The following is a 144,179-nucleotide window of genomic DNA, read 5'->3' as shown; positions in this document are numbered from 1 at the left end:
AAGGCTGTGCGGCGATTAATGCTGGAATCGGGTTATTTTCCTATTGGTTAGTCAATCTCTGGCGGTACAGGTTGTTGCGACGGGGTCCAGCGCCTAGATCTCTGCTGGGTTGTTATTCAAGGTTGGCCGTTTCGTAGGCGGCGCGGCCTTGGTGGTGGTTCTTGTTTTTTATTTTTTTATTTTTTTATTTTTAATATTATTATTTATTTGACTTGCAAATTGGCGGAGCAGTCCTTGACGGTCCAGAGCTCCGTTTTTGTGTGGTTGTTGCGGTCGGGGTTGCTGGGTGTTCCCGTCGATGTTCTTTTTCGGAGCGGTGCTAGAGCAGGTCCCGGTGGTTCCGACAACGTGTGGCAAGAGTCAGGGCATGCTCCGTTGCCCTGCTAGACTGATTGTCATCGACTTAAGATCTTGATATTTTGTCGTCCCGGTTGTCAAGCTGATTGCAGTGGCATTGGTGCTAGTTGCTGGACTCAAACAATATCAAATTCTGTTCTGAGCTATTATAGGAGCTTCTATTGTCGTTGTCTTCTCGAGGTGGTTGAAGGCCTGGTTTAGTTGAGGCGATTGATTGTCTGTTGGAACGGTGGATTGCGGCTAGAGCTCACCTTGCAAGTATTTGTTTTTGTTTTTGTTTTGTTTTGTTTTCCTTTGTGGCCTCGACTGAGTATTGCTTGCGGAAGCTGCGGCATCATCAACTGCAGTGCGGCATTGTGGGTGTTGTGGACTGCAAAGGACCTGCTGCTGTGGCGTACTGTTGAGGACATCAACCTTCTTTGATTGCTGTGACTTGCGGTTGGAATGGCTCTAAATTGATCTGGGAGGGTTCCACTCTTTACATTCATTTCTTCCCTGCTGGTGGCTACGCAGGGAACCAAGAAACTGAAGCTGATGTCCGCTCCTCTCACTAACCTGGGAGCGCAAGACTGAGTGATCCTGGTGTCCGGCATTGTGCTAATTGTCGAACTGGATCTTGGGTTGTGGATTTGCTATAGCCGAGTTGCAACGACCGAAGTGCATCCTTCTAACTTTTGCAACTGTCTTTGGATTCATTGTCCAGTTGAGGACCATTTCGTTCCTCAAATAATTGCGGCTTTGTTTCTTGCTGAATCAGCTCTGTACTTTAACAATCCAAGACTCCACTAACCGTTTGCGTGGCATGGAACTAAATCTTCAATTGTTACTTCCAATGTATTGAAGTTAAAGAGTCTTTTACAGACAAACAGCAATCTCGTTAGGCAAAGTGGACTTGAATTTGTTTCAGTTATAGTGCTCATAATTAGGAGCTCAAGAAAGAATGGTGGCTGTTCAAAAAATTAAAAATAAAAAGAAAAGAGAGATTATGATTAGTTAACAAATTGGTATTAGGAGTTGGTTTAATGCAAAGTGGTGTTGCCAAAGCTGCGTAAAGTGGTTGTTGCAAATCCAAAGGTCGTCAAAATTGGGTATTGAGCTGGTCCAAGAGCTTTCTGGAGGAACCTTAAGAGGGATCAAGAATTGACACGCTTGCATAACTTGAGGGTGATTCCTTGACAAGGAAGTGGCGCATGTTCTGGTAGACTTTGCCTACTGGTCAATGTCTTGGCTGTGACGGTGGCAAGCATAAAGGGGGGCGTTGTCAAATGATGAGCAAGCCCACATTCTCGCAGTAGGACTGCATCAACTACTCTAGGGATTCAATTTCGTGACCTGGTGTCGCTGCTGTTCGGCGGTTGCTACCTTTGCATCAAAGGCGTTGTCGACATTTTCTTCCGCGTGGTGAAGTTCCACATGATGAATTGTTACGTTGGATGAATTTAGACGGATGATGTTAGGTTTAGGTGGAAGAATGTAGAGTTTGAAGGAAATCAATCTGGATGAATATTTTAATCATGGATGAATTATTGTGGATGGATTCTCATTTTAGTGAATAGATGAATTTAAATAAAAAAATATATCATCTTTTAATTCAATAACCTCAACAAAATATCCAATAATTTGTTTGAAAAACCTTCTGATAATATGTAAGACTTCTTTTTCACAAAAAATCAATATAATGATATCATACATGATTATTTCTGGATTGATGCAGCATCTGCTTTATTTAAATTATTTATTGTATTTGATTTTAGATTAGTATTGCACTTATTTTAATATGTATTTTGTTAGTTTGTCATTTTATGGCAACATATATTATTAGGTCATAATTTCAAACAGTTAAACATGAATACTAAACAACTTGAAAAAATTCTAATATATTTATTATGCAAGCCTCAAAGTCATATAGAATTATTAACATGCTACACAAAATAGCCTTGTAAAATTATCAAATAATTTATAATAAATTTTTAAAGATCTATTTATTTAAGAATATGTATCAAATAAAAATTATGTATAATCTATCAATTTCTGCTAATATATATATATATATATATATATATATATATAATTTTTATTCTAATATCTCATTAATTATTATACCAACAATATCTTTTATTCATTATTTATTTTGAAATTATAATAATATTAGAAAATTAATACTATTTTTAACATTATTTTTTACTGTCTTTTTTTGCTCTCTTTAATTGAGATGCTAAATTTTGAATTATAGAATTATAAAAATGGTATAATTTAGTGTTTAATTCAATTATACTTAACTTTTTACCAAGTGTATTGTAATAATAACACTACTACAATATAATTTAATATCACCATTTTGCAAGAGATTTTATATATCCTTATTATTGAATACTATCTTAGAGATAATCAAAATTGTTAGTTTGAAATTCTTAGTAATAAGTCTCTATAATTAGAAGTAAGATAGATAGAAAGTCTAGAATTTATTAATAAATAATACTATATATAATATTTTTTTACAAAATAGATATATTTTTAAAAAAAATCTTGACTAGTGTTTTAATGATTTTGATTAAAAACAACCTAATCATCTTAAAAAGACTATTTTGTTATTAAATAATACTAATAACAAAACAAATTAGCCAAAAAGTAGAAGATTTTATGTATTTATGTTTTGAATTAATTAATAGCTACTTTGTAAATTATTCAAAGTAATATATATATATATATATATATATATATATATATATATATATATATATATATTATTTTAATTTCCTTGACATAAATATATTAATTCTACACTTTTTACATATGTTTTTATCTTATAGATAATATTTTAAGTACAAAAAAATAATAATTTTTTTTTGAATTATTCTTTTTCAAACTTTATGATAGTATTATTCTTTAGAAACTTTAAAAAACAGTTTGCAAAATATATATATATATATATATATATATATATATATATATATATATATATATATATATATATAAATTAATTTGCAATAGTAATAAAAAAGAAATTTTAAAGAATAATTTTAAATTATTCTTCAAATTGTTTTACATGTTTTATTAATTTTTGATTCAGAAATTAAAATTATGAATATCATTGATATAAAAATAAAGAATAAATAAAATCAATAAATAAAACTCCAAAATTTATTATAATAATTTAAAATTAGATATGTAATATAAATTATTTTTTTAATAATATGTTCATTTGTTATTTGGAACTAAGATTGTTAAGATCCTAAGTTTGTAAATAATTTTGTTTCTATCCAAATAGAAATATAATTTTGTTTCTTAATACAAACCTTTTAATAGATGTAATTATTAGTCAAGTGATTCCAATAATGCCTACTTTCTTCTTTCTTTATTATTTATTTATCATAATTGAAATAAAATAAAATAAAATAATAATCTTTTGAAGTATTATCAAGAACCTACAAGTTTTGATATTAAATTAAAGAACATTTTTTTATAAGTTTTTAAGTAATAAATTATAAAGAATGATAGAACGACTCAAATTTTTACTAAATTAACCCATCGTTACAAAACCATCATTATACTCCTATGCCCCATCCTTGTTTCCATTGCTCCTATACCTCGTTTTCATACCTAGTCTCCAGTTTCTTAACCTTGTTCCCCGATCAATTTTACTAGTCATAATTAGAAATGACATCTATCTTTGTGCTTGTTTCAAAGATGACATTTTCCCCCTCTTCTAGCTCTTCTTGCCTCATTCAAATCTTCTAACCCTTTGCCATGGCACCTATTGTATATCAAAAGTTCCAATTCTATTCTAACTACATTAACTAAACAACAAGAAATACTTGCAATTATTGATCAAATCAAGTTATACCACTATTAGTTTGAGAGAAAACACACACCATTGTCTAAATCTAGTCTAGTTGTGGTACATGAAACGTGCCCTTAATATTATAAGAATCCAATGAGAGACTCACCTCATCTCTACATAGATTATTGATGGAGGCCTTGAACCTCAAACCATACATAATTCCTAAAAACACAAACTATGTGCCAAAAATTACAAAAAAAATTGAAGAGTGCAAAGTAGAGAGAAGGCAAAATTTGAAACCACTCAATTGAAAATTCCTTAGCACAAATTGCCTATATGCAATTCTAGTCCATTAGACCCTCATATTCTCAAACTTTGTCCCATTATCTGTCATGATTCTTGTACTCAGATTATGGAGGTTTAATAAGCAAGTATTTAATTTCACGATTGGATGTGTAATAAATCAATCTAAGTATTTATAATTTTTGATAGATGGGAGATATTTAGTTAAAATTTTGAATCCGTCATATATTACAACTACGATTTAATAATGTATAATCTCTATTTTTTGGAGGAAGCACAACTAAAAATTGAGTTTTTTTGGTACAATGTTGTGGAAAAAGTCATGCAAATTTTTTTTCTTAAGATGTACACAATTTGGTTTTCGCAGATATGTTTGGATTCCATAACCATGGTCAAATTTTATATCTGTAAAGGATGCTAGTATCTTCTAAGTACCATTTGGCAACGCGTTGATTTCAACTTTACAATCTTAAGTTGATGTAGTAATTCATTGCAGATGGATAAGAATCTCTTCTGTACTTTCTTTTTATTCATGAAGGCCTATTTTTGAAAATTTTCTACTTGTTGCAGTTCCAATGACTTCATATTTCAATTGAATCAATTGCCACTTGAGATATTTGCATTGTGGATTTGATCACTTGATTTTGCTATATTGCTTAATTAATTTGGGATATTTTTTTTATAAATTTTGAGAAATTTGAAATTATAAAACAAACCTTTTATTATTAATTTCTTAAATTTTGTTGATTTTGTAGCTAGATAAGTAAGGTTATTAATTAGAATTCAAGAGATGGCGCTCTTATTCGCACGCACGTAAATCATATCAATCCAAAATCACTACTTATTGCTACTACAAATTTACCATAAATCTATTTTTAGCTCATAATTAGCACCTACTTGAAAGCTCATCCATCATCACACCATGTTTTAATGTTGTGTACTTTGTATAGATACTAAAGAGTTCGAAGAATCAAATAATGATAGTTTTGGCTTTTTGACTAAGGAGTTGAAGAACTTCTTTGCTTCTAGTAAAAATGGAGCTGTACAAGTGATCTCTATAATAAATCCTTCCGATTTTGCTTCAAAAAGGCAAGAAGAATAAATAACTAAGCCAAAGCCATGGATTGCTTTTACTGAGAACAAGATCCAAAAGGTATGACTAAACTTATATTTGAAGAGATTTACTATCAAAGACATAAACCTGAAAAGAATTAAAATGTTAATATACTCTTATATTATTTGAAAAGACTAGAAAATCATTCAAAGATGATATAAAATGATTCAAAAAATTATTTTAATATTAACATATTTTATAAAGAATGGTGTATTACAAATGAATTGTAGTGAATAATGACATGTAGTCTATATAGTAAATAAAGTACTCTTTTACAGCTATCAAATGAGCCTTGGTTGAAAAAAATTCATCAAATAATTGTCGAACTATGATCAATCTAATTTGAAATAGTATTGAAATATTTTTTTGAATATGGTATCCAATTACATATCAGTACTTTGTAGGACCTCCTTTGGCCTTGATAATTGCTTCCAACCTCCTATACATACTTTCTATTAACTTTTGGTATAAAATTGCTTCAACATTATTCTATTTTGCAACTATTTTTTTTCATAATTTTTAAATTTTCTTTGGTTTTATCTTCCAGGTAATGAATTGGCGTTTGAGGTGCTCCCAAAGATATTCAATGGAATTAAGATTAGGAGACTAAGTAAGTCAGACTATTATTTTAATCCCATCATGATCAAACTACTTCCATGTTAGTTTTGAGATATGCTTAGCATCATTATCTTGCTGAAAAATCACCTTCTTCTTAAAAATGCCAGATTCTTCAATACTAAGAAGTAAATTTTTTTCAAGAATTTCCATGGATTGCTTGACATTCATCCTCCCCTCAACCTTTGCCATCTTCCTTATCCCATTCCATCTCATACAACTCCATATCATTATATTTCTACTCCCATGCCTGATTGTTTCTTGAATCTTCTTGTCAAGTGAGAACTGACCATTTTGTTTGTACACCCATTTTCTACCATTTAATCCAAATTTATTGATTTTTGTCTCATTTGACCAAATAATCCTCTTCCAATCCTCCACAGTCCATTCTTTGCATTTCAAAGCAAAATTGAAGCATTATTTTTAATGAAGAATAGATAGTAGTGGCTTTTTTTTCTTTACTAGGGCACTCATATTCCATTTCTTCAGAACATTTCAAATGGTTTGAGTTGACACATGATTATTGATAATATTCTTAAGGTTTTAGCAATCTCAATAATATTTATAGTCTTCTCAGTGTTGATTTGGCAAATCATTGTCCTTTCATCTACTACAATGAGCTTCTTTTGTTTGTCTAATTTAAGATTCTTCCTATTAAAAGTGATCTTATTTGCTAGAGATAATAACTTTACTACAGCCAAGTTCGGAAGGAATTTGGCGATAAGATTTTTGAGAATGAAGAAGAATAGAGATAATATTATCTTGGAGAGAGAAAAAAAATAGGTCTCTTAGTTGTTTAAAGAATTGTAAAGGATACAAGAATCTGAAAAAAAAATATGTTAAGAATAAAAACAAAGAATGAAATTGATAACAAAAGTAATTTAAAAGACTCTTATTTATATTATAATGAAAGTTACAGAAGTCTATGGTACTTTCTATAGAAGTTTTTAGAAGTCTAAAAAAGCCTTTAAAAGTCTAAAGAAGCTTTTAGAAGCCTATGGAACTTTCTAAAAGATTCTAAAAATTTATAAAAGATTCTTGAAGGTCCTATAATGTGGTAATTTGGAATATGTCTGTTGTTGTGTTATAACACGATTATATGGTGAAAGATAATAATATGGATTTTATTATAAAAGATCCAAGTTAAAAAATAAAGTAAAAAAATATGGATAAAAGATAAGAAAGTAGGAAAAATTTTAGTAGTAATGCTACCTTTTTTAAAAAGTGGCTTCTATTTACTTTGTATAGCCATAAATAAGATAAAATATGGTAGATTAGAAAAATAAAAGATATAGACATATATAGGAGGGAGTGAGAAGTTGATTTTAGGACAATTTATCTCAAAAGGGATAAAAATTGATACCTGGAGAAGACTGATTACTAACCAGAGTTGAAATCAGATCTCGAGGCTCAAAACTAAGCCTCGACAATAATTCTAGGGTTCTTTGGTTGATTGGAGAGTAGGATTGGACAGTAGACTTAATAGGATTTCTATAGATATAGATTTTAAGGATTTTGGATAGACAATGACTTTGTAAGAGCTTTTCAAAGTCGATGTTGTTTTTAGTGACTCTAATTTTTGAAAAATAAAATAGGATTGATATTTTGGGTAATTTCAGGAATTTGGTAGTAAATCTAGATGTGAAATTTTCTAAGTTTATAGATCTAGTTATTTTTGATGTGTGCTTTGAATTTGAATTTGATCAAATAGTTAGATTGAAAAGCGTAAAGATTTTTGTGGATTATGGTCTTGGAATTCAGGATTTTGAAGACTAGTGAATTTTTCTTAGATATTTGTCAATCCACTAGTTAGATTGAAACAATTTTTTTTCATAGAGATAATCAGCTTGATTTTTAATAAGTGTGTAAAGTTTGAAAGCAAAGTAATGGTTCAATCAGGAGTAATTGGCTCTAGGAGATTAGCATCAAGGTCAAAGAAAGAGGCCAACTGACACCTGAGCACATTTTTTAGGATTATTGTCTATTTTAGTAATTTTGATCTTTTTCAATTTTTTTGATTGTTATCAACTTAATTGGTAATAAGTGTATAAAATTTGAGTTAAAATTAATGGTTTATTTATTAATTATTGAGGTTTAAATTTATTATAGGAATTACTTAGGATTGATTAGGATTTGGTTTAGGATTTTAGATTGATTAAGATTTGATTTAAGATTTAATTATTAGAATTTGATTAATATTAGAATTAAGATTTTAAATTTGATTTAAGGTTTTATTAAGGTTAGGATTTGGTTAGGATTAGGATTTAGTTTAACTTAAGATTTGGTTAGATTTATTTAGGATTTGACTTAGATTTAACAAGGATTTGACCAAGGTTTGATTAGGATTTGATTAGAATTTGTCTAAGATTTGGTTAAGGCTTATTTAGGATTTGACTAGAATTTGACTAAGGTTTATTTAGGATTTGATCAAGAGTTATTTAGGATTTGATTAGGATTTAGTTTAGGTAAGAATTTGGTTAGATTTATTTAGGATTTGACTAGGGTTTGATAAAGATTTGACTAAGATTTGATTAGGATTTGAGTAGGATTTGTCTAAGTTTTGATTAAGGCTTATTTAAGATTTGACTAAAATTTATTTAGGATTTGATTAGGATTCGATTAGGATTTGTCTAGGATTTGGTTAGAGCTTATTTAAGGTTTAATTAGGATTTGACAAGGACTTGATCAAGGTTTGACAAAGGTTTGATTAAAGTTTGATTAAGGTTTGACTAGGTTTTGATTAGGATTTAATTAAGATTTTTATTGTAATTTTTTATTAATATTTTTATTTTAGTATATATATATTTTTTGAATTTCTATATTATTTCTTTATGATTTGTTTAAAGAATCTCCAAGAATTCTTTGTGTTTCTTATATAATTCTTTTGAAATTTTAATTGAATTTGATTGATGTTTGATTATATTTGCTAATCTTTAATTATAATCTATTTAAGAAACTATTAGAGTTGTTAAGACTTATTATTGCAATTTTCTTTTTATCTTCCATAGCTAAGTACTTAGTGCATTTTCAAACCAAACTTCACATAATATGACACCATGCCAAAAATTGTGATTAAGAATGGTACTTTTATAGCTGCTAGTAAGCATTAATGATGTCATTAGATTAGTAATAATATTATCATAGTAAATCTGATGATGATAAAATGCTACAATATTGAGTAATTGATAGGATCCAAAAATTAAAAACCACACTCAAAAAATTGTTTCAATACTACTTATTAAGATTCAATCTTATGTATGTTCACTAATATCATATCTATCTCAATAAATAAGATATTCTAATCTATTTCAGCACCACCTTGAATTTAGAACTCCTTCTATGTCACGGCCATAATCATGTAAGCTAATAATTACATATAGAAATAGGTAGAAGTAAGTAAAAGTAGATAAAAGTAAGTTAATTGTATAATATTTAATATAGAAGCTTCCTAGAAACTTCCTAGACGCTGCTTTGACTTCATAGGTGTCTTTAATTGACTTTTTGGATTAGAAACGTGGTCAACAAGTTGGCCATGTGCCACACATGTTGTTAGCTTGAAGATCAAGCTAACTATGTGGCCCACACGTAGAAAAACTTGCCTTGTAAGTCAAGGCATGTGTCCTACAAAGTCAACACATATTGGAGGTCCTATAGAACGTCGCCACGTAGCCCCTAGTTAGATAGTATATATAGAGACAAGAGTGAAGGCTTCTTCACTCTTGTCAACTCCTTTCTTGCTTCTAGTCCAGGTTCAAGAGTCTTTAGTTTCTTGTCTTGTGGCAATAGCCATTTCAGTTTCCTTTTAATATACCTACTTGTTTATATTTTGACTTATTATATCGAGATAGCCGTTTGGTGTATATTTTTCCTCATCGAGTCTTTGTCCTTGACAGATTGACAAGAGTACACTTACAATATCAGAGCTTTGTTTTTTCTTGAGTAAGAGTGGATTACCCCTTTCTCTTGACAAGACATAAGCGTATTAGAAGTTTGCGGATTACCCACTTCTAAACTGATATTGTTCTTAGTATCTTCTTTGTTATCAAGTCTTTCTTTTCTTTTGTCTTGAGCAATATCAAACAAATTTTTCTTCTTAGTGTCATTATGGCAGAGCTTGTTGAAATGAAGAGTGCAATGGCACAAATGCAAGAGCAAATGAGGGAGTTAATGCTTGCGATGCATCAACTCAATTCACCAACACAGGAAAGAACAAGAATAGCAGAAAGTGGAGATATAGAGATGATCGGAGCTGCTTCAACATCTACAACAAATCACGTTCCTTCTCCAATTGTACAACACCCTATAAGCACTAGAGAACCAAGAATTGCCTTACCTGAGAAATTTGATGGTACGAGATCAAAGTTTCGAGGGTTCATCAATCAAGTACAATTGGCAATTGAACTTCAACCGCAAAGCTATCCAACTCCAGGATCACAAGTCAGGTTTATTGGCACTCTACTTTCTGGTTCTGCATTATCGTGGTTTTCGTCTTTTCTTGAACAACGAAATCCAATATTGGACAATTTGGAAGCTTTTTTGGCGGAGTTTCGATCTATGTATGGTGAACACGATGCAACTCGTGTTGCAACAAATAAGATCCGAATTCTGCGACAAGAAAATCGCTCAGTAACAGTATATGCTTCACAATTTCGACAACTTGCAATTGACATCAAGTGGGATGATGCTGCACTCATCAGTCAATTTCTTTATGGATTGCAATACGAAGTAAAGAAATTGATGCTCAACTTACCTGATCCTCAAACTTTGAGTCAAGCAATCGATTTTGCGGTAAAATATGATAATCGACTTTTTGAATTTCGATCTGAGAATCATTCACGAGAACCTCAACGTTATTATTCAATGGCAACATCAACATCTTTGCCAAACGTACATTCGGAAGTAGAAGACATGCAAATTGACGCGGTACGTTTTAAACCTCTAACTGAGCAAGAAAAGATTCGTCGTCGTCAAGAAGGATTATGTTTATATTGCGGAGAACCTAAGCACACTGCTCAACATTGTCCAAAGAAATGATGCAACTATAAAATGAGGGGTACGACGGTCAAAGAAGACAACATGTCGGAAAACGGATTCGTCCAGCTACAATAGGGACCGTGCAGCTGGAACCTTGTACAATTCCTAATGAAGGTCCTATCCTCTCCTCAAAACCCTCTCCTTGTTTTATAATAGACTTATATTTAGGACCTAAGAATTACAAAGCCTCTGCTTTATTAGATTCGGGAGCCTCAGCATGTTTTTTAGATGAACAATTTGTTAAAAGTCGTAAAATACCCTTTGTACAGAAACCTAAACCAGTACATGTAGAAGTCATAGATGGTCGTCCCTTGTCTTCTGGAGATGTCACTCATGAAACTCATCCTATAAAAGTAACAATAGATGGTCATGATAGCTACATAGCTTTTAACATAATTAAATCCCCGTCCAATCCAGTTATTTTAGGTTTATCCTGGCTAGAAAAATATAACCCTCGAATAGATTGGAATTCACGTAAACTTGACTTTTCCAAAAGCGTTATTAATAGTTCTACGAACCAAGTAAAAAATTATACGTCTAGTACAGTAAAACTCGTACTGATAGGTGCAAAAGCATTTATACACGCAGCAAAAGAAGGATCAACTTTTGCTATTTATGCTGCACCTATTTCTGAAAACGTAAAGACTTCAAGTGGCATTCCAAGTCAATATCAGGAGTATCAAGACGTTTTTGAGAAAAAGAATGCAGATATTCTTCCTGAGCATCGTCCATATGATTGTTCAATCGACCTCAAGGAAGGAACTCAGCCACCATTTGGACCAATTTACAGTTTATCGCAAGATGAGATGGCTGAACTCAAGACATATATTGACGAGAATTTAGCGAAGAATTTCATACGCCATTCAAAATCTCCAGCAGGAGCTCCAATTCTATTCGTAAAGAAAAAAGATGGATCTTTACGAATGTGTGTTGATTATCGAGGACTCAACAAGATCACAATCAAGAACAGGTATCCATTACCTTTGATATCAGGACTCCTTGACCAGTTGAATCAAGCTAAGATCTATACAAAAATAGATCTAAGAGGAGCATATAATCTAGTACGGATCAAAGAAGGAGATGAATGGAAGACTGCGTTTCGAACCAGGTATGGACATTTCGAATATAATGTCATGCCCTTTGGACTCACGAATGCACCAGCTGCTTTTTAACATCTCATGAATGATGTATTTCGTGAATTCTTAGACAATTTTGTCGTCTGCTATCTAGACGATATCCTGATCTATTCCAAGAACGTCGAAGAACATGAAATACATGTTCGTCAAGTATTACAAAAACTTAGAGATGCAGGATTGTACGCCAAGATGGAAAAGTGTGTATTTCACACTACTCAAGTTGACTTTTTAGGATACATCATTTCAAATGATGGTCTCATGATGGATTCTAAGAAAGTCCAAACAATCGTGGATTGGAAGATTCCAAGGACAGTAAGAGATGTTCAATGTTTCTTGGGATTTGCCAATTACTATCGGATCTTCATCAAAGATTTCTCACGAGTTGCAGCTCCACTTACACGCTTGACTAGTAAAGATAAATTTCAATGGAATCAAGAAGCGGAAGCAGCATTTGAAGCCTTGAAGACATCGTTTGTCTCTGCACCAGTCTTATATCGTGTTGACTTTTCCAAGGCATTTTTTATGGAAACAGATGCATCAGATTTTGCCTTGGGTGCAGTTTTATCACAAATGGGAACAGATGACAAACTCCATCCGATAGCTTTTCATTCAAGAAAATTCTCAGCAGCCGAGATCAATTATGAGATCCACGATAAAGAACTTCTTGCGATCGTGGATTCCTTTCAAGAATGGCGTCATTATCTAGAAGGCGCTTCTAGTCCAGTCACTGTGTATACAGATCACAAGAACCTCGAGTATTTCATGTCAGCACGCGTGTTGAATCATCGTCAAGCTCGTTGGAGTATGTCTTTGTCAAGATTCGAGTTCATTATCACTTATCGACCAAGAAAACAACAGGGTTTATCCGATGCCCTATCTAGACGTTCTTATTTTGCACCAAAAGAAGGAGATGCAGCTTTTGAGCAACAAAGAACGGTCCTCTTGAAACCGGAGCAATTTCATCTCCGAGCAATGAAATCAACATTGACTGTTGATTCAACTTTTCTCAAGCAAATCCAGTCCAGTATGTCCTTAGACCCTCTTGTTTATGATATCGAGAATAATTCTTCCAAGTCTCATGATCCTTCTAAGTTTGAGTTCAAGAATAATCTATTATATTTTGAAGGACGCCTATATGTTCCAGAAGGAGAAGCACGTTTACGTGTTCTTCAAGCACGTCATGACTTTCCAGCAGCAGGGCACTTTGGATATAATAAGACTTTGGAACTCATATCAAGAGATTTTTGGTGGCCACAAATGTGGAAGTCAGTCAAAGACTTTGTACAATCATGTGATATTTGTTCAAGTTCAAAAATTCCTCGTCATCGACCTTACGGACTTCTTCAGCCATTACCTATACCAGAACAACCATGGTCTTCTGTTTCTATGGATTTCATCACAGATCTTCCAAGCTCAAGATCTTATGATTCTATATTTGTGATAGTAGATCGTTTCACCAAGATGGCACATTTTGTGCCATGTACAAAATCTATCACAGGTGAAGAAACAGCTAAGCTTTTCATTGATAATATCTATCGCTATCATGGATTACCTAAAGATATCATATCGGATAGGGGAACTCAATTTGTGTCAAGATTTTGGAGGACCCTTTTCAAGATTTTAAAAGTGGACATAAAGCTATCTTCGGCTTTCCATCCTCAAACTGATGGACAAACAGAGCGCGTAAACCAAGTCTTGGAGCAATATTTAAGGTGTACTATCAACTACCAACAAGATGATTGGACAACCCTTCTGCCATTGGCAGAGTTTGCTTATAATAATACGGTACATTCTTCCACGCAACAAACACTTTTCTTTGCCAATTATGGCTATCATCCACGACTTGATACTTTTGATTTTTCAAAAGTTGATAATCCTGCAGCAGAAGATATGGCAAATCGGTTGTCAGAGTTACATGCAATAATGAAGACACAATTGAAGGAAGCTCAAGAACGACAAAAGATAAACGCAGATCTATATCGTAAGGAGCAACCACAAATCAACGTGGGTGATAAGGTATGGCTACTTCGTCGCAATATCAAGACTACTCGACCTTGTGACAAGTTGGACTATCGTAGGCTTGGCCCCTTTTCTGTTTCTGAACAGATCAACCCAGTTGCATATCGGTTACATCTACCGGAGTCAATGAAGATCCATCCTGTATTCCACGTATCTCTTCTTGAACCATATAAGACAGTGGATATACAAGGAAGAAGACAAATGCCACCGCCTCCTATAGAAGTAGATAATAATGAAGAATTTGAGGTGGAAGAGATATTAGACTCAAGGCGGCGCCGAAATAAGCTGGAATATCTTGTTCATTGGCGCGGATATGATATTAGTGAACGCACATGGGAGCCATCCAGGAATCTAGCAAATGCATCAGCTAAAGTCAAAGTTTTTCATCAACGACATCCATCAAAACCAAGATGAAAATCTCTCTTATAAAAGAGACAAGATTGAGGCAAGATAACATTCAATTTCCTATCCTTGTTTGTAACTTCTTTACATTTGTGACGCTAATTAGATGGAGAGCCAACAACCAGCGGATTCAACTCAAGAACCTTCGTTTGCTGACCTGTCGGACGAGACATTACGATTGTCACAACCTTCAAGACGACGCAATCGAGATGAAGATCTTCAAGAACGACATGTTCTTCCTCGAACAGATGGTGAGATACAACGCGTTTGGTATCACGATTTGGGAAGGGACTCTCGATGTTTGGTGATTTTGCTAGAGGTAGGAACAACTCCTGATGGTGTTCCGAATATTCTATTCGAAGGAAGTTATGAAGGCCTCAATAATGATCAAATAACTGGGTGGTCTTCCCGCCCTGGTATGGGACACTACCGATGGTTGAGAGGCCCTATCAATCATCTTCGAAGAGAACAGAGATCAGAGTATGTGGCGAATATAATTCGTCGCATCATAGATTTCCTCAACATATGATGACCGCTCCTCGTGGAACTCGTCTCTAGAAGGGGGGGTAATGTCACGGCCATAATCATGTAAGCTAATAATTACATATAGAAATAGGTAGAAGTAAGTAAAAGTAGATAAAAGTAAGTTAATTGTATAATATTTAACATAAAAGCTTCCTAGAATCTTCCTAGACGCTGCTTTGACTTCATAGGTGTCTTTAATTGACTTTTTGGATTAAAAACGTGGTCAACAAGTTGGCCATGTGCCACACATGTTGTTAGCTTGAAGATCAAGCTAACTATGTGGCCCACACGTAGAAAAACTTGCCTTGTAAGTCAAGGCATGTGTCCTACAAAGTCAACACATATTGGAGGTCCTATAGAACGTCGCCACGTAGCCCCTAGTTAGATAGTATATATAGAGACAAGAGTGAAGGCTTCTTCACTCTTGTCAACTCCTTTCTTGCTTCTAGTCCAGGTTCAAGAGTCTTTAGTTTCTTGTCTTGTGGCAATAGCCATTTCAGTTTCCTTTTAATATACCTACTTGTTTATATTTTGACTTATTATATCGAGATAGCCGTTTGGTGTATATTTTTCCTCATCGAGTCTTTGTCCTTGACATTCTACTTTGAATTTTTTATTATTATCCACTTCTATAGGAAGAAAAGGTATTTGTCTTATTCTCAAGATATTCACTATCTTATATGGCTAAAAAAGAGATACTTGAAATACAGGATGGATCTTTATAGACTTTGATAAATGTAATTGATAAACAATGGGATTGATTTGTTCTTAAATAGAAAAAAATTCAAGCCTACAATAGTCCAACTTGTCATAGGGACAAGTAGTCTTGATATTACAATAAAGTAGCCATATTTTATCATCTATAATAAATTTTAATTGTTCCTTACAATAAGCATCTAGATTGATCTTTTATTGCTCTTGAGCTTCTTTTAACTATCCCTTTCTTATTGCATATAACTTTAACAAACAATTCACTAAATCTTTTGTCTCAAGATTATCAATTTTTGAAAAATCAAAAGTATCAAGTCATAGATGATAATCATAATTGGCAAAAAAAAGTGTTTATTGAATAGAAGAATTTATCAAATTATTATATATAAACCCTATAAATAGCAAAAAAATTATTCAATCATCTTCATGATTATTGACAATATATCTCAAATACTGTTTGAAAACTTAATTCAACTATTATGTTTGCCTATTAGTTTGTGGATAAAAATTCAAAGAAAGCTTTATATCTACCTTTAAAATCTTAAAAAGGATTTTCTAAGATTTAGATATAAGTTGAGTTCCTCTATTTGATATAGTATCCTTGAATAATCTATAATAGTAATAGATATTATTAGAAAAAAGCTTAGCTATTTTTTTTTTACCAATGATAGATTTTCTACATGGTACAAAATGTGCCATCTTGATAAAAGGATATACTATCACAAATATAGAATCATACAAAATTGAGATTGAAATATTCATGATGAAATCCATAGAAACAAAAGACCATGGTTATTCCAAAATAGGTAATCGCTAAAGAAGTCCTCAAGATTGATGAAGAAGAGTTTTTGATCTTGAACAAATATCACATGAGTGTTTAAAGTTTTTAATTGCCTTCTATATTTGAAGCCACTAAAAATCTTTTAATATTAAATCCAAAGTCTTCTTGTATCCAGAATATCCAGTTGCTCAAAAGTCATGATGAGCTTGAAGAATACATAATCATGCTTTGCTTTTTCAACTATATAATCATCCCTTAAAACATAATAGATTATTTTTAAATTTGAACTTAAAAGTATCATGAGTCTCAAAAGAATTATTCTTAATATCATAAACAAGAGGATCAAAGCACATACTCAATTGAAGTTTTTTGAAAGATATTGAATTAATAATTAATGTTGATTTCATTACTTAAGGATGAAAATACTTCAATTTCAAGAAAAGTATTTTTTATTGATCAAAAGCTACATTTTTTTTAATACGAAATAAGAATATCTAAAAAGAACATTTGACAAATCTTGTTGTTTTTTTAGTCAATAAGTGATTTTGAAATCAAATCTTAATAAAGACATGCTTCAATGGGCTTAGTGACAATTTAACACTCATATTCATATGAAATATTTAAGATTCTTATGATCCATATATACGGTGACTAGGCTTGATGTAATTTTTAAATAATAATAACATTCTTGAAATGAATCCATAATAGCAAGAAGTTCTTTGTTTTAGGTTTCATAATTAATATTGGTTATTAAAAAAATTCTTATATAAAAAGAGATCAGATAGAATTTATCATTTACTTCCATTTGTGACAAAATTTTACTTATAACAAAGTCCGACGTATTTGTTTCTATAAAGAATGCCTTGTAAAATTTGACACAATACAAGATTAATGCATAAATAAATGCTATCATCAAGGTTTTAAAAGATGCTTCAATTTTTTAGCTCTATTAAAGCTTGTCTTTATAAATGAAACATGTAAGGAGAGATACAATTTAAGAAAAGTCCTTGATGAAGATCCAATAATAATCAGTAAATTTCAAAAAAATATTATATAACTCTGTTTATTTTTGATATCTTCCAATTTAAGATAGTCTGAACCTTTTTAAGATCCATCACAAGGTCATCATTTAAAATGATATTTCCTAAAAAGTCAACTTGAGTAGAATAAAATACACACTTTTTTAGCTTGGCATATAATCTTATATCTCTTAGTTTTTGTAATACACAACAAATATAAACTTCATATTTTTTTATATTTTTAGAGTAAATCAAAATACCGTCTAAATAATAGATAATAAAATCATTTAGAAACTCACAAAAGACATCATTTATTAAATGTTGAAAAGTAGTTGGTACATTTGTAAGTTTAAAAGACATGAGATTATATCCAAAATATCCGTACTTGGTTTGAAATGCACTCTTTCATTCATCTCCTTCTTTAATGCATATTAAGTTATATGCTCTTTGTAGGTCTATTTTTGTATAGATCTTTGCTTGATTTAGTTGATCAAAAAGTTCCAAAATTAAAGATAGAGGATACCTATTCTTGATGGTAAACTTGTTGAATCTTTAATAGTTTATATAAATCTACAAAAATTTGTCTTTTTTCTTTACAAATAAGATAGGAGTGTTGATTGGAGATTTAGAATGGCATATGAAGTTCTTAGCTAAATTTGCATTAATATATTTCTTGAGTACAACTAATTTATTTTGTGATAAACTATAGATTGATCCAAATAGTGATTAAGTTCCTTCTTGAAGATTGATGGAACAATCATAGGGACAATGCTTTAAAAAAATATTTGTATTTTTTTTAAAGACATCTTAATGATCTTGTTATTGATTTAGGATGCCACTTGAAATCTCTTTTTTATCAACAATAGGTGTGGCATATATAGCAAAAGTTGATCCTTTTTTTATAGCATGCATAAAAGTTTTTGCTTCTACCAATAATAGTTTGGATATATTGGTCGTATGGATTTTTTTTTGCTTAATAGATTCTTTGCTTAAACTATGAAAAAATCAAGGTTACAAGAAATTTAATTTATTTAAAAGATTATATTTTTTTAGCTATGATAATCCTAAAATATTTAGGTTAGAAAGAGATCTAATTATATTAAATATTACTAAATTATTATGACTATTAGTTACTATATGCAAAGGAACTATTTCATATGTAACTTCTTCAAAAGATAATGAACGACCATCTATTATTTCTATATGTACAAATTTGATTTTCATACCTAAAAATATATATTATTTTTTGACAAAGTCTTTGTCTATAAAATAAGTTGAGGCTCTTAAATCTAACAAGGCTAATATTTTATGATTTTTTTGGTACTAAACAAACTTCTATTATAAAATAAGATAAATGATTTGATGAAAGAACAAGACGTTTACAAGGTATTATATAAGATTCCAGTTGCATAGTCCCTATTGTAGCTGAAAAAATTCATTTTTCAACACCTAGCCTTCTTTGGCAACTATACTCGTGATTTTGTAATTGCATTGTTTTTTTGGACAATATTGAGCAATGTACTTGGATTTTCCATAACATAGGCATAAATCTTCTTGAAAATTATGAGTCTTTTTTTATTTTGTAAGAGGTTTGAAATGTACCGTGTCAATTTACATAGGCTTTGGCTTACATAAGTAAGCTTCCAAAATCTTAAAAGGTGTAACTATGGCTTCATTTATACTTCTTAAATCAAATCTTTGTTCTTAGCATCTTTCAAAGAGTCGAGTATTACATGTAATAGTTTTAGCAATAAATTGCTTTAATAAATCTATTCTTGAGATTATCAATAATAAATCTGTAATATTTTCTTTCAGTCCATATTGAAATTAATTGATAAAGGCTTTGTTATTTCAATCCACATTGCAAGCAAGATTTTGAAATGCAATAGCATATGTGGTGGCTAAACGTGATCTTTATTGTAGCAATATGAACTTGGTTTTTTTTATCCTCTTTTAATTATTTTTTTCAAATATAATTATAAAAAATTTTAAGAATAAATTCAAATCATAGAGTAGTCATGAATCTTTTCCATCAAAGGTGCAATCTAAGAAAAAACACTTCCAAAGAAAAATACCTCAATGAATCTAATTTGAGTAAATCCATTAAAGTATTGAGAAGGATATAACCTTAGATAGAGGTTTATTTATTATAGAAACCTTTAAAATTTTAATCTTATTCCATTAAACTTCTTTGACATATTTATCCTTGCCTTCTTTATACATATAATAATAAGATTCTTTGGATTTAATTGTGAACTTGATTTACTTGCTTCTCTTAATTATACAACTTTTTGGCACAAACTTTAAAATTCATTGTTATCTTTTATGGATGTAAGAATAATTCTTCCATGATTCTTATTGAAAATACAAGAGATTTTTATTCTTAGAGTATTGATAAGCTCATCAAGATTTATAATAGTTGAAAATATATTTTTATTTCTATTAAAAATAGCATCTTTGATTTTTTATTCTACAGACAACTCAAAAAAATTCAAAAAGTCAAATTAAAGGAGTGTAATCCACAGCCTCTAATATCAAATGAAAATTTCTACAAAGAAGAATAATCTACTCTCTTTAAGGAAAAAATCAATATTAAAAAATTAAATTATTTCTTTAAATATAAGTAGCCTATAATCTTTATAATAATAATAATAATAATAATAATAATAGTGGAATAATCTACTTACTTTTAAAATAAGACAAGAAGAGTAGATTAGCACTCTTATCAAACTTCCAAGGATATAAATCTCAAAGAACTAAAATATCAATGCATTCTTGAGTTATTCAAAAAGACTAAAAAATCACTCAAAAATATTATAGTATTAAACTAGAATGGCTATTGCCAAAGGCAACAAAATTAGAAAAACTTGAAACAACACTAAAGACTAGAAAGGCATTGATAAGAGTAAAGAAGGCTTTACTCTTGCTTCTATATATACTATCTAACTAAAAGCTATATAGTAATATTTTATAAGACCTCGAATATATATTAACTTTGTTAGACACATGTTTTAACTTGTAAGGCAAGTTTCCTATATATATGCCACATAGTTAGCTTATTCTACAAACTACCAACATGTATGGCATGTAGTTAACTTGTTGATCAAGTTTCTAACCTATCAATCACCTACAAATACTTGTAAAGTCAAAACCGCATCTATGAAGCTTCTAAAAAGTACCATTAAAAAATATTATGAAATTAATCTACATTTATCTACTTCTATGTAATTATATAGATAATTATTCAAAAAAATATATGTAAATCTATGATATTTATATGATAAGTAAAGATTACAGAGTTGTAGAAGGGCAACTTTTGCTACAACTGATGAAATAATTATTTTAGCAAGCCATCTTTGATTTTCAATTCTTTACCCTCATTGCCACTGGCAGCTCTCTTGTGGGCTCTTTGTTTTGTTTCTTTAAGATCATATGCATACCATATCTCTTTTCTATGCAAATTGGATGTATATGAATATATGCAACAAGTGAGTATTTGTCAAGGATAAGAACCTAAAAAAAACAAATAAATAAATGAGACTATTTTATAGAAATATGATAAAATAGAAATAATAAAGTACAAATATTAAAAAGAAATTAGAATGGCTATTGTCAATAAATTAGAAACTCTTAAAACTAGACTAAAAATAAGAAAGGAATTGATAAGAATAAAAAAGGCTTCACTCTTACCTTTATATATACTATCCATATGAGAGCTATATAATGACGTTCTATAGGACCACCAATATGTGTTGACTTTGCAAGCCACATGTTTTAACTTACAAGGCAAATTTTTTATGTATACATCACATAGTTAATATGTTCCATAAGCTATATATATGTGAGACATGTGGCTAATTTATTATCCAAGTTTCTAACCTGAAAGACAATTATAAACATGTTTTTATAATACGTAAAGTCTTGCTTGAGAATGCATCGAGCACCTAGCTATGGAAGATAGAATAGAAATTGCAACAACAAAATTTTAATTCTAATAGAATATTGAATAAACTATAATTAATCTTAATATTTCTAAACAAGCTTTAATCAAATTTTAAAAAAAAAAAACTTAAAGAAATTACAAAAGAAACAATAAGAAATCTTTAAAAAAATTAAAAAGATCTACAATAAATCTTAAAATAATTCCTAAAAAATCCTAAAGAAATATTAGAATAATCACAAATATATCTTAAATAAATCTAAATTAATTCCTAATTTAATTATAAATAAAATTCTAATAGACTTTAATCAAATCCTAAGCCAAATTCTAAATTCTAAGCAAATCCTAAATCCTAAATCCTAAGCAAATTTTAAATCAAATTTTAAAATCCTAGTCCGACCTTGAATCCTAACCAAATCTTAATTAAATCCTAAATCCTCACTTAATCCTAATCCTAAACCAAACCTTAACTAAAACCTAACCAACTTAATCTAATCCTAGCATAATTTAGAACCTTAATATCTATCAATTAAATTATTGATCTTGCTTAAAATTTTATATACTTTTTAAAAACTAAGTTAACAACAAAAACACAAATTTTTAAGATAATTGCACTTACCAAATCAAAAGAAAATCCTAAAATCCCCTTGGGTATTGGTCGGCCTCCTACTCTAATCTAAATGTTGAACTTCCAATGTTAATATCTCGTTTTTAAACTATTCAATTATTTTTAAATTTCACATATATATAAAAAATCAAGTCTATTATTTTTAAACATAAATTTTACTCCAATCCAACTAATAGATTGCTAAAGATCTTAGAAATCCTAATTTTCCTTTAAAATCCAATTTCCAAGACCTCAACCTACTTAAAATTCAATAACCTTTAATTTAATCATTAGAGTAAGTATATATGTCTATGATATAATCTCTCATTTTAATAATGAAATTTAGATAGTTGATAGGTCTTCTTAGCCATTGATAATATTTCATACTATAGCAAAAAGACCATTCCATTCTTTAATCATTGTTGAGGCCTTCGTAACTTCTTTCAAATAAAACATTTGCGCAAAGGTTTTTGGCTGTTACTTATTGCTCAATCAAGTCACAAGATAATAAAGCACCAATTTTATATATAAAATTATTCCTATATAAGTAATTACATCAATACATAAGCCCTAAGTACCAAAAATCATCCAAAATGTTATAAAAATATTCTAAAATCTTGTATATCCTTAAGATGAAATCTACTCAAACTTCAACAACTCATATCTTATGATCAAACCTTCCAAAAAAACTAAAATTTTATATAAATTATTAATATACTTCAACAACTACCACAACAATTTTCGACTACAAATTTGTTATAAATCTTGAGATATTGCCAAAATTCTAACATTAGCTTCAAATTTTTACTTACATACATCTATGTACAATTTTCTTTATTTTTTATAAATTAAATATTTAAATACCATAAAATTCTAATACATAGATTTTTAATCTAATAATCCATATTTTAAAAAAATTAAATAAAAAATTCATCAAAAAACTCAAGATATGGCTCCAACCATTACTATCAATAAAATAACTCATTTACTATCTTTGAATTATATATGCTACCTTCAACATTGTATAACTCCTTTATATAAACTTTAAATATAATAATTCTTTCAAAGAAGATATAGATCTTAAAATCACCTTTATTGTTGCATCTTTCAATATCCAAAAGCTATTGTATAATTCCTCATATTCTCAAAAGAGCAACAATATATCTTAAAAATTGCCTTAACTTCAAATGACTATAATTTCATCACCTTAACTCCAAACCCTCTAAATATTTTACATAAATTATAGTTCAAATTCCAAACTTTACAATCTTTACTTTTAATTTTCAAATGCTCTATTTAAAGCCACAAAAATCCTTGTTATACTCAGAAATAGCCTCTTAAGAACCTATAGGGCATGGCTTTTGACCAATAGGGATGAAGATCCTCATTCCTGCCTTCATTCATCTATATGTTACTTTCATCTATTTAAATAAGCTTCTTAGAGGTTTGGATCTTCATCTTTGAGCCTCAATCTTCTCCTTAAATTTTATACTAAATATCTAAATCCTATATAATATAAATATTATAATCAAAATAGATAAACCTCAAAATAAATTTTCTTATATCAACTCTCTTTAGATTAATCTACTAACTACTCTAATATATATCAAAAAAATTAAATATATTATATATTTTAATTAATTTTTATATACTATAAATAATTATAAAATGATATTATCAAAAATTATTCTTATCTTTAATAAAATCACTAAAAATTGGGAGTTTCTTTGAAGGTCATGATACCAAATTCATTGTATCTTACTATCTATTCAAGAAAGAACTTATTCTTCTTAAGGATCTTCATCTTGATTTTGTCAACTTAAAGATTGAGACAATCACAATGTCTTATCCAATAAGTCAGTAAATAATAGCTCTTAAATGAATCCGCTAGTTATTGGTTGTCCACTTCCTCAGTGCTACAATCTACACAAAAATTACAAACAAAGATAGAAGGTAGAATATTATCTTTTCTTCATCTTGTTTCTTTTATAGCAAAGTTTTACTATTCTTTATCTAAGATTTGATAGATGTCATTGATAAAAAGCTTCCACTTTCTTTGCTGTATTTATAGGATTCTTTGTCGGCTCTCATGTGCATTTACTAATATTATACTCAGATCAATGAATAAGATGTTTCAACCTATTTTGATGTCGCTTTTAATCTAAGACTTCTTCCACATCAAATTTTTCATTATTCTCCACTTCTATAATAGGAGATGGCACCTACTTTTTTTTTTATATGTTCATTGTTTTATATGGTTCAAGAAGAGATATGTAGAATATGAGATGGATCTTCATTGACTTTAATAGTTGTAACCAATAAGTGATTAGATTGATTTATTTACAAATAAAAAAAGGTCTATATTTATAATAGTCAAATTTATTACAAAGATAAGTAGTCTTGATAATACAATAAAGTAATCATATCTTATCACTTATATTGAATTATAGTTATTTCTTACAAAAAGTATCTACATTTATGTTCTATCATTTTTGAGCTTTTTTTAATTGTGCCTTCATTGTTGCATGTAGCTCTGACAAATAACTTGCTAATTCTTCTACCACATGATTATTAACTTTTAAATAGTCAAAAGTATTAAGTTGTGGATGATAATCATAATTAGTAAAAAAAAGATATTTAATGAGTAGAAAAATATACCATGTTATTATAAACAAATTCTACTAATAGCAAAAGAATTGTTCAATCATCTTGTTGGTGGTTGATAGTGCACCTCAACATTGCTCCAAAACTTGATTAATACACTTTGTTTATCCATTAATTTGAGGCTAAAAGGCTAAAATTAACTTTATATCTACTTTAACAATCTTAGAAAATATTTTTTAAAATTTTGATATAAATTAAGTTCTCCTGTTTGATATAATATCCTTGGATAATTCATAATAGCAATAGATATTTACATTTTGTACATGATATAAAATTTTCTATTTTAATAAAATAATCTACTATTACAAATATAAAATCATATAAACTTAGAGTAAAAGATTTGTCATAAAATACATAGAAATAAAAGACCATGGTTGTTTAGATATGGACAATGGTTGAAAGAGTCCATAGGATCAATGATGAAGAGTTTTTAACCTTGAACAAACATCACATGACTAGACAAAGTCTTTCACTACCTTGTACATTTGCAGCCACCAAAAATCACTAAATATATGCTCCAAAGTCTTGTTGTATCCAAAATATCCAACTGCTAGAAAGTCATGATATGCTTAAAGAACATGTAAATGTGCTTCTCTTTTTAGAATGTACAAGCATCCTTTGAAATAGAATATATTATTTTTAAATTCAAACTTGAAAGCATTATAAGACTTAAAAGAAGTATTCTTGATATTATAAATAAGAGGATTAAAGGACATACTTGATTGAATTTATTTGATAAAGGTTGAATCAACAATCAATATTGATTTTATTGCTTGAAGATGAAAATATTATGACTTCAAAAGAATCATTCTTTGTTGATCAAAAGATTGATTTTTTTCTTTTAGTGCAATATAAGAATGTTTAGAAAAGATATTTAATAAATCTTATTGTGTTTGGGTTGATAAGTAATCTTGAAATTGAATCTTAACAAAGACATACTCCAACGAGCTTGAAGATGATTTAAAATACGTATTAACATAAAATATTTATAATTTTTATGGTTTGTATAAATAATGAATGGATTAGAAGTGTCTTTTAGGTAATGGCGCCATTCTTAAAATGAATCCATAATTGCAAGAAGTTCTTTGTTGTGAATCTTATAGTTGATCTTGGCTACTAAAAAAATTCTTGAATAAAAAGCTATCAAGTGAAGTTTATTATTTATTCTCATTTGTGATAATATAATATCCAAAGAAAATTTTGATGCATCTATTTCTATAAAAAATAGCTTAGAAAAGTTAATGCAATACAAAATTTGTACAAAAATAAAGGCTTTCTTTAAAACTTCAAATGTTATTTTTGCTTCTTGATTCCATTGAAGTTTGTCTTTACAAGTCAAACGTATAAGTGAAGCTGCAACTTAAGAGAAGTCCTTCATAAAGATTCAATAGTAGTTGCCAAATTTTAAAAAATATTAGACATCTCTTATTATTTTTCAGATCTTTCAATCCATAATTACTTGAATTTTCTTTGAATCCATCATAAGTCCATCATTTGAAGTAAAATATCTTAAAAAGTCGACTTAAGTAGTATGGAATATACACTTTTCTATCTTGATATAGAATCCTACATCTTTTTATTTTTGTAACATACAACAAATATAAAATTCATGTTCTTCTATATATTTAGAATAGATTAAGATGTTGACTAGGTAGCAGACAACAAAGTCATCTAAAAACTCTCAAAAAATATCATTCATTAATTATTGAAAAATTATTGGTGCATTTATAAGTCTAAAAGGCATGACATTCTATTCAAAATGTCCATGCCTTATTTGAAACTTAGTCTTTTATTCATCTCCTTCTTTGATGTGTATTAGATTGTATGCTCTTTGTAGATCTATTTTTATATAGATCTTAGCTTGATTCAACTAATCAAAAAGTCTAAATATCAAAGATAGTAGGTACTTATTCTTGATGGTGATTTTATTGAGTCTTCGGTAATTGATACACATTCATAATGATCCATCTTTTTTCTTCATAAATAAAATTGGAGCTCCTACTAGAAATTTTGCATTACATATGAAGTTCTTGGCCAAATTTTTTTCAATATACTCCTTGAGTTTAGCCAACTCATTTTGTGATAAACTATAAATTGGTCCAAATGGCAATTAAGGTCTTTCTTGAAGGTCAATTGAGCAATCATAGAGACAATGTTCTAATAGAATATTAATATTTTTTTTCTCAAATACATCTTTAAAACCTTGATATTAGTTTAGAATGCTACTTGAAGCTTTTCCACCATTAGAAATAGGTATAGCATAAATAATATAAGATAATCCTTCTTTTGCAGTATGCAAGAAAGCTCTTGCATCTTCAAATACAAATATAGTTACATTAGACTTATGACTTTCTACTTGATTAATAACATTCTCAATTATACTTTTAGAAAAATCAAGACTACAAGAAATCTAATCTATTTTTTGATTATATTTTTTTAGCCATAATAAATCTAAAATGATTAAATTAAAAGAAGATCTAATGATATTAAATATTACAAAGCTACTATGACTATTAATTGTTACTTCTGTAGAAAAGATTTTATGAGTATCTTCATATATTTATCACAAATTTTTTTATACAAAAGTAATTTTGCTAAAAAATAATATAAAATTCTTTTTTCAAAGATAAAACTCTACGTGCTTCAACATCACTCAAGTTAGTCCACATCAATGTATATAGTTCCATAAAAACTAAATCTAATAAAGACTTTACTAATTTTTTCATCTATATTAATAATAATTCAAAGTTTGAGACATTATATTTCTTAAAGCATAAATTAAAGGTATTTCAAAAATTTAAAGCTTAAATAGCTTAAGCTGAGAATCAAACAAATTATAAAATATTAAACTTTATGATCTAAAAATAAAAGAAGAATAAATATCAAGAAGAATTTAATAACTTTTATATTTAACATAGAATATTATATTAATTTATAATATTCTTTATATTAAAATAAAATGATATTAAAAAAATAAGGAATATAATTTTTTTACAATCTACTAGATGTATGTTGCATATATTTAAATTACTTAATTCTTTTTAAGAAAATGCCATAGCTTTGACTTGTTATTCATAAAATAGTTCTTTTTCAAAAGTGTTATAAGTTTCAATTACTTCTTTGACATTATGCTGTGTTAGAACACCTAATTTAAGTTATTTAAAGATCTTTGGATGTATAAAATATGTACATATTCTAGATAAGTACCAATACATGTTTGATATGAAAGATAATAAATAAGTTTTTTTTTGATATATTAAATTATAAGGCATAAAAGATTTTTTTTCTATGATAGAAATTTAAAAAATATATATATATTAGTCAAAATATTATCTTTGATAAAATTGCCTCATTAAATAATTTATTTGCTCAAAAAAATGAATCAGTACAAATTAAAAATAATCATTAAAATATATATATATATATATATATATATATATATTGGTACTTTAATTAAAATAAAATTTAAAATACCTACTAAAAAAACTTTTCTCTTAATAAAAATTCTCAAATAATATTTCTATTTAGTCTAAATATCTTAATATTTACTTGTAATTAATATTATCTAATAATTATATGCCTTTTGATGATACTCATGTTTAAAGTAAATTAAAATGTAAATAAATATTTCTTTGTTATTAATTACCTCACAAACTATTTTATCAAATAATAATTATATGATTAATAATATCAGTTTAAGTAATTCAAGATATTCATTACCTATTCTATTAAGAAGGTCAATTAGATTTAAAAAAAAATATATATATATATATATATATATATATATATACTAGAAGAATATCATGATTATGTCTTATTTAAAAATTATTTATCTATTTTATTTGATGATGATGAACTTATTACAATAACATAAGCTTTAAATAAAAAGGATGCTATCAAGTAGAGAGATGCATTAGATGCTAAATATGATTTTTTAATTAAAAATAATACATGGATTTTAGTGTATCTTCTTCCAAGATGTTTTATAATAAGTTGTACATGGACTTTGAAAATAATATGTAATACTAATGGAATAATCATCCATTACAAAGCTAGATTGATTACTAGAGATGTTTTTACAAAAAAAATGGTATTGACTATGTAGAAAAAAATTCTCTTGTGTTAAAATTAAGTTCATTCTGTATTTTATTATTTCTAGAAGCAATATATGATCTATATGTTTATCAAATAGACATTAAGATTGTATTTTTTCAAGGTCACTTAAATAATGAAATTTATATAGCTCAACCAAAGGGTTATACTAATCCTCACTTTTTACATAAAATTTGTAAGTTATTAAAAATTATATATAAATTAAAATAAGCTTTGTATATGTGGAATGAATAATTTAACCATTATTTCATTAAAAATATTTATTTTAATTGTGAAGTAGGTTCTAATATATATATTTATTTATTTATTTATTTATTTATTTATTTATTTATTTATTTATTTATATAATTAAATAAAAAAAAGCTAGTACATTAAAATTTTATTATATTAGCATTACATGTAGACAATTCTATTATTATTAGTAATGATATACAATTCTTAGGCACAACTAAAAGGCTTTTGAAATGACTAATAAAAAATCCACTAAAAGTGGAGATAGTTTTTTAAGCATGATAATTGAATGCATTAAAATTAATAAATCTATTAATATATCAAAAATTAAATATATAACTAAATTTCTTATCAAATTTAATATGTATAATTGTAAACATGATTCAACCCTGCTTGAAGATTAATTAATAATATGAATCCAATTGATTCTAAATATATAGAGACAATGAAGGATGTTCTATATTTAATTTCCACAAAGTGTTCAATGCATGCCATGACGTATAATAGGCAGAATATTGCTTTTATTACTAGCCAAGTTCCCAAGTTTATTGCCAATCTAATTTAAGCACATTGGTACATAGTAAAATGTTTAATGCGATATTTTAAAGATACTTTAAATTATAGAATTATTTATCAAATTAAACAAAGTTCTATTGATTATCAACATTAAGTTTAAAATTGAAGTAATAGTAAATAAGTCAAGTAATGAAAACTCTCAAAGATCCACTTTAGATTATGTATTTATATTAACCAATGGAGCTATTTCTTGGCAAAGTTAGCAATAACCTATTATTGCATTATCTTCTACCAAAAAAAATATACAACTTGTACTTTAGTTGCAAAAGAAGCTATTTAGATTTTAAAATTAATAAATGACATAGACTATCACCAATTGAATATCTTACCTTTATATTACAATAACCAATTTTTAATTCTCTAATCTAAAAATCCACACCATCATAATCCATCAAAGTATATTGATATAAAATATTATTATTCTAGAAAAATTATTTAACATAGAAATATTTCCATTCTATTATGACCAATCAAAGATATGGTAGTTGATGCTTAGACAAAAGCATTTAAAATTAATAGAATAATTTTAGTAAGTAGTTATTATATTTAGACAATAACATCATGTCCCCTTACATTTAAGTCCCATCATATTAAAGGTTGACATCAACCTTTGTAATATACACTTAACAAGAACTAGTTAATATCATTGTTACTGTTGTATAATACGTTCTTTTTTCTACTTCTCCTCTGTTAACACCCGGGAGACCAAAGCATTTCGAAACCACTTGTACTACCATTCAAGGTTTCCTCATTCAAACTCATACCACTTGTGAGTCACACTTTTACGCTGAGAGCTGCCGATTCATAGCTGCAGGAAATTGAGCATGTTGTGTGGACCACAGACTTTTAGAGGGAGTTTCGTGTTATTCGGGAGTCACGCAAACAATGTGTTTATTGTTTGTACTAAAGAAAAATGCTATGTAAGGTATTGCAGCAACGATGTTGGATATTAAAACAAGACAAGCTTTCAAGTAAAAAATTTATTACTTAAAAATCCAACATTGTTGCTTTTGAGAAAAAAATTGATTTGTAGACTTAAGACTCTACCTATGCAAGGTTATGATGGATAATCCGAAAAATTGTTGCACGAGTTTTACAGAAAAATGTGCCCATTTTAGTTCAGTTCTCTGTTGTAGAGCTTTGGTTTCTTAGATTGCCTTTCCCTCTACTCTTCAGGGCCCTGCAAGAAACAAAAAAACTCTTCTGCATGAGATTAGTATGCTTAGACGATGTTGCTTAAAAATAACTCGCAGGAATCTAGTTCCTAGCTCACCGTATCTTCGCATCATAAAACTGCAGTTTCTCCAGGAGCAAATGGATTGTCTCATCTGCTTCAAATTCTGTGATAATATTTTCTCCTACTTCTGACCCCTGCACAAAACCCCGACATTAGGAATCACATTCTGGGTGTTGTGCATGGAATAAGTATCAGAATCTCTACCCTGTTCTTCCTGAGGTGCCCAACCAACCATGACAAGACGAAAGATAACTCTTGCTTTGTGAAGCTACGTATGCTCAGCACCTCATATATTTTTGCGAACGGAACGTGCATGCTCAACAAGACATCATTCACAATACACCTTGAGCAGTTACGAAGCTATCATCAGATTGGTGGTTGGCCAAAGAAATGACCAGTCCAACATAAGCGTGAGCTAAGATCCCTTCTCAGTCGTTAAGGTTTATCAGTGGATGTGCTTACTTGTAGAGCAGCTAGTAACGGTTGTACAACTGATGCCAGGGCTGCTACACTATTTTTCCCAACACATTTCACCAGCTCTGTGCATTGGGGTTGAGATTTTGATCCTTGCAATTCTCTATATGGGTCGTGGGTATTAACTTCCGAAACTTTCACCCCTCTCACAATGTTTATCCTTTCTTCTAGTGATGTCTCAACCTCTGCGACAGGGAAATCAGCGCTGCACACTTCGGTGATCGAAGAAGTAGTAGGGCTTGCAGCATAAGTTTCTTGACGTCCAAACCAAGAGCACACGGTTGGGGAAGTGTTACAGCCGCCGCCGACCCATTCACGTATTACCTGTGATGGAGTCATAGTCATGTTACTGGCATTCGGAAACAACTGCTATTCATGCATAATTTATAGCCTGCGACGTAAGAAGTGCAAATTCTCGACTGTGTTAGGCCTTCGCCATATGAGTAAGCTCGAGGTCATGGAAATTTAGAATGACATCATTGATAGAAATCATGAGATGGATTTACTGAACGGAAACCGAAGAAGACCCAGGAGGTATCAGTTACCTCTGATATCAAAAGGTCCAATTCAGGCGAGACTATGGAGCTTGTTGACGAATGGTGCAAGCGTTGAGAAACCTGGCAGCTGGTTGCGCAGTGATCCTCTTTCACAGTCAATACCAAGGGGAAGAATGTTTCGAGTGACAGGTCACTACTAATCTCAACCTGAATGCTAGCCTTCTCAGACGGCATGCACGTTTCTGCAATCTGCGCAGCTTCGTTTGCGGCATGTGTCCTCACTGGAGCAGGAAACATGTAAGACGTTTGATCTGATTGCCGTGTTTCGAGGATCTTTGCAGAAACGGTTCCAGGAGAGTGGTTCCCAGCTTCTCTGCTGTTACTGTGATCAAACACCAAGTTATTGTTTGGAATCCCGGCAGTTAAAGCACTGCAGTCAAAGTCTTCTTGACCTCTTTCTTTGAAGTTGCTATTGACGGCTGCTCCTAACCTTGAATCTTTTCGTTGGTTGTGTCGGAGAGCCAGTTCTTCACGCTCCTCAACAACTGCTACACCGTTAGAAGACTTGCAGCTGAGGCCTGCAGTCGAATGTGAGTGATGGACATAGCACGCCACTTCGAAGGTTTTCGAACAAAAGGGTTATACATCCACAAAGAAGAACTGCACGATACAATATGCATCTGGGAAATGATCTATGATTCGAAACTACTCTTATTTTACATGGCAATTGGTGTCCTCAAGCTGCAGTAATAGTACACATTGAAGTCGTGAAGTAACCAACCTTACAAATTCTGAAGCCACTGGAGACATTGAACTATTTTGAGAAAGGTAAGGTTGGGGTGGGTAAGCCCATCGCCCTTCGCATGAAGCCTTAAACTGATGCTCAGATGATGAAGACCTCAAACTTGCTCGTTTTCTTCCTGAATTTCCCAAATCCATTTGCAAATCCTCCATCAATACTTGAACCCTTCTAGTCTCCAAACATCCAGGTTCATATGAACTCATTCTAACCCATCTTTCTACACAGCTCCGACTCTCTATACCTGACATATCAGGGTCATAACCTCCCGCTCCCTGCCAAAAACTTCCAGCGTGACTCAACGGAATCTGCGTGGAGCACGAATTATTGTACTTTGGGTAGTTTTTTATGGACGTTTTTCTCATAGAGTAGGGGTGCTGACAGTCCACAACATTTGGCCGCTGTCTTTCTGTGGTAGTTCTATCACTTCTACTTCCCGTTAGTAGTCTGCCATTCGCATTCGTTCCACCCAAATAAACATTCCCAAAATTGATCCGCTCGAGAGATTCCCAATCACCATTGTTTGCTTGCTTTGAAGAAACGCTGAATTTCTCAGAATGTAGGTGTTCACTTTTGCTCAACCACCGCACATCGCTACACGCAGTTTTTACTTCGTTCATTACTGGAAGTTTAGCGGAAGTGGCCCTAGATGTTTCAGGGACTGATATGTCACAAATCATCGATTCATGGCACAAAACTGAGGATTGTAGAGATGACAACTCCGTAGTCTGCCATCCATATTGTTTTCCTGTATACAGATGAGAAAATTTAGAAAATCTGGCTGAATGCTCAAGAGTCATCAAAAAGATAGAGCATTTCGATAAGACAATTTCAACAGAAGTCTGCTACATCACAAAGGTTCTTTAATAAAAAAAGGAATAAAACACGAAAGATATGTATCCACTGACTTGTGTTGAAGGTGGGAAGATGACAAGCTGGATCTGCACTGCCCGTTAATCCATCAGAAATATTCACCAAATTTCGGCAAGTGAGGTCAGCTCCCACCTCTGCAAGGGCTGTAGCACTTTCCAGCATCCTCTCGGTTGCTAGAGCACTGCAATGTCCAGCACCTTTTTTCAAGAAGGCATTCGCAGCTCTGCTGGCAGCCATCTCTCTAGCGCTCACTTGTTCCAGATGTTTTGTATCTGCAGAAGTATCAACTTCATTCACATTTAATTGAATGAGCAGTTTCTGACTGCCGACTTTTGGCATTTATTTGGTCCTAAAACTCCTAACAATCTATCAGTTCTGTAAAATGAAATATGAGCATGCGGAATAAATTTGAAACGGACAGATATTAAGCACCATTATGAGAGAGTTCACCTTCATTACTGGAGGAGTTTTGTTCCATGATCAAATTGCACTCGCCTAGAATTTTCTCAATCTCCTCGAAATTCCTCGTAACCACATCTCCTGTGCAACGATGGCTCTTGCGATTTCGTCGCTCACGTGTTTCTAAACTATGGGGTGAACATAATCTAGTGCCAGGCAAGTTAGATGTCTGTATGCCGCTAGTGTGAAAGCCTGATTTTCTGGTAAGAGCTACAGAAGACTTGCAAGTGTGTTCCCCTTCAAGAACCTGCTGACTACACACCCAAACAACACTCCAGTTCTTCATAGCAGAATATGATGATAAGAAAAATTAGGCCTACAATATGAGACCATTACATGAAGTTCCTGTTTTGACATGGAACCATGATATTTGTAGCAGGTAGTGCAATCATTCGCATCAAAACTGAATGCACCTGAACTGATGCAGTCTGAACAATTTGTATTGCATATTTTTCCTGAATGCCCATTCCAGTAGAAGAAAGTGTTCATGCGATCAATAACAATGGCACTTGCTGAAGCGATGGCAGTATGTTTAAATTATCACAATACAGATTTCTGAAATAAATTTCATAGTTATAGCTTCAACACGGATGCGAAAAAAAGACTTGAAGCTTGCAATTCCATACTTCAGTATACACTAACTTCGTATCTGAGACATCAAAACAAAATCTGTAAAACGATTCTTCAGCCCATCATGATATCAATGCGTAAGAAAGCAAATACCTGCGACGCAGAACTTCTGTAGCACGACGGTCGAGGTCCTGAAAGTTTGCAAAATCGTCCATCTGGAATTTCAGAGGATTGTAAGTACTTGTGTTTTACAAGAAACTGAAATGTAGGATCAGCAGGCATACAAGGTCTCCTAATGTATTACTTTAGAAAACATCCAAGTGCTGCAAAATACCTGAGACAGGAACACGTCCTGTAATTGAGAGGAATAATACAATGGCTAGCGTTGGTGAAATTTCTAGAAAAAAATGTGTAGCCCTAGTGCTTTAGAATTTCAACTTGGACTAATTGGTATGTAGTATTTGCTAAGACGTTATTAGGACTGATACATGGTATTAACAATTGCAGAGCAGGTCTTGAGGCCAAAGTAATCAAACAGCTCGCACAGACTGATCGAGGATTGTGAACGCAAAAATCGTTGAATCAATCATCAGTAAATAACGGCAGTAACAAAGGGTTTAGGTGTGTCTCTGGTACAGGCACAGAATTGTCCTGCTGAAAACTCGAGTTGATCTTGGCTGAAAATTTAAAGAAGACATTCAATAGATGCTGACTGAAAAGACAGACCTCTTGCATGGAGCTGCGAGCGGCGTTCTGTATCGCATTCCAGCAATACTTGTGAGCGGGGAAGGGCCTTGTGTCGTTCACTGGCTTCGTTCCCCCATTAAAATCTTCTTCTGAAGAAAAGACCCGGTTACCATTTCGGACGGCTAGCCATGACAACTCCTCTCTGTATTTCCGCACCATTTCTCGTATAGACCTGCTTCACAACCCCTAATTAGAGTCTGAAACGATTTATGATGAAAGTATTCTTTGCAATTAAGTGAGCACAAGTGCGATTACCCACATTTTCTGCAAGAGAGGAGCACTAACAACCCTCAAGTATTCAAAAAATAAATCAAAAATCAAATCAAAGCAAAGAACACTCTACTGAGCTTTCCTTCACAGAGTAAATCAGAATTACTCGGAACTAGTCAACGAACATGTTATTTCCCATTGTACAATCGGTAGATAAGACCTATGGCATGCTTTAGCTGCGGTCATTTTGTGAACAAGGTTTTGGAGAACAATCAGAAGTAACTACATTAAATATGTAATTCATAACTACACACTCGAGTCCTCGGTACCATATTTATGAGTTGACAACCTGACACCTAGACTGGGATTAAAAGACGTCGCAAATAACATGGAATATTCCTCAAAAAATATCAGTTTACTTCTAAACTTGTTTACGATATCTTCAAATTCTCACCAGTTTGGTCATCAACCATGCTCAGCAACAGAGATGCGATCATTAGAAAAGTGTCACAACTAGTACCTACTGTTCGTACTCATTCATCCCCGAGCAACCATTGCTAAATCAAGGCGCTTCTGAGAGTGATCATGCAATTTGTTATCATCACTCAATACAATCTTTCGCAAATTTTTCAACAAAGATATATTTCAAGATGCTTGAAATAATTATTTGCGGAATACACTTAAGCAACAACAGATAAATTGCTCTCAAAAGTAACGTTAAACCAGCGAAGAAGTTTACAGCGACTAGCAATTCTCTGTAATACTGTCTCACTTGAAGAGAATCAAAGTCATTAAATAAAAGTTAATAAAATGAATTATTTAAGAAATTTGAAAATAAAACATTATACGATAAAACAATTACTGCACAAGTCACACCTAAAGGATAATCCCAGATTCGTTATCACACAACACGACCTCTAAGAACTGTTGGTTTCTTGACCAAGCACATGATCGAACCACTGCGTCAAGAAATCCTGGTACAGAAACGATCCAAGGTAAACATGCTAACAATAAATCCTGATCTAAAGACGCGAAGCATGCCGACAAGAGCAGCAAGAGAGTAACCTGGCAAGAAAGCAGCAAACAGCGAATGTAGAGACGATGGGAAGGGGAGAGGAGAACGGTGATCCTTGCATGCGTGATGAATCCACTCACCCGATGGAATGAGCCATGATCGGGCCCATACACGCAACAACAGCAAATGTAAACTCTCACCCTAATCCACCAAGACAGCAATTAAAGCAGCAACAGCAGCAACAGCAGCAGCAAGAATGAAGCTATGCAAAGCTGGTTGAGTGGAGGAAGAGGCGACGACGCCGACATCGCAACAACTAACCGCCGCGGCTGCGTCCACGCCCGTCAACGACCATCAACTTTCGTCTTCGTTCGTCCATGTCCGTCCGCCGTTGGCACCGACCCAAAGAAGACTACCTGCCGTGTGAACAGGATACCGTCATCCTAGAATGCTATTATAGACATAGCAATGTGGATGGACTAAATAAAGATATGGTTGAAAAATCAATTGAAATATTATTCATTTAATCAAGGAAGACATTCAGATGAATAAGTGGGTGTAAAATTATGAATTCAATTATTCTGTTAAAGAATAATTGAAGATCTTACGCATGAAAAATAGATTTTAATACAAAAATACATATATATAACTATAAAAAAAACTATAAAAAAATCTAAAATCTAAATATAGCGTTTATCTTTTCTGATTGAATATTTAAAATCAGTGGATTCATGAGTATACATTCATTTGCAGTTGTACAACCTAAGGTTTGATACATGATTAGCAATATTGAATTAGCTATTGCAATTCAGTTGTTATGATTCATGTAAAAATTTTACTGATCGTCAAAATCTGGCTTTTATTTTATGTTATCCTGTTTATTTCTAAATCAAAAAGATTACTTTAATTTTTTATTTTTGCATTGTAAATTTAAGTGGTCAAATAGAATAATTTTTTTAAAAAATGTGTGGATTTAGACCCCCTCCAACATAGGTTACAGATTGCAAAAAGAGCTCAGATTTGCATCCTAATCTAATTTCTTTATTTGAAGAAAAAACTTTGAAGTTTGTAGTGAGACACTTTAATAATCCCACTTGAATAACCCCCTTTTTTTTTTCTCATTAATATATTCCTTTACATACTTATTTTTTTGTAGTTGGACATGGGTGGATTCTACATCTATAATTAGAAAAATCAACAATACAGTGTGCGAATATGTGTTATTTTCTTTATTTTATTATTTTTTTCTCATGAGAATATTTTTGAAAGAGTAAAACATACCTCTTTATTGTGTTCATTTTTCTCTATTTTTATGTTATTTTTTCCCCCTTTCTTTTCCAATTACAATGAAAAATCTTCATTATTTAATATTATTACTATTATTTTTACTGTAAGATATTTCAGAGAAAAGGTAACCTTTTTTTATTGGAAGATATTTTAATGAAATTACCGGAAACGCAGAAGGGGACCCAAACCCAGCAGCAGCCTTGGGAAGAAACGAGGGGTCCACGTCACCCTCCAACTCAGCATTGAGAATGCGCCACGCAAGCGGCGAAGCTGGGGCTCTGCTGTCCCCACGCTGGTTGTGGCTAAGGTTCTGCTTGCGTCCCTTGCTTTCCCAGCGTCTCTCTATCTATCCAACCCTCATAAACCCAAAACCTTCGACCTCCGATATTTCCTTTCTCCCCAGGACGTGCTGCATTTCGCAGCTCAAGCTGTGCCTCCCTTGCTCCACACCACGGCTGGCTGGCTGGCTTCCTGGACTTCGTGGAGTTTGTTTGTTTGTGTTGTTCAGTAGTGTCTCAATCGCGGAGAGTTGAAATTCGTTGAGGTTGTTGTTTACGGGAATTGTGTGGAAAGGAGAGTAGGGATGGCTACCATTGTCGGAGCCCCGTCTTTGTGCACAGCGGGTGTGGCAGTGGAGAAGTCCCTAGGGGCAGCGTCTTCTTCGTTGGCAGGGGAGCGGGTGCGGGTGAGGACCAGAGCTGTCTGCGTTTGTGCAGGAAAGGGACTGCAAATTGTCGGGCAGGCTGTGCAGAGGGACGGGAGGAACCAGGGGGAGAAGCCATGGGATACGCAGAGGGCTTTGTATGTCGCGAACGATGACCGAGCCACTGAGACGAATGCTGTGGCGACGGACTTTTTGGTTGCTCAGAAAGGGAGAGCGGGATCGTTTGGTTACTCCCGCGGAACCGACAGTGAAGAAGATGAGAGCGACATTGATGATGATGCTGAGGTAATAAGAGTGGATAATGAGTCCATGGATGATGGCGACGAGTTGGCTATTTCTCGCCTAGGCATTCCTGATGCCGTTGCGGACGCCTTGGCGAAACGTGGCATCACGCAGCTCTTCCCTATTCAGGTTTGTGTCACCGTATGCCCGAAATGTCGAGGAGGAATGATGTCAAAGGGATAATTGGCATAGTACACTTGTGGTCGTCAACTGTTTGTAGGTTTTTCTTCTCTATTGAAGGGTTCTGCTGAGCAGTATGGTCTTGGTCCTTTCGCAGCAATACTACTTCGAGAATTCCGCTTTTGCATGATGATAGGGTTTATTTCACTTGTTAACAGAGTGAACGTTATTAATTTTTTTTGAATTGTATCTTAATGGATTAATTGCCAGAATTTCTCAATTGCAGCTCTGACAGGCTTTAGAAAATATGGCTAACTTTTATAATTGTCATATTCCAGTTAGTGCACTGAATTTCAAATTTAACTTTGAAAACGCAGTGACACGGGCATTCTACATAATTTGAGTTTCGTGGGTGGTGGTTATCGCAGAGGGCAGTACTTGAGCCAGCTATGCAGGGGAGGGATTTGATTGGAAGAGCCAAGACTGGGACAGGGAAAACATTAGCGTTTGGAATTCCTATTATTAACAACATAATACGCGAGAATGAAGAAAACAGAGTCGCAAGGTATATTTTATTGCCATATTTGTCGCGATCTAAATCTTTTGTGTCGTATGTTCGTGGTTGGTTCCTTCATCAAATATCTTCACAATTTAAAAGGTTTGGGATTTTAGAATCTTCTTTTTAATGTAAAGCGAAGCGAATCATAATTTTGTTATTATCTTTGAACCAATGGCTCGGCGTAGTTGTTTCTCACTTGCCTTGTCTTAGCTCCCACTGTGAGTTGGAATCCTCACAAGTTGCATGGTATACAAAATGTAGGCGATCTGGTCGGGCACCTCGAGCTCTGGTTTTGGCGCCTACAAGAGAACTAGCGAAGCAGGTTGAACGTGAATTTATGGAATCCGCCCCCATGCTGTCGACAATTTGTGTATACGGAGGAGTGGCTATATCTTCACAGCAGCGTTTATTGACGAGGGGTGTAGATATTGCTGTTGGAACGCCAGGTCGCATAATTGATTTGATCAATAGAGGGTCATTGCGCCTACAGGAAGTTCGGTTTTTGGTTCTAGATGAGGCCGATCAGATGTTGGCTGTCGGTTTTGAAGAAGATGTTGAACAGATTTTAGAACAGATGCCCAACCAGCGCCAGAGTATGCTGTTCTCAGCCACTATGCCAACCTGGGTTAAAAAATTGTCTCGTAAATATCTGCATGATGCTCTGACAATCGATTTGGTAAGACGCTCTCTGAGTGTGTTAGATTATACATGCACTTCAGACTGAATTGACACATTACGGTTTTAGACGATTGAGACAATAATGTTTATGAATTATTTGAGAGCACTCTCATTTTCCTATTTTCGGCTTGTCAGGATTAGGTCTAATCTATGTCTTGGGCTTCCTGCAGGTGGGGGAGAGTGATGAAAAGCTGGCGGACCGTATTAAGCTGTATGCTGTAGCGACAGTCCCACAAGCCAAACGTTCTATTCTAAACGACTTGATAGCGGTACGAAGTTCTTAGTCAGTGTTCTTACTTTTTGTGCATTGTGGATTCCAACGCAACGCACTGTTTGTCTTTCCTTGGCAAACCACTGTCCTATCTCTGGTTTGTATATTTCTGCGTGGTGGAGTGATAACATACACCATGGCCCGCTTGGTGTCCTCAGGTTTATGGCAAAGGCGGCAAAACTATCGTGTTTACACAGACTAAGCGGGATGCGGATGATGTCGCCACTGCTATGGCTCGCACTCTGGGTTGCGAGGCTTTACACGGCGACATTTCTCAAAGTCAGCGAGAAAAGACTTTGAATGCTTTCCGGGAAGGAAACTTTTCAGTACTCGTCGCCACCGATGTAGCTGCGCGTGGTTTAGATATTCCTAATGTCGACTTGGTGAGTAGTAATGCTAATCAGCCACTTTCGACAGCTTTTCGTTAGTCTGGATAACTTCAATTTTGGATTTTTCTGATTTACTGACTTTGTGTTCCTGCAGGTTATTCATTATGAAATACCCAACGACCCTGAAACATTTGTCCACCGATCCGGGCGAACAGGACGAGCTGGGAAAGATGGAACAGCTATTCTCATGTACTCCGACAGGCAAACTCGAACAATGAGACTCATTGAGAGAGATGTTGGCTGCAAGTTTACAAAGATTAGTGCGCCCAGAGTAGAAGATGTGTTGAAGGCAAGCACTGAAAGTGCAACTGACGTTATCAAGCGGGTACACCCTGAGGTAGCTGAAGTATTCATGCCTACTGCTGAAGAACTTTTGAAGGAACAAGGACCTCATGCATTCGCTGCCGCCCTTGCCCACCTCGCAGGCTTCACACAGCTTCCTACATCCCGCTCTCTTCTAACTCATGAAGAGGTATAAACACGCGCACACTCACGCCCACACACTTGTACTACATTTGTGCTTTGAAGTCTTCTTGAAGTTAGTGAATATTTACATAACGTGTTGTTTCATCGACAGGGCGTGACGACACTTCGTTTGGTGCGACCTAGGGGTTCTCGACCTATGACACCCCGTGTTGTAATGGGAGTGTTGTCAGATATTTGGCCAACGGCGGTCGATAAAGTTGGCAAGATTAAAATTGTTGATGATCAAAAGGCTGATGGGGCTGTGTTTGACCTTCCTGAAGATGTGGCGAAAGAACTGTTGAGTAAGCCCACTCGTTCAGGAGAAGTCATCGACGTCTGCCAATCGGTAAGCTCCACTTCTCCCTCCCAGACGTTTCTTCTTGCGGAGACCGGAATTGCATGGAAGTTTCTACAGAACATTTTAGCCAGTGCGACGTGAGTTGTGGAAATTCGAACCGCGGGAAAATCTGGTTAGCTTGCATTCGTCTGAGAGAAGCTACAGCTGTTATAATGCAGGTTTATTTCGATAACAGTGTAATGCGTTACATTTGATGTGTATGTCCATCCTTTTTGATTGCAACATTGAATGTTCTTTGCGTTCGTTGAAACCGTCAGAGTATCATACAGACCAGATCTTCAATCGTTTTTTTTTCTTGCAGCTACCTCGACTAGAAGAGGACGAATTTGGTGCAGGAAGAGGCGGAGACATGTATGGCCGCTTTTCTAGAGCTGGTGGTGGCGGTGGACGAGGAAGTTTTAGTGGAGGTCGTGGCGAAGGAAGAGGTGGTGACCGATTCAGTGACCGCTTTGGTGATAGTGATCGATTCAGTAGTGACCGCTTTGGTGGAAGAGGTGGAAGAGGTGGAAGTGATCGCTTTAGCAGTGATCGCTCCAGTGACCGCTTCAGTAGTGACCGCTCCGGTGACCGTTTTAGCAGTGACCGCTCCAGTGATCGATTCAGCAGTGGCCGTTCCAGTGACCGTTTTGGTGGAAGGATGACTGGTCGTAGCGGTTCAGGGCGTCCCGATGAATGGAGTAGCAGTGATCGTTCTAGCAATGACCGATTCAGCAGCCCGTTTGGTCGCTCTTCCGACAGGTGAGAATTTTCTCAATTTCGTAGTTCAACCGTGTACAGTTCATCATTATCTTAGAGAATACATTGAATCAATAATTTTCACAAGCCTATCGACAATTCTTATAGCTTGTTCGCTATTCCACATAGGAAACAAATCGTGCTACTCCTGCAGCTTTAAAGCATTCAATATTCATTGGAGGAGCTTAAATTTAATTAGCAATTGGATCATGACCTGCCGATCTAAGTACAATGCTTTTTGTTTGATTCAGAGGTTCATTTTCTGGGACATGCTTCATTTGCAACAAACCAGGCCATATAGGGAAGAATTGCCCAGAGAGGCGGTGATTTGTACCAAAACATCGGTGCTACATTTTTTGGCACAGCATCTTTGCTCAAGATTCATCGATTCGGACATCCAAAAACCTGGATGTCACTACTGAATCCAACATCAACCTGCTTGTCAATAAATCAATGTGAACAAGTTGTAGGTCTGGTATCTTTACACCTCACATGGAAAGGACAAGATGAGTGGAAATCTGCTGACATAGTGCGACGGTCAGCTATATAATGTTAGACGTATTCTGTAAGGCTGCTGAGGGTAGAGTCTACTTTGGGATCCAGCACTCAATTAGATTCAGGCTTGCATTGTGATTTTGGTACAAGTAGCCGGTCAATTGGGTGCTTTCGTGACCCTCTAGTGTAAGCCCTGGGGTAGCATGAGTCATCTTTTGGAAGTTCTAGCCACAAAGGTTAGTTGCACCCTGAGCTGCAATGCCCGTATTTCATCTGCAACCTGCACATGGATCTTACATCAAGTAACGATTGTACAATTTGAATTGAATGATTTTTGGAGCAGACTCCTCTTTCACCGTTGCTAATCCCAGTCTATTTTCTCTTCTGTCTCATCGTATCAGGCATATCAAATGTTCAATCATCATAGATGAGAACGGAGAGTGTCATGAGGTAAACAGTGGCACCTTAATTCCACTTACGTACTTCTATCTATTAGATCTCTGTGCTAACATACTTAAATCAATTTTTGTTGATCATGGTTCAGTAACTATCAACATGTTGCTTCTTGTCCACAAATTTGCGAGATTGTTCTTCTCGTACTCTGTTACACACAACTTATGCCATAAACATACAACTCTCTTATTCCATATTTATATATATATATTTATATATTTATATATATATGCATTCTTACATCTGTGCGTGCTTCTTCTTCAATGGCAAACAGTAGCGTAATTGGATAACTGAAAAATTGTACAGTAATAACGATAACAAATTTTGTTCACAACTTTCCTACCTATTCCAAGCTAGAACAAGGACTAAAATGAAGAATACTCTCCTTGACAACATATAGATTGCAAACTGTGAAAAAACTAATTGGAGGTTGAACTACATGTGTGAAATGGTGGTCCTGCATCTACTAAGGATTAAGCTACCAAAATGATTAAAATTGTAATGAGTTGTTAAAAATGTGAAGGATAGATATGAACGTCAAGATAACAAAGGGTGGAAGGAAGAACTCTTGTTGGTCAAAAAATTTACTTTGTGATTGTTTAATGTTAAATTTATTTACAAAATGACTTCAAAGAATTAGGGTATTAATTATTTTTCGAAAAAATATTGCATAAATAATTAATTGGAGGTCATGAGAACTCATTGTTAACATGATTTTAGAGATTACTACTAATTTTTTAATGATACAAAAGTCTCATTGTGTCAGGTATCTAAAATTGGAATACATTTATAAATAATACTTTGAAATAACATAAAAACATTAACACGTTTTTAATCGTATGATTTTTGTATGTGTGTGAAAATACAGAGTGGGTCAAATGAATAAATCAAAATATGTACCTTTACCACAGTTCTTTAATAAAACTTCTTCAATTTTAATGTGATTCGAATGATTTGAAAATAGGACCATAATTTTCATATTATTTTAATTTAAAGTAATTTTTTTTAGAGATTTCATGTAAACTTGAGAAACTTCTAATTAAAACATAAACATTATACAAAAAATAGTGTAAAGTCAAACTTGAATTTCAAAAAAAATACATTAATGTGTGTGAATAACAGTACACATCTGCAAATTTTATTTTTATTTAGTAAAAAAAAATAACATAAATAAAACAAAATAAGGAATCATGTCAGACAAATATTGTCTTCAATTCAATAAAAGAACTAATATGAGGCATTGACTCTTTGATTGGCAATATAACAATTGCTTTACATAAGTTTTTTCATAATACTTTTCTCCAACACATTCTCCACTTCTAACATCCTTTAAAGCACAATATCCACATATTTCTATCTAAGAAATAGACTCCAATTGTCCAATCAACAATGATTCTTAAACATATGAGACATCCATATATATATATATATATATATATATGTATTAGTGGAAACTTATGCCATTGGCCACAAAAAAAAACATTGTAAATTACATGTTGTTAGTTATTTTTTTGTTTGAAGCTTCATATGACGTAAAACTCCATGTTGCATGCCATTCCATGTTGTGGTGCTTTCAAGCTCCATGCCTAGTGATCTCATAGAACTACTCTTGGCAATCTACAGCAACTACATGCAAATTTTGATCTATAATTGATCAAAAGTTGAATTATTGCTTCACTTTTGATAAAAACAATGAGATATGCAACCAATTAGAGATAGTTTTTGTCTCTAGTTTATCTTGTTGGTTTATTCCCATGAACTATTTAGAATAAGAGATACATACAAATATGATAAGGAAATACATACATGTTGGGTAGTGTTCCCCCATCCCCGACACATTCAATTCACTAATTCTTTGGGATCATCCCACGTCACTCTTGCAATACTCGGGATTTGAACCCAAGACTCATACAACATTCACAAAACCCTAATGTTGTTATGTTGTTCACCCTGGATGAAACCCTAATCTCTGATGGGAACAAGTATAGATTGCATGGGGTCTAGCTCATTGATAGCCTGAATCTGAACCCAGACTCACATTTGCATGTATCCAAGTTCATTTCCACAAAACTCTTGCCAATTTTCCTCCTCTTGTTGAATCTATACAATTTTTGTTACATGGAACATAATAATTAATTTTGTTGGGTTTTAAGTCTTGTTCTCTCAATGTGTAAAGATGTTTTTTTGTGAATGAAAGCACAAACTCTAGAAGCAAAAAAAGAAAAAAGAAAAAAAAAAAAAAAAAAGAGTATAACTGTTCTGTCCTTTATTTATTGCTTCATTACTTGTCTCTCACATTGAATTTATCCATTTTTGTATGAAATATAGGGTTTAATATATCTAGAAAGTGTGAAAAGTGTATATTTTCTTTCTGTTTCTTTTTTTCTTTTTTTTTTCTTCCTACTTGAATAAATTCTTAAGAGTGGGGCTGCTTCATGTCCATTGCAATCATCTTACACGTAGAATTCAGGGCTTATTATTTATGTTATTGAAATTGCATTAAGACCCAGTTGTTGTTTAATGCTTTAGAAGTTGAGCTCTTCAACTGTGGCACACATAGTTAGCAATTCTGATAAAGAACCCAATTACTTTGTCCATTTCTAAGAGCATGCCTTCAGTGGATGTTGATGGGTCATCTCAATTTGCTAATGCAAGGGGGTAACTCTTCCATTGTATAATAATTCAATAGTTTGCATGTATTGTGGTGTTGTTAGTAATAACAGTGTGTTTTCGTGAATAAAATATTTTTCAGATTATAAGTTTTAAGTGAGATAGGTTATTGTTTGAAGTCAAACAACTCACAAGGCAAAGAGAGAGAGATTGTTTTACTATTCTTCAAAAAAATGTATGGATAAAAAAAAAATGTTTTATTTTTTACTAGTGTTACCTTCAAATTTATTGCTTATTACCTAGTGCAAAATTTATGTATGTTTAAATAAAAAAAACCAAAAAAACAAAAAACAAAAACTTATCTGAGATTCTTTCATTAGATGATACCAACAAGGATCACTTTTTTATTAAAATGAGCAAGAATTTCCTTATCTAATCCAACTTAAGAATAACAAAGTCTTGATTTTGTATTGTCTTTCAGAACAATATAGAAGTTATCCATGCAAAACAATCCTCTCCTTTTCCCTTTCAATTTTGTAAATTATCTGATATAATTTTTTTAAGTATTGAGGTAATTTTAGCATAGTTTGAGAGTTTAACCTCTTCAGGTTTAATTTCAATAGAACCAAAAACCTCTAGAAGACTACAATAAGAAATCTTTCATCTTTAAGGTTCATATCACTGCTGCTTTTTCTTTTACAAAAGTATCATGTTAACAACCACATAATATTAACTGTGTATGTAGTATGTAACAACTACATCTTAAAAGATTATCAACTCAACCATGTATTTTGAAATCACTTATATTCTTCATAATAGTTTTGAAATCTTACTGTGAGGTATGTAGACACACTTTATTTAACTTCTATTTAACCTCTATTTAACTTCTATTTGATATATGTTTCAACTAATTATTTATACATGTGATTGTATACTTTACTTACACACAGAGAGACATTTATATATATATATATATATATATATACATGTAACACAACAAGATGGTGGTTATTTAACAATGTCTTTTCAACCACAGTTAGTTTGTAGTAAGAAGGTTTTGCACTACCATGTCAAAATCACCTTCAAAACAACCAGCACAATCGAATCATTTTATTCCGAATTTTGTGTTGTCGTCATTCGTATCATTTATTTAGGAACAACGTCTTGCGCTCTATTTGCAATGCGATAAATTGTAACGAATTGCAACAAATGACCAGAAATGTCAGAATCACTCAACTTGTGCAAAAAAGTTAGAGCACATGTGAAAAACAAACTGAAATATTGGCATTAACTCAATCACGAAAACACGTACTGCTGAGCACGACAATAAATATTATAAACTCCAATTAATTGTCTACTTTGGAGGTATTGTCCATGAGTTACAATCATTACTCATCCACCTCTAAGACATCCCTCATAATCTGTACTAACACTCTGGTTGATAGATTAAATGAATAAGATCTTAACAAACAAAAGCTCTAAGTTAAATCCTTTAATCGCCTCATACTGCTTGATGTTCACATGAAATCTATCCTTCTACGATAGGTGTTTTCGTGCACATTCCTGAACGCTATGGGAATTAAGCCCAAGGAATTGCGAGCTACTGTTTGACAGCCATAGAAATTTGCAAACAGTGTTGGATGCACTGCAGCAGAATGATAATAGCCCAATTAGAGACAAGATTAACAAAAACATTCAAAAAAACAGAAAGAACTGAAAAAACAACTAAAACGAGTACTAACACTACACATTTGCACACGAGCAAGCCTCATCGGACAGCGAACAACGTACCCTAGATGATTATCTTTACAGAAAGAACAGTGAAAAATTGGAAATGAAAAAATGGAGTACAAAATGGGTACAAACTTGCAATGATACTTCCACAGGTCCTATGTGAGTATGAAAAGAGTGTTTGTGACTGTGTGTGTGTGTGTATGTGTGTGTGTGTTGCCCTGTGAGCAACATGGCAAGCTTATCTCTATTGTGACTGCACTGAAAGGCCTCCATTCGCAGACGATGATTGTGGGTGGTTGTGTTCGCCTTCGTAGGTGACAATCAACATGGTGGGATCTTCCATGGATCGCTCAACGTGTTTCCTGGCTGGGCATCCGCGAATGCTGCTGCACTTGTAGTATCCTCTGCAAGCAAAATTCCGGCATGGTGCCCATTGTTGAGTATTCAACGCCCACAGGCAATGCGAACCATGCACACATAGAGCTGCAAGTTCGTAAATGGATGTGAGAAATGCAGTAGGTGGGTACCTTGGGTGCGGTGATCCTTTGATAGGCTTCTGGCCGTATTTGCGCCACGAGTAATCATCCGGCGGTATGTCGGCTAACTTGCTGCTGATGGCTCTCACCTGAATTGTCCTCTTCAACCGCAATTTCCTGTGGAGCGCAGTCGATTTCAGAAATGGAGTTTTTGGGCAGGTTTCGAAATCACCATTGCTGATCTAACACCTAGCATTTGCATGTAAGAATGGCTGCTTGGGTGGAAAGGTATGGTAGTGATCGTGTGAGTACCTGCGTTTGGAACAGTGACAACGGCCAAGGATTGCGCAAGTGGCGCCGTTCTCGTCCGATTTGCCGGAGCACTTTTTCCGGGAGTTCGACGCCTGGGGCCGAGGAGGTAATAGCGACGGATGATCTGATGATTTGCCAGTCTGTTGGCTCTTCCTGTCAACGCTGATGTTGGAGAAGGACACAGTTGTGGCTGATTCAAGAGGCCCTGAGCTTAACGAACTGTTGCCAGGGCTTGGGCCCTTGTAGCTCACATCGAGCTTGTTGAAAGGATTTGGAGGAAGCACTGGTCGATACGCAGCAGCTAGTGGACGCAATATATGCTCTGGAAGGCCTTGTTGTGTTTGCTGCCCTTGTTGGGCGCTGTGCAGAAGGTGGTGGACTTTCGCCGTGGGATGGAGGACGCTGTGTGTTGAACCGCTAGGGACGGAGGCTTCTGCAGTGGAAGCAGGAGAGCTTGGAGGAAACACCTGGTCAATTGGAAAATCGTCAACACCCTATGAGAAACTGATCATTTCAGTGTCAGTTGTTCAAACAGCTGCAGAGAGCAGGCAACAACGGTTTGAAGCTTTCCGATCTTAGATGGGTATGGAAGTGTAGAACATACCTGATAAAGGATACGCTGCAGTTCAGGGAATTGCGGAGGTTTCGATGGGGCTATTGGGGTGAACGGGGATGGGCTACCATGGCCAGAGGAGACGAATCTCTCTTTTATCTCCTGGGCCTGCGCGTTATCTGTGAAAAAGTTCGAGTTTTCTAAAAATACACCTGCGTATCCCGCGACCGTAGCGTCACGCGTTCTCCTGCGAAACCTTGCGTGTCCCGTGCGGCTCAGCAAGGAAACCACCTTCTGGAATTTAGATATGGCAGCTTCGGCAATGGCGTCGCATTCCTTGTCTACAACGGCGGGTTGCGCCTGCGCCAGGGACTGAAGCAGCTTCCGGGCGCTCTCTATTCCCATTCTTGCAGCTTCTTTCACTTCATAGTCCCTGTCTCTCTTCCCCATTGTGAAGTTATAATCTAAAACCTCCAAGGCACCCATCTTCACCACGGCACGAGTGCAGACTGAATCCTACCAGCAAACCCAGTCGTGACTTCAGCTTCCCCAGCCAACCCCCCTTTCTGCCATCGGCCTACTCTCTTGAGTAGCTGAACTCCATGTCGTCGCAGAAATGGGGTCTGCCAACACAAGACAATGTTCTGACTCAATGAACAATGCCTACAAAAACTGAACAACAAGCTCCAAATACTCGACAGAAGAGTATGCAACCTCTCGAAGGCAAGCAATGATAGTTGAGTAAACGAAACGAGGTGTTCCTCTTAGATTCGCTGAGTCCCTCCCTCTAGGTAGATTAATTTGATGGGGTTTAGGTAACTCTGTTTCCCTCAGAGAGAGAGTGCACCCAAATCGAGGCATGCAAGTGGAGAGACCGCGCTTTCTCTTTGAGTACACATCACTCGAGGCACGCAAAATAATCACTTGCAGAACAGAGGTCACCGTTTGCACTACAAGTTCGTCTTTGCCACACACACAAAAAAAAAAAAAAAAAAAAAAAAAAAAAAAAAAATGCTGAAACCTACACTCAATTCAAGTCTGTGTCGATTTGGTACAAGGAAAGTGCCACAGAATCACATTGACACCTCAAAACCCAACGTTCGCCTACCTGCGCTCCGCACCACGCCTTCGTCCTCGCAGCCCATAAAAAATAAAACTAAAAAATAAAAACCGCTTCGGCACTATCGAAGACACCCCAGCTTCTCAGGAATCCACAGACACTCACTGCTACCGGAGTCTGTCTAATCGCGGATCTCCAACCTTTCCGCTCACGAATAGAAACAACCCATTGCACCCCAAAACCACCTCTTAAACGCGCCCGCGGTCGGAGCCTACTCGGCCATGACCTCGCAAGCGTCAAATTAAAGTCCACAACGCGCTGGCTATCCCAACCATCAACACTTTCGCCCGAAAAAGAGACACAAGAAAAACAAAACCAACCCAAAAAAATAACAGGCAAAAAAAAAAAAAAAAAAAAAAAAAAAAAACGATACAATACGGGAAAACAAAATATAAGAATGCAGCAGCCCCTATTCTGTATCTCGCTGCAGAGAGAGACGTAGGAGATGAACGTCTGTAAGTTAACTTGCGAGGCGGAAACGACGACGGTGAGAGAGCGTGATCGGCTGAGCGAGCGATTGACCCCACTGTTGTTAAAGCCGGTGAGTGGGCGACGACAGTTGATTTTGCTCAACGCGATTAGTGAAATGGAAGGCGAAACGGAAGAAGAATATAGCTATATACCACACGGAGTTGGGTATCGTCATTACGCACTCGATCCCACGGCCAAGTGAATCGTTGCGAAGCAACAACCAACAACAACACCTTCTTCGTCTTCTTCTTCTTCTTCAAAACTCCCACCACTCTTCTTCTCCTCCTTCGCCATCGCCATGGCCAGCGTGGGCTGCAAGGCCTCGTCTCCGCCGCTCGCGTCATGGCAATCGCGGGCGCGGGCAGGGTTGACCCCACTTCCCAAGGCCCACGGAACCATCCCCCACTCCATCCGGCCCGGCCCGGCCCGGCCCCACCGAGAGTTTGAACACAGAGCCCTTTTCTTTCCAGCTCAACAGTCATTTTGTATCATTCACTGCTATTTGTTTCTGTATCAACTCCACTTCTTTTCCTTTCTTCTTTGCTATACGTGAGTGAGTAAGTGAGTTGAGTTTGCCCTAGTCTTGTTTTCTTTACTCGATGTGAAGTAGGGGATGGGGGCTTGTGTGAGGAAATGCTCTTTTAACTACTCATGTGATTGTCAACCCAGCAACAACTAATAACTCTCAAGACTTTTCTGGCTTACTTCACTACATAAACTAAAAAACACAAATATATATATATATATATATATAATAAAATAAGAAACAGAAGGGGAGTGATGGGTTTTATGACACATCTGGCACATCCAGCTACTACTTACTACTACTAACTTACTACAGCACCACCAGCACCAGCAGAGCACAGCAGCAGGGAAACCTGCGCCACTCACTCCCTCACTCAGAAAGAAGACTTCTACAACACTGCTCTCGTCAAAACCCTAATTCTTTCTCCCTGTCCACTTCTCATCCAAAAACGAAGTCCGTTCATCACTTCGCCACTCTATTCGTCATTTTCATTCATTCATTCACCGGAATTCATCCATGAGTGCAGGAGATGTAGATTTGGATCTGTGAGTATGTGTGGGAGAACTGATGCGTTTGGAAGGTAGCTTAAGTTTTATTAAACAAACCCTATTCCAACGCCTCTCATATTCATTCTCATCAATTTCTCGGTTTTATTCCTCATGTGGGTTGTTTGCTGTGTAAAATAATAAATAAATGTAACAACAAGAATCATATCCTGTTGTGAGAACATTCGACACAACTGTTGCAAATTCATGATTAGAGATTCTGAAGATATCGCTAAATATGGCAACAACAACAAATATTTGACCCTGGGTGTGGGAACAAGCACCGCCAGGAATAAGCCAAACCAAATTGGGGAATACTAATAATATACTGGTATTATTTTGTCCCGACCCGTCCCCCTCCTTCCACTTCCAGTTCCAGTTCCAGTCCCCGCCCGGCCCGTCTTGTAATGTCAACCCTCGCGGTTTTTCTTCGAAGTGCCACGTCGGAGGCTTTACCCGTTGGCCGAACCCCTTCCCCTTTCCAATATCCACTTCCACGTCACCCAAAACACTTGCTCGATATCGGGTGCTCGAGTGCGCGTGGGTTCGAATCCTTCCAAGGTGACTACTCGGTGAGCCATGGGCTATGCTGGCAACGGAGGATGACATCCATCAAGTCGACGCGGGCGGGTGGTCGGCCAAAATTGGACGGATGTTTGGATGAATGAATTTATGGATGAGAAAGGAGGAAGCGGTGGTTGGGGTGGGGCATTAAAGGGGACTCGTCCATTCAATGAATGAATGAATGAATTGTGGTGGTCTAAAGGAAAAGGGGGGTCAATGGGATCAAGTCAAGTCACAAATGAGGCACTTCATTGAAGGAAGGCTCTCGCTTTTTTGTATTTATTTCTATTTATGGCTGAAAAAGGATGTGTGCAATCAAAGCCCTTACTAAAGTGTGGGTTCACCCCCCCCCCAAGTACGAATAGGGCACTTCTATCAAAGGAAGGGGGGGGGGCATGTGTGTTTTCATCCGTTTTGGATGAATGATTTTCTCCCCTTGCCAGCTTGACATAACCCACAATCATCTTTGGGTGTTTGGCACCTTGTGCCTGTTTGCTTCCCAATGAATGAATGGGTGGACGGATGAATGCTAAGTGAACGTGCGAGTGGATGAATGGGTGGTGGATGAATGGTGGATGGATAGAAGGATCGTTGGAATTTTATGAGCTTTGGGGTCTCTAATTATGTGGGATTTATTATTATTTATTATTAATGTTTCTAAACTTGATCTTTCATTTACAAGAAAACAATATTCAATCAAATGAATATATATATTTTTTATTTTTTTATAGATGTATTAATTTATATTTTTTTAATATTAGATTGAGGTAAGGATGTTGATTACCCATGAAAATAAATTTATTATTGGTTCTGTGCCTGCTACTGTAATAAGCTAAGCAAATAGGAATGAAGTCTTTGTTGAAGTTGTTTGTAACATTGTATATATGTATAGCCAAATTCGAGATTATATTATTTGGCTTTGATTTGGTTGGTTTCATTGCTTGAAAAAAAGGAAAATAAACAAATAAATTTATAATCATAATCATAATTTTAAAATGTAAAAGTATAAAATATGTAGTGACAAGAAAGGGGTGAGAAAGTGGCTTTTTTTATGTAAGATGTTCAAGCTTAAATTTTGTAGAAAATAAAAGCGATATTGATTGCTTAACTATTTTTTCAACAATTCCTTGAAATTTTAAGTTATTGTGATGTTGACCTTTACAAATAAAACAAAATAAAGAAATGAATTAAAAAATTCAACAATAAATCAAAAAGTGAGTGTTATAACAACCAACGACTATTTTGTACGCTTGCACTCAATTGGAGGAAAAATGATTTAACATTTGTATTATCATGATAAATAATAAATATAAGTATAAAGCATTGAATACAATAAATAGAATTGGGTACATTTACAGAATCAGTACTTGAGTTGACTGGTCATGATGGAGCATTAATGACTGAAGTACATGTGACAAATAACTCTACTAGAAAAAAAGCTTCAAATATCATTGACTATGATGTTTTTATGACCCTTTTTTAAATGTTTTATTTGTTTTCTGTTACAAACATATCTGATGAGCTTTTTCATTACTATATCCGAACTCTGACTGCGAGGTTGTCAAGTGTGATTTGACAATTGATTTCATATTCACAGCTGTATTATTTTAGCATACAAAAATACACATGTTTCAATATATATATATATATATATATTACTGAATAATCATACGAATTGTGTTCACTAAGGTGATTGATTGATTTATTAATCTAATAAAAGTTAAGTAAGAGAATAATATAATCCAACTTGCAACAAGAAACATGAGTGATTTTCATGAAGGTTTAATAATTGTGTCTTGTTGGGTATATCACTTTCATGAATTGAGTTTTAAAATCTTATGCAATGATGTAATGCATATCAATTGTATGTGAATGGAATTTGTTAATGTGTACAGAACATTAGGATTAAATTTTGAATTATTCAAGTATTTAGTGGTAATAAGATAAAATTAAAAATTTACAATTCAAAAAAATCAAATTTTTTTTTTGATTTGTTATTTTATTGGTTGCCAAAAACAAAAACAAAAAAAATTGATTTTTCAATTGATTCTATTTTACGATTAATATTAGGATTAATTATTGAGTTGCCAAAGGCGTTCTAAGCATTGAAACATTCTTTATAGTAAATTGAAGTCATGTAGAGATTACATAGAGTGTAAAAATATCAATTGGGGATGTTTTGTAAACAAGTAGTAGTAAAAATATCATATATATATATATATATATATATATACACATATATTTCTTACATAATATTTTTGGATCAAATCTAAATAGATAGTTCTATAGAATTCAACAAATTTTATATTTTACAAGTAAATTAAATCAAGTTTACATGTTCATCTTGATTTGATTAAATTATGTTACAAATGTAAAAATAGAGAAAAATACTAGTTTTAATATATATATATATATATATATATATATATGTCGATATACTTCTTTTTATAATCTGATTGCTAGTTCAGATGCACACTTGAAAACAACGAGTATAAAATTTAATGGACACGGAAGTCTATGTTATTTTTTTCAAAGAATTCACAAAATAAATATGTATCTAAAATACTCAGTAAAAATTGAAAATTGAAAAATGGAAACTATGGTGCAGAAGACAAACTGTGGCATAATGCTCAATAGCATGTCATACATAAATAGCCATGTGCTTCTTACTACATAGGAGGTTACACTATCTTTTTATTTTATTTTTTTTTCATTTCAAATGGAAAAAGACTTCTGGCTTTAAGTAGAGTGGTTGCAAAAGCATAATACTGTATTTATCATTTTATATTCCTACTGTAGAAACAAAAGTCTTTTGCATTGTCCAATAAAGAATAATAATAAAAGGCTTTGACAGTTTGAAAAGCAATATAATATAATTCATCAGATATACTTAAGATAATATTGTCAAACAGAGCCTGCAAGCATTCCTATACATATACATGTGTACAGTTGCTTGAGTGATTTGTTGAAATTATACATACAATGCTTAATCAAAATTGAAACAAGGTATTCTTTATTTTAAAATGAAGATCAATTAGAACAAGCCAAGAGTGATCTACAAAGTTCAAACATGTGCCCACAAATGCAATTGCTATGCATTTTATTATGTTATGTGAAAGCTCGTACTATAACAAGAATAATACTCAATGTAAAATACTACTTTCAAAAGTCCAAAATGTAAAACAAACTTTTGATTCAAAAGTCAACATAAAATGCTTTAGAATGGGCTTTTGCTACTTTAGGCAACAATGAAACTCAAATGTAAGGATCATCACATGGGCCCACTCTCTCTCTCTCTCTCTCTCTCTCTCTCTTGGCTGACCAACTACGCACCTAAAATAAATATGTCACTTTCAAAAAGTCAACATCATAGAATTGAAGTTAAGAAGAGGAGAAAAAAAAGGAGAAGAAGAATGAATTATAAAAGTTGCTACATTGCAAAAGTCAACACCATCGAAGCATGCCAAAGTCATGTTTCCTTCCCATGTGTCATGGTCAACTCTTAGCCAATCCATGTACCAATCTAAGTTGAAAAGGATGTGGTTTATTTCACATCAGCACTTAATATATATATATATATATATATATATATGTGTGTGTGTGTGTGTGTGTGTATATATATGCACACACATGTTTATATACTTTTTACTACAAGTTGATGAGGTTTGTGATTATTTGAGTTATAGAAATTAAAGTAAACCTCTTATAGTTTGGGTAATTTACTTTGGACATATAATGTCTTATCCGGTTATTGTCATAAATTCATTTATTAAATAAAAACTAAAAAAAAAAAAAAATGTTTTGATGTAATCAATAAATATAATTCAAATTTATTCAATGGTTGTAATAGATTTTGATGTTCAACTTTGAATCACTTGTGAATCAAATATAAGCTTGCAGTTGTATTCACTGTCACTATAAAACATATTTTGGAAATACCATACAAGTGTCACTGGACTTCAGAGCAAGCCAAAAGAACGAAAGGTGTTTATTAAAAAGAATGTGAATTCCTCCTACTCAATAAAAATTTAAATAAATATGTAAACCATTTTGGTACTTCTTCTAAAACATTTGATTAACAGTAAAAAAATAACATCAACTAATGTGTATTTCATATTTAAAATTAAATCTGTGATCATTTATTTTTAAAAATTAACATAAAATGAGTAAGTTAACTAATACATTTATTTCGATTTTTTCAAATCTGTTTGTTAATATATATATATATATATATATATATATATTGTAGACTTCAATACCTTAAAGGAATTTTATGTGAATATTTGATTGAATGAATATCATGAAATATAAGTTATTAATACTCTAATAGTGAAATTCCAATTAAAAACAAATGTTGAAAATCTTATCATATCCATAAGATACAATTTTAAATATTTTAATGCTTTTTGAAGTAAATTTTAATTAGAAATATTATAGATGGATGAGAATATATATATATATATATATATATATACATAATTCATAAAACATTATTTTATGATTAAAAAATAAAAATATTTTATTTTATTTTATTTTATTGTATAGCAAAAGTAGGATTTTACATGATATAAATCTGAATTTCATAAATTTGCTGGTTATATATAACAAAGTTAGAGTCTGCAAGAAAGATATTAACAAAACTGTTACAAATTTATATCTTTTGTTTCAATTCACCAAACAAAGAACATCCAATCCATTAAACAAAGACAGTCTTTCATTTATGAATAAAGATAATGTTTGTTAATAATTTTAATAAATTATGTTTTCAAATTTCAAATTGTCATGTAAACATACATTCATGAACATGTATATAAGTAACCAAAATGGCGTCAATTTTAATTTTGATTTTTTTAATGAATTTAGTAACAAAGTAAAGATTTTGTTGTAACAATCTTTGTTTGCTATTATTATTATTATTATTATTACTATAATTAGAGATTTGTAACAATCTACAGTTACAGGTCAACTATTTTTAATGAGGATTTGAAGCTTTTTTTTTTGTACAATTTATATTTTTAGTTGTGCAAAAAAGCCAAATTCGTGAACAAGACAAAAGTTGATGTTATTTAAAAGAAGAACAGTTCAAATAATATCACGAAGATGGTGATTTTTACCACTTCATAGTTAAGAATCAGCTGCATGTACATCTCAAACTCTGTAAAGAACCAACTGTTGGGTAGCAAATCTAGACGATGATTAAACTTGTAACTGAAATCATGTCTTTCAAAAGCAGAGACTTAAATTGGGTACAATAGCTGATATTTAAAAAGAGATGGGATTAAGATATTTCTGAGGTGCTGTGATGTGTGCATGTCTTTCACTTACCACATGGCTAGTATCGATTTCTTCGAAGAAGAAACAGGCGACGACGCTGCTTGTCCATCTATTGCTCTCATTCAACTTTGATTAGTGTTCACTAGTCGTTGCAATTTTTGTGTCCTAAACAATTGCCGGTATTGAACTTGGGTGGTGCCATTTTTGAGCTGTGATCATCACGCTCCTGAAGATCATTGTTATTTTCATTTGAGAGCAATCCTGTAGGTGTTACTGGTGGAAAAAATGTTTCCATTCTCCAAGAAAGCAGATTTTTGGAAAGAGAAAACAACCGTTTTTGCGAGATCGGTGATGATACATTTTAAAGGGGGGTAAAAGTGTGACTTGAAAATTCTGAGTTGCCGTTGAGCATAGAAACACGAAATGGAGGATAAGGTCGATTAACTCACCGCCAGTAAAATCAATTCAGACTGCGTCAGTGACCTCTTTTCAAATGCACACCTGCCAGTTACCTCTTCGTTGGTTCTGCAATTGTAATCTGCCCCTTGGAACGGACATCGGATCTCATGCGCCGTTCTTCACCTAATTCCTGTGTGATTTTTATCATGTAACTGTGATTAGTTTTTACAGATAGTTGCAATTCTTGTGTCCTCCCACACGATACCATTAACGCTATACAAATTGTATGTAATTAAGGATAAAATTCAGGTCATCTTATTGTTCAGGTGTTCCATGCCAAAATATGTTGGCTCCTAGTGCGGATTGCTTGTTTGACAACAGTGAGGTAAGTGCACTGACGTGCTTTAAGCTGAAGTGCACAGAAGATATCAAGTGATGAAGAAAATTTTATCTCGTTTCCACTCCTTTTAGCTCCTTCGAGCATATCCAACAAGCGCACAATTAAACCCAACTTGCAAAACAAAACTGCATAACTCTCAAATGCCTGGTGTAGCAGCTGGAGTTCCTTCTGATTGAACGACTCTTCATTTTTTATCCCCTGCGTAAACGCAATCATGCCGGTTCAAGAAAACAGTTGATTTGTTTCTTTCATGAGCTGATTTGACGAAAAGCCAAACAAGAGTACAAGCGTAATTATAGAAAACTTACATCAACCTTTCACGGAAACCTGTCACTCTGTTGCTTATATTGCCCCTGCTAAGATCCAGCGAATTCTCAATTTCACCTGAATAGTAAAGTCGAATAGATTTCGTGGTAGAACCTGTCTCCGTTCTAAAACTCTCAGCATGAAAATCATCCAACCTGAATTTCATATTAGTGCCACTCGTCATCTCGTAGTCGTCAGGGCTTGTACTGGAAAGACTTGTTGACATGGAAGCTTGAGACGAAGAATTAGGTTCAGATGTTAAGGAAGATTGCTTCTTATTCATGTTCGCATATATTTTTTCGAGCAGCTTGACCACTTCAACAGACAGCAAAATTGAGTCGGCTACTTGCTCCGAACTTAGTTGGGATCTTGTTTCCGGTGAACACGTTGATCGACTTTCCTGCTCCATACGATCATTGAGACAAAATCCATGGATCTGTAACAGAACACGCATGGAAAGAACGAGCTCTTGAGTGACATGAAATTCTTAAAACTTATTCAAACACGAGGATTTTTTTTCTCATTCTGAAATGCAACCGTATAAATGGAAAGAATGAAACATTCAAATGTTTCTCAGTTGCTGCATGCAGGTGCCTAGAGTAATGAAATAGGAGGTACCCTCGCTTGGGCTGGGGAGACGCCAGTCTGTCTGCAATCTCCATCAAGAGTGACAGTGGATGGAACGCCCACGTGGTTTGAATCTTTCTTAGCAGTCCCAAAAACATCAGGATTCTGACAGTGAGTTTGAGGGCTTGAATCGTGGTTGAGGGATGTACACATGTTTGGTGCTGCTAAAGTTGTACGAGTGTGTTCCGTTCTCTGTACTCTCTTCGCCGTCGAAGCTTTCAGTTCCCTTTGGGTGCCATACATTAAGGGCTGACGTGGAAGACGAGGGGTACGCATAGCTAGGTCCACTGGGCCCTTGTTTTGTCCTCGTGATGCAGGAGTGTTGGTTGGTTTGAGATTGCAACCTGCAGGTGGAACTTTGTTGTCAATCGGATCTTTCCTTTTGAATGGATTTTGTGACTTCATCGGTGCCTTCCCATCTTCAGTCCTCATTCTCCGACACTTCGTAGAATTCTTACCTACATGGTGGGGACTTCCAGGAGCAGGTAATACAGGCGATGTAATCTTTTCTTTTAGATCACTCGGTTGCGTTGGGATGAAGGGCACTGTTGGTCCGACAGACGAATATACATCATGTTGCTCTTTCCCTACGGAAAGAATTTTTCTGCTCTTGAGGTCCCTGGAATTCCCAGGCAATACTTTCTGAAAAGGGTTATTCCTCTGGACTTGAGATTTCGTTGGAGGTATTGTTAGGCTGGTGCGCCTCGGCTCGAAGGAATTCATTGGATACATTGGAGGTTTGATAAAACTGCCATTGTCTAGAGAGTTTCCAGAAGAGATTGAAACCTTTCGGAAGCTACATTTATTTTCTACAACTTTCCCCGCAGAGGTTAAAGGCTTTGAGCTGTTACTTTGCTGAACAAAGGTCTTATCTGGGGACAGTGTGGGCTTTGAGTGAGTTCTAGCAGAGTTTTTTGAAGCTACGGTAGGTGAGACTACGACATCGGCTTCCTCCGGACATGATATTTGCTGAAGGGTGCGCCAGATATGCTCCTTATCCATTGGAGGCACCTCACTTACAATTTGTCTCCCGAGGCAGATGACCTGCTTTTCGAGGGACATGATTTCTTCCTCCAGTACCGCCACTTCGAGCAGCAGTTCTCTCGTCTGCACTTCCCAAAACGTTCGACATTTCACATTACAGAGCACAATCCCTGTTAGAGATCTTTTGCCGGCACTCCCGTGTTCACCTAAAATTAGGATCTCGATTGCGACGGCCTAATTTTGTACATCAAGTGTGGATCACTCATCCTAGGTGCATTTATAGCTGGTTCACATCAGGTATGAGACTGATGCCTAGCTTTTCTTAACGACTGCAAAGACCGGGTTACATATTACTAACTACACTCTAAACCTAATCCAGCAGTCTGCATTCCGTTTACATGGCATCAGGACATAAGGATGAAAAACAGACCTCTACAGGTAAGCAGCCATATATTCGAGGGAGAGAACCCAGAGGCCTGCTGAGCCCACGATTGAGTGCATTACGCATGTTAACCTCAATCATCAGCTTCTTCTGCAGCTTGGCAATCTGGTTCAAACATAACGAACAGTCCGGAGCAGCAATGAGAACGCGATGTATAAGTTCTAGACCAGTTCAAAATTTAAATAAAAAGATCTCTCTTAGTTCCAAGGTTAATGAAGAAACTCACATCCTTCTCAAGAGAAACTCGTTTTTCTCTTCGCTTCCGACTTGCATCTTTATTTGAAATCTTAGCACTCACTTCATTAACCTGTGCTCAGGAAACGGCTACTCATGAGAAAGTTGACATCGCCCAAATATGTCAAGGCGTCGGAACAACCAAGTGCATAAGAATCCTAAGATTTATCTGATCTATGCCTTGTGGAGCGAAAGTTTGACGAGCTTACATTGAAAGGCTCGTCATAGTCAATAGGAACATGAGACACATCATAAGGTATGTCCTGCATTGAGCTCCCCTCACCTAGTTCCTGAAAAGTTTCAAACACTGGGCTATTGATGATCTCACTTGCACCAAAAACAGTCAAGCACGTGCTTATTCAGATTCAGCATTCAGATTGCTCAAGCAACGCGCCTGGAGAAATGTGTGAGAGGTTTATCATAACATAGAGGATGCTGTTTTAAGGTCTTACGATTGCTACAAAGAAATGTGAATCACTTACAAACCACTCAACACTCCTGCATTACGAGGACAAAACATTTCTAAGATGAAACAATAGAAATGTAAATCACTTTCATTTTTAAGAAAGATGGAATACCCGGTAAGAACAATTGCTTCTTCATTTCGAAGCACAAGAGATCTGAAGCACGGGTACAATCATTTTTGTCAGTCCTGAAACTCTACAAATTGAGGCTAGTTGGTATTCACAAGTAAAAGGTCACTACAAGAATTTTCATTGCATTAGACTAGTAAAAGATTTTAAAGGCCTCACATTTATTTTTTTTAATTTATTTTCAACAACAGGGGGGCTAGAGCAAGGAGTCGCACCAGGTCAGCACAAGCTTGCATCTGCGCAAAAGCTCGTGTCTTTCTTTCAAACGCCACCGGAAAAACTAGATGAGTTGCGCACAACAATTACACAGATACATCCTATCCAGATCTTCCTGTCGAACTGGCAATCAATTTGTCCTACTTAAGCGTAATGCTTCTAGAAAACCAGAAACATTTTTTTAAAAAATGCGTTGCAGATTGCACTAGACAATATGCTTAACTGAGCAGTTCAAGATGGAGAAACGAAATAAAAAGATCACTACATTGATTCAGTGAGGCACGCTGGATTCCCTTTAATTAATCCGGCACTTACACCCGTGGCCTGTGTTCGACGATATTGTAAATTGCAGTGGCCAGAGACATTGATTTGACGCAGCAAAAGTGAAATCTACTACACACGCTTAGTTTTAAAAATGCTGTGCAGAGTTTTGAGTCTAGTGCCGATGACTTCCACGGTACAGAAACATTGTCTGCTCCGACCACTAAATGTCTTTAAGAGGCGCTACACTCAACCAAGATGATCACCAAATCTGTCCACAAAAAGCACAAATACAGTAGAATCACCAAATGCAACGAGGCAATCTGGATACGAATACCTGTTGTCAGGGAAAAGTTTTCAACGGTTATGAGCTTCTGCAGACCTGTCGAAGTACCACCTACACCAATCCAAGAAGAGTACTAACTCGAGAAGCAATAAGGTCAAGATCTAATGAACTAGCTCGCTTCAATTCGACAGCTAAAACCTTCAACTCAGACGCAGATTATTAAAAAAAACAAAAAAAAACAAAAAAAAACAAAAAAACTCAGATCAAAATGAGCATAGACTTATTTGTGTCTGCAAGAAAGCTTGTCATAGGCCTGAACGCACACGAATTCTACAGGCTGGCGCACAGGAAGTGCTAAAAAGTGCTAAAAACGAGCTAACAACAAGACGCGGCAATAACATGAACGTCAGCTTCGCCGAAAACCTCGCCAACTCGCCAATGGTACCACTCACGCCTTCAAAGAGCCGAGAAACAAGAACGTCTCACAACAATGCCGTTTTTCGCCAACACACCGCACCGATAATGCACTACGTCGTCCTAACCTGAGTCTCACCAGAGAGTCTCAATCGACACGCTCGGACCTCCACCGCTTACTCCAATCTCATCACACCCTGCATAAAATTTGAATCACTCCACAGTGCAACTCAACAGCGTGACGACACTTCGAGAAAGATCACTCACTGCCCCTGTGCCTGTCCTCACGCAGAACCGCTTCCTTCGGTCTGAAAAAAGTACAGAGGCTGCGAGAATTGGCCTACGGTAATCGGAGCCTGGAGAGGACGAGGAGGCGTTTGACTGCACTCGCTCGCCAAGGCAATGCATGATTGATTGCCATCTGACGCAGGGCTGTCCAAAAGCTAACCAGGCTCAGCAGCATCATCGCCATCGTTCGCCAGGCGCAGCTCCGTCTCCCCGCCCCTCGACGCCCGCCGCAGACCCTATCACAGCTGGGTCAGGTCAGGTCCGGTGTACGCCCGGGTATCTAAACATATATATACCGTCCCCGTCCCAGCAGAAACCACCACTGGGAAAGTAATTCGTGAAGTCAATAAAGCCTCGTGCCCCCACCCACAGCTGACGTTTTCAAGCATCACAGCAATTAAATGATCAACAGTCACCCTGCAACAGCATTACAAGAATGCTTCAAAGGAAAAGGAAAAAAAAAAAAAAAAAAAAAAAAGAGAGAGAGAGAGAGAAGGAAGGAAAAGGAAAAGGTAGAAAGAGGCTGCATAGCTTTTTTAGGGGTGTTGGCCTCCTTTCTCTTCAACCAAGGCAATTGCTATACAACATTTTGAAAGCCATGCAAATCATATTGGGCACTCTATTGATGCAGACCTTGTATGGTCTATGAGCTTTGTACCTAGAAATGAGATAGTATGGGGGGTCCTTCTTCAATGCAGCTTAGTGAGCTCCAGCCCAAAATCAATCTGCATGGGGGTGCCAAGAATGTACCATTTTTCCCTTAGGTGAACTATCACATCAGCTGTTGCCCATCAGCAGCCCCATCCACCCTTCCATCCACCATCCATCCATCATCCAACTTGAATATATTTCATTCATCCGTCCTCAATATATCCATATTCATCCATCATTCTTCATCCATCCATCCCATGCCAGATATGTCATGTTCAGAAGGGTAGTGTTGGGTACATGATGCCAAGAAAAAAAATCAGTATAAGACATGGCCTACACCCTGTTTTTTCTTTAGGGGACTCCCAGTCTGCCACCCTCCTCTCACAAGTCTCATTTGCTTTGTAATGCTTTTGACAGAAACATATCTCAACAACAACATTATACATTACAAAACAAACGCTAGCAATCACTGTTGAGGGGGGGGGGGATTCCCCCTTGTATTCCAATTAATTCCTTGCATGAAATCATTTCCCCTTTCCTTACTACACCAAAGGGGATGGATGCATTCAATAGGGGCTCATGAAGGCAACCCTCCTAATAAGACTAATTAATAAAAAAGCTATATATTATGACTGGGAAGGAAGGAGGGAAGTGTCTGTATCTTTCCTATTCACTTAAATACATTACACACATTGGGTTTTTATTTTTGTTTTGCTATCATCATCAATCTTTGTGTGGAACATGGCTGGCCACATAAGAACAGAGCCCATATTCCAACTACTCATTCCCTGCTCTTCTCTGAGCCCCCCCTTCCAGCTTCCCTGCACTCATTACATGATCAAGGGACCATGCATGTTGAGAACAAGATTGGGAACAACTTTGGGAACCGTTCCCCTTCTGTTCAAGGGGGGGAGGTTTGCCAAAAGGCACAATCCGTAGAGCTTTGATGCCACCTGGCATCCAACATGGCATTACCCTCCCTCTCCTCCCAGATGCCACCTGTGCACCATCACTGCCAAGTGTCACTTTAGAATAAAGAAGCCTTTTGGAGGGGTTCCCTATTGAGATATAGACCATGCTTGTGGTTGTTGTTGGGGGGAGTGAAGGCACAGGGAAAGGCACAAAGGCAAGCAAGGGCCTATGAACATCCTCACAGGGGATGTCTACCTCGAGTGGGCTTAAAACTGCACTACAAGAGAAGATGGGGGTTTTGGCCATTCATACATTCATTCATTCATGCACTAATCCCTCCCCTTTGGTATCATGCTTGTGAGGCAATTTGTATGTGGACATTGGAATGAAACTTTGTTTTCGCATATTGGTTAGTCAACAAGTTATGCTTTCTTCTGGGGAGGGGGGTCCCAATTGGGGTGATTTGATCTGTTTCATGAACTTGAATGAGAAGGTTTTTGAGTTGGATAACACATGTAATTGGTTTTGCTTGATTGTAACTTTCAAGTTTATAATTAAAAAAGGCACATATGAACAATTCATGTACATGTGTGTGTGTGTGTATGATCCTATACAAAGAGAGAGAGAGAGAGAGAGAGCAATGTAGAAGGTACCATTTTGAATAATATTTATCATTTATGAATAAATAAATAAAGTTTTTTCCATTCTAATATTATTATTACTACTATTTTAACATTCTGTTTTTGAATTTTTGAGTTTTTGAAATTTTAATATATATTCATATATATATATATATATATATGAATAAGGTATTATACTTTAAAGGTAGCTATTACAGTACTAACCTCATCCATCCATCATTCAAACAAACTCAACCTTGACCACCTGATAGATACAGTATTGGGTGGTCACTCACTACCTTCAAGACAAGCTAACAACTTCAACTGCTTTGAAGAATTGAAAGCATATATATATATATATATATAAATAAAGGAGTCCATCTGGCTTTAACTCTGCAAACTTGAGCACTTATTTGCTACAAATCATGTTTCAAAATAAGTCCATGTGTAATAAACCAATTTTTTTGAGGATGAAGACACAGAGACCCATACCACATGTACAACTAATAAACAGCAAAGAGAAGGCTTAAATTAGGTTTAATTAAACAACAGTGGACAATAAACATCCACACAAACTGAGATGGAAATGACCTGGATTAGCCTTGCAGAATAAAAATGTTGATTCAAAGGAAACAAGTCCAAGATGCATGTGCATCAATCTACTCGTGCACAGTTTATGTGCCTTGAGTATAGGGCCTCGATTCCTTAAAGTCACACATTATGCAAGGGGGTGTCACACTAAAAAGAATTGATGAATCAAATATTCTTAGTGGACTAGGAGAGTAGGAGCAACATATGATCTAGTATACTTTCAAAAATTACCATTAAATTTAACACTTGATGCTCTAGGTGGATATGAATCTTAGATTTACTTGAGAATCTATTTTACATGTTACTAGTTTTAATATTGGGACAAGACTAGAAGCAACCTTGTGTGGCTTGATTAGTGTTTTCTATATTCTATGTGTGGCTCATTTTCTTTCTTCTTCCAACATATTGTAATTTTTGGTGGATTTTATGGTGTTCTCTTTTGACAAGCATGATCAATTTTTAGAGTACGAATTTATAGTTTAGATATCAAAATATATACAATTTTAAATATAAATAATTAACTAGGTTTTATAATTTTATCCACTATTAAAAATAGATATAATTTTAATTAGATGTAGAAGGCTTAGATCATATTCTTTTGCAATGAGTTAAAAAAAAAGTGCATACATTTTAATAAAAACATATCAAAATTGGTAAAAAAATATACAATAGAGGATAAGTATTTCTTATAAGTCCTTATAAATTTATGCAAGTTAAGATTCTTCTATTAATTTTAATAAAAATAAAAAATTAATATCTAAAAACTATAAGTGTATAAGTATATAATTATTTTAAATGAACATAAAATTTGGATGAAAGAGCAAAGATACCTTGACATTTATTCATTCAACTCTTAAATTTGTTTCTAATTCATAAAAACCAAGATAATTTACATATAGAGACTTCATTAGAAGTTTCTTTAAACTTTAATTAAAAACATATGAATAAAAGCTTTCTAAAAAAGAAGATCTACAATAGATTCAAATAATTTGCAAAAAGTGGTATTTTAAACACATAAGTATTGATTTACAAAGATTTGCAAGAATTTTCTAAAACCCCTCAAAAACTATATTAATTATTTTTTTAAGTTTTAAAAATTTTCTATAAAAATCTTCACATTGTTTAATTTTTTTTTTTGACATATATTAATTTTTATAACACAATTTATTAAATCATCCAAATATATAGTCTTACTTCTATAGTATGTAAATGTTATGGATATTAATGATGCTTTTTGTATTTGATTTATGCACCTAATTAATTGAAATCTGGTTTCTTAAATTATTAAACATAAAATGACAATTGTTAAATTGACATAGGCATTTACTAAATCGACCAGCCCATCTTAAACGTCATCAAAAAAGTCTCTATTATTGGATCTGCATAGGTTGAAAACCAATGAAAAATGGTTGGATTTGCAACCAATGATGATGGGTGGTTTGATTTAGTAAATATATGGGTGGATTTAACAATTTCTTATAAAATAATCAATCAATTTAATTTTGGTCATTAGAGTAATTAATAAATATAAAGTCACAAAATTGATAACATGTTACAAAATTAATATATTTATAGTATTATAAATATGAATCTAAATTTGGTAATTTATTTAATTTGATAATTTATAATTATATTATATTTAAATTCTATATTATTGTTTTTTTTTTTTTTTTTTTTTTTTTTTACAATCAGAAGTGTAAATTGGTAATACAATTGTCTTAAAATCAATACACAAAATAATAAATCTAAAAAATATATTATTGTGTTCACACTATTAGATAAAAATATAATGATTATGTCATAGAATTAAAAAAATAAAGAATAAAAAATAATTACAATTTGAATTTTACAATATAACTATGTAATGTTTTTTATTACAATGTTTAGACATCTATAAATTACTTCTTAATTATACAAGTCCCAAATAAATGAACAAAGATTTACTTGTAAATTCATGTCTGTAATAATTTGAGATTTTATTTAGAAGTATAATAAAATTATAACAGTTGACTTTATTATAATTTTAAATTCTAGATCAAATATCATGACATAGACATATTCTATAATTCAATATTTATGATTTTTGAAACACATGAGTTTAATGATATAAAAAAACATTTCATTTCAATTATAATAAATTTTATAATATACCAAATATTAAAATGTTAAAATAATTTGTAATTATATACATAGTAATGCATTTAAATTTAATTACTTTATATATATTATCAAAATATTAAACAGACTAAGGCTTTTACTAGATTGACCTATGTAAGATAATATATATATATATATATATATATATATATGATAATCATGATAAACATTGTTGGTTTTCATTGGTTGTAGATTTAATAGTAGAGGAGTGAATCAAGAGGTCATTTTTATTTTCATGATGGTAAGAATAGGTGGGTTGAATTAGTAAAAACATTGGTCTATTTAACATTCTTCTATATTTATTTCTATGTAATGAGAAAAATTTAAAATATACATGTTTAATTAAACTTAATTTATATTTCTACTACTATGATAACATCTCATATGATTTAATAAATACCAATGTATGGTCTAATACTTTGTAAATGCATCATTTTATTACATCCTCACTTTGAAAGAAACTTAATATATGCACAATTATGTTATTATAAAAAATCCTATAAGAAACAAATAAATTCACAAATAAAGAAATAATCAAACAAATTCTACACGCATATTTGAGAGTCGTTCCATAAACCTTTCATGTTTCCGAGCGTAGTGCAAAAATCGAAACCCTAACCATCATACGAAGTGTGATAACATCGCGCGAGAGTGTTGCTGTCTCGCACACGAGCAAGCAAGCGCGTCCCGCGCCACCAGCGAAGAAGAAGCGAGTGAGCCCCGCCCAGCGGAGGAGGAGGAGGCCACGAAACCGTTTTCTCCATCGCTACCTCCTCCGCATCGTCGGATCCGCTGCCCTGTGCCGCGAGCGGTGCGATAGGAAACCCTAGCGCATAAGCGAAATCCTTCCCCCCTCTCTTTACCTCCTCGGCTCTTCGCGCCCTCCATCGCTTCCCAAAACCCTCGCCCGAAAAAGGTTCGTGAAGCGAGCCCCAAACCGGAGGCGAATCCACACGAAAAACAAAGAAAAAAAACACAAACAAAATCAGTGCAGTCTGTTGATCGGCGAGTAGCTTCGTCATCGGCGGAGCTACAACGTGTCGCGCGGGATTGTGCATGCGGGGTTTGGTCGCACTTGCCGGTGAACTTTTCTTCCCTACCCCTGATGATTTGCGACACTTTCTATGCATCCTCATTGTGGCTTGCCTTCGGGTTTCTGTAGCCGGTTGCGGTGGGATTTAAGTGACTTTTTGGTCGGTAGGATTGGATTTTGTGAGGATGGAGTTCAGTTTAGGTGGATTTGTGGAGGATTACGTCTGTATGTTGTTGCGGTGTGAGTTGATGGAAGGGTAGTGAAGCACGGCGAGTACGAGCCGTGTGTGTGTGTGAGAGAGTGTGTGTGCTCGTTGTGTGGAATTGTGGAGCTCGTGTTGTTTTTTCCTTTTGTTTTTGGTGGCTGCGGTGTGGGTTTTTAGTCGGAAATGGAGCAGAGGCGGCTTTTCTAAGGCAGATTAAGAACGTGTGGCGTTGTGCAGTGGTGATTGTTGAGGCCCTGATCTGCATCGGTGGTAGCGGTCGTTTGGTCGGATTAAAGAGGTGAAGGTAAGGTACAATGGGAGACCGACATTTCACTCCCACAGCCAATCTTCACTTATTTGGAATTAGGTTTATGCGTGGAGCATGGACAAGCCGTGGAATTAGATTGCGTGGAGCTGGAGCGAGCATAAGTAACGAACGTTATAGTGATGTTGGAGGAGAGGTGTGAATGAGGGAGAGAGGAAACGCTGAGGGATGAGGGTAAGAATGGATCAGTGGCCTACCGGGTAGGTGTGGCTTTGATCAATCTGTGTACTGGATGGTGGGAGAGAGAGAGAGAGAGAGAGAGAGAGAGAGTGGGATATTGGCCTGTCTAAGTCGTGCATAGCTGTGGAGCTTTCTGGAGCTAAGGAGGGAGCGGTGGAGCTTAAGGGGCTTCGCTTGGACCAAAGATGTCGCTCTTGGTTGGCCTCATAGCTTTCTGTTTTCAGCACTAGCAGGTGTCCGCTGAATTTGTTAGTTAGTAACGTACTTTGTTGTTGTCAGCATAGGCAGCATTGAAACGCTCACTCTGACCAGTTATGGTGGATTGTTTTCTCCAGGCTCGTAGATTTCAAGTAGTGAGAAGTGTTGCTTATCACATTCAACAACATGAGCAGTCGTGCCAGTCGAACGATTTATGTTGGCAACCTTCCGGGTGATGTAAGAGAGCGGGAGATTGAGGATCTTTTTTACAAGGTACTGGATTCTAGTGCAATGGGAATGTCTGCTAAGGATTTGGATTTTGAAGTTGCCGCAGCATCTGCCCAACATTCCGTCTAATTTGCATTTATTGTGCTTCGTGTGCGGTTGCAGTATGGACGAATCGTGGATATCGACTTGAAGTTACCCCCTCGTCCACCAGGTTACTGTTTCATTGAGGTAATGCTACCTACGAGCTGTCCGTTGCTGGTTTGCAGCGACTGTGTTCTCGATCATCTTGCATTTGTTGAATATGTTGATTCATAAAAATAGTTCTCTCTATATACGACGGCATTTGTTTATGTTTTCTATACAAGCGCTTAAGTTTATCACTTGCAGTTTGAAGATGCACGGGATGCTGAAGATGCGATTCGTGGTCGGGATGGGTACAATTTTGACGGCAATCGATTGCGGGTGAGACTCTCATTATGTAATGTTTTCGGTTTTCTGGTTGGTCGTTTGATTAAAGATCGAGGCCTCTCCTTATGCTAATCCTTTAATCAGTCACATATATCTATATCTATACGTGATTGTGTGTGTGCGTGTGTGTTCGATCTCTTGGTTAAGTTGTTTATGTAACTTAACCCACTTTTCTTTTTGCATGCACTTGATTTATTAGGTGGAAATTGCTCATGGTGGACGAGGACCTCCGCCGGCATCTGTGGATCGCTATAGCATCTACAGCAGTGGTGGTGGAAGGGGAGGAGGTGGCAGTGCCTCGGAGAATGGTGGTCGTGCAGGAGGAGTTTCTCGTCGATCAGAATACAGAGGTTTGACTTGTCGTTTACTTCATTCAATCATCTAATTTTCATGTTGGGGATTTGATACGAAAGGGAGCTTGTTTGTAAAGCCATCTAATACTTCGCACATTATTCTTGGCAGTTACGGTGACAGGGTTGCCCTCGTCTGCCTCCTGGCAAGATTTGAAGGTAAACATGTTGCTATCAATTCTTATCAACATTGGGACTTGATTTACTACCTCTCGATGTTAGTCCTTACTATTTCTATTAATAACTAATATAACATGTTTTTTTGTAGTCATGTCCCGTCCTTGATTCTTAACCGTCCAATCCATTGTTGTTTGTATAGGACCACATGCGGAGGGCTGGCGATGTTTGCTTTGCTCAAGTCTTTCGTGATGGCTCAGCTGGAACGATGGGCATTGTGGATTTTACCAACTATGATGATATGAAGTATGCGGTAAGTATTGAATCCGCATGAGTATTAGTTATATTTTCATGACCAAAGACATTAAAACGGCGTTGGTTATACCTCATATAGTTCCAAGGGCATTTTCCACTCACACACTGATTTATTATGCAGATTCGAAAGTTGGACGACTCAGAATTTCGCAACCCATTTTCTCGATCTTTCATACGGGTATGTCTATGGTCTTATTTCTTCTTGGAGACGAACGTGTATAGTGATATGATGTTAAATGTTCTCTTAAGTTACCCATTTACTTCTGGAGAGAAATATGTGACGAGTTTGCTTTTCTGTCGACTTTTTTGATTCCTGGGTTATTTTGCAGGTGAAAGAGGAGAAGGGTTATGGATCTTCTCGAAGGAGTGTCACTAAAAGCCGTTCACGAAGCCGCAGGTATACTATTGGGTTCTCAGTAGGGTTATTGCGTGGTCTTGTTACGCCTCCCTTATTTCAAATGTGTATGAAGGAATGTGGTCGTATGTGTCTTCCTCAACAAGGGTGTCAGTTTGTGCCAGAACCCATCAGGCGTCAGGTTTAATTTGTGAATGTGTGGGGTGCGCAGCTATTCTCGCAGTAAGTCTCCACGTAGCCGCTCTCGTTCACCACGTTCTCGTTCACCCCGCTCTGCGACTCCTGCGTCCGCCCGATCCCGATCACGATCACCATCGCGATCGCGCTCACGCTCACTGTCGCGTTCTCGATCCCGTTCTCGGTCTCGCTCTGTTCGATCGGCTTCTAAGTAAGTCATAGCCTTCTGACTGCTAATAACACACTTTTGTGTCATCATCATGTACGATAGTTTTCATCGCATTTAACGTTAAGGAAAGAATTTTCTGTTAACTTACATTACCTAATGTTTTTTTTACCGTTTCGGATTGTTTTTGTTTATTACAGGTCAAGATCACCCTCTCCAGGGCAGGTACGCGTACAATCTGTCTTCAAGTCTCGTCAAAGATTATGATTCATTTATGCTTTAAAATTATTGTTGTGTTCCTTGGTCTAATTTGGAAACTGCTCTGCACAGGGACCACCTTTGAAGAAAGATAGTCGGAGCCCCAGTCCAAGCCGATCCAAGTCTCCAGTGGCCGTGGTATGGATATGTTAATTGGAATATTCATTCGTTACTGAACTGTCTAAATACCCTTATTAGTGATGTTTTGTTCACCTAATGCCTTTGTCGGTCTGTACAGGACAACGATAGGAGCCCCAGTGATGTTGAGAAACGTGATAGTCCAAGTCCCAATGGAAGAACTCAGGTATTCAAAGCTTTTTTCAATGTTTGGTTAGGTTTGGTTCTTGTTACATTCTTCAGTTTGGCTGAAAGACTTAATTCTGCATGGTTGCCATGTGGTGCACTTAGTATTCCATAGTCTGACACTTCTGTATAATGTATAGGGTTCATCCGTTCAGTGTATGTTCTTGAAACCTTTCGACTCGACTTTTTTACGTAGACAAACAAACTATCATCGATTCGTTCATAGATATTCTGTGAATCTTGCAATCTTAAGCTCCATTTGGTCGTGGTATGTTTGCAGGGCCAACCTTCTGAACGCAGTATTTCTCCCGTGTCTGAGAACGGCAGAGACTGACGTCTCAAGGTTAGCGAGTTTGGCATAGATGAGTGCTTTCTCCGCATTGATCATTCGATTTGCAGTTTTGTTTAAGCGTCCTCGTTTACAGTCACCCGATGTAGTCTTTCTGATCACATTCGTTTACTTCCTCAGCTTTGATCTAGAATGGACATTTGATTTTCATATCAGGGTGGACTTTTCGTTCCTGCTTTAGTTGGGGTGTACTTTCATTTGTAATAGTTATCTTATGGAGGTTTTCACCTTCTGAATATGAGTCGATTGTTAATTATGGTGCTTTTTTGTCTATTCTTATTCCTGTAACTTGTGCTTAAATGTCTGAAAGAATGGTTTACAAATCATTTGTGAAAGAAGATTTCTACATCTAGAAGCAATTTTCTATTGCTTCTGTGCACTGTATTTATCATGTTTTAAAAAGTATGTTTATGGCTTATGCTTTGTCCTCAAGAGTTCGAACTGATACTGAAGATGTATGTAGAATTCAAAAACATTCGAATGGCAAAACATATTTGAGCAAGCCTATTGTTTAGTTTGAACCAAGTACTCAGTTGTTATTTCTCATAATTTTGGGGATTGTCAAAAATAGTTTACTTATGGGCATATATGTATATGTATATATATATATATATATATATACATATATATATATATATACATATATATATATATATACATATATATATATATATATATATATACATACACAAACAGATATTAGTGGAAACTGGTGCAGTTGAAGCAGTCTCAATAAAATGTTTAAAACTTCCACAAAAGTCTTTACTACAACTTCTATTAAAAGTCCATTCCAGTGAATCCATTGTTAATATTGATATAATATATATAATTCCATCAAGGTTTTTTCCTTTGAATTTTTTTTGAAGAATTACGAATAATAATTAATTAAAATTACAAACTATAATCGTTTGAAAAATAATTGCTACAAATTAAGAAATAAATCAATTTATTTAAAAATGTAATGTGATAATTCTTAATTTTTAATAGGGGCCAATTATTTGATCTTAAATAATAGTGCATATGTCATATATATATATATATATATATATATTTATTCTAATATTTACTTATATGATTTAATAGAAATAAATAAAAGTAAATTTATTTCATAATATTTTCTAAAGAATCTTCTTAGAAGTTTCATAGATGCTACTTTGACTTTATATGTATTTATAATTGATTGATAGGTTAAAAACTTGGTCAATAAGTTAACCACGTGTTGATAGCTTACAAAACAAGCTAACTATGTGGCACACATATTGAAAACTTGTCTTACAAGTTAAGATTTGTCTCTTGCAAAGTCAAAATGTTTTAGAGGTCCTCTAGGACAATGCCATGTAACTCCTAGTTAAGAGTTTATATGGAGGCAAAAGTGAAGCCTTCTTCTTCATTCTTGTCAATGCCTTTCTAATATTTAGACTTGTTCCAAGACTTTCTAGTCTTCTTGTCTTTGGCAATAGTTATTTCAGTTTAATACTATATCACCTTTTCAAGTGACTCAAGAATGTATTGACATTTTATATCTTTGACGTTAATGTCCTTGATAGTTTAACAAGAGTCCTGAGTCATTGTTCTTGTTTTGTTTTAAAAATGAGTAGATTATTCTACTTCTATTGTTGTATTTTAAAGATTGCAGATTATCTACCTTTAAACAAACTGTTTAATTTTCCAATACTATTTTTTTTTTTTCTTAAAAAGAGTGGATTACTCTTCTTTATAGAAATTTTCATTTGATATTAGAGGTTGCAGATTACCCTCCTCTAATTTGACTTGTGGATTTATTAAGTTCTTCAAAATGAAAGGAAAGATTATAGATGCTACACTTGATGAAAGTGAAAATAGATTTGCAACTATTATAGATCTTCATGAATTTGTCAATACTATTAGGGTAGAAATCTTATGCATTATCAGTACCAATCAAATAAATATTAATCCTATGCCTATAGAAGAAATTTAGACTCTGCATAAAAAAGTTGTGTAGTTGAAGAAAGTAGGTAGATCGACCTCACAACCAAATCCAAAAAGTTTTACTTCTATAAGTACAATTGGGACAATGATTAGTATGCTGAAGAAGTTTAATGGAATAAGATCAAAATTTCAAGGATTTTTGCAAGAAATCAAGTTCTATTTAAGATTGCATCTCTTCCAATATCTTGATGGATTTACTCAAGTTTGATTTATAAGTGCACTTCTATGTGAAAGTATTCTTTATTAGTTTGCATTTTTGATAGAAAAGGATTTACGACTCCTTTACAATTTGAATTCATTCCTAGTAGTGTTTACGGCCATATTTGAAAAAAATGATTGAAAAAGAATAGTAGAGACTAAATTCTTCTCTTTACAACAAGGATCACGGTCAACTACTAAATATGCTGTTGAATTCCAAAACCTTGCTTGCGATGTAAACTTGAATAACAAAGCTCTTATTAATCTATTTTGATATAGATTGAAGGACAATGTTTTTTATTACATGAGTTCTTGCTTTAGAATGCACCAGGTGCTTAGCTACAGAAGATAAGTAAAAATGCATGAATAATCCTACTAAATCTAATAGAATCTTAAATAAGCTTGAGTAGACCTTAATAATCCTGATTGAACTTTGACCAATTCAAAATAAATTTAAAAGAAGTTATAAAAGAAACACAAAGAAGTCTCAAATTAATTCCAAATAAAAATAACAAGAAATCTTAAAGAAATATAAAAATAAACCTTTAAATAAATAATAATAAATTTAAAGAAATACTAAAAATAAAAATACTAATAGAATTCTAATTGAAATCTTATTCAAAACCCACTTCAAATTCTAATGAAATCCCAATAAAATCCTAAATCCTAAACAAATCTTAGAAAAATCCTAGTCAACCTTTAATCAAGTTTTAATCCTTACTCCAAGAAAACCTAATCCTAACCAAATCCTATACCAAATCCTAAGTCCTAATCAATCTAGGTCAACAATTAGTCCTCTTTGGATATCAATTCTTGGCTTCTTGAGGTACATTTTATTAAAAACCACTCTTAATTTTTTCTTACATATGCCTAGATAATTTAATTTTTCAATCTACTTTATTTTTTCTTATTTATGGTCCTATAAAGTAAGTAGAAGCCTATTTTTTAAAAGGGTAGTATTAACATCTTTTAAGTTTATTATATTTTTTGCTATTATCTATATTTTTAAGATAAATTTTTATAATATTTTAAAATAAGATCTTTTATAATATATTTTTTTTATCTTTCTTTCTTTTATTATTTGTGTTACATCATGACAACATCAAAAATTTGTTATTATCAATGTTAAAAGAAAAATCTTAAAAAAAAATTATTGCTTAAGCTAATGCATGCAACAATTGATTATTTGAAAGGCAACAACAAAAATGATTTGGCTAAAGAAGAATAAGTCTAGTAATGGTGGAAACTTGCAGATTTTCAAAAACTTATCCATCAAGGCCAAAACTAATGCAAATTGATTGGATACGTTTTGAATTTCTTATGGAAGAAGAAAGAACTCATCATCATCAAGAAAGATAGTATCAATATTGTAGAGAATCCAAACATACTATTTAATATTATTCAAAGAAGTAATTCAATAACAAAATGAAGAGCATACTTGCCAAAAATGACGATGTCTCATAAAACAAGTTTTTCTAATTACAATAGATATCGTGCAGCTAGAATTTTATGCAACTCTTAATAAAGGTGTCACAGATATATATTTATTTTAATCATTACATAAGTACATAGAATAATATAAAAGTAGATTAATTTCAAAATATCTTCTAGAAAAGCTTCATAGAAGCTTTTTAGACGCTATTTTGGCTTTACATATGTTTGTAGTTGATTGATAGGTTAGAAACTTGGTCAACAACCTATACATATGCCACATATATTGGTAGCTTGCGGAACAAGTTAACTATGTAGTGGCCATATAGAAAACTTGCCTTGCAAGTCAAGATATGTATCATGTAAAGTCAACACATTTTTGGAGGTCCTATTAAACTTTGTCATATAGATCCTAGGTAGATAGTATATATAGAGGCAAAAGTAAAGCCTTCTTCACTCTTGTTAACTCCTTTCTTACTTTTAGTCTAGATTCAAGAGTCTTTAGTTTCTTTATCTTTTGACAATAGCCATTCTAATTTCTTTTTAATATATATATATATATATATATATATATATATATATATATATATATATATATTAATTTATTTTTATTTTATCACTTTTTTTTTGATACATAATTCTTAGATTTATGCATCTTCTTTAAGTTCAAGTCCTTGACATATTAACAAGAATATACTTATAATATTAGAGCTTTGTCTTTTCTTGATTAATAATAGATTATCTCTTTTTCTTGATAAGACATAAGCATATTAGAAGTTGTATATTACCCTCTTTCAAACTAATATTATTTTTAATATCTTCTTTGTTCTTAAGTCCTCTCTTTTGTTTATCTTGAGAAAAATTAGATGTTTCTTTTTTAAATATTATTATGGCAAAGCTTGTTGAAATGAAAGGTACAATGGTACAAATACAAGAGTAATTGAGAGAGTTAATGTTTGTGATGCATCAACTTAATTTACCACTACAAGGAGCAACAAGAATGGCAGGAAGTGAAGATATAGATATGATTGGAGGTGCTTCAACATATGTATTAAATAATGTCCCTTCTGCTATGGTGAAACATCGTTTTGGTACTAGACAACCAAGAGTTGCTTTGCTTAAAGAGTTTGATGGTACAAGTTCCGAGTTTCAAGGATTCATCAATCAAGTATAATTTGTGATTGAACTTCAATTTCAAAGCTATTCAATTTTAGTATCACAAGTTAGATTCATTGGTATACTTCTTTTAGTTTTAGCATTATTGTGGTTTTCATCTTTTTTTGAACAACAAGATCAAATATTGGATAATTTGGAAGCTTTTTTGGTAGAGTTTTGATCTATGTATGGAAAACATGATGCAACTTGTATTGCAACTAATAAGATGCATATTTTGTGACAAGATAATTATTCCGTAACATTATATGCTTCACAATTTTGATAACTTGTAATTAATATCAAGTGGAATGATACTGCACTTATGAGCCAATTTTTCTATAGATTACAATATAAGATAAAGAAAATGATGCTCAACTTATCTGATCCTCAAACATTAAGTTAAACAATCAACTTTGTTATGAAGTATGATAATCAATTTTTCAAATTTTGATGTAAGAGCTAGAGAAGTAGGCTTCAATGTTACTATAATTCAATGGCAATATCAACGCTTCTTTAACACATACATTTGGAAGTAAAGGATATGTAAATTGATGTGGTATGTTTAAAATGTCTTATTGAGCAAGAAAAGTTCCGTCACCATAAAAAAAAATTATGCTTATATTGTAGAAAACCTAAACACATTGTTCAAAATTTTCCAAAGAAGTGACGCAATTATAAAAAGAAGAGTAAAAATGTCAAAAAAGATGATATATTAGAAAACAAATTTGTTTAATTATAATAGAGATTGTGTGCTTGGAACCTTGTGCAATACCTAATGAAGGTCTTATTTTATCTTTAGAACATTCTCTTTATTTTATATTGAATATTATTTTAGGATCTAAACATTACAAAGCCTTTATCTTGTTAGATTTAGGAGCCTCAATATATTTCTTAGATGAAGAATTTGCTAAAAGATTTAGCATATCTTTAATGAAAAAAACTAAATCTGTTCATATAGAAGTCATAGATGGTCATCCATTGTCTTTTAAAGATGTTATTTATAAAACTCTTCTTAAAAAAGTAATAATCAATGGTTATAATAGCTTTGTTGTATTTAATATCATTAGATCTCTTTCTAATCTAATCATTTTAGGCTTATCATAGTTAGAAAAATACAACCCTTGAGTAGATTGGATTTCTCGTAATCTTGACTTTTCTAAAAGTATAATTAAGAGTATAATTAATCAAATAAAATATCATAAATCTAATACAATTAAACTTGTATTTGTAAATGTAAGAGCTTCTTATATGCTACAAAAGAAAGATCACCTTGTGTTATTTATGCCACACTTGTTTCTAATGGTGTAAAGACATCAAGTGGCATTTCAAGCCAATATCAAGAATTTTAAGATATATTTAAGAAAAAGAATGTGGATACTCTTCTAGAACATCATCCCTATTTACCTTCAAAAAAGAGCACAACTGCCATTTGGATAAATCTACAATTTACTATAAAATGATTTGTCTGAATTCAAAGAATATATTGAAGAAAATCTAGCCAAAAACTTCATATGCCATTCCAAATCTCCAGCAAGAGCCCCAATTCTATTTGTGAAAAAAATAAAAAATAGATCATTGTAAATGTGTGTAGATTATTGATGATTCAATAAGTTCACTATTAAGAAAACATATCCACTATTTTTAATATCTAAACTTCTTGTTGACTTGAATCAAACTAAGATCTATACAAAAATAGATCTATGAGGAGCATACAATCTTGTACACATCAAAGAAAGAGATGAATGGAAGACTGCATTTGAAACCAAGTATGGACATTTTGAATATAATGTCATGCTTTTAAGACTTACAAATACACCAACAACTTTTCAATATCTTATGAATGATGTTTTTTGAGAATTTTTGGACGATTTTATCATCTATTATCTATACAAAATCTTGATCTATTTTAAGAATACAAAAGAATATGAATTTCATGTTTGTTGTGTGTTACAAAAATTAAGAAATAGAGGACTCTATACCAAGATAGAAAAGTGTGCATTCTACATTACTCAAGCTGACTTCTTAGGTTACATCATTTCAAATAATGGACTTATGATGGGTCCTAAGAAAGTTCAAATTATTATGGATTTGAAGATCCCAAAAATGGTATAAGATGTCTAATACTTTTTGGAATTTTCTAACTACTATGAGATCTTCATGAAGGATTTCTCTCGAGTTATAGCTCCATTTACATGTTTGACTTGTAAAGACAAACTTTGGTAGAATCAAAAAGTAAAAGTAATATTTAAAGCTTTAAAGATATTCTTTGTTTTTGCACTAATCTTGTATCATGTTGACTTTCCTAAGACATTATTTATGAAAATAGGCACATCAGATTTTGCTTTGGATGTTGTATTATTATAAATGGGAATAGACGATAAACTTTATCTAATAGCTTTTTATTCCAAGAAATTTTCAACAATCAAGATTAATTATGAGATCTATAATAAAAAACTTCTTTCAATTGTAGATTCTTTTTAAAAATGACATCATTATTTAGAAGGCGCTTCCAATCCAATTGTCTTATATATTGATTACAAGAATCTCAAATACTTCATGTCAACATGTGTTTTGAATCATCACCAAGCTTGTTGGAGTATGTCTTTATTAATATTTGATTTTAAGATCACATATCAATTTGAAAAATAACAAGGTTTGTCAAATAACCTTTTTAGATGTTCTTATCTTACACCAAAATAAGAAGATGCATCTTTTGATCAACAAAGAATAATTCTTTTGAAGCTTGAGCATTTTCATCTTTGAGTACTAAAATCAACATTGCATATTGATTCAACTTTTTTTAAACAAATTCAATCAAGTATGTCTTCTAATCTTCTTGTTCATGATATCAAAAATCCTTCTTTAAAAAATTGATTGTCATATTTCATAGCAAAGTCTATTGCTTGACTCAATGTTTGAGGATTAGATATGTTGAGCATCATTTTTTTTATCTTATATTGTAATTGATAAAAAAATTGGTTTATAAAAGTAATATCATTTTATTTGATAACAGTTGCAAGTTCTCAAAATTGTGAAGCATATGATGTTATGAAACAATTATCTTATTGCAAAATATGGATCTTGTTGGTTGTAATACAAGTTGCATCATATTCTCTATACATAGATCAAATCTTTACCAAAAAAACCTTCAAATTATTTAATACTGGATCTTGTTGTAAAGGATATGAATCTCAAAGAAAGAAAATCTTTGATATGCTCTTGTATCAATGAAGAGAACTAGAAAGTCACTTGAAAGGTAAAATAATGTTAACTAGAATGGCTATAGCCAAAAATAAAAAGACTTGAAAGCCTTGAAACAAAACTATAGACTAGAACGGCATTAACAAGAGTGAAGAAGGCTTTACTCTTGCCTCTATATATACTTTTAAATAGGAGCTATGTGGCGATGTCCTATAGGACCTCTAAAATATATTGACTTTGCTAGCCTCATATCTAAACTTGCAAGACAAGTTATCTATACATGCGCCACATGGTTAGGTTGTTCCACAAGCTACTATACAGACTTAATTTGTTCCACAAGCTACCAACACGTGGTTAACTTTTTGGCCAAGTTTCCAACCTACAAACACATCTAAAGTCAAAATTACATCTATGAAGCTTCTAGGAAGCTACACTAAAAGACTTTATAAAATCAATCTATATTTATCTACTTCTATCTAATCATATAAGTAATTAATGAGATAAATGTATGTGTCAGTGACATTATCCTTCCTTCTAAGAATAAGTTTCACGAGGAGCAATCTTCACATATTGAGGAAGTTCAAGATGCACCAAATTATATTTGCTACAAATTCTAATCTTTGCTTTCTTTGAAGATGGTTTATAGGCCCTTTTGAACCATTGATAGTTTTATATATTAGGATGAAAAGACCACCTTATGATTTGATTGTTGTTGAGGCCTTCATAACTTCCTTCAAATAAAACATTTGAAATAATATCAAGAGTTGTTCCTACCTTAAATATAATCACCAAAGAACAAGAGTCTTTTCTAAGGTCGTGATATCAAACACATTGTATTTTGCCATCTAATTGAGGAAGCACATGTTGTTCTTGAGGATCTTCATCTTGATTTCATCATCTTGAAGATTGTGATAATTGTAATGTCTCATCTGATAAGTCTACAAATGAAAGCTCTTCACTTGAATCTGCTGATTGTTGGTTCTCCATCTCCTTAGCATCACAAAAATATTTATAAGATACAAAATAAGATAGAAGGTAGAATGTTATCTTCTTTTAATCTTATTTTTTTTATAGCAAAGATTTACTACTCTCCATCTTGATTTTGATGGATTTCATTGATAAAAAGCTTCAACTTTCTTTATTACATTTACAAGATTTTTTAATGACTCCCATGTACATTTACTAATATCATATCTAAGCTAATAAACAAGATATTTCAACCTATTTCAATGCCGCCTTGAGTCTAAGACTTCTTCCACCTCAAACTCTTGATTATTATCTACTTCTATAGAAAGAGGTAGCATTTATCTTCTTTTCAAAATATTCACTATCTTGTTACTTATGTTAAATTATAGTTGCTCCTTGAAATAAGCATCCGCGTTGATCTTTTGACGTCTTTGAGCTTCTTGTAATTGTATCTTCATTATTGCATATAGCTCTGACAAACGATTTGCTAAATCTTCCGTTGTAAGATTATCAACTTTTGAAACATCAAAAGCATCAAGTCATGGATGATAACCATAATTAGCAAAGAAAGGTATTTGTTGAGTAGAAGAATGTATTGAATTATTATATATAAAATCTATCAATAACAAAAGAGTTGTACAATCAACTTGATGATAGTTGATGGTACACCTCAAGTATTGTTCTAAAATTTGATTCACCCATTCCGTTTGTCTATCAATTTGAAGATGAAAAGTCAAATAAAGCTTTATATTTACCTTTAGAATTTTAAATAAGGTTCTCCAAAATCTTGATACAAATTGAATCTCTCTATCCAATATAATATCTTTTGGCAATCCATGATAGCGATAGATATTGTTGATACAAAGCTTAGCTATATTTTCACCTGAAATAGATTTTGTACATGGTACAAAATGTGCCATTTTGATGAAAGAATCTACGGTTATAAATATGGAAGCATATGAACCTGAGATTGGAAGATATGTAATAAAATCCATAAAAACAGAAGACCATGGTTGTTTTGGAATAGGTAACGGTTGAAGCAGTCCATAAGGTTGATGGCAAGGAATTTTCGATCTTGAACAAGTATTGTATGATTATACAAAGTCTTTGATTGCCTTCCACATTTGAAGCCATCAAAAATCTCTTGATATTAGTTCCAAAATCTTATTGTATTCAAAATGTTCAACTATTAAAAAATTATGATGAGCTTGAAGGATATATAATTATACCTCGCCTTTTGAAATATATAGGCAATCTTTGAAATATAGTAGGTTGTTCTCGAATTCAAACTTTGAAGTATCATAGGACTTAAAGGAAGTATTTTTAATATCATGAACAAGAGGATCAAAGGACATACTCGATTGAATTTTCTTGACAAAGGTTGAATCAACAATCAATGTTGATTTTATTGCTCAAAGATGAAAATACTTGCACTTCAAGAGGATTATTCTTTGTTGATCAAAAGATGCATCTCCTTCTTTTAGTACAAGATAAGAACGTCTAGAAATGACATCTGATAGACCTTGATGTTTTTTGGGTTGATAAGTGATCTTGAAATTGAATCTGGATAAAGACATGCTTCAACAAGATTGACGACAATTCAAAACATGTGCTGACATAAAATACTTGAGGTTCTTATGATCCGTATACATGGTGATTGGACTTGGAGAGCCTTTTAGATAACGTCACTATTCTTTAAATGAATCCATAATTGCAAGGAGCTCTTTGTCATAGATTTCATAATTAATCTCAACTGCTAAAAATTTCTTAGAATAAAAAGCTACTGGGTGGAGTTTGTCATCTGTTTCCATTTGTGACAATACGACAACCATAGCAAAGTCTGACGCATTTTTTTCTACAAAAAATATCTTGAAAAAATTGACGCAATGTAAGATTAGTCCAAAGTAAATTCTTTCTTTAAAGCATCAAATGATGCTTTTACTTCTTTATTCTACTTCAATTTGTCTTTAAAAGTCAAATGTCTAAGGAAAATTATAACTTGAAAAAAGTTCTTGATGAAGATTTGGTAGTAATTAACAAAGCCTAAAAAGTATTATACATCTTATACTATTCTTAGAATCTTTTAATTTATGATAGTTTGGATCTTCTTGGGATCCATCATAAGGCCTTCATTGAAAATGATGTATCCCAAAAAGTCAACTTGAGTAGTGTGGAATACACACTTTTTCAACTTGGCATATAAGCTTGTATCTCTAAGTTTCTGTAACTAATGACATATATGAAATTCATATTTTTTTGTATTCTTAAAGTAGATTAGAATTTCATCTAAATAACAAATAATAAAATTATCCAAAAACTCACAAAAAATATCATTTATAAGATTTTGTATTCGTGAATCCAAAAAAAATGACATTATATTCAAAATATCCATACCTAGTTTGAAAAACAATCTTCCATTTATCTCTTTCTTTGATATGAACTAAGTTGTATGCTTCTAAAAGATCTATTTTAATATAGATCTTTGCTTGATTGAGTTGGTCAAGAACTCTTGAAATTAAAGGCAAGGGATACCTATTTTTTATGCTAATGTTATTGAGTCCTTGAAAATCTACATACATCCACAAAGATCCATATTTTTTCTTTACAAATAAGATAGAAGCCCCAGCTAGGGATTTAGAATGGTGTATGAAGTTCTTTGCTAAGTTTTCATCAATGTATTCTTTTAATGCAACTAATTCATTCTACGATAAGCTATAGATTGGTTCGAATAATGGTTGAGCTCCTTCTTACAAATCAATTGAACAATCATAAGGTCGATGCTCTGGAAGAATATCTACATTTTTTTTTTTTAAATATCTTGGAATTCTTGATATTAGTTAAAAATATCACTTGATATTTTTTTACCATTAAAAGTGGCTATAACATATATAATAAAAGTTTTTTTTTTTTTTTTTTTTTTTTTTTTTTTTTTTTTTGCAGCATGCATGAAAGCTCTCCTACCTACCAATAAAGATTTGGATGTACTAGACTTTTATGCTTCTACTTCACTAACTTGATCTTGGATTACACTACCAAAAAATTTAAGGTTACAAGATATCCAATCTATTTGAGGATTATATATTTTTAGCCATGATAATCCCAAAATAACCGAATTAGAAAAAGATCTTATTAAATTAAATACTACTATGTTGTTATGATCTTTAATTGTTACATCTAAAGAAATCGTCTCATGGATAACATTTCCAAAAGACAAGGAATGACCATCTATGACTTCTACATGTATAGATTTAGTTTTCTTGACTAAAGGTAATTTTTGATTTTTGACAAAATCTTCATCTATAAAACAAGTTGAGGCTCTTGAATCTAATAAGGCAAAGACTTTGTGATTTTTAGGTCCTAAATACACATCTATTATAAAACAAGGTGAATGGTGTGATGAGAGAATAAGATCTTTATTAGGTATTTCACGTTGATTCTAGTTGCACAATTCCTATTGTAGTTGGAAAAACTTGTTTTTTAATACATTATCTTCTTTGGTAATTTTGCTCCTCATTTTGTAATTGCGTTGCTTCTTTGGACAATATTGAGCAGTGTGCTCAGCTTCTCCACAATATAAACACAAACCTTCTTGGCAACGTCGAGTCTTTTCGTACTTTGTGAGAGGTTTAAAATATATCATATGAATTTACATTGGTTCCAACCTCGAAGAATATGTTTTAGAAAACTTGGAAGTTGCCGCTATTACTTGACTTGTTTCTCTTGAATCAAGTCTTTGTTCTTGATGCCTTTCAAATAATTGATTATTGCATGCAATAGCTTGAGCAATAAATTATTCTAAAGATTTTGATTTTGATATTGTTAATAATAAATCTTTGACACTATCCTTTAATCTATATCAAAATTTATTGATAAGTGCTTTGTCATTTCAATCTACATTGCAAGCCAAGTTTGAAAATTCAGTAGCATATGTGGTGGCTGATTGTGATCCTTATCGTAAAGATAAGAGTTTGGTCTTTGCTACTTGTTCTTGATCACTTTCTCCAAATGTGGCCATAAATACTTCTAGGAATGAATTCAAATCATAAAGGAGTCACAAATCTTTTTCCATTAAAGACGCAAATGAAAAGAGAGCACATCTTGATAGAAGTGCGCCTATGAATCCAACTTGAGTAAATCCATCAGTATATCGAAAAGGGTGTAACCTTAGATAGAGCTTGACTTGTTACAAAAATCTTTGAAATTTTGAACTTATTCCATGAAACTTCTTAAGCATACTAATCCTTGCTTCTGTCATACTTATAGAAGCAAAAATCCCTAGATTTGGTTATGATTTTGATCTGTTTCCTTCCTTCTATTGCGTAATTTCTTATCGTAGACTCTGAACTACTTTCATAGGTATGGACATAGTACTTCTATGATTCACGTTAGAAATATGTGAGATTTCTACTCTAAGAATATTGAAAAGCTCATGAAGATCTATAATAGTTGTAAATCTATTGTTACTTCCGCTAAGAGTAGCATCTATAATCTTTCCTTCCATAGGCAATTCAAACAAATCCAAAAAAGTTAAATTAGAGGAGGATAAACCACAACCTCTAATAAAAATTTCTACAAAAAGGGATAATCCACTCTCTTTAAGAAAAGATTAATGTTAGAAAACAAGTTTTTTTTGTTTAAAAGGTGGGTAGTCTGCAACCTTTAAAATACAACAATAAAAGTGAAGCAATCCACTCACTTCTAAAACAATACAAAAATAATATGTTAGCACTTTTGTCAAATTATCAAGGACATAAATCTCATAGAAAGAAAATCCTCGATACACTCTTGTATCACTAAAAAAAATTAAAAAGTCACTTGAAAGTTAATTTAATATTAACTAGAATGATTATTGCCAAAAATAAAAATACTAGAAAGTTTTGAAACAAGACTAAGGACTAGAATGACATTGACAAGAGTGAAGAAGGTTTCATTCATTCCAATATATACTCTTAACTAGGAATTATGTAGTAATATCCTTTAGGACCTCTAAAACATGTTGACATTGTTAACCACATGCCTTAAGTTGTAAATCAAGTTATCTATGTATGCTCTACATAGTTAGTTTATTCCACAAGCTATTATATGGACTTAACTTGTTCCACAATCTACCAATGCATGGTGAACTTCTTGGCCAAGTTTTCAACCTACAAATACATCTAAAGTCAAAATTATATTTATTAAGCTTTTAAGAAGCTTTACTAAAAGACTTTATGAAATTAATCTATATTTACCTACTTCTATCTAATCATATAAGTAATTAATGAGGTAAATGTATGTATCCATGATTCTTATTTTTTAAAAAAGATGAAAACCATGATAATGTTGAACCTAAAAGAAGTGTACCAATGAATCTAACTTGTGATCCTAAAATTGGATAGCTTTGAAATTGAAGTTCAATCACAAATTATACTTGATTGATGAATCCTTGAAACTTGGAACTTGTGCCATCAAACTCCTTAAGCAAGACAACTCTTAGTTGTCTAGTACCAAAAGCATGTTCCACCATAGGAGAAGGGACATGATTTAATATACATGTTGAAGCACTTCCAATCATATCTATATCTTCACTTCCTGCCATTCTTGTTGCTCCTCGTAGTGGTAAATTAAGTTGATACATCACAAACATTAACTCCCTCAATTACTCTTGTATTTGTACCATTGTACCTTTCATTTTAACAAGCTTTACTTTTGCCTCTATATATACTATCTACCTAGGATCTATATGACAAAGTTTAATAGGACATCCAAAAATGTGTTGACTTTGTATGATACATATCTTGACTTGCAAGACAAGTTTTCTATATGGCTACTACATAGTTAACTAGTTCTGCAAGCTACGAATATATGTGGCACATGTATAGCTTGTTGACCAAGTTTCTAACCTATCAATCAACTACAAACATATGTAAAATCAAAATAGCATCTAGAAAGCTTCCATGAAGCTTTTCTAGAAGATATTTTGAAATTAATCTACTTTTATATTATTCTACCTACTTAGATTACAAATAGGTATATTTTTGTAGCACCTTGTCATCTCTTTTATTCTTTTATAAGCTATACAAATACATGCAATTTTACAGGGTCTATTATATTTATAAAGTAAAAGAATATAATTAAGCAAAAGACTTGATATGGCAAGATTTGGCCATTACAATAGATGCCTTATAATTGAATGTAGGAAGATTGTTAAGGCGAGTTGAAGCTAGTCTTGTATGATGATCGCTTAAAGTAAATACAAGGCACAATGGTTGCAAGACAAATACTATGCACCTAAGTAAAATTGAAATCAATTAAAGATTGTTGTATTTTATTTTATTTTGAATCTATAAAGAGAAGGCTATGATATCTTATGTTAGAGAATTAAAATTTAAGCATAGATAATTTCATGACAAAATAGAGGTGATGGCTCACATTTATTGATTGTTTTATTGTAAGCTATATGTGATGCAATTAGCTACTACTGAAATTAAAAATATTGAGTAATTAATATGAAGTAATGTAGATAGTAGATTAAATGAAGAAATGAAATCTAACCTTACAAAATTTCTTACATTGGTTGAACTTACGAAGGCATTAAATGTAGTGTAAGGTAGAAAATCTCCTTGATTTAATGGAATCATATTAAAATTTCATAAAATAATTTGAGATCTAATCAAAGAGATTATTTATTCATGTTTCAAGAAAATATAAGGGAGAGATGCCTTCCTCCAAGAGTAACACAAGGTTTAATAGCCTTGTTGCATAAAAATAGACTAATATATGAAATTTCTTATTGGAGGCTAATTACTTTATTTAATATAGGTTACAAGAGTTATGCTAAGGAATTATAATTTTTTCTTTAATTATTATTTATATAGATAATTAGTATGAAATAATTTTTCTTCTTTCTTATTCTTAATAACTTATTGTTAATTCATAAAACAATGGCATAGATATAAAAATTTGGCCAATCCATTTTTTGTCTAAAACTAGATTTCTTTAAAGCTTATAATATAGTTGAATGGAACTTCCTATTTATAATAATGGACAAGATAGGCTTTTCCAAAGAAATTAATCTCATAGTTAGACTATTATATATTAATACATTAGCAAAGGTAAAGATCAATGGATCATTATTTGAATCATTTTTTATTAAGAGAGAGATATGGCAAAGATATCCATTAGCTCTCTACCTCTTCTTTGTAGTTGTGGAAGCTGTCAATTCTATGATTTTTAAAGAAGTTGAACTAAGAACCATTAAAAGGATCCAACTTCTTATGAGACATAGGCAAAAAATCATGGTGCAATATGCAAATAACACTTCTTTAATCTTATTTGGCAAGGAAGAAAATGTGAAACATACTGCCTTCATTTTGGACACATTTTGCTTAGGTTCTAACTCAATTATTAATTGGCTCAAATTGAATAGCCATTGAAGATTTGGCTTTTTATCTACTCACATTTTGTTAATAAGTAACTTGAAAATATCTTGAGCAAATAAAAAGATAATGGGCAAATTACTAGATACATCTTTTGGCATCTTTCTTAGATCTATAGATTTTGAAACTCTTCTAGAACAAAAAATAGATAAGAAAATAAATCATTAAAACTTGCTTAATGTAACAAAAAAAAAGGTGATCAATAGTGTTTTATTTTCTCCCACATTCTTTTTTATATCACTTTAGAGTAGTACTAAATGAAGCATTTCTAAGATCAAAGCTTCTCTTAGGAAGTACCTAGCAATGAGAGAACCATCCAATAGATCTACATAAAAGTTGCATAGGCTTGATGCTATTAATCCATTTAAAAGAAGAGAGTCAATCTCATTAATCCAAATAATACACTAGTAGCATTAATGATTAAATGGATTGTGAAGGCTATAGAACCAAGTAACTCCAATTTACATCTAATGCTATGTCACTATCTTAGTCTTTTTTAGTCTTATTCAAGAGAGAGTTGGCAACAAAGTTAGGAATTCTTTACCATCATAAAATATCAAAGTCAAAAAGAATCTATGGTATGGATCAGAATTGTAATATCCTAGAAATCTCTTCTTTTTTTTATTACTTACCTTCTCCCAATTTGCTATGAGAAATGACTCAACTTTAGTATTTGGCATCATCTTGTAATCCCATGTATTAGCTCAAGATTTTCTAAGGTCAAAGCAATACAACTTCATCACAATGGGCTGAAAAAAATATAGAGATATGTGATAAAATCGTAACTTTCTTAATTTTTTGGAAGCCCAAAATCAATTTGGTTGTGAAAGAAAGAAAGATGTATAGGAGGCATTGATTATCTTTCTTTGCCAATAGTGAAGCTAGTTCATGATAGATCCAATAGCACAATTACAAAGGAGGGAGTAGGCAGAAGTCTACTCCATGAAGAACTCTTGCCTATGGTGGTATGACAAGTTAGTCCAATCGAAGAGATCACTTTGAATTTCAAAGAACATTAGATATTCCTTGCTATCAAAATATATAAGGTGGATGGCCGAACAAATTCTTTGATCAAAATTTCTATAGAATATTAATATACACAAAACCAACCAACAAAGAAGGCTGAGAATGCAATTGATGCCATCAACACCATTCAAAGATCTCAAATTGTATTTGTATGACAAGAGACAAGTAAAAATGCCATCATCTTATGCTATGGCTATATTCACCATCTAATATGAGATCTTGGTTGTTATCAATAGCTAAGGCGAGTCTTGTTCATGCATTATACAACAAAAATGAGAGAGCTTTGGCTTTAGGAGGGACTTGTGATCTAGAATGTGATAATTTAGAAGTAGAGCAGAATGCTGCCTTCAAATTTCAAGTTAAAGTGGACAAACATATAGAACATAAAAAAGATGTAGAAAGAAGCGAGGCTCCTTTTGCTTACTTAGCACTAAGCCGTAGTTATGAACAAGTAGAGAAAAAAAAGTAAATGGCATCATAGATCAAAGTTGCTAAGTGTGTTTGATAAACACCATAGAATTAGTCTTACATAGATTTTGGAAGTGTTGCTTTGCAATACAAGGTTGTAGATGGAGGATTCACATTCTCTAGTTACTTGTTTTGAACCCAAAACAAACAACTATATTGCAAAGGAAGGGAAATGATGGTACCATCAATAAGAGCCCTCCTATGATTACTTTACAAAATATTAGTATTGCAAGAACCACAACCAACCTGCATGCAACCCTCTTGTAATTTGCCTCTTTGTAAAAACATTGTTTATTTCCATACAAAATTCTGAGGCGCTTTAAGACAATGAGCCGGCTTTGGCTTCTGCTAGGGGGAGTGGTCATTAGGTTAATTTGAATCAAGAGGAATTATGCTGTTTTTAATGGAGTACATTGGGCAGTGGAAAAGCTATACCAAACAATCTGGTTGCACTTAGTAGATTATGGCAAAATGGCATGGTTGAGAACACAACAACAGATACAACTCAACTCAGACCCTTACAAGCTGATGAGTGGATTCAAGAGTTCCAATGACAATGGTGTACAACCGAAATTTTGGTTTCCTGGCGTCAAAATAAATAGGAGTAGAATCTAGTTAGTCCTAATGATAGTTTTGGCCTTAGTTGTAGTCAGTAACCTAATCCTTCTGGGCGGACATAGCAGAGTTTCTGTACACTAATCCTTGCAATAAATAAATCTTTATTTGCGTCAAAGAAAAAGAAAAAAGAAAAAAATCCACCGCACAAGTCAATATCAGGAACAAAGTTTTTTTTCGAAACAAACAGAGGTAGCCCTTTATTGCCATAGACATCATACTTTACAACCTGCCCATCCGAAGACGGCCTAGGAATGGACGACTGGTGCATTAAATATTAGGTGGCACAGTACACAACTTATCCTACACGACCCGCGTCCAGACAAAACGTCGAGGATCAACACGCGTCTAGCCGAGACCCAACCGCCCGACTGCTGGGAGCTCCTATGGTGGCTGGAAGACGAATCCCTTTGCGGCTCCTGACAATACCCACTGAGGGTTATCGTTCACCATTGAATCAAACACGCCTTGGCTGCACCACCTCTGCACAGAGCGACGAGCTAGTTTGGCACTAGTTACTCGCCGTGCTTTCCAATATTTACACACTACAGTCCACTCAACTTGCCCATAGTTAAGAATGCCAAGCCACACCGACTGTAACAATTTTGCTGAATGCCATCTGACCTCGTCAAACACATCGTCGTCTCTTTCCGCCCACAACGTCCGCAGGATCACTGTCCTCAGTTGCGATCACACCAGGCTGAACGGGGCCAACTTGCGTGGGAGTCTCTCTGAGAAGAGACCCTGACGTCACGATAGAGGTTGCCACGGTCCGCGTACATCCCTGCCGTGTACCAACGAGTTTAGGATATGAGTGCCCCACTGCCAAGCATGTTGTGCAAAGGGGCATTCCCAAATACGGTGGAAAATTGACTTCGACCTTCGTGGGCAGACGGGACAGCAAAGAGAAATAGAGTGATCGACCCCTCCTTGCCAGGCTTTCACCGCGAGGTCTCTGTGCCAAAAGCAACCAGAGGAGCCCCGATTCTTTACTCCCACGCTGTTTCACCCATACCGTTTTCCACCTCAATCTGTATGAATTCGCAAGAATGCGGGGCCACTTTGAGATGGCAGGCTTGGGGATACCGTGTTTCTCCCTGAGTAATTCCCTTCCTAACGTCGCGGAGTACTGCATGAACGGGACAGCCTCAGTGCGAGACCGCCACTCAAATTTACTCGGGTCCCACGAAAGATCAGCAATCTTGCCATAGAAGAGGAAAGTCGATTTCTTCTTTGGGTCCCTTCAAAATTTGACTACTCGGACCCGATGGAGCATATCCACTGTGCCTTGGCTATGGTCGAGATATTCTGGCTGCAGCCATCGAGAGGACGGGAGAACTGTATACCGCGTAGTGGCATGGGGGAATAATGTCACCGAAAGCGAACCCCCACACAACACTCTAAGCCTTCCGCCACCTGCCAGACCACTGTCGGGAAGGCCTCCTCGTTGGATTGGTAGGCTCCCACCCATTCTCCACTTCTGGCCGGGGGAGGTTCTTGTTCGAGGAGTGAGTTCCAGTGTCGGGAGAGGCGGGAGACTGCCGCCTCCCAAGCTCCGGCTTCCTCTGGTAGGAGTCCAAACAGCACAGCAGCTTCTTGATGGTTGAGGAACCTAGTGTTGATACTCGCATCACTTACCCGTCGTAGGCCTGTTTTGTGGAGCTGCGATGCTCGTAATTTTGAGAATCCAAGCCCAATAAGAGAGCACGCCGATGACCACCAAATGGACTCACTCTTCAGTAATTGGTGAGGATCATCACCAAATAATCAGCTCCCAATTTTTTTTTTTTTTTTTTTTTTTTTTGTGAAATTCTGTATTGACACTATCAGGGCCAGGGGCTTTTCCTGGGGCCATTTCGAGTATAGCAGCATCCAATTCACTCATGGTGATGGGAGCCTGAAGCAGGGAAATCATCTGGGGTGTGAGTCTGGTACTCACACACTCCAGGCAAAGCTCCAGCGCTTGAGCCCCCACTGCCGAAACAGTCGGAGCTGAGCATAGATCAGCATAAAACTTGGGGCAGATTCCCTCGAGCCCGGCCTGGTCTGAAACCAGGGTCCCACCCGCGTCCGTCAGCCCCGTGAGTACCCTCGCCTCCGCTGGTCCTTGTTCGCTAGGGAAAATTCCTTGGAACTGACGTCCCCGACGACTTTCCATTTGACCCGGCTACGAATGCGGGACCCTTCTTCCTTCCGCGCCTCGACTCTTGGAGCCCCTCGCCACAGCACCCAGCCGCTCTTGCAAGGAGACATCGTACGGGTCAGCCTGTAGGTCCTCCATGGTTTGAGACATGCACGTCCTCCAGTATAGTTCCTCACGGCGGTACTGCTGCGCCTTCTGCACGCTGTAGCCGTGGTAGTATTTAATGACCCTGCGTAGCTTCTTCAGAAAATCATCCCTCAGGTGCGAGGTCCAGATCTGGGCCACTCTTCTCTTCACGACTTCATCGGTTAGGTATCGCGCGCTCATTTTGAAGGCAGAGGGTCGAAGGGACAGGGGCACAATCTGCAGCGAACAAACTACCGGAAGGTGATCCGCGTGCGCATAGTCGCCGCGAATCGCGTACTCTGTGATGAGATTGTCACCTACCCAATTAGGCCGGAAGGTGTAGAATCTATCCAACCTGGCCATTACCCGGACTCCACACTGTCGCCTGTTGTCCCATGAATACCTGATTGCATTCTCATCAGGGGAAGTAGTCTTCGACCTGCAAAGCATTAATAAGAGCTATGAAACTCGGCTTCTCTCGCTCCGACACTAGCAGTCCGCTCGATGAGGATTTGTCGATGCGTCTTGTGACGAAGTTTCAGTCGCCACACAAGACCCAGCGGCAATCGCGAGGTAGCGTGACGACCAGCTCCTCCCACAGAGCGCAGCGCTCAGCAGGTGAGGTCAAACGTGGGCCGCTGAACTACCACGGGAGGAGATGAGTCCAGGGTCGAGCAGCCCATCGGCGGACTGGGAGGCGGAGGCATCTTATCTCCGACCAGCAAGGCACTCTGAAGAACCTTCTCATCGTTAGTTACGTTGGGTCGGACGGCGGCAGTATAGGGCTGAATACAAAGGACATTGATGCCCTGCCCACTTACACCCTCCGACGGTGCGGCTACTAGTGTAATCATCTGGTTATCAGAAGTTGCCCATGTTCGGATATCTTGTGGTATGGCAGTCACGTCCCTGCCCTCGGAAGTCATCGCTGTGAGCTACATTATTCGGCGACAAGATCAGCGGATTCTCCCTGGCAGTGCCTGATTGTAGCATGTTGACTGTAGGAGAGGGAAGAACGGGCACTAAGCTTGGTGAATGGCTTCCAAACACGTATCCAGTGGGTACATCAGACTGAACCCAAGTCGGAAGCGCTTTTTCAGGCCCTTGGGGCTCCGTAGGTAACCACTCCATATTGGCGTCAGCCTCATTATCTCCAAGGCCAGATGTTCTCGGGCTGAGTCTTACTGGGGTCATCGATGTGGCTACTCGGCTCCGATTAAAGGAAGGAGAGATTGCCGGATGTGTAAGTTCTACCATTGTGTCAAAATGGGGTCGGGGAGGGGGTTGCTCAACCTGCACCCACTGCGTTCCGTTAATCCCTCCTCTCCCTCTTTGCACAATGGGGCGCTGAGGAGCGGAGCGGTCAGATTCAAAAGCAGGGCCACGGACTGACTTTTACCGTCTGTACACTTTCTCTCACCCATTCCACTCATGCTCAGGTGTCAGACGAGACTCCCCATTCGAATAGTGGTTACCTGACCGAACAGTACATTGGCTCGACGGTTCAGGATCGCTCCTCTGCCTTACCTCCAAGGACCTAGACGACCCCACTAAAATAGTGGGATTTTGCCCAACCACAGTAGGAGGGAGAGGGAGCTCCACCTCGTGGTTTCTAAGGTTGGTCGACGACGGGGCTTGTGGGACAGAGGTAGCTGACGCCCCTGGTTGTGGAGGTGTCTTAGTACGGTTTTCCCTGCCCCCGATTTCTTTCATGCTTCTGGTTCCTGTGCATTCTTTTACCAGATGGTTCGTGCTTAAACAGAATTGACATCGAATCGGCAAATTACAGTAGTCAACAGAGATGAGAGAGACCTTCCCCGTTGCTTCGTTACTGACGGATAGAAGCGTACGCCATTCAACACCGGCCTCCATCGCCACACAAAACCTCTGGTCCGAGCTCACGGCGCTGCGATTGTCACCACCCAGCAGAACCCGTAGCCCGCTCGCAATCTGGTTGGAGACTTTCATAAATTCCCCAGGGATACCGCGCAAGGTAACCCATGTGGGAACCCGCAGTCCGATGTGGGAATGCTTATTTGCATCAGAACCCAGAGTCCAGGTCTGTAGAATGCACATCTCCCATCTCAAACGATAGGGGGTAAGCATGAGTAAGCGTTGAGTTGTAACTTCCTTGGAACCAAGGACCTCAAAATAAACTCCTACCTAAATCCCGACCTAGCACTACATCATCACCTACTAGCTCTTGAATTAAATCGAGCCACTTATTAAGGACTTGGGAGGGCTGCTTACCTCCTACGAAGTACGCGACGATGGCGCTCTCCTGCCTAACCACCTCTTGATCCACAGTAACGGGGAGAATTTCTGTGTGTAATAAAAAAAAACCTGCACTGCTACGTGCGTAACCCTGCGGCAGCGATTCGCCCTCCCTCGGAATCGTGCGGTGAATAGTGGCAAATTTACCCGTTCTCGTTACTGCCGCTACCAGTTCAGGTTCGACGGAATCCTCATTTCGAGCTGATCGCCCAAACTCCCGGATGTCCTCCGACAGAGAAGGCGCAGTAGGAGCGTGTGCAATCTTTGACTTTGCCAAATCTGCGTACGAACAAGAGCCAGCCATTCCACAAACCTGAACAAGACCTCAACCCCAAACCCGAGCCCTAACCCCATCTCTCTAAAAATAACCTGCTTTTCACCTTACAGTTCCACCCTCCCGTGTATCAAACCCTCCCAATTCTGGAAGTTTGTTGACAAATTATGCACCATGTGTGCATTGCCATCAGAGGATTGAAGTTAAAAATCACTCATACATGATTGACTACCTGTCCGCAGCGGAAGTTTGAGCAGCTCTGTCGAGCATACGCCTTCAGAGCTTCATCATGCCCTCCGCCTCAAATTCCCCCATTTGACTCGAATTGCATGATTTTGCACTAGTGTTACTCAATCTTGTCCTTCAGGAAACTTGCAGTCTTGCAGTAGTTTTTTTTGTTGATGATTCTATTGATGTTTCTACTCATGGCTTTCACGGAGACTTTACTCAGTTTCTGAAAAGGAAATGCTTTGACATTTGCTCTGAGTGGAGGGGGGGATTTTAGCACCAACGCATGGTGCAAAGATAATAATTTTTTTATATTATTAACTAGTTTCACCTAAATGAGCATGATTATGTGAATGAAATTAGAAACACCCTCGAGGAGAATCAAGTCCCCAGGTCCCCAGGGGGCCTAGATTCTGGCTATCGTGCAATTCTAGGGACATCAGCCTCACCATTGGAACAAAGATTTCTTAGTCATTCAGACGCGACTTACTAAATCCGGGGCATTCATAAATGGCATCTCCGTGAGAATCAGCACCTGACATAAGAATCCAGTGTAGCATTTGACTGTGCTCTGGTCATGGATTAGGGTTTTGGACACGGCTCCCGGTGCGCCTCTCCTCTCTTAGATCCCAACACTTGTGATTCTGCAATGCAATATTCTCTGACACAGCCTAGTTCCGCTGCGGCACACACTCGTAGAGCAGCAACCGTGGCGTTGACTGCCATTGTCGAAATTGCTGGTTAGAACATCTCACGCCTGCTCACCAATCCAACAGAGTCCCAAATCCACATTGCTCTCCGTCTTTTTTCCCACAATTTCGACCGAGGTGTGCAGGATCTGAGAATGGCTCGCTCGTTTGCGCATCCGGTCCCTTCGCACTCGACCCATAAATCGCCTCATTGTCTGAAAAAGTCTCCGACGCTGGTGCAAACTGGCGGTGAACACAGACAGCAATCGACGGGCCTTGTGACCACTGGCGATTTAGTGCTTGCCAATTCCGTGCGGATTTGTCCTCTTCCGCCTTTCGTCGACGAAAGTTCATGAATGAATAATGTATGTTGGTTGGGATGTTCCATCTGGAACCGACGTGGCGATGACGACGCCCTGATGCGTCGACGAGCTTGTTCACCTCTCTGCCGTGCGCAATCCAGTTGGCTGCTCAGTAGAGACCCCTCTCGTTGGCAAATTTCTCTCGTACTCTTCGCGCTTGTAATCGTTTCTGCCTAAACTGCTAGATGAATTCGTTCTGGGCAAGAAATTTCACGTTGGGTGGTCTTCCATTTCCTGTTTCGATACGTGTTTGCAGACTTCTTCATGACATTGCAGAACTCGAAACATTCCTCGCTGCGGATCCTGCTCCTTGGTGAGAGAATGCCGATAACGCTAGTTTGAGGCTGAGAGGCGCGGAGGACGGCAATGTGTCGGTGCAGCGTGTTACGAGAATCTTGATATTTTTGCAAGTAGACCCAACGATGGCGGAATCATTATAGGGTTTTCCTTTTTGTGGGTATGGAGGGACACGGGTTCTTACTGAGGGAAATTATTAGCGGCTTTTGGTTTGTTCCACAGTTTAATCGTATTTGTGGTTGGGATTCTCGTGTGGGAGAGGTCACGCTCGAGTGGTTTTGTGTGGACTTTTTGTTGTTTTTGTAATTCTCTTGTGGGATATTTGAACTTGTCGTTGTGCTTCGCAGACTACCAGTTCTCGGTGTAATCTTCCTGTTTAGCTTACGGTAGTCAGCACCAAGTCGTGAGTCGACGTCGTAAGTTACTTCTCATTTTTGGGCGGACTTTTCACAGCTTTGTGTCTCGTTTCAGGCATACTATTTGAACGCATCATCAATATCTGAAAATTTGTGATTTGTGAGGAATTAGGGTTTTCAAGGCCGTTGACTCTGGTAGTTGCACAGAGGGTTTAGAAGAAAAAGCAGCAATGTTTTTTCTGTATAGAGGCGAACTTCACAAGGTCTCTGGGATTCCACGCCGGTGGCCACTTCCGCAACCGACCATCTCGCTATCTGCATTTAGACAAGCGCTGGAAAAACGAAATGACGCTTTGCGCAGCATTTTCGCAACCCCTCGCTTTACTACCTCCTGCCTAACACGCCAAGAAACTTGTGTCTCTGGCTCCCAAAATGTTTCACCTACACATGTTCATGCTATTGAAGGACCCAGAGAGGATCCAGAGACGGACATTGGACGAGAAGGGCGGGGAGAGAGTGATGGTCAGGTCAAGGAAGATTACATGGATGAAGATATTGATGATGCGGGAGAAGATGGAGAAGACCGGAATATGCAAGGACGAAAGACCCGACATGGAAGCTACGAAGAGGGACACAGGGATGGAAGCATACCCATGGAAGATTCTTCTGCTCCGACTCTATCTAGAGATCACTCCCTCGATAACAACAAGCCTCGGCGCGAACCTAAACCAGAATGCACAGATGTAGCGGATATGGAAGATCATGTGGATTGTAAGGAAAGAAAGAAAAGGAAAAGAGAGGAAGCCCCTCCAATTGAGGCAAAGAAGGGTAGGGTGAAGGTGAAGGAGGAGGTTGTAGCTACTGGCGCACCGGTTGCTGTCGAGCCTGCGGCACTTGACGCAGTAGCACGTGAGGTGATGGAATTGGACCAGAAAGTTGTGGAGAATGAGGCTGGGGATAGGGGTAACCTCGAAAACGATAGCACTGAAAAAGAAGGACCACATGGTAATCCAGAATTAGCATTGATAGTGAAGGAGGGTGATGGTCAGACGGAAGTGAATCATGATGAAGAACGGGATTTTGTCAAAGTGGAAGCTCCTTCTACACCACCTGTACATTCCGAGGAACTAAATATCGGAAAGCCTGTGAGTATTGTTCAGATTTCCCATGGTCTGCTATCTACTCCCTGCTGCTCGTAGATGACCAATGCTGTGGCACAAATTAAAAAAAGAAAGATCTGTCTTCCTTTGCATTTACGTCATGATTATAGATCATTAATAGTTGCGCCTTTTAAGCTGTGATTCTGAAAATAATCATGACAGACGGAAGGGAAAGAACAAGCTGGGGAGGCCAAAGTAACAGAAGACGCAGCAGGTGGCAAGAAGGCAGAGTTGGAGGCTAAACTTGAAAAGTTGACCGCTGAAAAACATCACCTTGTACAAATGTTGAAGCAGGTCTTACAAATCACAATTTCTTTTGTGCTGTGGCAGTAAATCTCTACCATAGCCGATTGTTAGCCCAGTGAGATGAGTTCTTGATGTCCTATGTAGGTTTATCATGGTATTCACAGGATCGTTGCCATGTATTTGGATGTCGTCTTAACATGTTACGGCTTGTTCAGGTGTTGAGCACTGAGAAGGTATCAAAGAAAAAAGTTCAGAGTGCAACCCAGTCTCTATCTGCTCCGGGACCTTCTTCTGCTCCTGGGCTCTTATCTGCGTCTCAAGATGTCCCAAGCAGTACAGATGTGCCTGCCGCACCAGTTGTGCATTCAGAGACTGCTAGTGCAGCTGGCGCTGAAGTCACTCCTAAAGTAGATGTGCATACTGCATCACGTCACTCACAGGTTCGGTCTCATAAGTTAGGACGTCAACTAAATGCGTCACGGCTTGTTCAGGTGTTAAGCACTGAAGAAGAATCAAAGAAAAAGACACACAATGCGTCTCAGACGTCACCCACTCCTGGACTCCCATTTGCTTCTCAGGCAGCTTCTATCAGTGCCGAGGTACCTTCTGCCCCTGTCGTGCAGTTAGAAACTGCTAATGCGGGTGGCGGTGAAGTCCAAGCTTCAGCAGATCTTGAAGAAGGGGAGTTGGAGTATGCAAGAACACCTAGTCCACCGCCCTCTCATGCAACGATTGCATCACACCCCGCAAGCCACGGAACACATTCTTCTCATGGAGCGACTCCTGCATTGGGTCCATTGCTTGGCAGACAGCCACAACACTTGAATCAGGTATTTAAAGATCGTCTGGTCTTCCATTTTGTTAGGAAAGGGATTTCCGTTACTTTACAGGACGAAGGCTTTTTGCTGAAAACATTCTTCTGGTTAGCTAGGGATTCTCATAAACTTATAATCTCTTTGGCTACACTGCTTGATCTCTTATTCTCTGCGGAAGTGTGCTTACGATCTCTGATGATATTATCACATATAACAAATCTCAAGAACCTTCGTGCTTGTGTTTTAGGGTGGATCAGCACGGGGTGGTTATTATCCACAGGGATTAGGCCTCCCGTCTCCAAGTTCAGCTGCCGCAGCAGCTTTAGTGGGTGCAATATCCCCAGGGACTGGTTACATGCCCCTTGTCAATCGGCCTTATCAACACCAAATGGTTAGTCATTCTCGAGGGTTTGAGTATTCAGCTTTTTTCGTGCTTAATTTGCTTGACTACCTTGCCTCTTTTACTTGCTCTTAATTTATTTTATATCCTTATTCGTGTTGTGCTCTATGCTATCAACTGGTTCTTTTTCTACGATATTTTTAGTGACTCAGATGTCCGCGTTTTGGCTAATTTTGACACTAATCATGTACTTTTTTGGACCTTTGCAGATTTGATTAATTTTAGAAATTGTTTGTATGAGTTGATATTTTGTTTTGCTGTGTTGTAGGTAATGCAGCACGCAGCAGCAGCAGCAGCATTACATGCTCAGAAGGTTGCAGCAGCAGCGGCCGCTGCTGGTCACTCTCACATGAGCCCCATTCTAGGAGGAGGAGGACCGGCAGGCTCCGGCAATGGGATTTCTAATGGACCGCCTGGCTTTGGTAGTTATGGAGTCCCTCCAGCTGTGCATGGGCACCATATGCCTCAGGGCGCTTCTCCGGGAGCTAGCCACATTGCAGCACAACAAGGAGCTTCTCCTTCTCTTCTCACCACTCCAAGAGGTGCTCCTTACCATGACGTACGGAACTTGAATCCTGCTTGGAATTTGCAGAGATAAGGATACGGTTGTCATGGACCCTCTAGATTTAATCCAGTAGAAGGTCAACATATCTGTTAGTGGCGCTTTTAGTGAGTCTACATCGGGTTGTTGCCTAATTCATTAGTGAGATGAATCTGCACTTTGGTGCGTGATGTGAAACTTTGCAATATTCTTTACTGAAGGTACATTGCTTCAAGAATGGTTTAATTGCTATAATTCTTTTCCGAAATTATATCACGGTAAATAATCTTTAAAACATTTTCAGGACTTGACTAATCATTGTGAATTCTAAGTGATGATTCATACAATTGTTTAATTTCTAAATGTTCTTTCAGATAATATTAGCAATTGAATCTTGGCATTGAATTTAAGGTCTGGATAACTTTCATCTCTGTGATACAGGCTAGATGAGAGTCACAGACAAAGGCAGGTTGTGGGGAAAGATGTTCCAATGGTTCTGAGATGAGGCACATGGCATCTGTGTATATTGGAAATGTCTATCCTCTGCAAGGCCTGTTTATGGCGACAGGGCAGCAGCATGGGGAGCAATGCTGTTTAGACATATGGTAACTTATCGGAATGGTCATGTCCATATCAATTTGTCATGGTGTAATTTACTGTAAAACTTCTTCACAATTGTCAACATGTTTCAGGATGTTGTGAGGTTTTTTTGTTAGATTGAGATGGTAGGTTAGGAATCAGGTTGATAGGTGTATATAATGGTATGTAGAGATCTAAGTGGATATGGTTTATGTCAGCAACACAATCAATCTATGAGGGTTGACAGTGTTGCATTGAGGAATGATAAGGTGAGGTTTCAGGTATGTGAATTAATTCACAAAGGTACTTATATGCATGTGAGCAATACTGTCCTTACTTGTAAGTATCTATTTCTTTTAAACTAGAATTAGCATAGATAACCATGTTTCATTTCCAAGCAAATGTACTGATATTGTTGAATGTCAAAATGTTTGCTCAACTTTTTAAAAGTTATTAATAGCATCTTGAATAAATGTTGCTGAAGGTGATTTGGTTTTTTGTCTTTGTTGAAATTTGAGGTAATGGAGAAGTCTTGCATCTGAGATGATTTAAAATGCGCCACAAGAAAATCTTTAAAATGTATTGTCTTGTGATATATATATATATATATATATATATATATATATAATACATACATACACACACTTTAAACCTTGACAATATTCTAAAATCATAATCACTTAAATGGGAACAAATTTACAATTTAGTATATTGGTCTCTTGAATTATGTTGGAAAAGTTGCTAAAACTGAATGTTTATGGAATAGTATCTTTTATTGAGTACAATGTTTTTGAGTGGCAAAGATTATGGAGTGGTAAGAACCAAAGAGTTGTGTAGTATTCTATTTTATTCTAAAATTTTCCAAATCAGCCACCTTTTGGCTTATAAAATGCATCACAAAACAATCACCTCTCACAAGCCAAACTCTGTAATTTCAATTGTTTAAAACAACTGCATGTTACAATGGGAACCCGTTTCAAGTTGTCAAACATGCTCATTGCCACTAGTTGCCAACGCTCACTCCAAAAACATCAAAAAAAGTAAAGAAAATAGGATAATGTTGTTTAAGTAATGCACAACATAAATGTGCGTCTATATATGTGTGTATATATATATATATATATATATCTATACATCCCAATTCAGACACACACACACACACACAGTGAAAGTTAAGTTTTATATTTCATTTCAGCAGGTAAAATCGGTTGCCGTGGGAAATGTGTGGAGGAGGAGCACCGCGGGCACGGGTGCCCGTGGGACCCTCTTCACTCCAGCCGCAGTGACACACAGAGCGTTGCCCTAACATCGTCCCTTTCCCTTTCCCCTTCCTTCCTGTGTGTCTGTACAGCGGAGCTCACAGGGTCAGCTCGGCATCCCTCGCCGAACCAGTGTCGCCGACGGCCTTCCAAGGTACGCGTCTTCCCATGTCTTCGATTTTTCTGATTACCCAACAATTGCTTTGTCTCGATGATGCTGATTCGCTCCGGAATACTGCATCGAGAGACTGTTTGTAGGTTCATTTTCGTTTGGTTTGTTCCGGTTTGTGTTTTCGGATAAGTCTCGTTTCTGGGTGCTTAGTGTAGGTTCATTTTCGTTTGGTTTGTTCCGGTTTGTGTTTTCGGGTAAGTCTCGTTTTTGGGTGCTTAGTAACGTTTGAGTCGTCTTCTTCGACGCTCTGAAGCCCTTGGTCAAGTGTTTGTTGTGGAGACGAAGGGCTTAGGTAATGCGAAATTTTTCAGTTTGCCTTTTACGTTTTTGCTATTATTGTTAGTGTTGTTGTTACTGTTGAGTTTATGCAGTTTTAGAGAGAGGAAAGATAGGGAATGTTATGTTGAGGTTTGTCTGCAACCTGGAATGGTGGTGGGGTTACTGTTTTGCACAATTCTGCCACCGTCGTGCAGGGGCTTCTTTGTTTTGAGTAGATGAGCCAGCGGTTGCTATCTTCTTGGGAGTGAGTTAGATTAATGCCCTTTTCCTGTGGACCGCGCTACAAATTGTTTGGGCAACTTCTTGTGTGCTTCTGTGTTGCATTGATAATGCTCTTCCGTGTTGGAGTGTTCCCTTTGTTCTTCTTTGATTGTTTTGATGTTGAGCTGCTACCAGCACTTTCTCTGGGTGTGCTGTAGCTCCGAAGTCATGTGGTGGCGTGTGGCGAATTTATGTTGATTTTGAAGTGGCCACTCTCGTTCTATTTCTAATTTGGGGGAGGGGAAGGGGGAGGGGGTTTGACCCTGTTAAGATCACTGTTTACTAGTATACATAGTATTTCACATAATCAGGTGTTGAGTAGACTTTTAAAGAGTATATGTTGTTACTGCATGGCATTTAATCATCTTGAATGGAATGCCGAGCAGATGGATAGAGAGAAGCTAATGAAGATGGCTAGTGCAGTGCGCACTGGTGGGAAGGGCAGTGTCAGGAGGTTAGTGATGATCCTTTATTCTTCACGTCCCCGTGATTGAAACCCGTGTCCTTGCGTGTGTTGTATGCACCTCCAAGGATCTTGCTCAGTCTTGGTTCTCTTTTATTTTCCAAATAAAGATATCACAAAACTGTTTTTTTTGAAATTCTGGATGTCTGCATAATCTCATTAATCTATTATATCATACCATTCATTTTTTCGTTCCGTCTAACAGGAAGAAGAAAGCTGTGCATAAGACCACCTCAACTGACGACAAGAGGTTGCAGAGCACCTTGAAACGACTTGGAGTGAATACCGTTCCTGGAATTGAGGAGGTCAACATTTTTCAGGATGAGTCTGTTATCCATTTCGTGAATCCGAAAGGTATTACTTTCCGTGCTGTTAGTCCGTTATCCATGACCTAAAACGACAAAACACAAGTTTATTTGGGAAGTACAGGCATCTAAATGAAAATACCTTTATTGACGTGTGTGCAGTGCAAGCCTCCATTGCCGCCAACACGTGGGTGGTGAGCGGACCTTCTCAAACGAAGAAGCTCCAAGACATCTTGCCTAGTATCATCAACCAGTTAGGACCTGATAAATTGGATAACTTGAAGAAACTTATCCAACAATTCCAGAAGAAGGATAATCTTGAGGGGATTGAAGAGGGAGACGATGATGTGCCTGAGTTAGTAGAAGGAGAGACGTTTGAGGAAGCATCCAAGCAGGAAACTTCCAAGTAGGAATATCTCAAATAGGTGATGAAGGCCACTGCAGAGCTCCATCAAGTCCTGTGTAGGTGTCATTGCAGCGTTCTGGCGCAAGCTGGACAATTTCGAAGTTCGTATCAATGAAGTGTAACGCATGGGTTACCAGCACAACTTCTTGTCTTGTCCAAAGCTAATGAATGAAATAGCTTCTCAAATACTACGTCACTTCCAAAGATTTAACATAAACGAGGCGTCTAATATGCTGCACGAGTCTTCTTAAGTTGATTAGCGTAAATCTCAGCTCTTCTGCCTATTGAACCTCTTCTTTACACTGTAATCCTTACGAGTGTCCAGAGATGCTGGCATCCGTTTCTCTTGGCGGTGATCTTTGCTAGTGAGCTTTTCTTTCGTCTAGCCCTTTGTCAGACTTGTTAGAAATTCCAATATTGTCTTCGAAGGTGGTGTCCGGGCTGTCCAGATTGTTTGGGATAATGCCCCTTCGCCAGAGTACTGGCTTGATAAACAGTAACTGTAATGGTTTTTAGGATTTTGAACATTCGCTGCAGCAGAATTGTGGGCGAGACACGTTATCAAGAGGAACTGGTGAGCCGTAGAGATCCTGCCCACTGACAAGAAAGTCGTATTCAAAATGCCCAAATATCGTCAGTGTGTCGTCGGTTGAATGAGCACCATTTCAAAGAGGAGTCCTGCTTGCAGTACATGAGAACCATGTTATTGTACTCTAGGCGGCTGGATGTGATATCAAAGGTTCAGTCTAAAGCTGAGAAGTCCAGTCCAGTTTAAAAAAAAATCTTGGACACTCACCTCTCTAAAGTGTGTGGCTAAAGTGTGTGGCTATGTATGGCTAAGGGGTGACTCACTAAGGAGATCACTACAAGGTAGTAAAGCTCATGAAAAAGAACAAGTCTCTTAGGTGATCCAAAGCGGCACTTGGAGATGATGACTTGGGGAGGTCGCATGAGCTTAAAGTGCGTGAGGACTCCCTTGGCCCCGCCATGGTGTAAGGATGCCATGGGATGCTTGGGTTGGCTCCAAGTACGAAGGGGGTGTTGGCCAAAGCATAAAAGACGCTCTAGGGCGACTAACATTGAGAGAGAGAAAAGCTGAAGCCCCTCTCACCAAGAAGTAACCTTGGTCTTGGGTGTTGGAGAGTAGTCCTCGGTGCAGGTGACCAGGAGGCCAAGAAAGGCGTGGGATCATCTGGTTCAGCTACTAGGTGAAGGTTAGTGGAAAGCTACTAACTTGGAAGGGTGGTTGGATGTAGGTGACAAAAATACTCAAGGCTAAAAAGGAAGTTTTGGAGTACTACATTGGTATCAGAGCGGGATTAGTCAACAAGGCGTGACTAGACCAAGTAGTTGTGGCGGCGAGATTTTGAGACTTGAGCCATAGCTAGAGGAAAGAAAGTGGTGGCTGAGTCTTCACAGAAGCAAGGTAAAGACGTGAATGTGGAAGAATTCTTAAGGCAAGAGGACTTGGCAAAGAGCCAGGATACCTCGCCTAAGAAGGCCATCAGAAGGAAGAACCCTTCCAAGAGAGATGCTGGGTCTCCAAGTGAGAGAGCTGGTATGTTAGAAGGAGATGTGGGGGCCCAAGGCAGTGGCATCTAGAATGAAGAGACCCAAGGGGGTTCGAGTAATCCGAGTGGATATGCCAAAGAAACATCACGTGAAGAGGGTTATCAAAAGTTAAGCTCCTACTCTTTGAGTGGAGAAAGTAAAGCCACCAAATTAGGAGAGGGTAAGAGAAGGAATCCAAGCAGGAGCAAGGAGCTTTCGAAAAAAGAAACAAGGCAGTCCTTTCAGGGAAGAGCTAATCAACCAGACCCAAAGTCCAGGAGCGGGCACCAAGGTCACCTTGTCCTTCATTGAACTTATGAAGTTAGTAAGGTCGGAAGTAGCAAGAGTCATAGAGCGCTGGATGGAGGGAAAGGAGGTTGAAAGGGGCACCTTACGTAAGGTTTCCGCTCCCAAGAAATGGAGTGATGTGGAGGTAAGGAGACCCATGAGGAAATTTCTCGAAGAATTGGAAGTGTGGTTTGAAGCCAAAGACATCCAAGGGGCAAGAAGAGTCAAAACCTTGCCCACTCTGCTTGAAAGCACTGCCTTAGAGTGGTATTTAGTAGAGAAGAACAAGTCACCAGACAGTTTGGAGAAGACATGGGAGGAAGTAAAGGAAATGTTGTTAGCACGTTGTCGTATTATGTGCTTTCCTGCTCGAGAACGTGCCGGGCGTCTGGCTGTAGAAGGTAGTATGGAGATTCGCCGATAGTCAAGCAGTCTATCAGTTTTTGACTGCTGGAATATAAACGACTGCAACAATGTACCGTAAATCTATACAAGTGCTCTTCGACTGCTTGTCGAAGTCCTTTTTGCCCCAGCCGGTAGGTCCCTAGACGTTACAGAGAACCCCGTACAATCCAAACTGTTAACCTTCAATACTGCTTTGTACTTACGATCTTGTATCCACTGACTGTCTTGTTAGATTAACCCAATAAATTTCATTCACTCCGCATACTCAATCCTATAGACACCCTTTTAATCCTTCAATCACAGACGTAACTCGATTTCACAAAATAGTCAAGAGTATTCAAACCCACTTCATTTAAAAATCCCGATTCACCATTACAACACTGACTTCAGCAGCGATTGCCTCAGTCTTCCCCAAAACTCTACGAAGAAGAAAAATCCAAATTCTATGTCTTTCCTTCCCCGACCCGAAGCATGAAGCTCCTCTCTCTAATTCCCTTGATCTTCAAAAACCTCTAATAAAAAAAACCGAACTGGTAACCTTGCAGAAGCTTGAAAAATCCTTCCCCCCCCGATTTCCCTCAAAAAAAAAAACCCACCCCCAAAACTATATCCCACCTAACCTTATCCTCTGAATTTCTTCAATCTTCCGTCTTAGATCCAGAATTGGCTCCCACCTCAAGCTTGGATCCGAAATTGGCTCTCGCCGTCAAGCTTTCTCCTCCGTTTTTACCTTTAAGAAATCCATTTACCGAAAACAACGTTCCCTGAGACGGCACAGAGAACAGGACAGCCTGAAACAGAATCGAACCCCGTAATCGGGACCACATTGAGTCGCCCGACCAATTCAGGTCCTATATTGGGAAAGATGCCCGTAGTAATCTGGATGTTCCCGTAATTGGGTCAAATTGGTCCTCGCGTCAGATTGGCTAAGACCCGTAGTAAGACCTGGATTTCTCGTAATTGGGTCAAATTGGTCCTCGCGTCAGATTGGCTAAGACCCGTATTAAGACCTGGATTTTCCCGTAACTAGACTGCATTGGGTTGCTCCACGAATACAGGTCTCATATTGGGTAAGAGGACCCGGATTGGATTCTCGAAATTGGATCCAATTGGCTCTTCAAACCCGTCGTGTGAATTGGTCCTTCTCATCCTGCTAACTCCCGTTATTAGAATTGAATGGAGCATTTCAGTATGCCCCGGCTGACTGTAACGGAGTGACTGAACCTGACCACTCAGTATTTGTACTGGAGTTGGTCGATGCTCCCAATATTCGAGGTAACTGAATATTGATAAAATTCTCCTTACTTTTTATTTTCACTGTATAATCGTGTTACAATACGACACCCACCCCCTCTGAACCTGTGCATCCTCCGGTATGCACCAATTTACCCAATTACTGTTTGATTCAGAATATATCTCCGACGTCTTTGTCTAGTTCGTCGTCGTCACCTTCATTATCCATATCACTTTCATCTTCTTGCTGCGGAATCTCTGTACCTTCATTAAGGTCTTCCATATTCATCTCTGCGTGTCTTCGTTTAAATATTTTTACTCTCTTCCCTGCAATTGGTATTTTCAATTTTGTACCATCTAACTCCCGTAATGAGTAAGTCGCATTATCATGAACAGTTGTAATAACATATGGTCCAAACCAACGTTTTGAAAATTTCCGCAAAGTACTATGTTGATTATCCAGACTATTGTCATAAACAAGTACCCAGTCACCTTCCTCGATTGCTTTTGGTCTCAATCGATGTTGCTTATCGAATCGCGCCTTGTTTTGTAACCTTGCTCTTTTTAACCTTTCCAATGCTATCTGGACATCTTCCGTTCTTTGCTCCAATTGTCGAATCCTAATAGCCAGAAGTTCTTCTCTTGTCAATCCATCTTCCCATGGTAGCATACTCCAAGTAAGTACCTTTTCTTCAATCGACATAATTGGTTTTTGACCTGTCATAAGTTCTACTGGCATATATCCTGTCACCGAACTATGTGTTGTTCGATCAGCCCATAATGCAAATGACAAAAGCCGTGGCCACTCTTTAACCTTCCCATTACAAGCTTTAACCAATGCTTTCACAATCGGCGGGTGACCGCGTTCGCTTTTCGCATTTCCTTCCGGATTATAAGCAGTAGTCAGTGATAGTTTAACTCCACATTTTTCAAAGAACTTACGAGCTTCTTGTGCATTTAATTCTCCACGATCTGCAGTGATTTTTCCTACGCACCCGTAACGGCAAATGACATCTTCAAGCAAAAACCTACAAATCCCCTCTGTAGATTTTGTCCTCAATGCTCTTCCTTCTACTTGATTTGATAAATCTTCACAAGCTAAAACCAAATATCTTATCTGCCATAACCCAACTGGCATAGTAACCAAATCAACAACCCATTTAAAATGAATAGCCAGAGGATACGTAGGATGAAGACCATCTCGATGTCGGATATTAGAATACGATTGACAGATTTCACATGACTCTACAAATGAGAGCACATCTCGATACATATTTTTCCACCAATATCGTTCGTTGAGTTTAGCAAAAGTAGCCCAGATTCCTCTATGCCTTGCCCATAAACTATCATGAAACTCCTTTAATAATTTTAGTTTTTCTTTCCTTTTGCCTATCACTCGTTGTGGCATCCCAATTCCTTTCTTCGGTCTCTTCCATAAGAATCCATCTCGAAGTAAAAATCTATATGTTTTTTTTCTTATTTGTTTGAATTTTTTTGTAGACCAATTTTCTTGCTTAGTCAAGATATTCAAGTAATGACCAATATCCAATAATTCTCCTTCATAAGATTCTTCAAGAAATAGCTTGTCTTCTCTGTTGAGATTTGATATTGAATAGAATTTCAATCCGACATCATCAATGTCTTCAACCATTTCATCCTCCCTCTCGTATCTTGCTCGAGATAGCATGTCTGCTACTAAATTGTCCTTTCCAGTGATATGCTTAAATTCTGGATTTAGTGACTTAATATAAGCAATCCATCTCAACATTGCAATATCTGGCGTTGAACAGTTAATAATCATTCCAAGCAATGGCAAGCAATCTGTTTCAATTACTACTACTGCCCCAATCAAATAGTCCTTTTCAGCTTTCATAGCCGAAACGACTCCCCAAAGTTCTCTTTTGACTTGCGAATATGCACGCTGACGAATACTTAAAACTTTAGCCCCAAATCGAATTGCAAATCTACTCCCATTCGAATCATCTTGACCCACCGCCCATCCAATGGCAATTGGACTAGCGTCTACAGTAAGAATCACTGGTCTATTGCACTTATAATCAACCTTCCTCAATATTGGAGGTGACATCAATAATTTCTTCAATCTTTGCATTGCCTGAATATGCCTTTCTTTCCATTCAAATCGGTAACCCTTGCGTAACAGTTCATATAATGGATCCGCTATGTGAGCAAAATGAGGGATCCAGATTCGATTAAATACACATGCACCCAAAAACCTGCAAACCTCTGTTAAAGAACCACAATCCTCTTTCATCCTTCCAATTGCATCAATTTTAGTCGGATCTGGTTTTCTTCCGTAAGATCCGCATAAATGTCCAACAATTACAACCTCTCGCACTCCAAATACGGACTTCATACCTGATAATGTAAGATGAACTTCTCCAAGCCGAGTTAAAACCTTTTCACAATCTTGTATATGATCAACAACATATCTGCGACATCCCCTCGTATCTAAAGTTTCATTCTTGTCTCCTTCTCTACACCCTTTTATAGGAACATCATCCAGAAAAGGCATAGTCTTTTCCGGAATAAAATCTCTCAATACCTTATTCATCCCATTCATCATATGCGCAACTGAGTTGGTCGTGCCTTGAGGAAGAGTGCACATTCTAACCAATCAAAGTGGTGTTCTCATCGTTGTCATATCTCTACTTCCTTAGGCAAGTTGAAATTGATCATAACCTGAATACAAATCACCCATTGAATAGATCGCCCTTCCAGCAAACGCCTCAGCAAATTCATCCACAATAGGTCCAATTCCTGCATTCCTGACAGTTACAGCATTCACCGGCTGCATATCTTGAATAAACCGTAGTGACCCATTTTTCTTAGGTACCGTAAACCATCGACTAGAATACGGCGCAAATGAAGGTTCTAATATTTTCATCTTTATCTTTTCTTTCAATAGTTCCACCAATTTAGGTAAATGTGCCCTCGGTACTGGAATTGGTCTTAGATTCCAAGGTACATGCGGTACAGTGAAGATAACCATATGTGTTATAATATTTGGATCCACACACCCAATTTCATGAGATTCGAAGGCAAACGATCTACCTTGTTTAGCCAACATCTTTTTGAAGCAAGTAATTTCCTCCGGCAATAAAGAACCATCAGAACCAATCTTCAATTCTTCAAAAGTCTCTTCAGTAAACTGATGTCCAATACTCATTGGATCTCTTAAACTCGCTTCTTTTGATGCTTCTCCCATTTGTTCTTTAGAATCCTCTGGTAATGGTCTGGCAACAGGCTTTACCTTCTTATCTGCCGTTTTATATCTCGTCTCTACTGTGACTTCTCGTGCTTGAAAAGATTCAAGCATGGTATAAACCTCTCTCGAATGAATCTCAACAATCTTATCATTATCCCCTAACCCAATAGATGTAATCAATTCCACTGAATCTTCCAGTCCATTTTCTTCATAAACATCCAAAATCCTCTCATCATCTTGCAATGTACCTATCTTGCGTAACTGTCCTTCAATATCATAAAATCTTTTTCTTTCTTTTCTTTTAAAATCATCAACTTTCTTATACATAATATTTCCATTCTCCAATATACCAATAAAACTCGCATCAAAGGTACCTTCATCTCGCGAGAGTACCTCCTCTTTTGTACCTCCATAATCTCGCTTTACAGTGGTACCTCCCCAAAATCCTTAAATCCTTCAACAATCTTTGGCAATGGTTTCTCCCTCAACCTATCTCGATTCCGTTCATGGTTAGGAGGTACTGTTAGAAATTGTACAGCTTTCCTCCTATCTTCGCTCCGTACCCTTGCATAAGCAGAACCATCGTCAAGTACCTTTGTTTCCATCCATGTTGCCGTGATATAAGGTTGTCCTAAAATCAACGGATAAGACGTTGTATCTTGAACGAAGAAATGTTGCTCCGTAGCAACATCCCCAATCCGAATTTTGACATCTGGATAAGCTCCATATAATTCGCCTCGTGTGTTATTAGCTGCTCGTATTGCCCATCCATGTTCCATATCAATTGGCCATTTTTGCTTCTTATAAAGATCTTTAGACATGAGATTTATTTCAGAACCATGGTCCACCAAAGCAACTATTGGTTCCTCTATATCTCCTACCTTCACCAATACCTCAGTAGTTGCCCTTGCCCAATGCTTTCGAGTATAATGGCTCAAAGTTTCCATTCCCTTGTCACTAGAATCTTCGAAATGTACTTGCTGATTATACCCATTCTTTTCATTTGTTGGTTGCTTGTAACCCATATCAACCTCTTCTTCATCTCTACATATTCTTGCATCAATAGCATGACTCATTCCAGTTTCGCTCATATATTGCCTCTTTCGCTTAATGCTGTCAATGATAACATCATGAAACTCCTTCTTTGCAATTTCCAAGACTTCTTTCAATGTGAATTCCACCTTAGCATTTAATATACGTTCTTCCAACACCCCTTTCAAATTTGTTGCCGCTTCAATGTCAGAAAGTAGCTTATAAGCAATTGATTTGCCCTTATCTTTTGTCTTCGTTGTTTTTTCTCCCAATGATGCTGAGGTATCCTTTACAGGCAATTCTTGTGAAGCTGCCTCCCGAGCCTTGTCTCCTCGAGTTTGCCTCTTAAAAGAATTTCCTTCTCTAGTATCATCAAAATTTCCTCGTCTTTTTTCTTCCATCAAAGCTTCATGTTGGCTCTTAGCAATATATGCATGAACTGAAAGAGACTCAACAGGATCCTCCCAACCTGTTCTTCCTCGTATTGTAGTTGTAGTTCTCAATAACGCTTCTCGAGGTAATTTTCCTTCTTGCATTGTAGAAACGGCAGAAGCCCAAAACTCACTAGTTTCCGTACTTCCACCAATTGCATCATCTACTCTAGCACCATAACTTGCACTTTCTCGTACTACTGTTTCATGCTCTTTTAAGTAATCTTGAACCAATGCTCTCATTCCTCCCTTGCCAAAATTGGTTTGAAGAAGATCCTCCCTATCTTTCAATGCTATCTTCCCATCTTTCCAGCAAATAATTCCCTGCCGTATCATATTATTAAATTCATTGTAATCTTTTCTAGTGTGTGAAGCATCATCACACTAAATGCATCTTTGTACATATCCTTGTTTTGAAACATTCTTCAAATTGTTTATAGAAGTATTCTCTTCAAGTCTTGCCAATTTGATTTAAAGATCTCGCATTCCTCGTATAATTTCTTCCATATCCATATCTGCTTTCTTTGACAAGGATGTCGAAGGTTGAACTGTAGGCATTGTCGGTGGTGTAGTACGTACTGGAGCTTTGGGTGCTTGTACTAGTTTCGGAATATTACTCCTATCCTTCCTCCTTTCTTTTTTTGTAAGTAACCCCACCGCATCTTCAACGTTCTTCCACTTTGTTGTCAATCCTTCATCTTCTTCTTTGTCTTCAAGAAGGGGTTCTAATTTCTCTTGCAATTCTCCATCAGCAGCTTGAAGAAATAGATCAACTTTGTTCGGCTCCAATGTCAATTTTTCTACCTTCGATAATTGAGAGTACTGCCTCTCAAATTCCCTTAGTAGCTCTGTTGCTTGCAAATTCTTATTGGGCCGTTCAATCCATCCCAGAAACAGCTTCTTAGTAACGCGATCAGCATCTTCCAAGAAATATTCGTCTTTCAATGCATGTGAAAAATCCTCCCATGACTTCCCACAACGATCCGTAATCGATGTAATGTGGTCCCTTATCTCCGGTATCGTGGCAAGTTCAAATAGTGCAACCATTTTTCTCTCAGAAATCCGATTTAATTCCATTTCACGAACATAACATCTTAAATACCTTGAAATATTCCTCCCATCAAATTGATCAATTTTATTGACCACTGCTTGCAATGCTTTGGTTGCCAAAGCTTCCTTTCGATCATTGCTTTGCTGTTGCTGCATTGACAATGAGAAGGCTTGAAACAAACTAGCAATAGACGGATCCATGTGCATACCTTGTCCTTTAGAAGACTCCCCACCAGAAACTTCTCCCAAAAATCCTTCAAAATTTTTATTTTCGTTTTCCATAAAAATAAAGATAAAATCAACCGAAATCCAATACCTTCTACCTCAAGCTTTCACGTCGGGTTCACCACTTATGTCATATTACGTGCTTTCCTGCTCGAGAACGTGCCGGGCGTCTGGCTGTAGAAGGTAGTATGGAGATTCACCGATAGTCAAGCAGTCTATCAGTTTTTGACTGCTGGAATATAAACGACTGCAACAATGTACCGTAAATCTATACGGATGCTCTTTGACTGCTTCTCGAAGTCCTTTTTGCCCCAGCCGGTAGGTCTCTAGACGTTACAGAGAACCCCGTACAACCCAAACTGTTAACCTTCAATACTGCTTTGTACTTACGATCTTGTATCCACTGACTGTCTTGTTAGATTAACCCAATAAATTTCATTCACTCCGCATACTCAATCCTATAGACACCCTTTTAATCCTTCAATCACAGACGTAACTCGATTTCACAAAATAGTCAAGAGTATTCAAACCCACTTCATTTAAAAATCCCGATTCACCATTACAACACTGACTTCAGCAGCGATTGCCTCAGTCTTCCCCAAAACTCTACGAAGAAGAAAAATCCAAATTCTATGTCTTTCCTTCCCCGACCCGAAGCATGAAGCTCCTCTCTCTAATTCCCTTGATCTTCAAAAACCTCTAATAAAAAAAACCGAACTGGTAACCTTGCAGAAGCTTGAAAAATCCTTCCCCCCCCGATTTCCCTCAAAAAAAAAAACCCACCCCCAAAACTATATCCCACCTAACCTTATCCTCTGAATTTCTTCAATCTCCCGTCTTAGATCCGGAATTGGCTCCCACCTCAAGCTTGGATCCGAAATTGGCTCTCGCCATCAAGCTTTCTCCTCCGTTTTTACCTTTAAGAAATCCATTTACCGAAAACAACGTTCCCTGAGACGGCACAGAGAACAAGACAGCCTGAAACAGAATCGAACCCCGTAATCGGGACCACATTGAGTCGCCCGACCAATTCAGGTCCTATATTGGGAAAGATGCCCGTAGTAACCTGGATGTTCCCGTAATTGGGTCAAATTGGTCCTCGCGTCAGATTGGCTAAGACCCGTAGTAAGACCTGGATTTCCCGTAATTGGGTCAAATTGGTCCTCGCGTCAGATTGGCTAAGATCCGTATTAAGACCTGGATTTTCCCGTAACTAGACTGCATTGGGTTGCCCCACGAATACAGGTCTCATATTGGGTAAGAGGACCCGGATTGGATTCTCAAAATTGGATCCAATTGGCTCTTCAAACCCGTCGTGTGAATTGGTCCTTCTCATCCTGCTAACTCCCGTTATTAGAATTGAATGGAGCATTTCAGTATGCCCCGGCTGACTGTAACGGAGTGACTGAACCTGACCACTCAGTATTTGTACTGGAGTTGATCGATGCTCCCAATATTCGAGGTAACTGAATATTGATAAAATTCCCCTTTCTTTTTATTTTCACTGTATAATCGTGTTATAACACGACAACGTTTCGTGCCAAGGCATCAATATTTTCTAGATGGAATTGCCATGGTCCACTTGAAATAGGGTGTGGAAAAAGGTTCCCTCAAAAGTTATGCCCAAGAGTTTCAAGCCAAAATGGTGTCTTGTAAAAGAATGAATGAGTATGCAAAGTTAGTGTATTTCTATGTGGGTCTTGAAGAGGCCGTGAAACACAAATACTTTGAAAGAGAGTTTGTTCTTAAGACCTTGAGAGAGGCTTTGGCTTTGGTTGATCAACTCATGGTGGAGAGCTCCTCAAGTGGAGTTAATCACGGGAATTGGAAGGAAAAGGGTTCGTAGCCAAATAAGCCCAAACAAGGTAAAGACAAAAATTTCAAAAGGAAGTTTGAGTTAGACACTCACAAGGCTCAGAGAGACCAAAGAAGTAGGGATAAAAAGTCCTACCATGATAACGACATTTGCTATAGGTGTCAGCAAAGCGGTCAGATGGCTAAGAATTGCACTAGCGAGTCCAAAACCAGGTCATTCAAGGGCAAGAAGGTACTTTTCTTGTTAAGAGAAAATAAATCCTTAAGCCCTATTTTGCTTATTTTTCCCAAGGCCAAAGTGAGAGAGCAAGAGGAGCAATCATTGTTGAAAGAAAGGACTAAGGTGATGAAGAACCTTCATCTTCGAGCTTTGGTACTTGAAGGTGGCTTTAAGGCTGAATTGAATGTTTTAATTCATCACATAGGGTTAGTTTATTTAAAAGGAAAATTTAAGGAAACTAACATTTTTCTTTTGTTTGACTCCAACTCGCTCATAAATACTGGCTGTGCCAAACACATGGAGTTGAAGGTGGAGACGACTGAGCAGTCAGTCAAGGTAATATTCACACAAAGAAGTGGTTGGACTACATAAGTAGTAGTAGGCTTGAATTTTGATGTAGGCAACATCAAGTTCAATGAGAATTTCACAGTGTGTGGCCTCAGCAATGTAGATTTTGTGTTAGGTAATACCTTTCTTGACTCTTATGGAGTTGAAATTAGAGGAGACTTAGACTAGAAGTGGTAATGGTGAGGTCAAAACAAAAGCCTGAAGTCCTCATCCATACCCGTGAGCCTAATTTAGATGGCCTTGGAATTCAATTAGTGAGCCAAAGACAACTAACTAGTATCATATTTTGTTTGTTGGCTCAGGATTGTGTAATAATTAATGTGAATGTTTAACAAAATCTTAAGTGTCTACCTCAAAGCGACTTGAATGTGTTGAACAAGTTTAAAGACGTGGTTATTAAGGAACTACCAAGTGACCTACCTCCAAGAAGGGTGGTGGATCACAAGATAGACTTGGTGTTGGGTGCAATCCCGCCTAGCAAGGCTCCATATAGATTGTATCAGAAAGAGTTGGAAGAGTTGAAGAGGCAATTATCTGAGTTGTTAGCTAGAGATTACATTAGACCAAGCAAGTCGCCATTTGGAGCCCCAGTTGTGTTTGTAAGTAAAAAAGATAGGAAGCTCTAAATGTGTGTAGACTACAAGGCACTCAAGAAGATCACCGTGAAGAATAAGTATCTGTTATCGAGGGCAAACAACCTCATGGATAGGTGTGATTGTTTGTTTTAATTATTCCAAATTAATCTAATGGAAATAAATCCGTGTAGGGGGATTCGAATACGGAAAATGACTAGTTGCTTAAGCATTCACATTAGGATCACACAATCAATTATCTCTTGAATGTATCGTCTCTATTTTTAATATCTGAACTTATAAGGAAACTATACAAAGGCAGATTTGTGATGAATAAAAAACTGTTTCTAAGCATCCAATTCTGTGCAGATAATATCAACATATATTCTAATTAGCTGTGGCATTTTGTTGGTGCACAAGTTAATGGATTGACACACATGGTCTTCAACAACCTCTGATTTAATTATCTTCTCCTAATTTGAATATCTTGTATTATTTGACATATGGAAACCACCCAAATCTGGTTCCAATGTGCTGACTCTATTGACTGCGAAATTATTCATCCATTCGGTAATAGCATGATTCAAGTTAGTCGCATCTTTCTGATGCAGTAAATATTCATCTGGACCTCCACATTGGTAGACTCCTGTCTTTGCTGTTAAAGTGTTTTTTCTTATCCCAAATTATGGTGAATCTATGGCATCGTCATCTACCTCAATCGATTGACTCTCATTATTTGATGTAAATTCAGATTCTGGCAATTGAGATTCTCCATGATATTGTACCGGATACATCTGTAGAACAATCTGGTCCCGGCCTTCTCCAATTGTCAATGTGCCTTGGCTCCAATCGTTCTTAGCTTTGGCTTGATAAAGCCAAGGTCTATCTAATAAAATGGAATATGATAATGCAGAACTTTGTAATCTAAATACAATATAATCGATTTTGTATGTCAATCTTACGATTTTAGTGGTAATATTTTGTAAGATTTCCATTGGCTTTATCCGACTATGATCTGCCATTCGTAAGACCAATGTCATAGGTAGCAATTGCTTTAGATCCAAGTCCTCCATTGTATTCATGTTCATTAAATTCACACTGGAGCCACCATCCACCTGAACACCTTTGATCATAATACCATCAATCAAAACATCAATGATTGGTGCACTTGGGTTAGGATTCAAACTGACTTCATGAATTTTTTTACTTTGGGATCTTCGACATATTAACACTGAATTCAATGTAGATCGACATTCTTGTGCTACAGCCAAAAGTTGCTTCATTATAATTGAAGGCTGAATAACATCCAAATCCTTCAGAATGTCATAGGGTTCCATATTGAAAGTAATTTCCAATGCTCTTTTACGTTTCATTGGTTTCGATTTTACTCCATTTGACAGCAATTCCTTTTTGGCGATTGGGATTGCCGCTGGTAACTTCGTTAATTTTTCTATCACTAAAGGTTCTTTTAATGCATAAGATCTTTTATTGGACTGTACAGGTATTCGTAGTTGGTCAGTTGGGATCGTTCTTGATGGTCCCGACAAATTGGCACGTGGAATCGAATTGGGTTCCTTAGTTTATTGAGGTCTCAATATTGGGATACATTCCAATACTGATATTGGTTCATTTAGCCCTATGGATGACGCTACTTGTTCTCCTGTAATTGGTTCATCTAGGTTTTGAATTAGATTCTTGTCTTTTTGTTGGCCTCTGATAAGCACTGCGTTCACTACCTCAATGCGATGTACTGGTGAGTCTTGTTGAATAGGACCTTTGTCTTCCGCCGGTTGGCTTGTTTGCATTTTCTGGTCCCAATTATTATAATTAAAGGGCATATTGCACTATTGATAAGTGTGACCAGACTGCTTATAATTTCCACGTATTGGAGCATAGTCATCACTGGCCCTAAGATTAGGACATTCATTTGCATAATACCTAATTTTTCTGCAATGATAGCAACAAAGTGGTCTCTTGCCAGCTCCTTTAGGGATATTGGGTGTCTCTACTAGTATATAATGGCTAGGTCTATTCCATGTCAGATGAGTAAAAGATCTTGATTGATCCATTGTTATTGTAGACTCTGGCATTGGCTTCGTCATGGATAGATATTGATGGTATCCTGGTTGGTTCATCGCCAATCCGTGAGTATTGGATATACCTTCTTGGTAAAATTCACAGTTTAGAAAATTGGAATAATTCCTGTTTTGTTTATTCGCTCGATTTCCATTCCAGCTAAACCTATTATTTGTTTTTACTTGATTGACATCCCATGAAGTTGATTGAGTCATTATCTGGTTACTAAGTTGTAGTTGCTTCCGTAAATTCTAACAGTTGGTGGTAATATGCTTGCCCCTGCAAAAGGTACATTGTATAGTCATTTGGGGTGGTGAAGGATATTTTGTTACGAAATGACCTTGTCCCTTACAATTGCTGCACCAGACATTGGGACTAGTATTGGTAGGCTTTTGCATCTTCTCCTTATCTTTGGCCATATTGACAGCCATTTTTTCCATTTTCTTTGTCAAATTTAATAACAAGGTTTTATTGGAATCTTTTAAGGCTAACATTATTGGTATCTCTATTGTAGTTAATGCTTGTTGTTGATACAAAAAATATGGAGCATACGCTGTTGTCACGTTCGATGGTATAGCTTGCAATGGGATGACATTAATTGGCCCATAAATATTGGTATTGGAATTAGCCCCTCTTTCTAACATCCATGGATAACTACCCACTGATTCGTTCCAAGTTGGATTTTGATATCTACATTGAATTGGAATCATCGTGGCTCCCGTAGTTAAAAACTGATCATAATGGCATTCCTCTCAAACCTTGGCTCTATTAAAGGACGCAGCCACCATAACGGTTTGAGTTTCTTTTACAAACATTTTTAGCTCTGGTGGATGCAAACCATTGATTAATATGGATAAGACAAATACCTCCGGTATTTGGTGATTCGGCCACTTACTGAGTATATCAGCTACTCAGCCATAATACGATTCCACCGCCTCCCCTAGGATCATTTTGCTGTTCATTAACCTCTCTCGAAGGCAGTCCTCAAAACCAATTGGCCAAAAATGAGATAAAAATGCATTCTTCAATGCTTCCCAATTCAAAAATTGACCCACTAGTTGGCGGTTGTACCATTCAAATGCCGTGTCTTTTAAGGTCGTTGGCAGCCATTGCAACCAAATATCTTCAGTTCTGCTATTATTAGCTACACATGTTGTAAGAAACTGAGACAAATGTTGATCGGGATCCACACCCAAAAATCCTTGAAAAGTAGGTAGTGGCACGACACTAGTCATACGATCGTCTACTGCACCCATTTGTACTGCATTCAAAATGGTTGGTCCTCCTGACACCATTGAATTTCTTGTTTTGCTAAACTTCATTTTAAAATAATCTCTGCTTTTCCTTATTCTAATTTTCGAGCTCTCAATGCTCCTCGATTTATTGTTATTTTTTGCAAATAGTTTTATTGGTTGAATTGTAAGTGAAAATATCAGATTTTGAAATACAATATAGTTATCTTTATTGGCGGCCAATTTGTGCCAATCTGAAGAGCCACTATTGCTTGTTTCAACGGTACTCCTTATTGAAAAAATATCCAATGGAGTACCAAATCCTTCTACGCCTCCTTCTCTTTTAGTTAACGGTCTCAAGATTTCTAGTGGAATGTTAACAAAATTTTCCACGAGTATTCTTGGCAATTTTTCTAACAGTACATACGACTGCAGAATTAACAGTCTCTCCGGTTCTTGATATGTTTGGATGCATCGACAAGCTTGCAACCATGGTTTAATCCAATTCTATCGATGCTTTCTTTTAAGATAACATTCTTGCTCCTCTCTAAGCTAGTTCCTTCCTTGCGCTCTTCCCTGTCTTTCTCTCATCTGATTTATTTTCCTCGATGCAATGTTCTCGTTCTTATTAACCATAATCTTGCTTCAAATACTATTGAAATTGTCTTCCATTGCCAATTTTTAGACACATTTGGTAATTAATTTCTAATACTCAAAGCTATTATCACTGTCCAGCAGCGGCGTCAAAATGTGATTGCTTGTTTTACTTATTCTAAATTAATTTAATGGAAATAAACTCATATAGGGAGATTTGAACACGGAGAATGACTAGTTGCTTAAGCGTTCATGTTAGGGATACACAATCAATTACCTCCTGAATGTATCGTCTCTATTTTTAATATCTGAACATACAAGGAAACTATAATCTCCTCCTTCAAGTTATCGATCTCTTCCTTAACGCAATTCAATCATACCAATAACTGCTATTTCCACCAATATATTCACCCTCATAATCTCCAACTATAATACTACACCCTCACAACTTTCAGCATACAATTACCCTCATTCCAATCACTAGAATTCTTCACACAGAACTGCCATTCATATTACGGTGTTTCACATAAATACAGACTCGTTCTCTCTGTTGAACTACAATTAGATTTCAGCATTCAATCTTTCTTCTTCTCAAATAATACCAATCACATTTCCATTCCATAATTTACTTCACAATATTCATAAACTCTCAATCCTCTTATTCAAAGAAAATAACAAACAAAAGAAAAGAGGTAGCACCAAGCTTATGTTGGCTTTTATTATGACAGCAATGGCATCTTAATTAACTTCTACAACTCCTATATACTTTCTTCTGATTCTCCAAATTCTAACTATAATTCTGTAATTAATCACTTTTAAGAATTAAATCACTCATCTGTCCTCCTAAATTTCCTATTATATGGACTATTAATATATTTTACTAATATCTTTCAAAAATGAATTAATATCTATTCTACAATAGGCTAGCCGGCTCTAAGTTCTTCATGAGGATAGATTTGAAATCCGCCTACTACTAGATTCGAGTAGCTGAAGAAGATATTGAAAAGACCATCTGTAGAATAAGGTATGGATCATATGAGTTCGTAGTGATGCCATTCAGGTTATGTAATGCCCCTGCTACCTTCACCACCATGATGAATTCAATTTTCTACCAAAAAACTGACAAGTTTGTGATCATCTATATTGATGATATCTTGATATACTCAAAATCAGAACATGAGCATGCTAAGCATGTTGAAGCAGTGCTTCAAAAATTAAGGGACAATAAACTCTATGCCAATGCAAAAAAAGCGAGTTTGCACTTCAAGAGATCGAGTTTCTTGGTCACGTCTGTAATAATGAAGGGATCAAAGTCGATCCCAAGAAGTTAAAAGCAATCAGAGAATGGAAGGCATCACTAATCTAAAGAGAGGTTAGAACCTTCTTCAGCTTAATAAAATACTATAGAAAATTCATAAAAGGATTCTCTAAGATTGTGGGATCCCTCTCGGATTTGTTGACCAAAGACAACAAGAAATTCCAATAGAGTGTGAAATACCAAGAAGTATTTGATACACTCAAGGAAGTCTTAACTAATTCGGGAGTCTTATGATACTTAGACTTTGAAGTGCACATAGAGGCTAGTGGTTTTACGATTAGAGGAGTGTTGATGCAAGAGAGAAGACCCATTGCTTATGAGAGTAAAAAACTCATGGGTAGCCAACTAAGGTGGCCTACCCACGAGAAGGAACTCTTTGCAGTTGTCCACTGCCTTAAAGTATGGAGGCATTATTTGGGTGGCACAGAGACAAAGGTCTTTACTGACAATATATCACTCAAATATTTTGAGACTAAAGCACAAGCCATGCCTAAAGAACTAAGGTGGTATGATGTGTTACCCTCTATGAACGTAGTCCTCATTCACAAACCATGGCATGAAAACTTAGTGCCAGATGCATTGAGCAGAAAGGAGGAACTCATGATCTTGTTAGTCATGACCTTAAGCAAGAATGACACTCCTTTGGAGGCTAAAGTCAAAGAGAGATACAAAGAGGATGAGAAGTGTTGTTCTTGTTGCATTCAAGCTTTAGTAGACTGAAGTAATTGAACTAATAGAGGTGGATTCGAATACGAGAAAAGATTAGTTATATGAATTGAATTTGTTAGTATCACAATTGACTGTATTCTAGCTATTTGAAATCAAGTATCAAACTACAAAATATCGAGGCTTACTACTTCTGTCTTAATTCAATCTTCGATTATCAATTCAATAATACTTCTCTCAATCACAATTCTTCATAAACAAATAATAAAAAAAATAAAGAGGTAGCACCAAGCTTACCCCGACTTATGACTCTTACAGTTTGGCTCTTGGCTTATGACTCTCATAATTTGGTTCTTGGCTTACGACTCTTACAATTTGGCTCTCAGTTTACAACTCTCACTATCTAGTCCTCGACTTACAACTCTCATAGTCTGGTCTTCAGCTTACGACTCTTACAGTCTCTCTCTCGGCTTACGACTCTCACAGTCTGGCTCTTGGCTGACAACTCTCACAGTCTGGCCCTCGGCTTATGACTCTCACAGTCTGGCCTTTGACTTATGACTCTCACAGTCTAGCTCTCACTTACGACTCTTATAGTCTGATCCTCGACTTACGACTCTCACAGTCCTTAAATTACTTAACCATCAGTCTAATTCTCAAGGTTGTCAATAACCAATCAGTAATTTATCACAAAGTTTATTTATCTATTCTACATAGCTCCACTCCTAATTGTGCAGCATCCTTGCAAACATTATTTAGCCTCAACTTATAAAGACGTAGAAGTGTTGGCTTCTTTAGTCAATGGCATTGGCTTACCACCCTTTGAATTGGTGACCTTTTCCTCTGCTTTATCTTCATTGTCTGCCTCGGTATTCGATGATCCTCCATTCAAACTGTCTCAGATACCATGTTCGCCATCTTTTCCTTAACCACAAAAGAAAATATGATGCATGTCAATAGCCTCCCTCCTACTTCTTACTATGGTCCAAACAATTGGGTCGACTCCCCCTTTTGTTACAAAAAACCTGCCCCGGGTTTATGTATAGTAAAGTTTAAACTGATTACCATTGATCAGTGTTGTAAATTCAGTATCCATAAAATCTTCCAATTGTACTGAACCATTTGAAAATCGTTCAATAACTCGATATGGCCCATGCCATTGAACTTGAAATTTTCTTGGAAAATTTTTAAATTATCTATTATAAAGAAGTACCAAATCATTTGGCATAAAAGCCTTTGGTCTAAGCTTACTATCATAATAAGTCTTCCTTCATTTTTGTGTAGTTTCTATTATCATTAATGTATTGGCTCTAGTTTCATCTAATTTTTTCAATTCTTTTAAATGGTGCCGTAATGAATCTTGATCTCTCAATTTATTATCTATAGTAATTCGTAAACTTTGGACTTCCAATTCAATAGGTAATATTGCTTCGTGGCCATAAACCAATTGGAAAAGGGTAGCATTGGTAGTAACTTTATACGCAGTACAGTATGCCCATAAAACTATGAACAACTTAGTATCCCAATCTATTCCTGCTCCTGAAATTATTTTAGTTAAGATTTTATATAAAATTCCATTAGTCTTTTCCGTTTGTCCATTGGCTCTAGGGTGATACGGTGTAGTCTTTCGATGTTTTATCTCATATTTAGCCCTGAGTGCTTTGATTGTACTATTTATAAAATGAATTTCTCGATTACTAACCAATTCTCATGGAAAACCAAACCATGTAATAATATTTTCATACAAAAAGGTTACTATTGTACTTGCATTATTAGTTTTTATAGCTACTGCTTCAGTCTATTTTGTTACGTAATCCGTTGCTATCAGTATATATCATTTTTTTCCATTTCTTGAGGTTGATGTAATTGGTTCCACAAAATCAATTTTTTATTTTTCAAAAGTTGCTTGAGCCAGAATTGGTACCAATGGCATTGTTCAAGTTCTAGTAGTTCGACCCGTTCTTTGACATAGGTCACAATGATGGATGAATTGGTGGGCATCTGCAAACATTGTTGGCTACCAATAACCAGCCTGTAAAGCTTTATGAGCCGTGCTATCTCCCGCAAAATGTCTACCACAACTATCCAAGTGGCAACCTTCCAATATAGTATGCACTTTAGCTTGATAAATACAATGTCACAAAACTCTATTCTTACCTTTTATACCATCGTAAATCTGAATGATTTGGAAAGCCTCCCCTATACCTAAATTAATTGGTTGACACCGTGGAATTTCAAGAGTCTCTGAAATAATGTTCTGCTCAATTCCAAAATCTTTCATAAAATCCGACACATTAGAACTTTCCAACTCCGATTCTATAGCATTAACGTCATTAATATCCCATCTATTCATCCAATATGCAATCATATGATTGAAATCGTTAATAACATCTAGAGGAACTAAGTACTCTCCCAGTCTCCTACACTGGTAGTTTATTCTAGTGTGCTTGACAACTTATCTTGTATCAGCATAAATTGGGTCAGGTGTACCAAATTCTTCTTCTATAGACTCATCTTTACAATCCGACGTGAATTTTGGACTGGCAACTTGAGTTTCTCCAAGATATTGGATAGGGTACATTTGAAGCACAATTTTATCATTACCTTTCTCAATTATCAATGTACCATGGCCCCAGTCATTTTGAGCTTTAGCTTGATACAACTACGGTCACCGCAATAAAATTAGATATGATAATATAGAGCTTTGTAATCGGAAAACAATATAATCAATTTTGTAGATAATCTCCACAATTATTGTATCAATACTTCATAAAATATCCATAGGTTTAACTCGATTGGAATCAGTCATTCTTAAAATTATTGTAGTAAGCAATAAGTGATCTAAACCCAGCTCCTCTATTGTAGAGATGTCGTATTATGTACTTTCCTGCTCGAGAACGTACCGGGCGTCTGGTTATAGAAGGTAGTATGGAGATTTGCTAATATTCAAGTAGTTTATCGGTTTTTGACTGTTAGAATATAAACAACTACAAGAATATACCGTAAATCTATATGGATGTCCTTTGACTGCTCACCGAAATCCTTTTTGTTCCATCCGGTAGGTCTCTAGACGTTACAGAGAACCCCGAACAATCCAAACTGCTAATCTTCAATACCGCTTTATACTCACGATCTTGTATCCACTAACTGTCTCGTTAGATTAACCCAATAATTTTCATTCACTCCGCATATTCAATCCTATAGACACCCTTTTAATTCTTCATGACAGACGTAACTCGATTTCACAAAACAGTCAAGATTAATCATACCCACTTCATTAAAATTCCGATTCACCAGTACAACACTGACTTCAACAACGATTGTCTCAGTCTTCCCAAAACCCTATGAAGAAAAAAAAAAACCCCAATTCTTTGTCTTTTCTTCCCCGAAGCATGAAGCTAGCTCTCTGATCCTTCTAAAAAACCTATTCTCTCCCCTTCATTTCTTAACCTATCCTCTTTTTTAACCCTAATTCTCCCCTCTTTCAAACCCTAGCCTTTGAATTTCTTCAATCTTCCGTCTAGGATCCAAAATTGGCTCCCGCCGTCAGAGCTTTCTCCTCCATTTTTACCTTTAAGAGATCTTTTTACCGAAAGGACATTCTCGAAACGGCACAAAGGACGGAACAACTTGAAACAAAATCGGAGCCCCGCAATCCGGACCACATTGAGTCGCCCGACCAATTCAGGTCTCATATTGGCTAAGAGGCCCATAGTAAGACTTGGATGTTCCCGTAATTGGACCGCATTAGGTTGCTCGATCAAATCAGGTCTCATGTTGGGTAAGAGGCCCGTAATAGGATCTAGATTGGATGACTTGAAATTGGATCCAATTGGCTCTTTGAACCAGGTTCACCCGTCATTGAATTGGTCATTTTTCTTTCTGCTGACTCCCATTATTGGAATCAAACGGAGCATTTCAGTATGCCCCGACTGATTGTAATGGGCTGACTGAACCTAGTCTCTTAGTATTAGCACTGGAATTGGTCATTGCTCTCAATATTCGAGGTAACTGAATATTAATAAAAGTCCTCTTTCTTTATATTTTCACGATATACTCGTGTTACAACACGATAGCGGTATTCATAAGATTTATACTAGATCCTCCGTCTACTTGCACTCTTGATAATAACACTCCATCAATTGAGACATCAATCATAGGTGCATCCGGATCGGGATTCAAACTTACTTCTCGGATTTCTTTATTTTGAGACCTGCAACGAATTAATGAAGAATTCAAGATAGTTCGGCACTGAGGTGCTACAGCAAATAGTTGCTTCATAGAGATCATGGGCTGTATGGTATCCAAATATTTTAGAATATCATATGGTTCTGTATTAGTGGTAATTTTCAATGTGCGTTTCGTCTTCCTAGTCCTAGACACTAACGTAGGTAAATTGATTTTCTCTATATTGGAATTGATATAGCTACTAGAACTAAATTTGACGGAGCCTGTAAAATTGATTCTTTCAATGGGTAAGATTGTTCTTTTAATTGGGTTAATATTAGTTCCTTGAAATTCACACCTTTTAGAGGATCTTTTAACGAGAAGGATGTTTTTTGAAACTATATAGAGAATGGAACAACTTGACACAGAACCGAAGCTTTCGTAATTGATACCTCATTGGGGTGCACAACCAATTCTGGTCTTATACTGAGTAAGGGTCCCATGTGAGGACCTGGATTGGATGGCCTCTTTGCTTTAGGATCACCCAAATGTTGAATTGGTCCTTTCTCCTTTTATTGACTTCTTGTATGGATAGCTTGGACTATTGTTACTCGATGAAATGGTGAATCTTGAGGACCTTCATTTATCTTCTCTATTTTTCCTTGACTTTGGATTTACTGATCTCGATTATTGAAATTGAATGGAACATTACATTGCTGATAAGTATGTCTCGACTTCTTATAATTCGCATATACTGGCACATAATCGTCACTGCCTTTAGGATTGAGACATTCACTAGCATAATGACCAATGTGTCTATAACGAAAACAACAAAGTAGTCTTCTTGCACTCCCTCTGGCATATTGGGTATCTCCATCGATATATACCTACTAGGCTTGTTCCATGTAGGGTTAGAAAATGATCCTAGTTGTCTTGTTTGTATGGAGGATACTTGGTTCGATGATGCCAATGGAGAATATTGTTGATACCTCTGCTGCTCTTTTTCGTAGTTCTAGGAGATTGATGTAGATCTCTGATTAAAATTGGAACTCTGAAAATTATTGAATGTTTGATTTTGTCAATTAGATCGATTTCCATTCTATCCATACGTATTTCTTATTTGAACTTAATTGACTTTCCACTGAGTTGGTAGAATCATGGTCTGATTACTGAATTATTGTTGCGGCCAAATTTACAGCTAATTTTTCCATCTTCTTTGTTAGATTTAATAATAAGGCTTCATTTGGATCTTTAACAGTCGCATTTGTGAACAACTTTGGTTGGCAATAGAAATAAGGTATAATTGTTAGTGGCGCTATTGCTTGAAATCATGTAGCATTAATTACTTATTGCAACATAACATTCTTCATATTGGAGGCCGCCATTTGTAGATGATTACTCATCGACACATTTTTTGATTGTATTTGTTGGCTTCTTGAACTTAAAATCATCGTGGCCTCCACTGTTAATAATTGGTCATAATGATATTCTTTCTACAACTTTGCTCGTATCAACGATGCTTCTATCATAGCTGATCAAGCCTCTTTTATAAACATTTTTAATTTTAGTGGATGCAAATCGTTAATTAATATTGACAATATAAATGCATCTGGCATTTGATTATTTGACCATTTACAAAGTATATTCGTGATCCGGACATAATAAGATTCTACAAATTTCCTCGTAAATATCTTGCTATTCATAAAACTTTCTCGTAGCCGATCTTCATATCCAATTGGTCTAAAATGAGTTACGAAGGCGTTCTCCAAGGCCTCCCAATTATGAAATCTACCCACTAGTTGCTGAATATACCATTCAAAAGTTGTATCTTTTAAAGTTGCTGGCAACCATCTCAATCAAATGTCTTCAGTTCTACCATTATTAGCTATGCACGATGTCAAGAATTGAGATATATAGTGATCGGGATCAGAGCCCAGTCAACCACTAAAAGTAGGTAATGGTACTACACTTGTAGTTCGGTCTCTTACTGCTCCCAATTGTACTGCAATTGGTACTTCTGGCATTCGTACGGCCATTAGTATTATCACTGGTCTCATTACTATTTGAATCTAAATTTTTCTTCCTTTGGTTTTTCTTGGACCTACAATTCTTTCTTTTAGTTCCCGTAGGCTATTTCTTATGCGTAATCACTCCTATCTTTCTTTCGTTTGTTAATTAATTCTTTGATAATCCTCTCTCCCATGATTATCACTCATAATCTTTCATTCTTCTTTACAAAATCAATACTACCTTGAATTATAACTCACATATTTGTAACCCTAAAATTGATTCTTCTCACGTTCTCATTCAATATATAATTCCATCTCCCATATAATCAATTTCTAATATTTCATATTGTTATTATTTCTCCGACAACGACACCTAAATGTTGTTCTCATTGCATTCAAGCTTCAATAGATCAAAGCAATTGAACTAATAGAGGTGGATTCAAACACGGAAAAAGACTGGTTACATGAATTAGGTCTGTTAGTGTCATAATTGACTGTACTTTGGCTATCTAAAATCAATTATCAAACTACAAAATACCGAGGCTTACTACTTCCATCTTAATTCAATCCATAATCCATTCTACGATTATCAATTCAACAATACTTCTCTCAATTACAATTCTTCATAAGCAAATAATAAAGAAAACAAAGAGGTAGTACCAAGCTTATCTCAACTTACGACTCTCACAATCTGGCTCTCGACTTACAACTCTCACAGTCTGGTCCTCGGCTTACTTTCCTCAACCTATTTATCCTACCAAAAAGATGATCCATCGGCCATCAGATTTCAAAGGTTGTGTCCTTTTGAATTCTTAACCATTTATTCCACTAATAATCTACTATTACCAACTAAACTGCCTAACAATCAATTTAATTCTCACGATTGTCAATAATCAACCAGTAACTTATCACGAAGTTTATTTACCTATTCTACAAGGAGGCTATCGAGTTAAACAAGATGTTTGACTACAAGCCGATTTTGAAGAAGGGATTGTCTTCTAAATTCCCTAGACTAAAGATTATCAAAAGAATCAATTGGCTGATCTATTTCAAGCAAAGTAGATTATATCTTCCCAAACAAAACCTAAGGAAGAAAATGATGAGGGAGTTCCATGACATGCCTGGAGCGGGACATCGCGGAGTTCTAGTGACAACTAAGGAGTTGTCCAAGAATTATTATTGGCCGAATTTCAAAGGAGATGTGGAGAGTTATGTCTCCTCTTATACCAAATGCCAAATGAATAAGGCAAGCACTCAAAGGACAATGGACCTGCTAAACCTCCTATCCATTTCGAAAGCACCATATAGATATCTTTCAATGGATTTTATGAAATCTTTATCAATGGTGCAAGCATATGATGCCATCTTTGTAGTAGTTGATAGGTTTAGCAAACAAGCAAGGTTCATTCCAAAAAAGTGGGATGATGGCGTTGAAGTCACAACACGACTCTTCTATGAATACTAAATATGCAAAATGGGATATCTAGAGAACATAGTCAATGATTGGGATGCGCAATTCTTAACTGCCTTTTGGCAATACTTAATGAAGAGGTCAAGGACCAAGTTCATTCTGACAACTGCATTCCATCCTCAAAGAGATAGTCGAATCGAATGCATGAATGCTATTCTCAACATGTAGTTGAGAAACTATATAGCGACAGATCACGGTGATTGGATAGATATTTTAACGTAAGCTGAATTTTGCTATAACACCACCTATTGAATAAGTATTGGCATGAGCCTATTCAAGGTGGTTTATGGATTTGATGCATTGAAGCCTACTGACCTAGTATTAGCAAAGAAGGATGAGGATTTTCCATCCACATTTTTTTCTGAGGAAGCGACAATGTGGATCTCCAAGAGAGAACACATCTAGAAGACGGCAACCTACTTTCTGGAGCACGCTCAAAAGAAATATAAGCAAACGACAAATAAGCACTGGCACGAAGTTGTGCACCAAGTGGGAGACATGATGTGGTTAAATACCACAAACTTGTCGATTTTTAACTCTTTGTCACACAAGTGGGTACAAAGGTGGGTAGGACCTTACAAGGTGATCAAGGTAGTACATAAGGATGTATACCTTATTGATATTCTGAAGAAGGACAAGTTCCATCCTGTATTCCATGTTTCAATGTTGAAAAAGTTCACACCAGATAAGAACGACCTCTACCTCGAGCAAGTAGTAAGACCAGAGCCTTTATACGGAGTTTGCAATAAGAAGATGGGACAAGTCAATGGGATAGTAGGGAAGAAAAGATTGGAACAAGGCTTAGTAAATCAATGCACTTTTGAAGGATTTTCAATAACGAAATACCAATGAGTATCTACCAGTTACCTCAAGTACGTGAAACCACTCATTGCTGCCTATGAAGCGAGAATGAGTGGCACTAACAAAGAAAAGTGGGATATTAAGACAAAGACTTCAAAACGATGAGGACATTGTTTCCTCAAAGTAGGGGAGAACGAGCCACTCATCTAGACAACAAGTATAAGTAAGAAAGCTAACAATATGAAACCAATATCCTAGTTGGAGATGAGGTTCAGTAGAAGAGTGAAATTAATAGAAGTGATCGAAAGGAGAGGCATCGTTAAGTGAGCTCTCAAAGTAAAGTAAGAAGGCTCACTCGAGACGGGGATGAAACCATTAATCTGGCCTTATCATGATTAACTTGTGATTAATAAAAATTATGTGTGAAAGTTTCTCCTTGCATCCAAAAAGAATACAAGGACCAAGGTAGGGCAAATCTTGGTGCAGACCTGACAGTCAGCAATCGCTCATTGTACACCTAATTGAATCGGGGATCTAGAAGGGAAACAAAGCTAATAGTGCTAAAAAAAGAAAAAGAGGAAGAAGTGACAAACAATGAATCTTCTACAAGGCTAAAAAAGAAGTTTTGGAGTATTATATACTATCAACTTTTTAGTCTCAAAGGTCAGTGGAATAGCTCCATTACTATATTTGAACATGTTATAGAACTTAGTCGACATGACAAGATTAACTTCTACTGATAAAATTATGAACCCCCATGTCAGGTCACAAACTGGGCTTCATCTCTTCTAGTCCAACATCACATGAGGTGTATTACAAATGGGAAAAAGAAATAGCTAAAAGTGGCAAAAGCTTATTCTCAATATCTCCTTCATTGTCAAGAGGAGGAGTTGAGGTTCATATTACAGCCTATTGCAGTCTTGAAGGTTGTGTGGATTTCTTGTCAAGTTTATTCAGGCTAGATCCCTCAACAACTTGACAAGAAACCCAACACAAGCTTTAAAGGTTGGATGTCACTTTGTCAAATGACCATGTTTAAACTTGATAGATTTACTTTTCTTGGAATTCTACTCTTCAATAACCACAAGGGATAGTTATATTTGGTTGCATATGTATAAAACATCCAAGGAGCTATTGCAACTTTACTTTTATTAATTTATTATAAAACCTCCTACTACATTAATTTATATGTCTTCTAAAGAATGTCACAACAAAAGCATGTGTATTTTTAGTTTTATTTTTAGAAAATACTAGGTAGACACCTCTCTTTTATTATCTTGTATACTACATATAGTAAATATTTTATTTACACAAAAAGTTTTCGAATAAACTTATAATAAAAGACTTGCCCACAATGGCTTATGGTATTTTTATTTATTTATTAAATTTAATTATATTTCATACTACATTTCATTTAATTCTTTCATTTGTTCTAAAAAGTTGATTAATTTTATTTAGCAAATCTTTTATTATAAACCTACTCTAAAAGTTTTTAGTATAAATAAAAAGTTTTATTGTGTATATTTAAGCTTTGCCTCTTATTATGTAGAATATGTTGCATATATTGTAATTAGATTAATTATGGTACATTGCTTAGTTTATTTGTAGATTCTATATTATTGTATAGTAGACAAGATATTTGCAAAAATTGTAGGGAATTATGGAAGGCACATTTTTCTATTGCTGTAAATTAAGGAAGGCACAATGTCCCATGACAATGGTTTTGTTCACCAATGAGTAGAAAAAGTCAAGGAGAACACAACATTTGACTATAGTGGTTCTGTGTATATTCCACCAATAGATCTTAATTGGTGCATCAATTAAAAATATAATTTTTAATCATTTAATTATAAAAATATAAAAATCAAAGAAGTTTTTTTTGACTATTTAAGTATTTATTAGAATTTAGAAGTATTTATAAGTTATAAAAGTCATATTAAAAGAAAAGTTACAAAAATAGAATCTTAATATCTTGGAAGTAATTATCTTAATTGATTTAGTATTTTTATTTATTATTGAGTATTAATGGTTAGTAATTGAGACCGATGTCTACATTGGCCTCATATTTACATGTATTATTTACAAAAATCCTATTAATGATTAGTTAGTAGTTAAAAGAAGCATGTAAAAGAACTTCATGTCTTTTTAATTATTTATATAAAAAATAGGATTTTTAGTGGATTTAAATTGATTTTATTATTTTAAAAAATACCTAAGATAAAAATATATAGTCTTAAATAGATATTAGGATTATAAAAATATTATAAGATTTTTTAGAATTTATTTAGGAATTTTTAGTGAAGATTTTAAGACTTAAATAAAATTGAGTTTTACTACCTTGAGATCCATTATGAAAAAATGGAACAAGATTTGAAGGCCTTACAAGGTTTCTAGGCTATTTGAGTATTTTTAAATACAGTGGTGAAGTCAAAAAAAAAGAAAAAAAGTTCTACTAGTAGAAAATAGGAAGAAAAGCAACTAATCTAGTCCTTTTAGCAAGAGAGGTGCACAAGTTCCATATGGGTTCTAGCACCTTGGATGTAGGTAAGAAGATAAGACTAAGGTCTTGAGGCCTCTTTGGGCAATCCATATATAATATATGTCAGCCTTGATGAGGCTCAAATCCTTGATCTATAAATAAATTATCCTTGAGGTAAAATATTTTTACTTAATTTTTTAATTATTCACTTCTTATCTTTAAACTTTCATAAATTATTCATAATAATTTGGATTTCTTTATTTCTTAAGTCATTAGAAAGATAATAAAATTAAATATCTAAAAATATATTTTTATTTTTTATTGGATAAAAATTTAATGAACAATCTGTAGACTACTTTTGTGGTATGTGATTGCTTGATTGCACTTATTTGTATTTTTGCATTTTGTATTTTGTATTTTTTTTTTATTGCATCTTCTACTTTATATTAACAATTCGAAGAAACTCTTTATTATTGCCATCTTGTAATTTGGATTGAGGAGAAAATTCACTTTAAGATTCTATGTAAATTGAAGTTGAATGAAAATATTATTTACTTTTTAAAACTTCTTCTAGATTGTTCAAATATTATTAATTAATATTTTTTTATTTTAAGATAATTTAATTTAATTCAATAATTATATTATTAGCAAAGGTACATGTTATTTTATCAAAGTATTAATGAAGATGATGGAATTGGCCCTTGAAACAACTTCATACATCATTGAATGTTATTATGTTGTTATATACATTAATGGTATACTTAGATGCAAGTTCATTTCTATAAGTGTGAAACAATGCATGATAGTTGTCATTTACTTGCTCAATGTCGTGTAGTGCCTAAAAGCTTATAAAATATATATGGTGTCAATTAAATACTTGATTGATAAACCAACTTGTTTTAAGGACTACAAGTTATTTTTATATGATAAGTAAGGCTTCATCTATAAGAAGGTATAGATAAGTTATTTGTATAAGGATAGATAGTTAGAACCATGGAAGTTTCTAGAACTGGAGTTAAGTTAGTAGACCAAGTAGGATCCATCGTGGAACATTCTAGAAATAATTTAAGGTGGTTGTTTAGATGGGGCCTATTATAAAACCTTCTAAAAAAAGATTTTAAGATATTTATCTAAGTGAGATCTACTATTTAGGAATATTCTAAAAAGTCCAAGGTAGTAGAATAAGATGTAAATAGGATTGACTATGGCCTTTTGAAGCATCTGTTCAAGTATGGCTTCGGACCTTTTTTTTGTTAAAATTTAGTTTTGCATCTTTTTATTCAATTTTTTTTAATTTTATTTCTATTTGATCAGTTTTTTTTGTCATGTCTTATTTTGTTTAGTTTTGTTTAGTTTTATTCAAGTCCGTTGTGAGAGAAAAGAAAATTTGGCTTGAAAAAACGTCGAGCTTTTGTCTAACACTAAATTCTCAATTAATCATAAGATAAAAAATACTCCAAGTTTATTTATAATTTTTTTTTATTTCTTTCATGATATTAAACATAGTAGCAATAAACATCAAATGCCAAGCCTCTAGTAATAGTAAAAGTTATAGCAATAAATAATAATTATTGGATCTCTAGTAATAGTAAAAATTATAGCAATAAATAATAATTACTGGGCCTCCAATAATAGTAAAAGTTATAGCAATAAATAATAATTACTAAACTTCTAGTAATAGTAAAATCAATCAATAATTTCCAAATCTTTCGTAATTTCCAAAACCCGTTTTGTGGTAATAAAATCCTTGTAATATCAAAATTCCTTCAATAAAAAATTCCTTTGATGCACTAAAGTTTAAAATTTGATAATTCTCAATTCAACCGTTAGATTGAGCTCAAATTATTTGAGAAGTAAGGCAGTACCCTTAACTCTTTTATATCCAAATTTCAACCGTTGATTCTTTACAAAACTCCAGATAACACAATTTCAGTAGCACGGCCTTTACATGTTGACTTACAAACACCAATGTACTGATTTTGCAATTTCTTACAAATCCAACATTCAAATGACATGAATTTTTTTTTTTGTAGCTTCTCAATATTATAACTACACCTTTGGCAAGTTTGAGCCAAAATTCATTCAAAATGCTCAAAAAAAAATGGCTCAAAACATAACCATCAACAATTCAATTCACTTACTTCCTTAATTTGCAAGCTCTGACTATGACCAGCCAATTCTTCCTCATTTCAGATCTGATTTCATCAAATCTTGCACAATAGTTAAAGCCCTTCAAGTCAAATTTCCAACTCCACCTTTTGATTATTAAATGCCTTTCTACAACTCTTTGTATGTTTGAAAGAGTGATAGTAGGTATAAATTTCACATCCAAACTTTAAATAGCCATAACTCTCTCATTGTAGACTCAAAGTTAACAACCCTTTCACAAAAATTGTAGTCCTTCAAACCAGCTTTCCAACGATACCTTCTTTTTTTTTCTAGAAAACCTTCTAAAACTTTCTGTATGCTTACAAGAGTGACAGTTGGTAAACAATTCACACCCTAATTTCAAACAACCTTAACTTCTTCATACAAAACTCAAATAACAAACTTTATACACCAAAATTATAGCCCAAAACACAAGCTTTCTGAATATTTCCTCTAAACCCTCGAAATCCCCCTGAAGAAGTGGCCTGCCCTTCGGTTTTCTCTTAGACAGTCCCTTGAAGCTCATTGGCCATGACCTATAGCCAATGAGAGTGAAGATCCTCTTATCCTTGCCTTATCTATCCACGTAGATGGCCTAAGGCTACAATACTATAATATCAATACCCATATCTTTCTACATCTTCCATATTAAATAACCCTAATACTTCTACTTTTACTTATAAAACTTACACAAGTTATGTAAGATTTCTATAAACTATGAACTTCTATAAAAAATAATTCATTATTTTCTAAGATCATTATTAAATAACATCAATATAATAACCATTATTTTTACACTATGAATAAATTACAACACGACATCATTTTTTCCTATTTTTTGATGAAGCTTATACTGCTGTGGATTAGAAGGATCTTAGGTTTTTGAAATAGACTAATATTATTTTATTGATATCAGAGCGAGTGTTAGACTGTTTACTTTTGGTAGTGTGTCAATTGTCATCATCTTGTCTAAGGTCAATTATTAAGGTCACATTAGATATTGTATTAATGCTACCATGAGTTATTCTTAAAAAGTCAACTAAGAGATAAAAAGACATTATAATAGTGGAGTTCATGAGAGATATTACAATATGGGAGATATGATAGAGCAATCCCAATTTGAGGCTCAAATACAATACTTCTTAGGCAAGATAGCTACTTTACAAGAGCAAATAGAAGCCTCAAAGACAAGAGAGTCAACATCTACTAGGTTGAAATTGAGTAAGCCTAATACATACTTTGAGACTTCAAGACAAGAAATTGTATGTCAATGGTTTTTCAATATGCAACAATACCTCTACCTATTTGGAACAAATATCACCAAAGGAATCATATATGAAACGAGCTATTTGAAAGATATGGCATCTATTTGGTGGCAATATCGAATTCAAAGCTATGGAACTTAAGGTGGATTTTGTAACTGGAAGGAGTTTGTGATTAAATTTAGGAATCAATTTTGGCCCATCAATGTAGAGAAGATAGCTCGCAATCAATTGGTAAATCCTACACAAGCTAAGTCAATGCAAGACTAGTAAAGGCACTGAGGGCTAATATTAGAGATAATTATTGTCTTTCATAAAAAAATGGCATGGCCTTGGACAACTATGAAAAGAGTCGATTGGTGCATCTAATGGGACTATTAAGAAGACGATCATGTCGAGTGCTTGTAGATTTTGGCCCTACAAAAAATTACATCTCAATTAAAATTATCAACCAGTTTGAAATTAAAACTAATGTATGAGCCATTGAATTGACTCACTTTGATATTTAGTATAAAAAATATAATTATTGTGCTTAAATTACAAATTTTATGAATTAATATTAGAATTTTAGAAAAAAATAGAAAATAGATTGCTAGTAGCGGATATGCAATCTAAGATAGAATTTAGTAAGAAGAAACTATAAAGACTATATTTTTTTAGTTAACTAGTAGTAGAGGAATTATAAAGGAATTAGTCTTGGTCTCAAAAAAAAAAAAAAAAAAAAAAAAAAAATCTAGTGAGGTTTAATTATGATGAGTTTGAAGATTTTTTCCAAATTCAACAAATCTAAGTGGCAAAGTGATTCTTTTAATTTATGGAAGCCTTTCAAATGCAATGGAGGCATCTCATGTACCATGTGGAGTGAAGAAAATAAGATCAGCACCCTTTCCTTCAAAGTACAAGTAGAGAAATGAATTTCTCATTTTTTGAAGAATTTTACAAATATTACCTAAATCCTTGTAAGTAAAAAATCTTCATAAAAGTTATAAAGGAGAATAGATTGATGCATGTGAATAGTCAATCTTAGCATAAAAATGTGTTTTAAATACAATGGTTAAGTTAGATTTTTCAAAAAGCATTTTTTCCTACTTACAAGAGCCATCAGCCTTGATCACGAAATTAGCTCTTAGATGAAGGAAGGCCAAAGATCTATATTAGGGATCTTAGAGGTCAAGGGTGGAGATGTGGCCACCCTTCTACAAGCCACCACTCAATTATATAAGAGCGGTTTGGTTTCCAAAGCCTCTCTCTCTCTTTCTTTTGATGAAGGCAAAGCCATGCCAAAGTGTGGTCTCAACCCTAATCCTAATTTTATTTTTTTGCTTCTTTCTTGATCTTAGATCTCATTGTGAACTTTAGGAACATATGAGAATTGGTTTTTTTTTCATGGGTGGTACTTGTTGGGGTTTAAAAGGCATCCTTTGTAATTAGTGGTTACCAACCATTTCCATAGTCAAAAAGGTTTGAGGGACCTCGGATTTTCCTCAATCAGTCTGTGGGTTTTTATGATTTGTAAGTGAATATTTTTAAACACATAGCCCTTGTTATTAGCTTTCCAACGAGCTAAGGCCTGCTCAATTTGGAACTCAACTAAAGTTTTGGTAAATTTTTGAGTGCAAAAGGTGGCTGCCTTGGTAGTTTCAATATTCCAACTTGAAAAGGCATTTCTTAGTGCCACTTAATGGGATAATTTTTAAATTTTGGGAGTACAAGGACCTTCAAGCTGAGCTTTCACTGGAATAAATTGCATTAAATTTGAAGAAATTGTGAATTTTTAACAAATTTTTTAGTGAAGGGGGATCGGCTGCAGCAGCAGGCCCAATGATCCAACTTTGAAGAAGCATTGTTCATAGCTCACGTATTAGATTGCCAAGAAAATGTCGGAGCACAAGAGCCTTGAAGTTAAACGTCCAACACAACAAAAAATCACTAGATTTAGAGCTGATTTGGATTTTTGGCGAATTTTGGAGTAAAAAGGGATGCTTCCCTCAATCCTTGGATGTTGTCAACGTACTTCCGCTTATACCTCTCTTTATTTATTTTTCCTTTTATTTTATTTTATTTTTTACAGTAACTTGTAACTTCTATATTCACTTTTGGCTTTAATTTTTAACTTTTAATCTTTTCTCTTTTTTATTTTTTTACTTTTTAACCTTTACTTTATTTTTATTTTTTACTTTATTTTTACTTTTTAAACTTTAATTTTAATTTCCAACTTTTAATTTTTAACCCAACCTTTAAAAAATTTATAATTACCATGGATTAAAGATAATAAATTAATTAATCACTTTTACTATTAGTTAATTAAGAAATAAAAATTTATATTTTTTTTAAAATGATAAAATAAATAAAATAAATAAAATAAATAAAAATTACCTAATAAAATAATAATAATAATAATAATAATAAAATAAAAAATTAAACCAAATTATCTAATTAGAAGTAATAGAAGGAATTGTTTTGCATGAAGTTAAGGAGTGAATTATCATTGTGAATGTGAGTAATGTTAGAAGATTTGATTAATAACTTAGTGTTTTAAGAAGGATAAGAAATAAGTAGATAAATAAATAAATCCTAAACAAATACTAAATAATTCTATAAAAATCTTAAATAAATTTTAATCAATTACTATTATTATTTTAAAATCTCAATAAATATTAATTGGATCATTGATCTTAACTAAAATTTTATTCACATCTCAATTGATAAGTAATTAACTAGCACACAAATATTTAATAAAAATTAACTTAGTAATTTGAAAGAAAAAATTCCTAAGTTATTTAGAAGTTAGCTACTGCCCTTCTTCAATCTTGATGTTGATATTCCAATATCAATTTTTCTTTGCTAAGCTAATCAATTTCTTCAAAAATTAGTTGGTATGTACAATTCTAAGTCAAAATAGTTATCACTAATTTTTGCTTTAATGGAACTAGGAAATGTTGCAAGCTTGCAAAAATCCTCACTAATCCTAAATTTATTTATTAGAAATCATAATTCATTAAAACTCTCATAACCATTATTATATGGTGTGATTTTTTACGTAGTAATATATTAGATACTTAGTTGTGGAGAGTTGAGCTTTAACTTATTAATCAAATTTTAATAAGTGATTTATTCTTATTATAGAAGATAAATAAATTTAATAATATAAAAAGATATTCTACTTGTAAAAATCTTTTATATTTAAGAAGGTTTATATATAATATTTTTTAGAACATCGAAAAATTCTTTAATATCCATTACTATACCAAATCATAAGTAAGAATTTGCCGATGAGTTAGATTTCTAATAATCTCAAAAAAAAATCATAACTTTCTTTAAATCATAAAAATTATTCAATTTTCTTCAAATTTTAAAAATACAATATTTATTTTTAAGCTTCACTACAAAAAAAATAAACCACAAATCTACTCTAGATTGTCTAGTATCTAAGAAATCCTAGTACATAATCTAAATCCTAATTTACAAGCATCCAAATATTATTTTCTTCATATCATAAAAACCAAAAATCCAAATATCACAAAATTTGGTTTGTAGCTTTATAATATAGTAATACATATTTATAAAAAAATTTAGTAAAATATTTATCCAAATGCCTAATAAAAGTGGAACTAATATATAAAAACTATTATCAACATAAAATCAACCTCAATAAAAGCCCTTTTAAATTAATTACTTCAAAGTAGTAATCTATCATATTTTGTAATCAACTAAAATATAATAACATGGCTTTCATTATATTGTATATTAAATTATATATTAAATATATAGATGAATATTATTTCCATATGGTAGCCAAATTACAACACAAAACCATTGATTTAATTATCCAATTAATATAAAGTTTCACAAACACATTAAAAACAAACATAATGACAAATTGACAAAAGTTATCCATAAATATTCTACAATACTCATAAAATCTTTAAAATTGTGAATTTCTTTTTATTTTTTAAAATCCAAATCTATTGAATATATCTTTTATTTTGATAAGCCTTTATAATCTCAATATGCCTTTAAATCATTTAAAATCAATTTTAAAAAATCCTTTCACTACTTTGCTCTTAAATTTTACACTTTGATCAATCAAAAAATCTTGAAGTTACAATAGGTGCATAATTTTGTGCCTTAGGATTTGAATTTGATTTTGGTTTATAATTAATCTTTTTTGAATATTAATTCTTTGTATTTTGAGGTAATTTGTATTAAAATATATTCTTAATTTTTTTTAAAGATGCCTATATTAATTATTTATTTCAATTATTTTTATTTGGCTTATTTATTTTTTATGAAATAAAAAGGGTCTCTTTTATAAAAAGGCAGTATTAGCATTTATTAATTTTTACTACCTCTTTATCTATTATCTATGTTTTAAAGATAATTTGATAAAATATTTTTATTTAAGCTCTTTTACAGTAAAATATATTTATTCTTCTTTCACCTAATGGCCATGTTATTATAAGATATTTATTCTCTCTTGAACTTATATATTCTTCAATATATATCAATGATTCTTTAATATGTTGATGTAGAACACTCTTTATCATTGTTAAATTCTTAGTCTTTAATTTGTTCTTCTACTCCCATTTCAATATCACTTAATGGATTTTGTTTTTTTATCAAAATATGTACATAGACTTCTATTACAACATATGGTCTAAATCAATACTTAGATAATTTTTATAATATATTATGTTGGTTAACCAAACTATTATTATAGATTAAGATCCAATCATCTTCTTCAATTGTTTTAGGCATAGTCAATATATTTTATCAAATATTTTTTTATTCTTTTTTCTTGCTTCATTCAATCTTTTTTTTACTACTTCAATATCTTTAGGCCTTCTTTCTAATTATTCAATCTTTAATGCTAAAAGCTCATATGTATTAAGATCATTCTTCTAAGGCAACTATGAAGGTAAATATTTTCCTTAATTCAAATTACAAGATGGCTTCAATTATAATTGGTAGTGTGACAATACAAAATAAGTAAAATAAGTATAATCAATCAATTGCACACAATAAAAGTAGTCTATAGTTTGTTCATTGTATTTTCAGCTAATAAAAAATAGAAGTAAATATTAAAAAATAAATTTTTAGATAAAAATTTTTATTATATTTTTAATGACCTAAGAAAAATATAAATTATAAATATCATAAATAAATTATAAAATTTTAAAGATAAAAAATGAATAATTAAAAAATTAAGTAAAAATATTTTATTTCAAGGATAACTTGCTTATAGATAAAGGATTTGAGCCTCACCAAGGCCCATATATAATATATATGGGTTGCTTGAAGAAGCCTCAAGGCCTTAGTCTTATCTTCCTACCTACATCCAAAGTGCTACAATCCATATGTGACTTGTGTATCTCTCTTCTTATAAAGATTAGATTAGTTGTTGGTCCTCCTATTTTCTATTAGTAAAATTAATATTTTTACATTTTTAAATTCACTATTATGTTTAAAATTATCCAATTAGCCTAAAAACCTTGTATATCCTTCAAATCTTGTATCATTTTTTTCATAATGGCTCTCAAAGTGATAAAATTTAAATTTACCAAAACCTTGAATTATTTTCTAAAAATCTTATAATATTTTTATAATACTAATATCTACTTAAGATTATATATTTTTATCTTAAAGATTTTTTTATAGTAATAAAATAAATTTAAATCCACTAAAAATCCCATTTTCTATATAAATAATTAAAAAGACATGATTTTTTTTTTATGCTTCTTCTAACTACTAACTAAACATTGATAGGATTTTTATAAATAATACATATAGATATGAAGATTATATAGTTATTGGTCTTAATAACTAATCATTAATATTTAACAGTAAGTAAAAATATTAAATCAACTAAAATAATTACTTTTAAGACTTATTAAGATTTTATTTTTATAATTATTTTTTAATAAGAATTTTATAATATATAAATATTTCTAAATTCTAATAAATAATTAAATAAATAATTAATATTTATATAATTAAGTAATTTAAAACTATATTTTTAATCAATCTACTAATTAAGATGCATTAGTATCAAAGTCATGAATCTTGATTCAATGAATTTTATAATATATTAAAATATGTTTTGACATGAAGTACTTAAACTTCTTGTGATCTTTGTATATGATGACTAGACTCAAGGCACCTTCTAGATGATAATGCCATTCTTGAAATGAATCCACAATTACAAGAAACTCTTTATTATGGATCTCACAGTTAATCTTCATTCTTGAAATTTTTTGGAAATAAAAAGCTATTAGATGAAGTTTATCATCTATTTCCATTTGTAACAAAATTGACCTATAG

The 144,179-nt window shown here is 35.1% G+C and overlaps 9 protein-coding genes across 28 annotated transcripts; 4 read left to right on the top strand and 5 right to left on the bottom strand.

Annotated features, from left to right (window-relative positions):
- Positions 1–30,403: 30,403 nt before the first annotated feature.
- Positions 30,404–37,084, bottom strand: LOC112273653 (uncharacterized). 7 transcript variants are annotated; one of them, XR_002967110.3, is made up of 12 exons: positions 36,860–37,078; positions 35,564–35,756; positions 34,991–35,052; positions 34,681–34,722; positions 34,259–34,521; positions 33,844–34,080; positions 32,918–33,683; positions 32,185–32,707; positions 31,628–31,963; positions 31,202–31,299; positions 30,976–31,108; positions 30,404–30,736 (listed from the first exon to the last, which is right to left on the bottom strand). XR_002967110.3 is itself a non-coding variant. In XM_024502703.3 (12 exons), the coding sequence occupies exons 1-12, from the start codon at positions 36,928–36,930 to the stop codon at positions 31,048–31,050; spliced, it is 2,544 nt and encodes an 847-aa protein (XP_024358471.1). In that variant the 5' UTR covers positions 36,931–37,078; the 3' UTR covers positions 30,891–31,047. The 7 variants fall into 7 exon arrangements, 6 of the variants coding, with proteins under 6 accessions (XP_024358471.1, XP_024358480.1, XP_024358463.1 ...); XM_024502703.3 differs by lacking the exon at positions 30,404–30,736 and having other exon boundaries at positions 30,891–31,108; positions 32,185–32,518; positions 32,627–32,707; XM_024502712.3 differs by lacking the exon at positions 30,404–30,736 and having other exon boundaries at positions 30,891–31,108; positions 32,918–33,056; positions 33,180–33,683.
- Positions 37,085–38,494: 1,410 nt separating this feature from the next.
- On the top strand, positions 38,495–43,477 carry LOC112275960 (DEAD-box ATP-dependent RNA helicase 3B, chloroplastic). Its single transcript, XM_024506797.3, has 9 exons — positions 38,495–39,171; positions 39,591–39,727; positions 39,983–40,397; positions 40,570–40,668; positions 40,829–41,053; positions 41,154–41,531; positions 41,637–41,870; positions 42,184–42,620; positions 42,869–43,477. Exons 1-9 carry the CDS (start codon positions 38,680–38,682, stop codon positions 42,942–42,944), a joined length of 2,493 nt encoding a protein of 830 aa, XP_024362565.1. The 5' UTR covers positions 38,495–38,679; the 3' UTR covers positions 42,945–43,477.
- Positions 43,478–47,975: 4,498 nt separating this feature from the next.
- LOC112279208 (putative WRKY transcription factor 11) lies at positions 47,976–51,174 on the bottom strand. 4 transcript variants are annotated; one of them, XM_090256809.1, is made up of 5 exons: positions 51,024–51,174; positions 49,302–49,873; positions 48,698–49,164; positions 48,437–48,562; positions 47,976–48,313 (listed from the first exon to the last, which is right to left on the bottom strand). In XM_090256809.1, exons 2-5 carry the CDS (start codon positions 49,734–49,736, stop codon positions 48,154–48,156), a joined length of 1,188 nt encoding a protein of 395 aa, XP_090112935.1. In that variant the 5' UTR covers positions 49,737–49,873; positions 51,024–51,174; the 3' UTR covers positions 47,976–48,153. The 4 variants fall into 4 exon arrangements, with proteins under 4 accessions (XP_090112935.1, XP_073388308.1, XP_090112940.1 ...); XM_073532207.2 differs by having other exon boundaries at positions 50,994–51,130; XM_090256814.1 differs by lacking the exon at positions 51,024–51,174 and adding an exon at positions 50,359–50,601.
- Positions 51,175–58,417: 7,243 nt separating this feature from the next.
- Positions 58,418–61,762, bottom strand: LOC112295905 (uncharacterized). Its single transcript, XM_024547941.3, has 7 exons — positions 61,721–61,762; positions 61,352–61,432; positions 61,135–61,215; positions 60,897–61,013; positions 59,474–60,589; positions 58,858–59,291; positions 58,418–58,747 (listed from the first exon to the last, which is right to left on the bottom strand). The coding sequence occupies exons 2-7, from the start codon at positions 61,409–61,411 to the stop codon at positions 58,741–58,743; spliced, it is 1,815 nt and encodes a 604-aa protein (XP_024403709.1). The 5' UTR covers positions 61,412–61,432; positions 61,721–61,762; the 3' UTR covers positions 58,418–58,740.
- Positions 61,763–69,070: 7,308 nt separating this feature from the next.
- On the top strand, positions 69,071–73,411 carry LOC112279102 (serine/arginine-rich splicing factor SR30). Of its 3 annotated transcripts, XM_090256793.1 has the most exons (16): positions 69,071–69,212; positions 69,607–69,673; positions 69,996–70,071; positions 70,210–70,345; positions 70,463–70,528; positions 70,688–70,762; positions 70,968–71,118; positions 71,231–71,277; positions 71,438–71,548; positions 71,672–71,728; positions 71,880–71,947; positions 72,117–72,293; positions 72,449–72,473; positions 72,579–72,644; positions 72,745–72,810; positions 73,090–73,411. In XM_090256793.1, the coding sequence occupies exons 4-16, from the start codon at positions 70,259–70,261 to the stop codon at positions 73,141–73,143; spliced, it is 1,050 nt and encodes a 349-aa protein (XP_090112919.1). In that variant the 5' UTR covers positions 69,071–69,212; positions 69,607–69,673; positions 69,996–70,071; positions 70,210–70,258; the 3' UTR covers positions 73,144–73,411. The 3 variants fall into 3 exon arrangements, with proteins under 3 accessions (XP_090112919.1, XP_024368988.1, XP_024368992.1); XM_024513220.2 differs by lacking the exon at positions 69,996–70,071; XM_024513224.2 differs by lacking the exon at positions 69,996–70,071 and having other exon boundaries at positions 69,607–69,678.
- An 18,363-nt stretch (positions 73,412–91,774) lies between these two features.
- LOC141045105 (uncharacterized) lies at positions 91,775–92,739 on the bottom strand. Its single transcript, XM_073532205.1, has 2 exons — positions 92,229–92,739; positions 91,775–92,087 (listed from the first exon to the last, which is right to left on the bottom strand). The coding sequence occupies exon 1, from the start codon at positions 92,737–92,739 to the stop codon at positions 92,233–92,235; it is 507 nt and encodes a 168-aa protein (XP_073388306.1). The 3' UTR covers positions 91,775–92,087; positions 92,229–92,232.
- Positions 91,775–95,979, bottom strand: LOC112278712 (uncharacterized). 3 transcript variants are annotated; one of them, XM_090256786.1, is made up of 2 exons: positions 95,686–95,979; positions 91,775–95,175 (listed from the first exon to the last, which is right to left on the bottom strand). In XM_090256786.1, exons 1-2 carry the CDS (start codon positions 95,977–95,979, stop codon positions 94,735–94,737), a joined length of 735 nt encoding a protein of 244 aa, XP_090112912.1. In that variant the 3' UTR covers positions 91,775–94,734. The 3 variants fall into 3 exon arrangements, with proteins under 3 accessions (XP_090112912.1, XP_024368132.1, XP_073388303.2); XM_024512364.3 differs by having other exon boundaries at positions 91,775–95,166; XM_073532202.2 differs by having other exon boundaries at positions 91,775–95,166; positions 95,476–95,949.
- Positions 95,980–97,874: 1,895 nt separating this feature from the next.
- LOC112278711 (uncharacterized) lies at positions 97,875–102,551 on the top strand. 6 transcript variants are annotated; one of them, XM_024512361.3, is made up of 7 exons: positions 98,016–98,157; positions 98,345–98,413; positions 98,526–99,498; positions 99,676–99,807; positions 99,975–100,589; positions 100,822–100,965; positions 101,243–101,754. In XM_024512361.3, the coding sequence occupies exons 3-7, from the start codon at positions 98,584–98,586 to the stop codon at positions 101,570–101,572; spliced, it is 2,136 nt and encodes a 711-aa protein (XP_024368129.1). In that variant the 5' UTR covers positions 98,016–98,157; positions 98,345–98,413; positions 98,526–98,583; the 3' UTR covers positions 101,573–101,754. The 6 variants fall into 6 exon arrangements, with proteins under 6 accessions (XP_024368130.1, XP_024368129.1, XP_090112906.1 ...); XM_090256780.1 differs by lacking the exon at positions 98,345–98,413 and adding an exon at positions 101,957–102,551 and having other exon boundaries at positions 98,017–98,157; positions 98,469–99,498; positions 101,243–101,533; XM_024512362.3 differs by lacking the exons at positions 98,016–98,157; positions 98,345–98,413 and adding an exon at positions 97,875–98,013 and having other exon boundaries at positions 98,469–99,498.
- Positions 102,552–103,419: 868 nt separating this feature from the next.
- On the top strand, positions 103,420–105,381 carry LOC112279177 (nascent polypeptide-associated complex subunit beta). Of its 2 annotated transcripts, none has more exons than XM_024513365.3 (4): positions 103,420–103,507; positions 104,452–104,519; positions 104,734–104,882; positions 104,996–105,381. In XM_024513365.3, the coding sequence occupies exons 2-4, from the start codon at positions 104,452–104,454 to the stop codon at positions 105,241–105,243; spliced, it is 465 nt and encodes a 154-aa protein (XP_024369133.1). In that variant the 5' UTR covers positions 103,420–103,507; the 3' UTR covers positions 105,244–105,381. The 2 variants fall into 2 exon arrangements, with proteins under 2 accessions (XP_024369133.1, XP_024369134.1); XM_024513366.3 differs by lacking the exon at positions 103,420–103,507 and adding an exon at positions 103,567–103,817.
- The last annotated feature ends 38,798 nt before the right edge of the window (positions 105,382–144,179 follow it).

This window comes from Physcomitrium patens, chromosome 2 (genome assembly GCF_059467195.1).
Source record: "Physcomitrium patens ecotype Gransden chromosome 2, ASM5946719v1, whole genome shotgun sequence".
NCBI lineage: Eukaryota > Viridiplantae > Streptophyta > Bryopsida > Funariales > Funariaceae > Physcomitrium > Physcomitrium patens.
This window is presented reverse-complemented; position numbering and strand designations above follow the sequence as displayed.

Excerpts from the sequence above, each read along its gene's own strand:
- LOC112273653 (XM_024502674.3), bottom strand. The coding sequence starts at position 36,930 with ATGCAAGGATCACCGTTCTCCTCTCCCCTTCCCATCGTCTCTACATTC. Across the intron at positions 32,708-32,917 it reads GTGGCTTCAGAATTTGTAAG|CTGCAAGTCTTCTAACGGTG; the intron begins GTTGGTTACTTC and ends TGCAGGCCTCAG. Across the intron at positions 31,300-31,627 it reads CGTTACTAGCTGCTCTACAA|GGGTCAGAAGTAGGAGAAAA; the intron begins GTAAGCACATCC and ends GGTTTTGTGCAG.
- LOC112275960 (XM_024506797.3), top strand. The coding sequence starts at position 38,680 with ATGGCTACCATTGTCGGAGCCCCGTCTTTGTGCACAGCGGGTGTGGCA. Across the intron at positions 41,532-41,636 it reads CTCTTCTAACTCATGAAGAG|GGCGTGACGACACTTCGTTT; the intron begins GTATAAACACGC and ends TTTCATCGACAG. Across the intron at positions 41,871-42,183 it reads TCATCGACGTCTGCCAATCG|CTACCTCGACTAGAAGAGGA; the intron begins GTAAGCTCCACT and ends TTTTTCTTGCAG.
- LOC112279208 (XM_090256809.1), bottom strand. The coding sequence starts at position 49,736 with ATGGGTGCCTTGGAGGTTTTAGATTATAACTTCACAATGGGGAAGAGA. Across the intron at positions 49,165-49,301 it reads TGCAGCGTATCCTTTATCAG|GTGTTTCCTCCAAGCTCTCC; the intron begins GTATGTTCTACA and ends CCAATTGACCAG. Across the intron at positions 48,314-48,436 it reads AAAGGATCACCGCACCCAAG|AGGATACTACAAGTGCAGCA; the intron begins GTACCCACCTAC and ends TTTTGCTTGCAG.
- LOC112295905 (XM_024547941.3), bottom strand. The coding sequence starts at position 61,411 with ATGCAGGACATACCTTATGATGTGTCTCATGTTCCTATTGACTATGAC. Across the intron at positions 61,216-61,351 it reads ACTATGACGAGCCTTTCAAT|GTTAATGAAGTGAGTGCTAA; the intron begins GTAAGCTCGTCA and ends TCCTGAGCACAG. Across the intron at positions 61,014-61,134 it reads GAGTTTCTCTTGAGAAGGAT|ATTGCCAAGCTGCAGAAGAA; the intron begins GTGAGTTTCTTC and ends TGTTTGAACCAG.
- LOC112279102 (XM_024513220.2), top strand. The coding sequence starts at position 70,259 with ATGAGCAGTCGTGCCAGTCGAACGATTTATGTTGGCAACCTTCCGGGT. Across the intron at positions 71,119-71,230 it reads TCGTCGATCAGAATACAGAG|TTACGGTGACAGGGTTGCCC; the intron begins GTTTGACTTGTC and ends TATTCTTGGCAG. Across the intron at positions 71,278-71,437 it reads CCTCCTGGCAAGATTTGAAG|GACCACATGCGGAGGGCTGG; the intron begins GTAAACATGTTG and ends TTGTTTGTATAG.
- LOC141045105 (XM_073532205.1), bottom strand. The coding sequence starts at position 92,739 with ATGCAGTACTCCGCGACGTTAGGAAGGGAATTACTCAGGGAGAAACAC.
- LOC112278712 (XM_073532202.2), bottom strand. The coding sequence starts at position 95,949 with ATGTGCATTCTACAGACCTGGACTCTGGGTTCTGATGCAAATAAGCAT. Across the intron at positions 95,167-95,475 it reads CCAACCTTAGAAACCACGAG|GTTGAGCAACCCCCTCCCCG; the intron begins GTGGAGCTCCCT and ends CAGTGGGTGCAG.
- LOC112278711 (XM_024512362.3), top strand. The coding sequence starts at position 98,584 with ATGTTTTTTCTGTATAGAGGCGAACTTCACAAGGTCTCTGGGATTCCA. Across the intron at positions 99,499-99,675 it reads AACTAAATATCGGAAAGCCT|ACGGAAGGGAAAGAACAAGC; the intron begins GTGAGTATTGTT and ends TAATCATGACAG. Across the intron at positions 99,808-99,974 it reads TTGTACAAATGTTGAAGCAG|GTGTTGAGCACTGAGAAGGT; the intron begins GTCTTACAAATC and ends CGGCTTGTTCAG.
- LOC112279177 (XM_024513365.3), top strand. The coding sequence starts at position 104,452 with ATGGATAGAGAGAAGCTAATGAAGATGGCTAGTGCAGTGCGCACTGGT. Across the intron at positions 104,520-104,733 it reads GGGAAGGGCAGTGTCAGGAG|GAAGAAGAAAGCTGTGCATA; the intron begins GTTAGTGATGAT and ends TCCGTCTAACAG. Across the intron at positions 104,883-104,995 it reads CCATTTCGTGAATCCGAAAG|TGCAAGCCTCCATTGCCGCC; the intron begins GTATTACTTTCC and ends ACGTGTGTGCAG.